This window comes from Beta vulgaris, chromosome 3 (genome assembly GCF_026745355.1).
Source record: "Beta vulgaris subsp. vulgaris cultivar EL10 chromosome 3, EL10.2, whole genome shotgun sequence".
Classification (NCBI taxonomy): Eukaryota; Viridiplantae; Streptophyta; class Magnoliopsida; order Caryophyllales; family Amaranthaceae; genus Beta; species Beta vulgaris.
The window spans coordinates 9,885,730-10,029,908 of NC_079204.1; the positions used below are offsets into that span (position 1 = coordinate 9,885,730).

At 34.7% G+C, this 144,179-nt stretch overlaps 10 protein-coding genes across 17 annotated transcripts; 4 read left to right on the plus strand and 6 right to left on the minus strand.

Moving 5' to 3' along the window:
* Positions 1 to 2,255: 2,255 nt before the first annotated feature.
* Positions 2,256 to 2,663, minus strand: LOC104906497 (BON1-associated protein 2-like). The gene has a single exon (XM_010695262.4). The coding sequence runs from the start codon at positions 2,661 to 2,663 to the stop codon at positions 2,256 to 2,258; it is 408 nt and encodes a 135-aa protein (XP_010693564.2).
* A 6,232-nt stretch (positions 2,664 to 8,895) lies between these two features.
* LOC104906495 (uncharacterized) lies at positions 8,896 to 12,761 on the minus strand. Its single transcript, XM_048640202.2, is given in 5 exon segments — positions 8,896 to 9,429; positions 11,046 to 11,351; positions 11,463 to 11,761; positions 11,907 to 12,350; positions 12,353 to 12,761. Coding segments are annotated over 5 exon segments (1,857 nt in total). The 3' UTR covers positions 8,896 to 9,030.
* A 22,274-nt stretch (positions 12,762 to 35,035) lies between these two features.
* Positions 35,036 to 37,409, plus strand: LOC104906428 (CEN-like protein 1). The gene is made up of 4 exons (XM_010695173.4): positions 35,036 to 35,377; positions 35,926 to 35,987; positions 36,094 to 36,134; positions 36,777 to 37,409. The coding sequence occupies exons 1-4, from the start codon at positions 35,177 to 35,179 to the stop codon at positions 36,995 to 36,997; spliced, it is 525 nt and encodes a 174-aa protein (XP_010693475.2). The 5' UTR covers positions 35,036 to 35,176; the 3' UTR covers positions 36,998 to 37,409.
* Positions 37,410 to 39,136: 1,727 nt separating this feature from the next.
* LOC125495473 (uncharacterized) lies at positions 39,137 to 39,823 on the plus strand. Its single transcript, XM_048640204.2, has one exon. The coding sequence runs from the start codon at positions 39,137 to 39,139 to the stop codon at positions 39,821 to 39,823; it is 687 nt and encodes a 228-aa protein (XP_048496161.2).
* A 2,982-nt stretch (positions 39,824 to 42,805) lies between these two features.
* LOC104906427 (E3 ubiquitin-protein ligase XBAT33) lies at positions 42,806 to 59,049 on the minus strand. Of its 2 annotated transcripts, none has more exons than XM_057393569.1 (10): positions 59,030 to 59,049; positions 51,753 to 51,812; positions 51,439 to 51,510; positions 51,111 to 51,280; positions 46,563 to 46,723; positions 46,381 to 46,439; positions 46,258 to 46,304; positions 46,036 to 46,179; positions 44,966 to 45,060; positions 42,806 to 43,714 (listed from the first exon to the last, which is right to left on the minus strand). In XM_057393569.1, the coding sequence occupies exons 3-10, from the start codon at positions 51,499 to 51,501 to the stop codon at positions 43,176 to 43,178; spliced, it is 1,278 nt and encodes a 425-aa protein (XP_057249552.1). In that variant the 5' UTR covers positions 51,502 to 51,510; positions 51,753 to 51,812; positions 59,030 to 59,049; the 3' UTR covers positions 42,806 to 43,175. The 2 variants fall into 2 exon arrangements, with proteins under 2 accessions (XP_057249552.1, XP_010693474.1); XM_010695172.4 differs by lacking the exon at positions 59,030 to 59,049 and adding an exon at positions 52,018 to 52,950.
* A 966-nt stretch (positions 59,050 to 60,015) lies between these two features.
* LOC104906426 (protein ROOT PRIMORDIUM DEFECTIVE 1) lies at positions 60,016 to 68,902 on the minus strand. 5 transcript variants are annotated; one of them, XM_048641012.2, is made up of 4 exons: positions 67,222 to 68,902; positions 64,539 to 64,633; positions 62,442 to 62,580; positions 60,016 to 61,668 (listed from the first exon to the last, which is right to left on the minus strand). In XM_048641012.2, exon 1 carries the CDS (start codon positions 68,714 to 68,716, stop codon positions 67,322 to 67,324), a length of 1,395 nt encoding a protein of 464 aa, XP_048496969.1. In that variant the 5' UTR covers positions 68,717 to 68,902; the 3' UTR covers positions 60,016 to 61,668; positions 62,442 to 62,580; positions 64,539 to 64,633; positions 67,222 to 67,321. The 5 variants fall into 5 exon arrangements, with proteins under 5 accessions (XP_048496969.1, XP_048496970.1, XP_048496972.1 ...); XM_048641013.1 differs by lacking the exon at positions 60,016 to 61,668 and adding an exon at positions 65,990 to 66,075 and having other exon boundaries at positions 62,048 to 62,580; XM_048641015.1 differs by lacking the exon at positions 60,016 to 61,668 and adding an exon at positions 65,990 to 66,075 and having other exon boundaries at positions 62,048 to 62,589.
* A 3,461-nt stretch (positions 68,903 to 72,363) lies between these two features.
* On the minus strand, positions 72,364 to 78,958 carry LOC104906425 (homeobox-leucine zipper protein ROC5). Of its 3 annotated transcripts, none has more exons than XM_048640999.2 (9): positions 78,459 to 78,958; positions 77,660 to 77,871; positions 77,255 to 77,372; positions 76,475 to 77,149; positions 75,976 to 76,077; positions 75,678 to 75,890; positions 73,973 to 74,147; positions 73,505 to 73,875; positions 72,364 to 73,321 (listed from the first exon to the last, which is right to left on the minus strand). In XM_048640999.2, the coding sequence occupies exons 1-9, from the start codon at positions 78,459 to 78,461 to the stop codon at positions 72,938 to 72,940; spliced, it is 2,253 nt and encodes a 750-aa protein (XP_048496956.1). In that variant the 5' UTR covers positions 78,462 to 78,958; the 3' UTR covers positions 72,364 to 72,937. The 3 variants fall into 3 exon arrangements, with proteins under 3 accessions (XP_048496956.1, XP_010693469.2, XP_010693471.2); XM_010695167.4 differs by having other exon boundaries at positions 73,505 to 73,878; positions 78,459 to 78,955; XM_010695169.4 differs by having other exon boundaries at positions 73,505 to 73,878; positions 78,440 to 78,954.
* Positions 78,959 to 92,154: 13,196 nt separating this feature from the next.
* LOC104906493 (RHOMBOID-like protein 3) lies at positions 92,155 to 95,431 on the plus strand. The gene is made up of 5 exons (XM_019252364.3): positions 92,155 to 92,688; positions 93,454 to 93,617; positions 94,728 to 94,891; positions 95,025 to 95,260; positions 95,395 to 95,431. Exons 1-5 carry the CDS (start codon positions 92,393 to 92,395, stop codon positions 95,429 to 95,431), a joined length of 897 nt encoding a protein of 298 aa, XP_019107909.3. The 5' UTR covers positions 92,155 to 92,392.
* A 1,783-nt stretch (positions 95,432 to 97,214) lies between these two features.
* On the plus strand, positions 97,215 to 98,416 carry LOC104906424 (putative non-specific lipid-transfer protein 14). Its single transcript, XM_048640205.1, has 2 exons — positions 97,215 to 97,676; positions 98,366 to 98,416. Exons 1-2 carry the CDS (start codon positions 97,215 to 97,217, stop codon positions 98,414 to 98,416), a joined length of 513 nt encoding a protein of 170 aa, XP_048496162.1.
* A 6,746-nt stretch (positions 98,417 to 105,162) lies between these two features.
* Positions 105,163 to 111,520, minus strand: LOC104906423 (protein IQ-DOMAIN 23). The gene is made up of 4 exons (XM_010695164.4): positions 110,912 to 111,520; positions 107,202 to 107,372; positions 106,515 to 106,586; positions 105,163 to 106,246 (listed from the first exon to the last, which is right to left on the minus strand). Exons 1-4 carry the CDS (start codon positions 111,263 to 111,265, stop codon positions 105,515 to 105,517), a joined length of 1,329 nt encoding a protein of 442 aa, XP_010693466.2. The 5' UTR covers positions 111,266 to 111,520; the 3' UTR covers positions 105,163 to 105,514.
* Positions 111,521 to 144,179: the final 32,659 nt, after the last annotated feature.

Genomic DNA, 144,179 nt, shown 5'->3' on the forward strand with positions numbered 1-144,179 from the left:
TTTAGGGCCCCAATTTTAACATGAAAATCGGGCCTCTTATAGAAAATAAAGATGGAAGGTTAGAATTCTAAAGATAGAAAGTTGAAAATCTAAAAATAAATCATTGACAAATTTATTAAGGGTGGAAAACAAGGCTGATTTTTTGAAATATGAAGTAAAATTTTTAAAATAATATATTATGAGACCTTTATAATTTTAGGAACTCTGTGCTGTTGGGCTTCTTGCACACCCTCATCTACTCCTCTGCATGAGATCCATTGACAAAAAAGTTAGCAATAGTATTATCAAATCCTCTGTTCAATCCACGGGAAACTTCATCAACTTTTCCTCTCACTCAAATCTGCAAAAACTCTAAGAAATTGCGAGCACGTATACTTAAAATTTTAAAACACACGTCTACACAGATATTATGCATATCTCATTGACGCGTGACCTTATGTGAAAGGCAACCGGTCATATTTTATTGCCTGAGATTGTCGATATCCTCTTTGATCGGTTGGCTCAATTGACCATATAAAGGTTATAAATTTCATTCCACAATTATTTAGCAATATCAATATAAGTAAAATAATTGAAATATTAGTATTCGTAAAGCGAATTAATCACCGTGGGTCACATAACTAAAAACTAGTACAAAAATGACGGATTTTAGGTCCTAAAATTTGTGTTTTATAAGGAACTAAAACTTCTTGATCGAAAAATATGAAAATTGTGGACGGTTGAATTTTCAAATATGTAAAAAAAGAAGAGTCCGCTTTGGGAGAGACGGTCTCACGTTAGTGTTAACGTGAGACCGCTGATGTTATGCTGACATCACGCGCGTGCATCAACCCAGTAGTAGAATTAGTCAAGCGCTTGCACCTATTAGTTATGTTAGCCTTAAAATGACTACGGATGACTTAGTTAAGCGTTGAAGTAAATATGTTAGTCGCTGGAGTATATTAGTTAGTCGCTGGAGTATATATGTTAATCGCTGGAGTATATTAGTTAAACACTGAAGTATATTAGTTATATCATAAAAATCAAATTATAATACATTTCATTGGCCATAACTTCAATATCATGCATAAATAATTATGTCTTTCTCAAAAAAAAAACTAATGCGCTAATTCTATCATAAATCCTCAAAATAATCCCATCATGCTCTTCTTCAATAAGTCAGACAACAAAGAATTGCAACAAACCAAACTAGGGCAAAAATCACCATCTTTAACACACAAAAACACATTAGCAACTTCAATCAAGAAACCCTTTTTCTTACAAACATTGATCACTATATCAAAGAAGAACAATGAAAATTGAGAAAGAAAACAAATATTGATGAATACCCAATTGAGAATGTGACCAGTTGAAGAAACCTATAAGTTTAGTTGGATCAAAAAACTGGCTATGATGAAGAACAGATTGAATAATATATGGGTTTAGCTATTTAGTGATGTTTGAAGAACCCATTAAAATGTTCTAGTTGTTGTGTTTGAGAAGTGTTGAAATTTCTTCAACATTTTTCGCCATTGGAGATATTCAAGGTGGTGAAATTGCAAGAGATAATATGAGTTTTGTGCGTTTTCTGTGTTAAAAAAATAATAACTAAATACCCAAATATCATAACTATTTATCAAAAAATAGTAACTAATAGCCAAAATCACAATTATCAACCATAAATGAAAGCGGAGGCTAAGAATTGGAGGAAAAACAGACTCGTCTCACGTTAGTGTTAACATGAGACGGTCTTTTATAAGACTTTGCGAAAAAAGAAAAGTACTTAGTTTCCATGTGTACTCCGATGTGAATTTACTTTTTGTGGATTGTGATCAACTTATTATATGATATTTTATGCTTGATATAAAACAATATTTCTTACACTTATACATTTTGTAACAATCGATTCTACAAAAATTTACAGAAAATACAAAAATAATTATACAATACATAACAAATGATTCTGCAAAAAAAAAAAAAAAAAAATCATGTTTTGTGTATACAAAAACATAACAAGGGTGAAAGATTTATGAAACATCATAACTTTTATTGTTATCAAATCTTGAAAAATAGTAATGGTATACGATTGATTAACTAATATTTTCAAATTTAATGTTGGTTCATTTGATAAACAAACACCCAAACTCCAGAATTAAAAAAATGTAACTCATGCAATATAAGTACAAAATAAATTTAGTAGCGATGTAGAAACGTTTCTTTCCCTACGGATCCAACAAAAGAAATACTAATCTTGAGTGCTTTGAAGTAATTGAAAATCACATCGAACATAATTCTTTAACCCTAACGGAGAGATTAATAATCCCATTGCACACCCCTCGTTGATCCCTCAATCGATAACACAAGAAGTGCAAATAAGACGACGGCGTATAATCTCCAATAAAATCCGATGTAGGAATTGTAGCTGATCCAATTAGTTTTTTGTCACAAAGTACTTGAACAACCAAATTTCTTGCATGCATGGGAAGTTTAAGATCAAATTTATCATCCCATACAGGAAAACTACCACCTTCTTTGTCAATCTTCGTTGATCCAACGTTAGATGGGTCTGATCGAACGTAGGCGATTGCGTTTTTCTTGATCGAACGGCCATCAATCCTTAGATCCTCAGCTGAGATCACGTTGATCTCTAGAATGCGTTGTTGATTAATATTTTGAGCCTGCATACTAAGTTCAAAACTCTCTTAATTTTTTTTAAGGGATTCTTGGCAAATTCATTTGTTTAGAGTATATACAAGATCATGTAAATATATAACTAACAGATTAGCAAGTGGAGTTTGAATAGGTAAAATGAGAGATGTGAGGAAATTTCGAGGAAAGATGAAGGAAAGAGAGGTAATTATATGGTTTCCAATTTCCAAAATTAGTCGGATTTGGAGGTTTAATGATAAGAATTGCAATCTGACTTATGTGGATCCGGTTCACGTTAATCATTTCTAAATCATGAATAATTCAAAAACCCATTATATCATGAAAAAACTCAATGTATCATTTAGAAACATACTATATCATGCAGAACTTACATCATTTCTGAATACCCCCACCGTCCCATAATATAGTGCTTGTTTCTTTTTTACACAGTCTCCAAGACATAACTTTGACCTTTAATATCTTCAATTCCATATTAATAAAAAATATAAAAAGTTGATATTATGAAACTACACATTGAGACGAATCTAACAAGATCTCACATGAATACACTAGTGGAAAAAAAACGGAAGGGTTGCGATCAAAACAACCCTAAGGGTTGCGTTTTTGGCCAGCAGGCAGCAGCCTTTTCCGTAGCAGCCCTTCACTAAATGTGAAGGGCTGTGTTTTTAAACCGCAGCCCTTCACAACGAAGGGTTGCGGTTGAGGCCCAAAACTGAAGCCCTTCCAATATGGAAGGGCTACGATTTTGGGCCTCAAACGCAGCCCTTCTTTGTACAAAGAGCTGCAGTTTTGACCATAACCGCAACCCTTTTGACCCAAAAAAAAAGCTCCTAAATATATCTACTCATGTTGATATTGTTTATTAAGATTAGTATCAAGTCAGATGCCAACTGTCATCCCAGAAAAACAAAATCAAACAAGTGATTCCAACTATGCATTAAATATCTATGCAGAACAATCCAAAACATAAAAGATTGATCAATGATATAGTTGTAAGGCTTATGCTAAACAGAAAAGGTCTTGAAGTTACATGTGAACTAAAAAAAAAACTAGATAACAAATTACAACAATGAAAAATCAAAGAATAAATTATAACCTTAAACCCTAAAAAACGAAAAAAATAAATGATATCACATCTAAACTAAAAAACGAAATGAAATTAAATCATAAACTAAAAAACAAAAAAGTTTAATGAAATTTGATCGGAACTAAAAACCGAAATCCTAGTTAGAAAAATGACGAACCCATTTTCGCTAATGAAGGTAAACCTAATCGAGATCGAGCGAGGAAAATAGAGAGAAGGAAAATAAAAAAAACGAATGGAAATTAAAAAAAAGGGAACGAAAATGAAAAAAAATATATTACACTGTCTATATCTTCCCTGCATGTTAAAACATTATATTAAAATTAAATTCTCTATTGTATCGCATGTAATATATATAATTATATGTTTTCCGTTGATAAAATCTACTATATTGTATACAAGTGCATTATATCTCTATAAAACTCACTATATGAAGTGAATATTAATTACCAATCCGATGCACACTAAATTACTATGCACCGGGTCAAGTTAAGTTTTTTAAAAAAAATTAAGTTCAACGTTTGCCATCTATATTAAAGGAAACGGCTAAATAAATTTTAGAAAATTAGAAGAAAAAAAAAACATTGAAGAAAGATAGAGAATTATCTCTGTGGGTGAGTAGTGACACATTCTCACAATTTGTATACGGTTAGAAGACCTGGATTAATAGGAAAAAAAGGTGTTAAAGTTTTCCAATTCCACAACTAATTAATCTTAGCAAAGTAACCAAAAAAAGAGAAATGTTATGCTTATAAACTATTCTAACTCTTTGTTGCTCAACTTACTTCAGTTCAAAACTCCAATCTCTTATAACACTATGCTAAAATCTCTTTGGTTACTCATTGTAAGTTCTATTGACTATCAATCTAAGAATAATAGCAAACAATAATAGAATATCAAATAATAAAGCAGGAAAGAACACATCAGAAATTTTACGTGGAAACCCAAGAACTGGGAGAAAAACCACGAATCTGCACTAGGAATCGATGAATGTTTGATAGAGATTACAAAAGCACTCAAGAGCTCTCTCTAAAGCTTTCTCTCTCTCAAACTATGTGTTAAAGATGATGAATTATGAATAAACATAATTAGGGTTTATATTTATACCCTCATTAATACCAAAAACCGGAAAAAATTAGGCTTTGCGGTTCGACACCCCGCGGCCGCGCTCGACAACCCGCGGGCGGACAGAACCCGTCAGTTTTGTCAGTTCTTCGTAAAACCGTCATAACTTTCTCGTTTCTCACCGGAATTGGACGTATGACCTATCATTGCAAAGCTCTCGGAACAAGCTATCACCTCCACTTTGAATCACCTCAAAATCATTTATAGATTGAAAGATATGTGCATTCAAAGTCAGCCTATGTCCCAAATGACGTTTTCCTTCTACGCAACCTCATCTCCACACCCATACACCTCCATGAGCTTCATATCATGCCATATACCCAACAATCTCCCACTTGGAGATAGGTGTAAGTGAAGAAAACTTCATACCTTCATCATCCTTCATTCATCTCAACTCCTACACACAACTCCCACTGCAAAAGCAATCTCTAGTCGTGTCCAAACCATGACATACCTCAAGCATCCCATGACAACACATCTCCTCTACACCAAGGAAAATAACATTGAAGTTTGCACCAACTCCAATTCAAAGACATCAAATCTACACCGATTTATTCTTAATGACTAAACTCCAAATCATTGCACCATCACTCCATGAACCTACACACCCTCCTACCCCGGAGGTCGGATCACCTTAGAGACAAGCACAACCAAATGAAGATCCCTTCCTCTACAACTAAAGAAGATAACCACTTCCTCTCCAACCAAAGAAGCACATTGAAGTCTCATCAAACTTCAATAAAACCAATTACCACCTAAGCCAAAGAAGCTTCTCATTGTTCATAAAGCAAACTCACATTGCTCCCACTCGAACAATACACCCTTTGTTCCACTTAGGATTTCCGGCACATCATGCTTGTGTGCCGTCCTTCACCTTGTGCGTTACCGGTCAATTTGCCACCGGGATACCGCTTCACCACGGTTCTCATCCCTTAGCCCACTATCGATAGTTTTCCGACCAAACGACACCTTACATGAAGTTCTCATCCCAATCCCGGGCCCCTTCACTGTGCTCCCCATGGTGTAAAGTGTTCCACTCCTTGCCGCACGAGCTATGATCATTGCTCCCTTGACAATCTTCCAAGAACCACCATCAAACACAACCTTGTAACCCGATGTAGCAAGTTGGGCTACCGATATCAAGTTTTTCTTCAACCTTGGGATAAACTTGACATTCTTCAACTCCAACGAGCCACCATGAGTGAGTTTCACACTCACATCACCTTTCCCCATGACTTCCACTGCCTTGCCATCGCAAGGTAGACCTTTTCAAGTTTTCCGGTTTGAAATTCCGAAACAACTCCTGCATGGTGAGGAATGTGAGAAGAACCGAATCCAAGACCCATGATCCCGAGCACCCAACCAACTCTTCCTGATCATCCATGCTTACCATCAAAGCATCGGAATCGTACTCCGAAATCAAGTTAGTTGATGCTTCTTCTTCATCATCACTTTCTTGAACCTTCTTCTTCCCTTTCCCATTCTCTTTCTTAGGACAATCTCTCTTTAATGTCCTTCATTACCACACCCCAGCAAGTAACACTAGCCCTGCCTTTTGACTTACTGGTCCCCCTTTGACTCCGATTTTCCCTGAAAGTTCCTCCCTTTTCCCCTCCCTCTACCTTCTGCACTGTATGCTCCAGATGATTCTCCACTCTCCTTCCTTCGAATGCTCTCACTCAAAATCAGATCACGGACAACATCATAAACCAATTTCTCTTTACCAGAGGAATTACTAACAGCAGTTACAACAGTTTCCCAAGCAGTAGGTAAAGAGGACAACAAAATTAGGGCTTTCACTTCATCCTCAAAGGCAATATTAACCGAAGATAACTGACTTATTAATGAATTAAATTCATTAATATGTTCAGCAGCAGAACTACCATTATTCATCTCTAAACCAAACAAACGGCGCATCAGATATACCTTATTCATTGCAGAGGGCTTTTCATACATATCTGACAGTGCTTTGATCAATTCAGCCGTTGTTTTGATATCCTTGACATTGAACGCCACAGTCCGAGCCAATGTCAAACGCACCACCGCTAGTGCCTGTCTGTCCAGTACTTTCCACTTAGCCTCCTCCATCTCAGCAGGCTTTTCAGACAAAGGTTGATACAGATTTTTCTGATATAAGATGTCTCTATTTGCATCTTCCAATATCCAAAATCTGTCCCATCAAACTTCTCAATTCTAATCTTTGAATCCTCCATTGTTAATTATTCTAGATCTAGACAATAATCAAACCTAGCTCTTGATACCACTTGTAAGTTCTATTGACTATCAATCTAAGAATAATAGCAAACAATAATAGAATATCAAATAATAAAACAGGAAAGAACACACCAGAAATTTTACGTGGAAACCCAAGAACTGGGAGAAAAACCACGAATCTGCACTAGGAATCGATGAATGTTTGATAGAGATTACAAAAGCACTCAAGAGCTCTCTCTAAAGCTTTCTCTCTCTCAAACTATGTGTTAAAGATGATGAATTATGAATAAACATAATTAGGGTTTATATTTATACCCTCATTAATACCAAAAACCGGAAAAAATTAGGCTTTGCGGTTCGACACCCCGCGGCCGCGCTCGACAACCCGCGGGCGGACAGAACCCGTCAGTTTTGTCAGTTCTTCGTAAAACCGTCATAACTTTCTCGTTTCTCACCGGAATTGGACGTATGACCTATCATTGGAAAGCTCTCGGAACAAGCTATCACCTCCACTTTGAATCACCTCAAAATCATTTATAGATTGAAAGATATGTGCATTCAAAGTCAGCCTATGTCCCAAATGACGTTTTCCTTCTACGCAACCTCATCTCCACACCCATACACCTCCATGAGCTTCATATCATGCCATATACCCAACACTCATACATAGAAATTTTTAAGGAATATAGAAAAAATGAAAATATTAATGTATGACATTAGTCCTTAATAAACTCGTATAAAAGGCAGCCCTTTGCCCAAAATCCTATTCAACAAAATATACTGGGATATATGTAAGAAATTGTAGTAATAACTGTTTGTAAGCATTAATATCATGTCCATGACTTTCTTGTTATAAAAATACGGGTTTCTCTACCTTATACATTTATACTCTTGTATTTCAATAATTTCTATGTTGTATTTCAACCTTTTAATTGTCCACATGGTAGTATGGTACCCTTGAAACATTAATGCACAATGCCACCCGTAGCTAACTAAATGTCAATAGTTTCATTTATCTTATTGTAATTTAGTGAAACTCATTTAACTTAGTACATAGATTAACTCTTGGATGAAATACTTTTAAGTTAAACCAGTTTCACTAAATTACAAAAATTAAACAAAATAAATATTGTATAATTAATCACGGAGGCATGGTACGCCTATAAAAGATAAGATTAAGAGTATTGTGGACTACAACATTTTTTCTAAAGGTAATTCTTGCAAGGAAGGGGAAAATTGGAGATCCTTCTTGTAAGGGGTGAGAACCGAACCCCTGTTACAGGATTGGAAGTAGAGCCTTACAAGTTACAACCACTATACCAATCTTGATTATCATTACTATGGTCTATGGAATACAATATTGAAACTTTTTTTTTAAAAGGCAAGGAGAAGGCGTCCTAATCGAACCGGAACCTCGCATAGGTCAACTTGTGATTATACATACACCATGTTCCAGCGGTTCCTAATCAAATGAGAAGTGAACTAAATTTAAGTAGTCCACCCTAAATGAAGGAACAAGTAGCACATTTAGTGTTGGCAGAGTGTATAACACACTAAGATAGCTAAAAACAGGACGCTAAGCTGTATATTTCAGAGAGAATTCGACAACAGAACCGTAATACAGACAATGGTAGAGTGGATTACCCTAGAGAGATCAGAGATGTTCATTTGAAACTGCAAACAAGGAGAGACACTTTTGAAGAACACAATAATGTGCATAACAGAGCTAGATATATAACAATCATCACGTCAACTTAGTGCATATATAACAACTTTACTTGAAATAAAATTGGTGACCCTAAAATCTGTCAGTTAAACAGCCCTAAATACAAATTAAACACTATATTTTTGGTATAAATTTCTGCTCAATCATCCACAAGACATTGCAAATCTTTCTTAAATTCGTTTACAGAACATAATATCTTTCTTTCCTTGTGAGTTTACCAAAGAGACAAAAACTAATATCTCTTCAGTTTCTTATCTCTACCACCACCACCACCACTAGCATTCTTTCTCTTTTTGTTACGCCTATCATCATCACTATCACTCCCATCTGAGCTTGAGGAATCTGATCCGGAAGAGGAAAAACCCGGGCCTGATGAGCTTGTACCGGAGGCAGAACCAGATTCAGCTTCTGAGTCTGGTTTTTGTTGTTGCATTATCTTTCTCGGTGTATTCTTTAGGTACTCTCTCAAGTTCTCTGTTATACCTCCTAGACCAATAGAAGTGAAGAAGTTAATAGAGAAGCGTGTGTTTATAGGATTATCTCGTGGGAGTATTGACTCGAATTGGTCCACCATTGTTGGATCATTAAGTCGTGCATTGAGTAGGCGGATTTTTAGATGCTCAGACAATTCCTGCATTTATCAAATTCAACATAAACATACTAGTCGTTGTACCAACACTAGTACAAAATAGACGATTTGCGTCCCCTAATTTGCGTCGCTTAGACACGAAAGCGACGCACAGTTGGAATTTGCGTCGCACGTGGGAGGAGTGCGACGCACAACATGGCCCATTTGCGTCGCACGTCTTATAAGTGCGTTGCAAAATACCTAATTTGCATCGCACCTATTTAATGTGCGACGCACATAAGCCACGAGGCCACTACCCTACCCTTTTTATTCCATAAACCCTAGCGCCTCACATTCTCTCTCTTCAATTCTCATTCTCAGCCGCGCCTCACATTCTCTCTCATTCTCAGCCGCGCCTCACACTCTCTCTCTCTTCAATTCTCATTCTCAGAAACTCTCTCTTCAATTCTCATTCTCAGAAACTCTCTCTCTCTTCAATTCTCATTCTCAGAAACTCTCTCTCTCCTCAAAGACTCCGCCGCTTCAAACTCTCACATTCCTTCTCAAATTCGGCCTTCTCACATTCCTTCTCAAATTCGGACTTGAACGGATTATTTCAGCCCATTTGCATCACATCATATTGGTGACATTCCTTCTCAAATTCTCATTATATTGGACGATTTCAGCGAACGATTTCAGCGAACGATTTCAGCTTTGACAGGTTCGAAGTTGTTTCATGTTTAAATCTGATATGTTTTTTCATTTTTAGATCTGATTTTCTTTTTCGTTTTCAAATCTGAAAATTCGTTTTTCATATTCAGATCTGAAAAACTAAAAATTTAGTTCATGCAAATGAAAATTAAAAACTCTATTCTTTCGTTTTTATTTTTGTTTTTTATATCGATTTTGTTTGTTTACTTTTTGGCATTTTTAGGGTTTATTTTCTGATTTAGAATTTACTCTATAATTTTCAGATCTGGAAGTGGTTCTTCTCGAAGTCGTCTCCCTCGAATACAACCGTTGCAATGTTCCTTTTTAGATTCAGTTTTAAATTTTTTACAATGTAATTTGTTTTGTATATATTGTAGGTTTAGTTTTTTAATTTCGTGTTTTGTTGTATGTTGGATCCGATTTTTTAATTTTTGATATTTGTCTAGTTTTTGGCGATTTGTTTAGGTAAATTCTAAATCAGAAACGATATTTGGCGATTTGTTTTGTTGTATATATGTTAGATCCGATAATATTTGCAATGTTCCTTTGGCGATTTTTTCGTTTAATTTTTGGCGTTTAATTATCATCTTTGTTGTATGTTAGATCTGGTAACTTCTAAATCAGAAATGATATTTGGCGATTTGTTTAATTTTTGGCTCGTTTCTTTTTTCTCCTACGCAGTACTAAAGCATTCATGCTTTAGTACTGCGTTTTTTTATTTTTCACACAACGGAATTTGCGTCGCACCGTATACACAGTGCGACGCAAATAGCTACTATATCTGCGTCGTACGTTATACGACGCAGATCATGTCTGGGCTATTTGCGTCGAGGCCTTTGGCGTCGGACCCATGTCCGACGCAAATAGGCGCCTCACATCCGACGCAAATCACCTTTTCTGTACTAGTGCAAGAAGCAAAACTATATTCATATATCAACCTAATCAGTGAAAAACTACTTTCTAGATACCTGGAAGAGGATCTTGATGAAGATACGGGACGAAGAAGTAGTATCCTCCTCTGTCAGACGTATGTAAGCTAATACGCGCCAAGGAAGAGCATCAGTGCCCAGCAAATGAGCAAAGAATTTGGCCACATTGCGTAACTGGTTTGTCTCAAGGCGATGAATCATCGAGTACTGTTGAACAAAGCACTTCTCGAAATTCTCCTGATGTACTTTGTTAAGCATACAAAGGCGTTGGCCCAATAGACCATAATATCTGAGATATTTCCTCTCTTGTCTGCAGCACTCCAAGAACATTATACACAGCTCCATCTGCATTTGTAAAATCATGATAAGTTACAACGAGCATTTAGATTTCAGGAACATAATTTAACGCTGTACACAAAAGCTGTAAAGCAAATTCACTACAGAAGGATTGCTTACCTCTTGCCCCGGTTCAAGTATGATTTTTAGCAACTTATGGCTAGCTTCTTCAAAATTAACACTGTACATGATTGTTAGATATATCGTCCTTCGAAGATTTATAAGGTTAGTCTCTGTTTCATCTTTAATTTGCATCAGCTCCTCTTCGTCATCTTCATCCTCTCCCTCGTCTTCTTCTTCCTCATCAGATCGAGCATCAGAAGCAGCCTCATCTTCTGACTCAACTCCTAGTATACATTTCTTCCACTCCTCATAAAATTTCTCACTTTCGAAGAAATCAGGGTCGTGCATGAAAATGTCTGCATTTGACACATATATAGATGATTAGATAAAGTTCAAGATATCAATAATGCTACTCCGTTTAATACAAGCTAGATGAGTTAATACCAGCAAATTCAAATTAGAAAATAATTTTTTTAAAAGAAAAAAGAATGATTCATATACCAAGATCAGTCTCAAGATCTATCTCATCTTCCAAGGATATCTCATGAGTGAACTGATCTTCTGGCTCCACAAGATTCAATTCAGGCCGAACAGCCGGATATCCACAGAATTTAGCCTTTCTGATGACGAAAAGGTCTTCAATCAGAAACTGAACCCTTTTGTCAATGTCGCCTTCGTGCAGGATCCCTCTGAATCGCTAAAAGATACTATACTGACCGTTTGGACAAAGTTCTTGAAGGATAGAGCCACATTCCTTGACAAAATCAACAGCAACTTTCACACTATCATCAGTAGGCTGGTCCAATAGAATAGTTAGCAATTCGAAAGCCAGAAGGTCGTGAGCAACTCGCTGATTGACAAGATGTGCTATGAATTTGACAGCAACTATGAGTTGAGGCTTGTCGTTTCGTTTGTAAGCTCTTTTAAGCTGCAATACAATCCCCTCAAAAGAAGATCACCAACTAAAAGGAACTTAGTGTTGATCACAGCAACCAGAGCAGCAAATACATGAGTAAAATCTGGAGATGCCATCTGTGACTTCATACATGATCGGCAAAATAGACCAATTCCCCTGAACAAGTTTTCACTAAAAAAATCTGGAATAATGTTGTTGATATTAGTAACATTCAACTTGTTCATCAAACCATTAAAACTTTTTCTAAGGGAATCCCAAGTCAGACGTTGATATTCCAGACTGTTTTTGTCCTCAATTTCTTTCATCATATTCATTCCACCCAACTTAAATGGAGGAATATAAATCCCAACTGCATCTCTACCCACTTTTTTCAGCTCAGAAATCTCAAGATCATGTCCACGCCTCTTTCTATTTCTTTCTCTTTCTCCTTCTCGCGTCATCGAAAACATCTCTTTGTAATCTGACACTCGGTAGAGATTGGAATTTGGATACAAACTTCAATGTTAGTGCGTAGGTAGTACCGGTAGTGCTTTTATAGGAGCTTACCTCGAATCCCAACTAAATTAGGATTTTATTCCAACCAAATCAAACTCATATTTTAATTCTACTTCAGATTCAAACCGATAAACCATAACGCTTGTTACCTGTCCGTGTTTTTTATACAAAATTGGGCTTATATTTGTGTTTACACGTTAGGTTTAGTAATCGAAATAACCCTATGGAATTAGATTAGCAGCATAAGAGTTTTACAACATAGAATCAGCAAATAGTCCAAAACAAAGAGAGCTCTATACAACGGATCAAGGCGCACTCAACCCACTTAAGATAAGCTACGAACACGCTTCAGATCTTTAAGGAAAAAAAATACTTCCTCTGTTTCTAAATAAGTGCAACACTTCTTGTTTTCACGTTTGCCAATGATTAGTTTAACCATGTAATATCTTCAATTATCAATAAGTAAAAATTATAAAAAGTTGTTATTAAAAAAATTCACATTCAGACGAATCTAACAAGATCCCACATGACTATGTTTTTTCTAAACTCTAAATCACCAAAGCTAATTAAAATTTAAACTGTGAATAGTAAAGACTATGCAAATGTTGCACTTATTTAGAAACGGAGGAAGTATTAGTTTATTTGCTCCCTCTTGATTTGAGGATTTATTCTATTACTGTGTATATATTTATAAGCGGGTTCATATGAGAAATGAAAATGCATATTTATTTTCATTTGCTAAACGACGCCCTAAAATTTCCTAGTAGCGCCCTAAATATGTATAATATACGTATTTTTTCATTTTCAGATTTTCCTCCTTCTACATTCACTTTTCTCTCCTCTTCTCCCACATCACCATTGGACACCGGTAGAACACACCGCCACACCACCGTCGCCGCCCCACCGCCGCCGCCGCACCACACCGCCATAATCCCACCCTCCTCTTCTCTCTGTTTCTTCATTGACAGATTTGAATTTTTTTTTAACTGGTGGAGGCGTCCATGTCAGGCGCTCCACCACATGGTGAGGCGCCTGCCATGGACGCCTCCACCGGTGGTGGGGCGTTTATGGTGGACGCCTTAAAAAAAGGGGAGGCATCCACCTTGGACGTCCCACCACTGGTGGAGGCATCCATGGCAGGCGCCTCACCATGTGGTGGAGCGTCTGCCATGGACGTCTCCCCTTTTTTTAAAAAAAGATAATTTCAAAAAAAATTAAGAAAACAGAGGAGAGAATAAGGGGATGGTGGTGGTGTGTCGGGGGTACAGCGGGGGTACGGCGGTGGTGGCAGGGATACGTCAGTGGTGGTGGTGCGGCACATTGCTATTAAAGAAAATTGGTCAAAAATGTGAAATTGGAGAAGAAGATGGTGGTGGTGGTGGTGTGGTGGCGGTTGTGGATTAGAGGAGAGAGAAATTGGTGGCGGTTGTGGTGGAGAGGAGAGAGAAATTGGTGGCGGTTGTGGTGGAGAGGAGAGAGAAAGTGAGTGAGTGAAGGGAAGAGAGAAAAGAAATACAAGTATATAAATACGGTATGAAAATACTGTATTTAGGGCGTTACTAGGAAAATTTAGGGAGTAATTTAACAAGACCCTACTTATATGAGAAATGAAAATGAATTTTACGCGTTATAACTCTTATTAATAAGTGATGTAACTCCAAAAAAAGAATATTAGAAAAAAAATTCAAATTTTTTTTTTTTGGGCTTAAATTTTTTTTAAGGGAGTATGACTCTAATGAACAAGTGTTGGAACTCTATCCAATCATGTGGTTGAGATTCATTCTCATTTCGTGCAAGGAGCATTCTCATGTGATATCGCCTCTCTCTCTATGTATCTCTCTCTCTCTCTCTCTCTCTCTCTCTTCTTATATATATATATATATATATTATATATATATATATATTATATATATATATATATATATATATATATATATATATATATATATATATAGTGAAAGTATTGGGTCAGACCGTCTGACGTATTGTTTACTGTCAGACGGGCTGAGCCCAATACATGTTCTCTCTGCTTCATTTTTTAGGTCACCAGTCACTCACCACAATGGATGTCTGTTATTAGATCAACCTCAAATACATCAAGACAAAGCAACACATGGAATAATGATCCCAACTATTTATAGGATTATGAAATTGTATTCTCCAAATCTCCTCACAGCAATACAAGTAGCGTCAATAATGGAATACTTGTACTTGTGAGATACGTCAATAATAGCGTATTCCACAATAATAGTTTGGAATAGTTTACGCTACTTGTGAGGAGATTTGGAGAAAACAAAATCAGGTCAATTTAGAGAGAATGGAGATTTGGAGAAAACAAAATCAGTTGTACTTGTACCAGTCTCTCTTATTAGACCCAAGTTTTTATTGACGATACGCTACTTGTGAGGAGATTTGGAGAAAACAAAATCAGTTGTATTTGTACCAGTCTCTCTTATTAGACCCAAGTTTTTATTGACGATACGCTACTTGTGAGGAGATTTGGAGAAAACAAAATCAGCTAAGAGGAATGAAGAAGGGGAAAGTGAGAGAAAGCAGAGGTTAGTGTTTTGTTTTTCAGTTGGACTTTGTTTTGTTTCAGTTGGACTTTGTTTTGTTTCAGTTGGAATTTGTTTTCTTTCAGTTGGACTTTGTTTTCTTTCAGTTGGACTTTGTTTTCTTTCAGTTGGACTTTGTTTTCTTTCAGTTGGACTTTGTTTCGTAATATGTATACCAACTGAAACAAATAATGGACCAACTGAAACAAAAAATGGGCCAACTGAAAGAAATAATGGATTAACTGAAAAAAAATGAAGACCACCTGAAAAAAAATGAAGACTACCTGAAAAAAATTAAGACTAACTGAAAAAAAATTGGAACCACCTGAAAGTCGTCCGACCAAAGATTATGGTCGGACGAGTCCGGCACAATACGTTCTCATATATATATATATATGTAGAAGTGAGTTCATATGAGAATGCCTACTTACATGAGAAATGAGAATGAATTTTACACGCTATAACTCTTATGAATAAGTGATGTAACACTAATGAAAAAGTGATGTAACTCCAAAAATAAAATATTTGAAAAATAAAATTCAAAAAAAAAACAAATTTTTTTTTGAATTCAAATTTTTTTAGAGGGATATAACTCTAATGAAATAGTTTGTAACTCTAAACCAATCGTGTGGTTGAGATTCATTCTCATTTCTCATGTAAGGAGCATTATCATGTGATCTTGCCCCTATATATATATATATATATATTATATATATATAATATATTATATATATATATATATATATTATATATATATAGTTGAGACGAATAGCTTTCTAACTTGTTAAATGTTGACACAAACACGTGAAACAACTTAGATCTTATAATTTTGTAATGTAATAAGTGTTCAAACTAATTCCAAAGTGATTAATGGTTAATAGCAATATTTCGGACAAATACTTCTATTGTGATATGTAAGGCATCGTTAGAAATTGCTACTTAATCTCATAAATTTACGAACATTGTAAATCTAAGTGGCTTACTCGTGAAGGAAAACAAAGAAATGAGGCATTTTCTTAAATCCATTTGTGATTTTTTGTTTTGTAGCCATAGACTCGTAGGATTAAAATTCCAGTTGTGATTTTTTTTTCTCAAAAAAGAAATTCGACCTCCTGTTCTCTTCGGCATAAAACAGTTGAACTGAACTGATCTGAATTGAACTGATCTGAACTGAACTGAATTGAACTGAACTGAATTGAACTGAAATGAACTGAACTGAAATGAATAGTGATATGTGAGAGTAAAAGTATTGTCAAGAGCTGAACTGAACTAGTCTGAACTGAACTGATCTGAATTGAACTTAACTTAACTGATCTGATCTGATCTGATCTGAACTGAACTGAACTGAAAATAAGCTGGTGAGAACAGGCCCCTAATCCTACGACTACGTATGGTAACAGCTAAGTATGAAAACGTCAATTGGGACTTGCTCTATTCAACTTAATCTTGTCTATATATCTGAACTTAACTGAATTTATTATTTCTCATTAAACCTTATCTAAATTTATCAGAATTTGTTTGAACTTCTTTTTAGGACTTAGAAGGAATTTGTTTATACTTATTAGATCTTATATTTTAAAAGTATCAGACCTTATTTTCATTAAACTGAACTTATCAAATCTTATTATTTCTAATTAGACCTTATTTAACTTATTTTTTCTAATAAATATTGAAATAGAGAATGCAGAACATGCCCTAAATATTTGTACATGTTCGAGATCTACTATAATTGCGCTCAAGGTATTGCTAATGTACGTTAATCGTTCGAGCCAGCCCAAGATAATAATGGTTTTTACATAAAACAAAAATAGTATTGCTAATTGTTTTAGAATGAAGAGACAGGGTCCAGTTAACGTATAAGAAGATGACACATAGCATATTTGACTAAGAAAGATTCATGGAATCATAGAACTGTGAAAAATGCGTATCAAATGTTGTTGCCCTGACCTGAATTTGGGCTGATTGTTGTCTCTATATGATTGAGTTGCAATGGATAGAAATTTCTGAAAATGAAATGACATTCCAGGGAATTTTAATTAAAAGATAAGGTACTTAAATCAAATCTACAGAGGAAAAGAAAAGAAGTCATTTTAAACAAAAAGTATCTTAGTTTTGTCCAGGGAAAACTAAATACGTGTCCCTTGTTAGGCTGGACTAAACCATCAGATATAACTCTTTCTCTAAAAATTCCAAATTTATTTCTTTTTGGTTCTTTTGATTCTAGAATTTAGGTTTTAGGTTTTGATGTAATGTTACGTCTAACCCGCCAGATGTGAGAACGATATAGAAGTCAAAGCGTGGATAATGTACTAGGGTACACAATTTCCATTGTACATTAAAAAAAAACATATCATTTATAGAAAAAAAACATGAGTTTTTTTAACAACTTTTCTACTTTAAAAAAGAACACACGACTTAAAATTAAAGAACATGTAAATATAATTAGAAAAGAACATAGGTTAAAGAACATATAGTAAACGAACAACTACACTTAAGGTAAAAGAACATGTACCTTTTAAATTTAAATTTGAAAAACGAATCTTTAGTTGCAAAATTTAAGGAAACAATTAACAACAATTTTCAAAATTATAAACTCTAAAAATGATAAAACGATGTAGTTTAGAAGAGGGTTCACCATGCTATGCACTTGAGTGCATGTATTTATTGCTGCTTTGGACTAAATAGAAGTACGGATATGATTTAAACAATAAGATTTAAATTTGAGGAAGTGCGTATGAGGTGTTAAATTTATTGCCTTAAAAAACTTCATAAAAGTTTAATTTTGCGAAAAAAGATCTTTTAAAACACTCTTTGCAAAAAGAAAAAAGAACCACAAACTTAATTTCTTTGCAAGGTGAAACCAATTTTCATTTTTCGATTTGGTTATTCAGATGCATATGTGTGGCCCTTCTATCTTCATTTAACCCCATATTTCCATTAAGTGTCTAATACTATGTTGAGTCCATCGACACTCAAGATTGTAGGGGCTGGTGAGAGACGACGAGAAGATGAGATGAGAAGCTCTGAAGATGGCGGTGAGAGACGGTGAGAAGATGAAAAGAAGACAGAGGATGTGGGATGCGAGTGAGGGAGGATCACTAGTAGAATAATTGATTATTGATGCGGTGATATTAATGCGGTTTTACCCATACACAGCAATATATCACGTAAAAAGAAAATGAAAAATATAAAATAACCATATTGCTGCGATTTCGGCCGAAAACCTGCAGCAATATGGTTTCAACATAAAATTTTACAAATTTTTGACTATTTGACAAAACATATTGTTGCGGTTTCTAGCAAGAACCGCATCAATATATTAAAATAATAATAATAAATTATTTGAATCTGTTGTTGCGGTTCCTTAAAAACTCGCAGCAATAGGATTTTAAAATTAATATTAAAAGGGTCCAGCTAGGGTTTCACTCCTGTCACTCTCTCTCCTCCTTTGTTCCTCTCATCAGTTTCACGCATCTTCTCTCTCTCTCACCCTCTCATCCGTCGACCTATCTCTTTCGTCCTCACCGAGACACCATGGCGCACCAAGTCATTAGCACCTCTCCACCAACGTCGTTCGTCTCCACCAATGTTGTTCGTCGTCATCGTTCGTCCGCACCCCTGGTTTCAAGATGGCGAAGCAACGCACTTCAATCAACCATGGCGCTTCATCCTTCGACCTCTCTCATCCTTCGATCACTCTTCTTCAATGAGAAACCACCATGGCGAAACCAGATCTGTCACTTCAATCGACCGCCTGGTTTCTTCTCCCTCTCTTTCGTCCTCACCATGGTGAAACCAGATCCGTTATCGCTTCAATCACGTTCAACGAGATACGCGCAACAATTCCGCCTCCATTTTCGGCCTCCGACGAAGCAAAATACCTGAATTTCTGTTTTTTCCCGTTTTTTTTTCTTTTTCAACCATTTCTGTTTTTTTCGTTTTTCTCGTTTTTTTAGGATCTGTTTGTAGAATTTTTTTTTTTGTTTTAGGATCTCTATTTTATTTTCAGTTTCTTACTTTTTTTTAAATATATTTTTTATAATTAGTCATTTAGTTGTAACTCTTGTTTTTATATTTTTGCTTTTTAATTTTACTTTTTGATCTTTTGTAATATTTATGTAACTAGCTTTTTTATCTTTATATTTTAATGAGATTCATATGTCATTTCATCTTCAGTTCGTATGCGAATTTGGTGGATAGTGGATGGGTTAGTGGCCTGGTTTAATCTTTCAAATTTAATTGCAAAATGCAAAAAAAAAAATTACATGTACCGGGACCTATTACTGCGGTTTTGGGCAACAACCGTAACAATAGGCCAAGCTAATGCTGCGGTTCCTAGCCAAAACCGCAGCAATACAGTGTACTTTTATAATAAAATTAAACCTATTGCTGCGATTTTGGCTAGGAACTGCAGCAATAGCTTGGCCTATTGTTGCGGTTAAAAACCGCAGTAATAGGTTAATTACCTATTGTCGCGCCTTAATTGTTGCGCGGCCGAAACCGCCGCAATAGGCCACTTAATGACCGCATCAATAGTCAATTATTCTACTAGTGGATGTGAGATAAGAGTGAATGCGAGTGAGGGAGGATGTGAGATGAGAGTGATGCGAGTGAGGGAGGATGAGAGATGTGATAGAGTAGAGGAGGAGGATGAGAGATGTGAGATAGGAGAGGTTGAGTGAAAAACGGTGGACATACAAGAGACTGAGAAGTGAGAACCATAGCATGCTTTAATAATACAATGCAATGGGACATATTGTTGCGTGTTTTGCTAGGAACCGCAGCAATAAACTATTTGAAATGCCTTTTTTTCCTCATGCAATCTATTGCTGTGTATATTGAAAATTGCAGCAATTCAATAGTAGTAATAAGGTTATTTTCTACTAGTGTATATCGATGAAGCATGTATGCATATGAGGTCGAACAGGTAAACATTTAAAAATTTCACCTTAAAAACAAATATGCATATGACGTTAAACATATGTGTCTAGTTTTTTTTTTTTTTTTTTTTTTTTTTTTTTTTTTTTTTGCTAAGTATGAAAGATGTATTATAACCAAAAGGACACTATACAACCAAAATAGCCTAAAAATAGGCCAAAGAAAAAGAGAAGCTAGCTCTTGAAACCAATTCCTATCTCTTTGAGAAATTTTATCAGGTGTAACAGCTAGCACTCTACTTTTAATTATAAATAGTAAGTCTCTAATTACACTATGCGAAGGGGAAGTTTTTGCAACCAAAAATTTTCATTTATACTCTGCCATATCTTGTAAATGAGGGCTGCAATAACAGCACATAACACCTTCTTGAACTGAGACAGTTTACTTATTTTGATCCACATTAAGATCCTTCCCAAATCAGCCAAATCAGTGGCAGTGCATTGAATGTGCAACTAGTCTTTTATGGCATGCAGACACCTCATGCTGTAGTGACATTCAAAGAATAATTGGGCATGGTTTTCTAAACTTCTTCCACATAGCAGGCAATTACCATTCACATATATACCATTCTTAGCTAACTTCTCAGTAGTTTGAAGCTTATTCTGTATAGCAAGTCAAGAAATAAAACGATGCTTTGGCAAGCTGAGTCTATTCCAGATGAATTCACTCTAAGTCACCTGACGTTGATGGTGAACTATTACATGAAAAATTAAACTTCCTAGAAAATTTTTCTTCTTACACTTAATCAAACGATCACTTGATACTCAACTCAATGATCACGCCTTTTAGAGTTTTTAGTTGGGCATAATATATTATCCCAGAAAAATATTTTCCTTATTCTTAATATTTCTCTTGGTTGTATGGAAAACAACTTTACAAGTAAAAAACATGTAACACTTTCAAGAATGGAAAATAATTTATCGATTTTTCTACCTATGCACCTAATGCAAAGGTTAAGACTTATCTATTAAATAAACTAATTAACTAAAATAGAATATCCTCTCTACCATTATGCTAAATAGTTAGTTTTTTTTTTTTTAAATTAACATTAATTCATTGATTGAAAGTCATACGACATATACAATAATAAAAGTCAAAACTCAACAAATACATATCAAAATGAAATAAATACAATTCTAATATGACAAAATCACGATAGTTGAGTAGATCTAACACTTCTGAAACCCTCATCTTTCACATCGATGTCTGATGCAGCCTTCTGCAAGGGGGTCTGTTGATCGTTTTGAAATAGAATTGAATCAATTCAAGTGATTGTAAATGAGGTACTGACATCTGTTGCAACCCCCCACAAATTTTGATCAACAAATCAATCTCTTGAATTACACAAAAACCCAAAAATAAAGTCTTCAAACTCTCACATGAAGAGAGATAAAACTCAATATATGGGTAGATATAACCTAATATATGGGTAGAAAAACTCTCCATTAGAGATGCTGATGTTTATTAGAAACATTAACATAAAAAACTAGTAACATTAAGAGAAAAGAGGCTTACCACTGCCCAAAAAGGTGACGGTAGCCCCTAGGTTGAAAATTGGGATTTTGTTGAAGAGAAGAAAGGAAAGAAGAAAGAGGAGGCGTTTTACCGTTTTTTTAATTTGAAAATAGTTAGTTTTCTTATTAATATATATTTTATTTTATTTTTACTCAAACCAAAATTGTCATTAATATATATGTAGCATAATTATTGAGAGAATATTCGATTTTATTTAATTAATTTATTTAATAGATAATCCTTAATCTTAGGATAGAAAACACCGATATATTATATATTTACAAATATTACGTATTAGTATTTCTCTTGATTCTTAACATTTCTCTCTTTTTCCCCCTCCATCATCCCCCTTTCACGTTAGCTGATTTTGAAAAACCCTAGCCTGCCCTACCCCTTCTTCATCAATTAGGGGCTGTCATGGATGTTTTCATCCACGGTAAGCCACTTTTCCCTTTTTATTTTCAGTTTTTAGTTCATTTTCTTGTTTTGTTCAATAAATTAGTCTCTCTTTATGAGATTTTCTCAAACCCTGTTATGGGTTTTTAGTTTCTGTTTTGGAAATCTCCTTCTCTCCTATGGGAGTTATGAGTATGGTTCTTTTGTTTTTAGGTATGAGAAATTATTCTCATTGGTTGAAGTTCGAGACTCAATATGAAGGTATTGGAATCTTGGATGCGGTCAACCTGACTCGATCAAGAATGTTCTTCCCAAACTATATCAGAATGATAGACTTCCTCATCAATAGCTGCTTGATTCAGCAAATACAAGGGGGTTGTGTTGTATTGTTCGATCTGGTTCATTGTAGTTTCTTCGAAAACGAATTTGATTTAGTCTTGTTTAATAGTATCTTGTTTTACTTTAATACCTATTGTAGATGTCGTTTGACCTTCAATTAATAAAATTTCTCTTTAAAAAAAAAATCCCCCTTTCACGTTCATTCTCTCTTCAATTTAGAAAATACATATTTTTCGTACAAGCCAATTTAGCCTAAAGCATGGGGCTTCAAATTAAATTATTAGTTTCATTTCGATTCATTGAATCAATGTCAGTTTGATTTATGAGTTGTAATTGTTGACCTTAGCCGTGCTCTAAGCAGCCTCTCATCGTACATATAGTTCATCTTTCTAATACTACCCACCTATTGGCTAAAGGTGGTCGGAAATCCTACATCAAATTACTATGCTACAATTTGTTGTTTAATTCCAAGTGCTCTTTGATTGGACTACTAACTTGATCAATTACATTCACTTACTTTGTTGAAAGCTTTGCTTTTTTTATTTTAGGTAACATTACTTTTCTTAGGGTCACTATTTAACTTTTCATTTAGTAATTTCTGATCTTTTGCCAACTTAGACAATTATATTTATACTTCCTTTACCTTTAAATTGTCTTCAATAGAAAAATAAAAGTTTTGTGGTTCATTATTGGACCTTTAGGGAGCTTGTAGAAAATGAGTTAATATTATTAGGTGCCTATTACAATCACTTCACTAGGGAAAGCTTTGATAGAGTATGGACTGTATAGTAGCATATATAGTATGCATGCAGTATTTCAAATACTTGAATTTTGGGTAAGAGCCAAGAGGAGGACCCACCAATGGTATCCTATCAATCTCAGGATAACCGGCCATGTGATCGTGAGTCCGGATCCTCTAGAGTTTTAGTGAAACTCTACAAGTTAGAGTTGTATATGAGTCATGCATTTTAAAATCAAGGGCTCATATTGGTGGAAGGGAAAGATTTAGGGGTGGATTTTGATGAGATAAAATAAGGGGGATTTTGAAAAGAGAATAAATGAGCCATTGATTTTTTATTCAATGGTTGATATTGCTCAAACTCCACCTTGTAGAGTTATTTTACAACTCTAGAGGATCCAAACACGGTGATCGTAAACCGTCCAAAAAGAGCATATCAGAAGACAGAAGTAAGGAGTAAAACTAGGTTAGCCACGTAAGTTTAAGTGAGCATCAACTCTACTACATCTCAAAACTATCCCTTACAACAATTGAAAATTCCCATCCTACATCTCCTCCTATGTAATCTCTGTAATATTTGTCCAATGATAATGCAAATAGATTGATAAATAGCTTATCCACACAAGTTTTTATTAGAGAAGAGTCTTAGTAGATCTCAACTCAATAGAGTTCTGTACTATTATTTATTGGAAATGGTGAACTATATATAATTAGCTCACTTAACTCCAACACTTTTTCCTCGTTTACTCTTAGCATACTCGCCAAGTGGATATTCTTTTGGAATTTAATATAAGATCATAAATACCCCTCTTTGGTGTCATCAATCAGTTGGATTTAATAGTTTAAACGTATCTTTAAATCTTATACATCTTGTACTCTTCAAATCAAATGTTTTCTTCATTTTAGAACTAAGAATGGGTCTGGATCTTCCGCTTTGATACCAAGATATAATTGAGTCTAAAATCATAAATTTTCATTGGAGGAGAGTCTAGGGCATACAAGATTGATAAAGTTTGATTCTATAATATAATCAATTGGCAACGGGTGGCATGATCCACTAAAGTTATATGTTAATCACCATGTCCTTCTAATCTAATAGGGGCGGCCCCGAGGGGGGATCTCATGAAGGTTTACTCTTAGCCTGCAGACTCTCTATGTATAAAGTAAAAATACTTTCTCTAGCTATCCATATCTATATGCATAATTGAGTTTCACCGGATTTCTTTTATATTGGTAGAGCAACGATGACGAGAGAGTAAAGTGTTGGGATCATATTGACATCTTTTTTAAATAAAGATGAATAATCTCCGAGCTGACCTCGCACAATACACGACCCAAATGCCCATGAGCTTGGAAGGAGGGCGGAACACTTGCTGGAATTCGAACCTTTAACCTTAAAGTAATGAGGTGGAATCCCACCAAGTAAACTAAGCTAAGCAAACCTTTGTGGAATCATATGACCATACATAAGATGGACATAAAAAGACAAAGAAAATACCTTTTATATAAATGGAACATATATTTTGACTTCACATTACTCCATTATAATTTTATATCATCTCAAAAAGTTTATTGAGTGAGCAAGCAGACATACAAGAGCATCAAAACACACAAATAGTGTTTTGATATAATTTTATATATTAACGGCCGTCTTGTTTAAAAAAATATTATTATTTAGTTAAGGAAAAGTTGATACCATCAACCAAATTTGTGCTCAAAATGTCACATCATGCATGGTGCGCGCATTATGACAAATGATGTGTTTTTATTGTGGTATTAATGGGGTAAAAAGACAAGTGAGAAAAGAATTTTGAGTGAATAAGCAGCATCTCCTTTCAGGAGCAAAGTTTGTCTGCTGTATTTCCAATTTCCAATTATATTGGGAATACAGTGATTGCGTGAGGGCAAGGGTTCCAAGGATTGGTTGGAGGAAGAAGAAAAAATGGTATTACAAAGTTCACCTTTGTCTTACTTATTACAAACAATTTGATAAATAAATATAAGTAAAAAATGATGTAAAACAAATGAAAATGTCTAAAATAGTAGTGTTATTTGCATAGGAATACTAAAAGAGGTGAGATGAATTATAGTTTGAGAAATAAATATAACTTTAATCATAACTTTTCGCGTAATAAAAAGTTAGGAAAAAAAATACGTCAAGGGAACACAAGTAAAATTCTACGAGGAAACTCCCTATCTCAAGATAAGGAGAAAAACCTCAATCACTTGGGATTATAACTCTCTCTACTATAATAGGTAATGTCTTTGTTACACCCAATTATAATATTCTAAAGTTCACTACTCAAGTTCCTCTACGGACTCGAGTTCCCAACAACAATAGTTCCCACAATTATTGTTCTTCTCTTTTCTTGGGACTTAACTCTAAGTCTTCTCTTGCTCGCAATATAAATTTTTTCACTAAAAAAACCCTTAACCGAAAAGAAATATAGTTTCTCACTAATTTTGAAAGAATCAAAAGCAAAACAATAAATATGAACTCTTTTAGGGATTTTGACACTGACTCTTTAAACACTTGAAATATTTTACTTTTGATAGACACACTTAGAAATGAATTATTTTAATATATTTATAGGCAACAAAGTACTGAATACTCCTCCAGTAACACCGCTAACTAATTAAAAGTGACACTAGGAACGTGGTTTAGATATTGACGAAAAGACAAACGCACTTAATTAACAAATATGGGTTTTATTTTCCTAAAAACTGATTCTTAATCTTAATAAAAGAATCCTAAATAATCTCTAACTACTGTATTTAAAGGACTGTAAAAGATATTTAAAGAAAATATTTTTATTTATTGTATTAAGACTAAATCTAATTTAAATACTTAACTATTAATTAAAAAATTTCTTACACTACAAATTATGACTAATTAATAATTACTAAATAAAACAACTAAAATACACGTTTTATTAATCAGATCACTCTAGTTCCTTAATTCACGTTTTCAATCACTTAGACAAAGTGTGTTCCTAAGTTCGGGTCCGGATCCTCTAGAGTTTTATGAAAACTCTACAAAGTAGAGTTGAATCCTAACCATATATTATAAAATCAAGGGCTCATGATTAGTGGGAAAGGAAAAGATATGGGCAAGATATTCGGGGAGAAAATAGGGAGGATTTTTGGGAAAGAAAATACAAGCCTTTGATTTCTTAATCAACGACTGATATTTAACGAACTCTACCGTGTAGAGTTATTTTGAAACTCTAGAGGATCTCAACACCCTAAGTTTTGTTCCTTAAAAACAAAAATAAAGATCTGTTTTGGTCCCCAATCCACAATGTTTGGGTCTAGGTCCTATTTTTACATACTCGGGTCCATCTAAAGGCGTCCAGATCCGACCCATTGTCATCCCTAGTCATTCATTATTCGACCATTACATAAATAATACATTTACACCCTGATGCATACTAATCTTCATTCTCTTGCTTCATTCATCACTAAGGGAACATCTTCACTTCAATCCTGATTAAGTCTTTTCACATTGATCTTGACTTGAGTATTGTTTTTATTCTTCAATAATCAATCTTGCAACACATAAACTTAAACATATACTCACTCAGTCCCACAAAGATCTGAACAATTGTTGGGACACGTATTTTAAGGTGATAAGATGTAGCTAGTGTGGTTATCAATATTATTTTATTTAAAAAGCAGATTTGATAGGAGTCAGTGGTGTATTTTTTTATGGATAATGATATACATAGCCCTTAGGGCTATGTATAAGGTGCTTAAAATGGAAATAAAATATTGAATCAAGCATTTATTACCCCAGTTGATGTGAAAATGTATCTTGAATTCTTAAACTGTTTCCAATTAAAGAAATGTATTAATGTTTATATGTAGCTCTTAGGGCTACATATAACATTACCCTTTTTTTATTAGAGGGGAGAGAAAGTTGGATACCTTTTTATTGATAAAAGGTAGAGTGTGGGACAATATGGAGTACGACAGAAATAATATATTAACAAATTTTACTTTGACTGTCGTTTGTGATTTTCATATTAGTATATATAGAGTCAAGTGGGATCTTGTTAAATTCGTTTTTACATATATTTTTCAACTATCAACATTTTATAATTTTTTATTATTCGTAATTGAAAATATTAATAGTCAAAGTTATGCTAAAAGCTATAGCAAGCTTAAAGCCTTATATTGGTACCTATTTTCATAAGCTATCTCAATTGTTAAAATGAACTTTATTAAGATATTATTTTACGAAACACTCTTTTTTCTTAATTAGTGATTTTTCTAATTTTTTTAAAATCGGGTTTAATATGATCTCATCCAATTACAATGTGCAAGGAATAATAGACAAAGCAACGAAATGATGAAATACGGTGAATGGAACATGATCTAGTATGTCATGATTATATAAAGCATCGGCTAGGACATTGATTAAGAAATTACGGTAAAAATTCAGTACACATATAGCTGGTGTTTGGCAACTTTAATTGCCTATTGATGAAGGTGGCAAGGTGCCATCTTTCCAACTTTTCTATAAGTGAAAAAACGACTTCGTACGTGTCCCTGCCACGACTCCTGGCACGTATGACGTATACAAATAAATTATGATTATGTTATTTTATCTATATGTTGTAAAAAAGTCTAATCTTTGGAATAATATTTGACAATTTAGATTCTTTAGTATTTATGGAACTATGTTGTGTTTGCAAAAGCTAGGTAATACACTAGTACTTGCTTTCCATATTTAACTAATATTTTAGTTCGGGAGTTATCTCGATCTAGTTACAATAATCAAATATGTTATTATTTATAAATTTCATCACTAGTAGGAAAAGGACGATTAGCGTCGCCCTATTTAGACAATTTTTGTATTTTTTCTCCATTAAGAAATTGAAAAGTTTACGGCATAACGTGATAAGCAAAAAATCTGAAAGGTTTAAGTTTGAAAATAATGGTTTAAAAGGAATTGTGGTAAGAGAATATGATATCAACAGTCTCGTGTTAGTTACGTAAAAAGAGTGTTAGAGATGTATATGCTTTTTTTTAAGTCTTTTTAGTCAATAAAAACATAATGTATTGATGGTTAAGCTCTTATTTTTCATTTCAAAGGTCACGTGTTCGAGATCTTGCAATTACATAATATTTTTTCTATTAAGTTTGAGTAGAGTGTTACGTGACACATAAACTTCCTTATGCACGACTTTTGATATATCTCTATTATATAAGGGAAGGGGGGAGCTATGGTGTCCTCTTTTGAACTGACTATTTTGCCCCCTTTTCCTTTCTAAATTACAAAAGGAATTTCAAAATTAAAATCAAGACTCAAAAAAAAAAACTACCGAAAATTAATTTACAACACTCACTCATAAATCACTCACAAATCACTTAAAAGAAGAAACTTTACAAATCACTCATACAATTAAGAAAATCATGTTGCAAATCATTCAAATAATCAAAAAACTTTATTAAAACTTAAAATTAACTTATAAAGTAAAACTAATAATCTAGAACATCAATACATAAAAAAAACATTTACTACAAAAATTTACTTACAAATCACTATTCTCAAGAACCATTCACAATTACTCACAAAAGTTACCTATAAACACAAATTTGAGAAAAACATAAGATTTTGACGGTGATATCACACATTCATCCATCGGCATAATTTGCGAACTTCCAAATTATTTCACATTAGTTGAAATAACAATAGGAAATTAGTTGGCTGCTATGTAGTTAAAAAAAAATGGAGATGACAACAATGAGTTCAAAAGGGCTTTTATACAATCACACTTAAATTTAATTCATTTTCATATAAAACAAATTTAGTTTTTTCTAAAAAAATGCCAATATTTAAATTTTTGCCCAAAACTTTTGCAAAAAATCCATGTTCATAAATAAATTTTGAAAAACAAAACAATATCAAACTTTTTGCAAACAGTTTTTTGCAAAAATCCATTTTCAGAAAAAAAAAACTAAATTAATTTGCAAAAAGTAACGATTTTTGTTTTTCTAAAAAAAATTCCAATATCAAATTGTGTATGAAAAAATCAAAATTTCATTTCAAATATAATTGAAGCTAAAAGTGTTAAAATTTAGAAAAGGACCAAATTTGAAATGATGGAAATTTTTAAATATCAATGTGTGCAAACAAAATTTAGAAGTTAGACAAGGAAAAAAAAACTGAGGTGTATTTGTAGTAAATTATAATTTAGAAGTTAGATGAGGAAAAAAAATTAATTATTTTTCATAGTGTTTCCTATATATAATGAAACTCTTACATATATTTGGACCTATCTCTTTCTATTATATATAGCGATTAATTATCAAGGTAAAAAGGTTTATGTAAAATATCATTCAAGAATTAAAGTACAACATATCTCTATTATATAAGGGAAGGGGGAGCTATGGTGTCCCCGAATGAAGAGACTATTTTATCCATTTTCCTTTCTAAATTACAAATCCACTTACAAACCAAAGGGAGATTCAAATAAAAATACTGGAAATAAAATTATAACAATACTCACAAGTCAACTAAAATCATAGAATTGTATAATTTACATTATACAAATCACTCAAATGATGAAACTTTACAAAAACCAAAAGATTAACTTACAAACTGCAACTAATACACTACAACGTCAATACATGCTCACAAAAATTTGACTTGAAATCCAAGTGTCCACTTTCTTCACAATATATGAAGTAGTGTACTTAATTCAAAAATCAACTAAAAAATTATAATATTAGAAATCAGAGATAAATTCAATAAAATTTCTATTTTGTTCATAGAATTTTGACCTTGAAAAGTAAAAAAAAAAAAAAAGACTGATGAGAGACTTAAGTGACAGAGACTAAACCAATTATATTTTGTAAATAAAAACAATTATACTTTGTATGTCTAATGTTCAAATTTAGACTTTTACATACGTCGAAAAAAATCGAGTTTCTGTTTTTGAAAAAAATCCAAACACGCATCGCGTGTAAAAAATGCTAGTTTGTATAGATTGGAAGATATAACCTTTTAAGTTTTAACATTAAAAGATCCCTTATTTTAGTTGGAAAAACCTCTAATTCTACATTGATTATCACAATAATGTTTACTTTTACAAGAAGACAAGTGAGAAGTAATGATTGATGAGGTCTTGTTTTAATGAAAACTAACTAGTTTTTTTGGCCCTGGCCATACCCCATTCAGTTATAATTATCACATATATTAGTATTCATAAGTTTCATAATTGATTTAATTAGGTTTTCGTAATTTTCTTTCTATTGCGAAATTGAAATGGCTGTTATAGCCTGATAAGTTATTTTAGAAAAAAAAACTTTCAAGGAATTGGGGATAAAAATTACATTGTCAATGAAATTGGGATAAGATAATGTTCTTTTCTTAATAAAAGTGTTAGAGATCAAAAAGTTTTGTCTATGTCTTTATAGTTACATATAATTATAAGACTTTATTATTTTTTTAATTTGAAACATTAAACATTGATATAATTATGGATTGATGGTTAAAACTTTCACATGTAATAAATTTCAAAGATCATGTGTTCGATTCATATATAGTATATATAATGTGTGTTGGAAGTTTGAGAAGAGTGTCATCTGACACCGTTCTTTTGATAAAAACACCTTTTAATATATTTGTATAGATATTTTTTTTAGTTCTCTATGTCTCCCGTTAATTTTATCTCAAGTCCAAATCTTTTGTCTAACTTTTTATAACATTATATATCTCCCACTTAATATTATTGGTCCATATTATTAGATTTATACAAAGTTATTATATTAAAAAGAATGAATAATATAAAACAAAGAATAATTGACATCAACCAATAAATTTGAGTGACACGGGTAATAATATATATAAGTGCAACAAAAGATTATTTTTCAGATTTAAGATACATGATTTGCAAAAAAAAAAAAAAAAAAAAAAAAAAACAAAAAACAAATGTCATAAATTACTTGAATTTATTAACCTTAATTGAAACTATGCTTATTAGTCCTAAACTAAGTTATTCTTTCTCCAAAAAAAAAAAAAAAAAAAAAACGAATTACTCTTAGTTATTACTCGCTCCATCCCGTAATATAGTGTTTGGTTATCTCTCTTTGAGGTCAAACTCTAGAATCCTTGACCACATATTCTCATTAATATATACAAAAAAGCATATTCATGTCGGATCTTATTATGTTTGTCCTAAAGTGTACTTTCATAATATCAACTTTTAAATATTTTTTACTAATACAAAATTGTAGATATTGAAGGTCAAAGATATACCTTGGAGATCGTGCAAAAAGCAAACAGACATTATATTATAGGACGGAGGGAGTATGAACTTATTAGCTTTCATTTTGAATGTATTAACTTCAAATTAGAGTTATGCAAGCTTAATAAGTTATAAACATATGTTTATAAACGAATCATCAAGTATGCTTTTTTTAGTCTCAGGGCATGCCGCGGGTTACTAGCATTTTCATGTTAAAAAATATCATTTAATACTGCATAACTTATTGGTTAGAACTTTTTTTAAGGCAAAAAAGGAATGCATTAGATCAAAGAATGGACATGCGGAGTCTATAAGTACATAAGGAGATACTTCCGGGAGACAATGCTACTCACATCTTTGCTCCACAAAAAAAGGTATTAATCTAGCGAGATGATGTGCAACAAAGTTACCATTGGTCACACATGAGACCAACTACATGACATAAAACCTTGATATGAATGCATTACATCTTCCAAGATAGCATCTAAATCAGCAAAATAAACTATGCCACTCGACAAATGAGAGATAATGGACTGACAGTCAGACTCAAAGATGATATTTGTTAACTTGTGGGATCGTGTCATCTTCACAGCAAGACAGAGTGCTTTTCCTTCAGCAATAGCTTGCGGCAACCTGTAGGGTAAACCCGTAGGGTCACGGTCTTACCCTACAGGTTGTCGCACATAATACTACACCCAAACCAACCCAGCCCTCCTCTCCAATATGAGCATTCGCATTGATCCTCACACACCCATCGGGTGGAGCCTGGAGGATGCCACTACGAGGGGGCTACTTTGCGTTGGGTGCTTCGGCACTCCATAAATTTTAATAAGGTTGCATGGTTTAGTCTTCTATAAAGTATGTTTCTAATTTTCTTTAATGTGCATAATGATGACATGGAATGAAACAAATAAAGGGAAAGCGACACTGGCGCTTAAATTTGCTTAAAAACGCTTTTTAATATATTAGTATAGATTTTAAACAGAGATTCCTTTAGCATATTTATGCTATTCTTTAACATTTAAAAAAATAATGACTTAGTATTTCATTTTATTTAATGAAGATATACTAATGTTTTCTCGTGAGAAAACAAACCATAATTTCTAACTGATCAAATTTGTAACAATCATCACTATTGGATTGGCAGCCCTAATTTAGGGAATAATATGATTTTGATCTACTTTTTTCGCCTCAGTTCCTCTCTCCAAATCTTTATTATATAAGGAAAAGGGGAAGCTATGGTCTCCCCAAATGAAGAGACTATTTTACCCCATTTCCTTTCTAAATTACAAATTTACTTACAAACGGAAGGGGGTTTCAAACAAAAATATTGGAAATAAAATTATAGCAATCACTCACAAGTCAACTAAAATCATAGAATTGCATAATTTACATTATAAAAATCACTCAAATGAGAAAACTTTACAAAACTAAAAAAATTCACTTGCAAACTACAACCAATACACTACAACGTCAATACATACTTACAAAAATTTGACTTGAAATCAAAGTGTCCACTTTCTTCACAATCTATGAAGTAGTGTACTTAATTTAAAAAACAGCTAAAAAATTATAATATTAGAAGTCATAAATAAATTCAATAAAATTTCTACTTTGTTCATAGAATTTAACGTTGAAAAGTAAAAAAAAGACTGGTGAGAGACTTAAGTGATAGAGACTAAACCAATCAAATTTTGCAACTAAAAACAATTATACTTCGTATGTCTAATGTTTAAATTTTGACTCTTACTTATGTCGAAGAAAACTGAAATTTTGTCTCGAAAAAAATCGAAGCACGCATCGCGTGCAAAAAATGCTAGTATAACACTATATTAAGTCCAAAAAAAAAAAATTCAAAACCTTATATTTCCCATTATGCAAATACGACTTTTAATTAAAAATTTAGGGCTCGTTCTTTATCATTTTTTAATTTGTTTCTAGTTTTCAGTGCTTTTGAAAACGAAAAACAAAGATATAAAAATTAGAAAAAGTAGTTCCAGTATTCTGTTTTCAATTTTCAAAATTGACACATTTTGTATGAATATGACTAGTTGATTTATTATCCCCCTTATATCATATGACTTTTATATTTACAAAATTAAAATTTGAAAATGACACTAATGCTGAATAAACCCTTACTAAAAAAAAGTTGGAGAAGAACCGGATCCCTAACCTAACCTATAGAAAAACAAATATGTAATGTATGTCCATTTAATATGACTAAGCACATTTACATGAATCAAATGTTTGTTAATACACCATAGAAAAAGAAAAAGAACAATAAGAAAAATTTATTAGTTTGTTAATTTTGGAAATGATATTAATCGTTCTTCTTAAGGAAAGTTTTTGATTCTTCCTGACATTCTCAAACAATAAACTACAAAAAAAACTTAAAATAAGTAGTCTTATCACTACTAAATCAGGAAAAGCATCCTCCAATAAGATAAGTAGCTGTCATCCTTGTTTCTTGTCCACGAGTAATAAATAGGATTAGCAACACATCCCATGCTTGTTGATAACTTTCTTTTTTCATGAAAGTCATGTTTATCAAGAAAAGCTGAATTCCTATTCGTCCAGAGATATGGTAATTAATTGGACAAAAAGTTAAATTCTCCACTCTTAACAGCCAATAGGCCAGAGACAAGTTGATTCTTGCACTTGGTTTAGTATTATACTAAGAGCATGTAGCTCGTATAGTAGTATACTAGTATCATAGTATGCATGAAATGAAATTGAATCTCGTCTATATTGTATTCTTATGACTCGATTTATACCATAATTAATAGAAATATATATTATTTGATGAAAAAACACTTAACGATTAGATTACTTATTCCAATTTTCATTACATGTAAAAAAATTACAATTTTTCCTATAAAAACTAGTTTTTAGGCCCGGATTATGTCCCATGTAAGAAAAAAATTCATTTATTAATATAATACTTTATGATAATAGAACTAAATACAACTTGGTTTAGTGGTTAAAACTTACGCAATTTCTAAATTTTTTTATTGTACATCGATTGCATGCATGATCTAAAACTCCTAGTGAGAGCACCACGTGGCACAGTTTCTTGTTTATGCATTGCCTTTTAATATATTTGTATAGATGAATTGGTGTAGTTTTAGACTAAAAACATCTAAAGTATAACTTTTTAATCCAATCCAAAACTCAACTAGCCGTTCCTTTACATATATTGAGGACTTAAGAACCTAAAAAGGGTATCAAGAGAAATATCAAAAAAGGAAAAGAAAGCATCTCCAACACTACATATTGTCTCAACTTGTATTTATTCAAACGTGTTTAATTTGTCCTATTACACAATCACAATTTTGATGGGTAATGTATGTTAAATTTCATTTTTAAAATCTATTTTTGAGCTTGTAAAAGAACTTAATTAATTCTCTTCTCTCACTAGCTCCTTATCATTGTTTTCTTTCTCTCTCTATTTTCTTGTGTCTATAAATAGGCCATACATCATGTAAGTAACATATAACCATCGCAACAAACATAAAGAGTACTAGTTAGAAACTTGTATTTGTCTACTAAATAACAAACAAGCTTCTTTTTTCTCTTATTGGTTCATCACTTAGCTAGCTTGTTACTATTGTCATTTTTTCTCCATGGCAAGAGGTGTGGAACCTTTGATAATAGGAAGAGTTATAGGAGAGGTGGTCGATATTTTCAATCCAAGTGTGACACTAAATGTGACTTACAACTCAAGCAAGCAAGTTTGCAATGGCCATGAGCTTATGCCTGCTGTTGTTGTCTCTAAACCTCGCGTCGAGATCGGTGGTGAAGACATGAGAAGCGCGTATACTTTGGTAAATTTCACTTAGTCTAAGAATAACCTTACTTGCTAGCTTATATAGTTATATATATATATGCATGAATTACCAACTAAGGTTGGCGTGAGTGGTTAAGGATCTCTCGTTCCTTAACCAAGGTATCGGGTTCGAGCCTTGAGTATGGAAAAAAATCACAGCTGGGAAGGATGCTGCCCTTTGAGGTACCTATGCAAACTCCCGCAAGAGATTAGTCCACTCGTCGAAGGCGATGGAAAACTCCTCTTGGTAGGATAAAAAAATATATATGCATGAATTTATATGTTGCATACTTGCATGTAAAAGAAAGTATTATAGTATACCTTGTATTCATAATTAGTTATCACATTGGTATGAAGTATGATATAAAAACGTTATGTGCTAATTAAATCTTGATAGAAGTATACATAAACTATATATGAACATGATTTGCATTCTGATAGATATGTATGTTGGTTAAAAAAATTGAACTAGATTCATGATTAACGCATACTTATTAGTGACCTCTAAGTTGTAGTCTTGATGATTTATTATGGATTTGCTTCCAGATTATGGTAGACCCAGATGCACCAAGCCCTAGTGATCCATACCTAAGAGAGCATCTCCATTGGTTTGTATCACTATCACCCACCAACTTCCTCTCTTTTTTTTTTTTCTAACTTACTATATTGTTGTTAAGGAGGTCTTATATGTGTATATTTCTGTATGGTTTGTAGGATTGTGACAGATATTCCAGGAACAACGGACATTTCATTTGGTAAGTCCTAATTCAACATGTAAATTTGAATTAATAATATGACCGCTAAATGTGGATTAGACACGTATAGTATATCTCTAATACATTTTGGTAAACTAATTAATCTAGGATACCCCTCAAAAAAAAAAAATTAATCTAGGATAACTGCGTTATTCTCAACAGTAACTTCAAGTATCTTCTTAAAAGAAACACAACAACAAATTAAATTCTTCAGATCTTTTGGTTTGCTTCAAAGAAAAAACAAATTATTCTTTTGGTAAAACCTTTAGTGTTGATGAGTGACTTTCCTTATCATGAGTCCATAGATTACTAACTGAAATAATTTGTATAACTTATCAAATTACTATATCACGGAACATACTTATATCGCTTATAACCAATATCTTGCCAAGAATTAATAATTAACTAGTTATTAGATCTGGGATATGCCTCGATTAAGGAAAATTTTCATTTATTAATATTGTACTTTAAAATGATAACATTAAATACCACTTGGTCTAGTGGTTAAAACTTTAGTATATATGAAGTCATGGGATCAAAGCATGGATTACATGAAGTCCTTAGAGAGAGCACCACGTGACACCGTTCTTTGTTTAGTTATATAGATTAACCACTATTTACTATTCTAATGTGATATTTCAGGGAAAGAGATAGTGTGCTATGAAACACCAAAGCCAGTGGTTGGAATCCACAGGTATATCTTCATATTGTTCAACCAAATAAGAGGAAGGCAGACAGTTCGGTCACCGACGTCGAGGGAGTGTTTCAACACAAGAAGGTTTGCAGCTGAAAATGGCCTTGGCCTCCCGGTCGCCGTCGTCTACTTCAATGCACAGAGAGAAACTGCTGCTAGAAGACGATGATTGATCAATTGATCATCAATTATCATCATTTATTACTATAATCCTAAGTATTTTCCTTAAGCTAGCAAGAAACATAATAATGTATACACGGTGTTAATTATGGTGTCTCTGAAATGTTAGTATTTCATGCTACATGCATGTTATGAGTTATGTTTTTCTTCATGTTTATGCCAACGTAGCTGGAAATAATCTATTAAAACCCTAAGATAAGGTAGCAATGTAATAACCTTTAAATATGGATGTAAGTTAAGTAGTGTGTGTCTTTCATAAGTAGAACTAGGTTTATGGGTCATATCAAATACTATATATCAATTATGTGAGATTGTGTATATGTATGTCCTTTTCCCTAGATTTATCCTAATGATATGATATGATGATCAGTTATGATGTACGATGTACGATGTACTTAAAATTTACTTGTATTATTGATATCTTGTATGTAAAGTGAGTTGATGTATTATATGGGAGTAGTGATAAAACGCTCGTTGTGAGTGGGCAATTTGTCCCTCATTATATGGTGGCATTGCAATGAGTGGGCAATTTGTCCCTCATTATATGGTGGCATTGCAAAATTGTACTCCTGACGATCCCTCTTATATACTTTTTTAATTAGTCTTCCCTTAATTTAGTCCTCAACTTGGTGCGCAATTTAAGACATCCAAAGGACAAAAAGAAAGTTTCAAAATACTCAAAAAGATACGACAGCATTACAAGTTACAACTACAAAAACAAATACTTCATACTCCTTCAATCATAATCAGATTTTGCCGCACTTTTCATTTTCCTGTCGTTGGTGTTCTTGTAGTTTCTAAAATTAGACGTACGAAATGTGTGAAAGCCTATTCAAAGTCTTATATGTGGCTAGTCAACGGAGTGGCTAATCATACATAAGGTTAATTATAGTTATTTGAGGTCACTAATTAATATATGAGGACTACTTATAATTGTTGGTTTTTTTATCACCATAGTATGAGTTATTGATAATTGTTGAGATTATTTCTTATGTTGGGTTAATTGTCTTAGGGGTTATGATCAATACGATCGCGATTACTTATAAATTTTCAGCGTTACTTACAATTATTAAGGGTTATTTATATATATTGAAGATTTTACTTATGTCTTAATATAACTAGTTTGTCTTTTATACATATTGTCACATCGTACATATATCGATGGAGTTACTTAAATTTTCCTCCGTTTCAAAATAGATGATACATTGTGATTAAAACGGACTCCTAGGCAAAATTTCATAAGTATGTTTAGGTAGTATAATTAATTCTAGTGGTCCCATGTGAAAAGGAGGGAGAAAGAAAAAATTGGGGACCACTTGAATTGCTGCCGCCAGCTTTGGGGAACAAAGGGGACCATTATATTTTTTCCCTCCATTTTTTTGGAAGTACATTCACCTTTTACACATCAAACCTTTTCAACCAAAACATAAAATTTTGGCTTCCCTCTAAAATTTGAAAGCACTTAAACTTTTTTTAAATTAACCACCAAATCCTTGTTTTCCCTATTTAAGGGTTACAAACATTCCCCCAAAAAATCAGTTTTACCAACCAAAATGCTTACATAAAGGTAGAGAACATTCTCTCCTACACATTCACTGCACACACGCAGCACTATATTAACCAACCAAAATCTAAGGCAAAAAAAAAATCAGTTTGTTAATCTCATCATCATTTGCTGCATCTGGACAAAATGGATGCAGCAGTAGAAATGTACAATGCTTTTGTTGATGAAGAGGACATGGATGAGTACTATCTACAACTACTTGAAGAGATTGTGCCCAACTTCAACAGTCAAATCTCCTCTGAACCAGAACCTGATACACAAGAGCAAAACAGAAGAAATAAACCTAAGATGAAACATGAAAAGAGAAGGAAAGCTGTAGATGAATTGTTAATTATGGAAGAGCAAGGAATATTACCATATGGTGCATTGAAGAAGACAGCAACAGAAGTATGGTGTTTCAAGACACACAATAGAGAGATTATGGAAAAGAGCATGCAATCAAAGAGTTAAGGGTGATGTCATTGATGTCAGGTCAAGGAAAAAGGGAAATGTGGGGAGGAAAGTAAAGGAATATAGTGAGGAGTTTCTCCAATCAGTGCCACTGAATTTACGCACTTCAGTTAGATGCTTTGCGGGGCACTTAAAGTGTCTCCTTCAGCAATTTATAGACTGCTCAAGAAGGGGAAGCTCAGAAGCCATACAAGTAGTAACCATCCAAGTTTGACAGAGACTCACAAATTGGAGAGGATGAAGTGGGTGCTATCCCACATTCTACCTGGCACACCCACTGAACAAGCACAGTTTATACACATGGAGAACATCATACACATTGATGAGAAATGGTTCTACTTGAACCCAGATACAAGGAGATTTTATTTATTGCCAAGAGAAGATGATCCATATAGATGTTGCCAATCAAAGAGATTCAAAATTAAAGCTATGTTTATGGGGGTAGTATCAAAACCAATGTATGATGCTCAAGGTAATCTCATTCATGATGGCAAGTTTGGCATCTTTCCTTTTGTAGAGAGGGTGGCAGCAAAATACACTACCAAAAACAGAGATAAGGGCACTATTGAAACAAAGGCTGTTGAGAGGATCACTCAGAAGGTCATCAGAGACATGATTATACAGAATGTACTGCCATCTATAATGAGTAAGTGGCCTGCTGGTATGTCCAAGGATATATTCATCCAACAGGACAATGCTAGGCCTCACATACAAGGAAATGATGAGGCATTCAAGGCAGCAGCAACTAAAATGGGTTCAACATCATGCTCATTCAACAGCCACCTCAGTCCCCAGATTTAAATGTTCTTGATTTAGGTTTTTTTGAAGCCATACAAGCTTTAATGTATCAAACTCTTCCTAAGAACATAGATGAGCTCATAACAAATGTGCAAGATGCATATGACAGATTTGATCCTAGTGTTATGAAATACACATGGTTACAATTACAGTGGATTATGGTTGAGATTCTACAGGTTAGAGGAGGTAATAATTACAAGAACCCTCATCATGGGAAGGCAAGATTAGAAAGGTTGGGTCTTCTCCCAAAAACTGTCAAATGTGATCAAGTTATTGTGGATGAAGCTGTGCACTATTTGAATGAGAAGTTACCAAATGAAAGTGAACAACTTGAGTACTTTGACAATGAGGGGGTTATTGATGAAGACTAAAATGAATGGTATGTGTGCATTTTTTTGTGAAGATAACAGTTTTTTGGAAGTACATTAAAAGTGGGTGAATTTTGGGAAGAAAATAGTTTTTGCAAAGAACATGTTTTATTTGGTAAATACATAACAATGCCATTGAAGTAGGAACTTTTGTTAAACTGCACACCAAACCTAAACTATGTACATGTAGTGGAGGAATGTAGGTTTGTAAATGCAGTTTATATCAATGATTATGCTTATTCTATTTACAATTATGTTTCTTATTTACACCATTGTTATTGTTTTTTTAGTTTTAGGGACCGAGGCATACTATGAATTAGCAAAGAACCACAATCACAATTACTCATGTAAAGACATCATTTGACCTTCTACAATCCATCAGGGAGACTTTTAACTTATGAAGGAGTTCAAATCATTAACACCTCAAGGCACAATGCCGAGCAAATCATTGACTCACTTCAAGTTTTTGGTGAGTCCTTCATCATATGGATTAGGGAGTGATTTTAAAAACAGGGGGACTAAATATACAACAACAAACCAATCCGACAACAAAAGTGCTTTCTCTATTCATAAGTCATCATTCATCAATTTGACATCACCCTTAAACTCTAGGTCAAGCTCAACATAACCAATAATCAAGCCAACACAACCAACAGCTCCCAAGAACACAAGCATCAAACACAATCCAAGCTTATCCAACAGCAAGCCAAACATTGAACATCACCAACAGAAACATTCAACATCACCAATCAGATTCAAGATCACCAACACAACCCAAATATACATAAGCATTAAAACAGAAGAACACAAACCAACAACAGCAAATATTAACATGCAAAAAAACGCAAGTAAATAAGGATAACAAAGGGACAGTAGTCAAACCTCCCTTACTGTAATTTTTGTTCAAATTTGTACCACCAATCACTATCCCCCTCCTCTTTGAACCAGATTTTATGACCAATTTACTCCCACTACCACCACTTTCTTTAAAAGAACCCACCTTAGCCTTTCCTTTTCGGTTGTATGAATAGTAATTCATCTCAGAAGCCATACAAGGAAGAGCACAAACAGTAATGCGTTCAGAATTAGGTTTTTTTGAGACAGAGAGTGGGGGGTAAAGTGGGAGTTTTAAAAACCACTTTTTCTTTCACATCTTCCTCGGAACTCACCAGATCTATAATTTCATCTTCTTCAGAGGACTCACTTGGTAAATCATCAGGAAACCAAGGTTCCTTCATGTCCTTGATATTTTGAAGAACAGCACCCAAAGCTTTGCAAGCACTTGGACCCATACACTTTCAGCAGCCCCTGATTCGTAAAGCCTACGGGGCCAAGGAGAACCATGTTCAATTGATTTCATGACGTCATAGATGAACATCGCCTCTCCCTCATCCGTAGTTTCAAAATGCGCATCAATCAAAGGTTCCAAATTGATATCATAAACCATTTTTAAGGAGAGAGAAAATGATTTTCAAGCAAAATTGCGAAGAACAGAAAGAAAAACGAAGATGAGGAGAGAGAGAGAGCGAAGATCTGAAGAGTTGGTGTTTCAGGAGAGAGAGTAGATCTGAAAAACTTATAGAGAGATGAGCAGTTATGAGGGAGATGAATGATGATGAAGAACCCTAGGTTAGATGAAGAGGTGGGGTGAGAATTGAAGTGGGGTAGTTGGTGGGTCATAAAAAATGGTGGGAATCGTTAGTTTTAGGTTAGGATTAATCAGATTATTAGAAGTAGATTAATGTACATAACACAAGTTAGTAAGGGTATAATGGTAAAATTGTAAGGCAAAAGTTACTAAATAAGGAAAAAAAAAACAATGTATCATCTATTTTGAAACACCCATAAATAGACAATGTATCATCTATTTTGAAACGGAGGAAGTATCTTAATATGATTAGTTTGTCTTGTATACACATGACCACATGATCATTAATCGTGCAACCTACCACACAGAAGATTTGAATTGCAATTGGAAAAGAGCCGAAGAAGTATATTTCAATTATATAATTGCGTTTCCCCTTACCAAGATGCTTCATGCTAACAATGGTAAAGAGCAAGCACATGTAGTGATTGAATAATTCTAGAAGTTGGTGAAATCAACCAGAATAATCCTTAGCCTTTTGGGTGGGTGGGGGGGGGGGCGCTTTTGCCAAGCGTCCATAACTAGATATTTAGATTGATATATGCATCTTGAATCAATGCAGGTTAACATGATGCTAACAAAACCTTATAGATACCAATAAGAAGATACCAGTGTCACTTTTAATACGAGAGATGCTTGGAAAAAGTAGTAAGGGTCTGTTCTCCCCAACTTATTTTCAATTCAGTTCAGCTCAGCTATGGACAATAATTTTACTTTCACATATCATTATTCATTTCAGTTCAGCTGTTTTATGCCGAAGAAAACATGCCCTAAGCTTCTAGTGATTTATGTAAGAATAGATAAAAAGATAACAAAATCATTCTTTAAATGCTGATCAATATACATAAGATAAAGAGATGATTTGGTTTGAACAGAACTAATTTATCAGACAAGATCTGAGGCTTGTTATATTGGGGATGAAGGAATACAAATTAAAAGGGAGAGCACAAAGAACATGCAAACACAAAGAAGTGAGAAATAGAAGCTTAGGATTTTCGACCAAACTTGTATCTTACAGATCTATTTTCATATTCAAACAATTACACTTACCTCCACTTCCTGTGTACATGTGGGATAAAAAGGAAAGAAGTAAGAACCTCTGACAAACCAAATTCTTCGACATCAAAATTTACAGACCCCCCAACCTCTCAATCCCTAAAAACTACAACAGAAATCTGAAACCTTTCGCTTTGCGACACCCGCTTTTTCTTTCCTAAATCTTTTAAATTAACACTTTCTCCTCTTCAGGGAGAAAAAAAAAGTGTTCCTCAATATATCAGCAGGAAGCTGACTGAATGAAAGGAGGAAAACTCAGAATCACACAATAAATGACTACTTTTTACTAAGCATTAATCTCAGAGTTGCACTGGTTCTCTCTGCTACAGCTCCTCCTTCCCCAGAACATGCTTGAACAACTAGTTCTTTCCAGTCTAGGACCTTCCATTTTATCTGACTCGACTGTTCCTTGTGAATGGCGAGGAGATTCATCTGTTCTCTCCAAATCTCGGGGTTCAAAAGGGGGGCAAGGACCTTCATTGCAATTGCACAAGGGGATTGCAACTGATGGGAATGGACTGCAGGAGACTGGGCAGAACATATCTGAAGAAACTGAAGCTACCCGGTTCTTCCGAATGTCTGGCGTAGAAGTGGCGGTTGACCGATCAGAATCCCGAGGGTGGAGCATGCATGGGGTGCAAAACCCCAGAGAGAGCGGAAGTTTTATTTCTTTTTCGAGGGATCCGGGGAGTTTCACGAATGAGATGATCCCGTGTCGGCAAAGTGGACAGGGTATGGACCCTGGTGGGCCGACCATCTCAGAAGAAATGTTGCATGTAGAGCACAGATATAGTGCACATTTGACACAAAGTTGGTGTCCGCAACCTGCATAGATTTGGAGAAAGAGAATATGAAGGTGGATCAGGGATTCCGGATGGAATATGAATTAGCAGGTTCTTGGACACAAGGAAGTTGGGGCATGTCCCGCACTAGTATTTTTTGGCACAGTAGATATAATATATGCTGCGTAAATATGTATATATCAAAACATGTAGCATAATGGCCAAGGATTCAACTTTTAAACTAACACTTTGTTTGGATAGGAGGAAATGGAGAGAAAGGGAAGGGAGGGAAAGGGAGGGGATCAAGTTCCTTTGTTTGGATAAAGGATTGGGTAAAAGAAGAAAAGGGAGAGGGAAGGATTTAATTTCCCTCCCAAATTTTAGAAATTTGGATGGAAAATGGAGCTCCATCTTTCCCCTCCCCTTCCTCCTCTAACCCTCCCCTTCCTTTCCCCCCTATATTGCTATAAAAATTGTAAGGGTTGGGAGTTCGATACTTGGCCCTCCTTAATTTTTGGTCCAAGATCCACCACTTAGAGGAACTATCCTTCAAGCCAAAGCCACCCTAGATACACACATCTTATTGTACTCAAATCTCAGCTACATAAAGTAGTGTTCTGTTCAACTACAACATTTACAAGTTCTGATGTTTTAAGACAAGTTCTGCGAAGTTCAGAGCATCCATATAAATCATATTCAATTGATAAATGACACCCAAAGGCATATGCAAGTAATTACTCCAAATAAAAGTAAAACGAAAAATGACGGTCTACACTGAGAGGATTAGATACTTGGCATGCCATCAACAATTACCACATTATCAAGACGGTAAATAATATTAAAAGTATATGATAACTATAACAGGGATACAGTTATGGAAAGAGGAATGAAGGGGCGGTAAGAATTGAGAGTTGAAATATTTAAGAAGCGCATGGAAATTTCATAGAGTTAAGCGATGATAAATAGTATTCAAACATCATCATTCGAAGCTCAGCTTACATCCTTACAATTTTAACATCATCATTTGAAGCTCAACGTATAATTTCAACATCATAGTTTATGTCATCAGAACCTAAAGAACAAGCAATAGAGAAATATAGTGATGATTCAAAGTCCTACAGTTCTGGGTTCTTGTAGTTTTGCAGTTTCTGACTCTAGTGCGTCTTTTTGTGATTTCTTCTATTTTAATTTCTCAGGTTTGGGGTTGCTTAAGGTTGTGACTAGGATAATTGGTATGTCTTATTGAAATTGAAATATTAAGACAGAAATAGGGCGGCAAAAGTTTTGAAAATACCTTCTGCAGCCACACTACATGCTCTCTCTAAGCATACAGCACAAGTATCCGACTCATCAAAGGAGTTTACAGAAGCCTGCAAGCCATTTTCGTCTCTGAGAATCATCACAAAAAGAAGCCCAGTTAATCTCGGTCCAAAGTTAAACTATTTCTTCACAAGAAGATATCAGCTTAGTTCATATTCATAATGATATTTTTACTGAACCAAAGGAATATAAAAGAGCCATCCAATTGAACTAAAAAAGATTCTTATACAACTTCCTGGGTTTAGTATATATGATGTAAAACAAGCATACAAGGGTATACTGTATACATGTTTGCATTTCCTTAAGAACAAACCCTATTTTGGAGAGGAAAGCCACTGGAATAGGACATCATTCCAGAAACGGTTGAGCCAGGTACAACTAATAGGTGCCATAATGATTCCCACCATCCTAATCTACAGATGGAGATGAGGCATAGAAGTTTCACAGGGAGAAAATGAAAAATCTCTTACATTATCGGCAATGAGACAAAGAAATGTCCAAGTTCACACACAGTTAGCTGGCCTGAATAGAGAACCTCATCTCAACTATAAAGCCCACATCATTTGGAGCAAAGGTCAACGAACACAAAGGATATAACCCCTCCATCTATAAATAGTTGCCACAGTCCCAAAACCATCATAATAAAGGCTACGCACAATTTACCAACATACCTTTTTGATAGTTATGTCCCACCCCCATCACCCTTCCCTTACATCTATAGAAAATTATCAAATAGTCCCAAAACCATCATAAATAAGGCTATGACAAGAAATACTAATATACCCTTTTAAGTTGTTGTGGCTTGTTCCCCCCCCCCCCCCAAACAACACCCTGTCCATCCTTATTCCAGCTGGGCTACCTTCATTCCTGAGAAATCCAATTATAGATCTAACTACAATTTCAGGGAATGCAACTTTTTCCATGGGCAGTGTAGTATATATCAATCTTCTTACAAGATTTCTGATCCAAATAATATTCTTTTCGCCTTTTCAAGTCTAACCATATTAACTAAAGCCAGAGTAGAGATAAACTTTCCATGCTTACCTTGCTATATTGAGCACACTCATTAGAGGCAAAGACAGGTAATTTGAAGGAGGAAATACTGGAATTATTGACTCGGAATTTGGTGCGAGTAAAGGCTCAAGCCAATGACGTCCCCACATTTTTGCAACATCAGCTGGAAGCCATCTGAAAGAAAGGGATCAATCAATAAGCTGAGTCACTAGAGTAGTCACAAGGCTGAGAAGACCTGTCCAAAATATTTACCCATTGCAGTTCAAAGTCACGCGACTGGCGCCTCTAGCAAGGAGAATCTGTAAACACCATATTTTTCAATCGTCAGCAATGTAATCATGTGTTTGAGAACCATGAAGGGTAGAGATACATCACCTGACAGCATTTTAAATTCCCCCCACAAGCAGCATAATGCAAAGGTGTACTTCCAGCTCCTGCAAATTTAAGGTACTTTAAACTAACAACTTATGAATTTCTGATGCAAACAATACCCAGAATATAAGAAAAATACAAATTAAGATGAAAGAAAGACAATTATGTACAAGTAAGCAGCTAACCAATTAAATCCATTGATGTGCCATAATGAAACGTCACAACTGACACATTTGCCTGAAGATCAAGCAAAAGCTGCATGCAGTCAAAGTACCCATTCAATGCGGCCATGTGAAGGGCTGTAATACCACCATCAGCTGGCTTATTCACAAACTTTGACAAAGCACTGAAAGAACAACAGTAGAAATTAGCAAAAATAGTCGCCTCCTAAGCTTCACAATTTAGTACATCTGATTATTAGTATATCAACCCTTCCCCATAAATTTCTTGAGAAATCTTCAGTGTTTCCAGTCACTTCCCACTCTGCATTGTTGTATTGATTGCATTAATCATAATCTATTGACAAAAAATTTTCCACCACTTTCTACAACAATGCCAAGCCTTCATCCAGATAGGATAAAGTCAATCAAGATTTTATCTCCGGTGGTCGTTTGCAAATCTTTGGTCCCCCTCACCTTCTTCTATAATCTCCATCCCCCAACTATCCATCGCCTAGAAGAAATTAAATCAACAAGGTCTATGTTTGTAATTTTCATAAATAAATATGACTCCAACAAAAGGAAAAAAGTGTTTCCATACACTACAGAACAAACAACAACACCTCAATCCCCAAAGGATGGAGTTGCCTACACAGACCAATTTCCGGGAGCTACACATCATCAATTAATGAGTTCTCCATTATAGGCATTTATCTATGTGATTAGGTGATATCAAAATATCACTTGTTAGTTAAAGATGATTGTGCTCACTCTCAGCCCGTGAATATCCACAATTCCACCTTCAGTTCGGGCTGCTATTAATTTGGGAATGATTAACCTTGCTCGACATCGATATGATGATAGTGCTTCTTGCCTTAGGACAATAGAGTATGGCAGAAGCAAAAATCTATTTCTTCTCCTTAACAATATAAGGCATAACCAGAAACTAATAGATAAGCCTCAGTGAAATGTTAAGTTTGTCTCATCACAACCTGAAGCTCATGGGCTATTCAAGGTAAGAGCCTCACGACATAAGTAAAAATAAGTTTGGGCATATCTAGATCTCTAAGCTTGTGAGCCTTCTTTAATTAAAATAAAGAAAGGGAGGGGGGGATCAAGGCAAAGCAAGGCTATGGTGTATCAAGAAGGAGACATGAAGACGAAATTAATGCAAAAATCAACCAAATTTTATTTTATAAAAACTAATAAAGCAACAATCAAAAATTGATTTGCTACTTGATTCCAGAAAGCTGTATTTTGGAGATGAACAATGATTTTCCACATACTGACAAAAGCTCTGCCATATAGACCCCATCTTTTGGAATTAAGTCTTAGTCATTGTTGTAGACCTGCCTTATAGACCATGGCCCAAGGGGTTCCAGCTAGAGAACCTATTTTAAATTAGGATTATATCGTTACACTTTAACCACAACTAAAAACACACAAAAAATAGTCAGCATATAGCCACACACATGGAGTTATTTCCTCCCTTCATGCTTTCCAGAAATCAAAATGTAATATTCCCTCCGTCCCAAATGTGAACACTTGTTGAGATACGTAGTTTAAGGTGATAAGTTGTAGTGTGGTTATCAAATGTTATTTTATTTAAAAAGTAGATGTGGTAGGAGTTGGTGGAGTTTTTTTATTGGATGAGAGAGAAAGTTAAATTTTATTTGAAAAATGTAGCATGTGGGCATAGGAGTGTTAAAAAGAAATAATATAGTAATAGTGGGACCATGCCAAAAATTGAAGCATTCAAACTAATTTCGAACAAATGTAAAGGAAAGTGTTCAAACTAATCTAGGACAGAGGGAGTACCCTACAGATACAGAGAAATGGAGTTTGGACATACCGTTACAACTTACACACCAACCACAAGTCAGGACACCACCACATGGTACTGTGGTAGCATCCTCGTATACCCATTGCCTAAAAAGGGCATCTGGCAGCTTCTCACATACTATAATACACAGCATAGACATTCTGCCATAGGAACTTTCCACTTTCTCATTTACAAATCCCAATTCCCAACAATGTCGAAAAGGACAGAAGTTGACCGTTGAAGGAAACAAACAATCTAAAGAAATTAACTGAAACAAAAATGACACTTAACCATGTCCGAGAGTCCACTAACTTGTATCTATTACTGTATCGTTGCCACACTCCTCCTTTGTCCGACTCTTTGTTGCTCTATATTGTTTCCAATCCATAGAAGAGACACTTGAAGTTTCATGGACTTTGGCCAACAAAAGAATGTAAATTTCTTCAAATAATTTCCAATTCATAGACCAACTAATGCTAATTCCTTCGATATACAAGTTCCTAAAAAAAGATTGACTTTACAGTCTATAGCTTCCAGAGGCAGTTGAATTAAATCAAACAAGATTAAGAAAGCTTCCACTCGTACTTTACGATCCATTTATATGGACTTGTAAGACTCTCATCCATTAGATATTTCCTCTTTAGTCGCCATAATTAAGGACTTTAGCAGCTCAGCTTCAGTTGCTTGACTTAAAAAGCAATGCACTTCTCCCAAAGAAGCCTTCATTAGACCCATTTTTTAACGGAAGGCTTGTAACCAAAATGTCATATCAAATGATGCCTTGAGCTAAGGGCTATACGCTGAAGCTTTGCTTTAAAAGCATCATCTACTAAACCTCATGCTTTAGTGACGAACAAATGAAACACAAACAAAAGAATATCCTAGCTCCCAAATACTTCCTAAACAGGTTTCCAACCATATTGCTTGATGGTTTCAAACCTTTTGGATTACTTTTGACGCTAACCCAGATTATATCCATCTGAGATCTCTTCCATGTGCGTGCTATGCTTCAACCCACAAGGGGGGGGGGGGGCGGAGGAATTTAAGTCCAAGGCCACTGCATGTAGTTTCCTTAGGAATCCACATGGCAAGACGCTCACTAATTTTGAACTTTACTACACATCAAATCCCCCTCACCAAAGATTTTTTTTAAAAAAAAAAAAAAGAAAAATTGTGGAGCAATAGCCATCACATCTGAAACACATTTTGATACTTCCAGACCTCACATTCTTGACACTCTCGTCTTCTCTAGTGCTTAATCCTCTAGAATTCAACTCCTATGTCATGAGATCTAGCACATTTGACACCGCAATTATTCTCTTCTCTCAAACACATCAAGAAGTCTACTTGTGAAGAGGCAGCCTTTCAGTCTCTCTGGGAAGAAGCTATTGCTCAAAAATTTCAAGCATCAGAAGTTAACCATGATTCGGATCTGCTGATCCATCAACTGGGAAGACACCCACAAGTTGTAATTGTTTTCAAAATCAAGTTTCATGCAGACACCCCATTACTCCGTAAGTTGTAATTGAAGCATAACTGAAAATTTATGTCTTTTGCTCCAGCGGTAAAAATGATACCAGGGAGCTCTGCTGGCTGGTTTGAGTAGCAAACGATTAGATATGCATCAATTAGGTTGGATGTAAACATAACCTTCATGGAAACTTACACAAGAAAGTATACATGAAGGTTTCTCGCCTTCAGGTTGATAGTCCAAAAGTAAAGTTTGTCAATTAAGAAAACCATACAAGAAGCAAGCATTAAAGCACTGTCGCAGCAGTACGCAAAGCTTTCTTCAACTTTAAAGTCTAGAGGCTACACTCAATCAGGCACCTGTGACAAGTCTTCTAGCGGTACATTCCGCTATACACTGATCAAGGGGAATTTCCGGAAGATCCTTCTAAATACAGGAAATTGATTGGAAATTGATTTTGTTTTTGACTCATTTAAACCTAGAAGAGCAGTTTTAAATTCACAGTTGCACACAAGACCTAACCTGCCATTTTCTGTCTAGCTTCGTATTCGGTCCTTACAGGAATACAGGACAATAGACAACCTCAACCTTTTGCTGCTCATATCTTTCACCCAAGAATTCTTCCTTCACAGCATGTATTGTGATGCTTATTAGCCTTCCAGCCAAAATTCCAGACAATCAGTGATTTTCTCTCATAGCATTCAAAGAAGCAAGGGATAGTCTCTTCATCATCTTCAGAGATCAATAAGTTGGATTACTAGTTCTGATATCACTTGAGTCCTTCTAAAAAGTGAATGGCAAGCTTCCATTTCTGTAGCTAAGAGCCCTGCCCTCTATTGTAGCACTAAACATATCAAACTAGACTACACTTTGACAAAGAAAGCTTCTGATTGGACTCAGAAATCTTTCTTTTATTCCTACGTAGTGTCAACTGGAAGATATATAGACTAAATCCCTCATATGGCCTCAACATCAGTCAAAGTTTCCACTAGCTTGAATTACCTATATACCCTCCAACGTGAGTTGGTGCTCAAGATATAGCTATTGAATGTTAGAGTCTGTTTAATGTATCTGAACACATCCTACTCTACGGAAACAGATACTCATATTCATAATCACAAATTCTCTAATTCCACTCCTCTGTCTTCTGTCACCGCTACTTCCTCTTTGTCCTTGTTTGAGAAATGGCAATTAACAAGTATTGGCATCATTGTCTAATTTATAAAACTAACTGCCCTAAGTATCCCAGAGAGGTACATGAATTAAATGCCCATGATCATACCTGTTTTTAAAATTCGATCCTTCACCACCCTCCGCACTTTGAGCATTCAAAGAGTCCAAAGGTGCACTGGGGATAAAATCAGCAAACAACAGCCTTATGCATCTCACATGACCATTAACAGCTGCAAAGTGGAGAGCTGTTCTCCCACTGAGGTAATCTGCTCTAGTAACCTGCAACAAGGAAGTAAAATTTCAAGTCAAAAAACTCCAAATTTGGTAGATACTAGATAGAAAACATAAAATCACAAGTTAAACACAAATGTACTTAAAACTAAACAGATTGCATCCTTCCATATGCTAACTAATACTCTATAGTTAAAAAAACTCACATTGCATCTGAAGAGCAGAAGAGTTTGCACAACCTCCCAGTGCCCATATCTACACGCTTGCATCAACGCCGTCTTCAATTGTATTCATGAAAAACAATCAACTTATCACTGAGATTCTACCTTCACTCTATTAACCACAATAGCCTCAACAAATAAATGGACAACAATTTCAGAGATCACAAAAATTCAAAACTTTTGAGCTCAAAAGCAACCTCAATCAGTGATCATCTATAAAAACATCAAAATCAACAAAACCCACAAAAATTAACAAACCCAAAACCAAATTATCTAAAAATAAAAGAAAATTCTCCCACCTGCCCACAATAGTTTCTGGAGTTGACATCAGCCCCATTCTCAAGCAACAATGCCACAATCTACAATCCACAACAAACAAAATAAAAACCCATGAAAAATCTAAACAATCATGTTCAAAACAAAAACCATATAAAAACAAAAACTTGAAACAAGGTTATAGTTATATAGTTACACAAAATTGCACAATCAAAATGTGGTTTCGAGACGGTTAACCACCCATGAGCCATAAACACCACTAACAACATAGTTATAGAGTATATATACCTCATTATGTCCCTTAGCAGCAGCAAAATGAAGTGGAGAATTAAGACCACCAAAAGTAGAGTATTTAGCAAGACATGGATTACATTCTAGAAGCATCTTTGCCTCCACCAAATCTCCATCTCTTGCAGCCGACACCAACCGCTCACCGGAGGCGGAGCAACCAAATGAGTTGCCCATCTCCGCCTCCTCCTCCACCACCACTCTTCACTCTCTCTTCTCAATAAAGGTGCCTTTTTTCAAGTGGGTATTTTTCAAGCTCTTTTTTTTCTGGGTTGTTAATTGGTTATTGATGATGATGATTAGGTCAACTTTCATTCACATAAAATAAACAAGAAATTTACCAGAAAAAAAAAGCTCAGAAATTGAAAATCATGAAGAAAGAAAGGAGGGAAAGAAAAAGGAGCAGCCAAGAAAACAAACAAAATTGTAGAAAGAAGAAGAAAAAAAAGATGAATTTTGAGAGAGATTAAATTATAACGTGGCAACTTCCCCTGTTTGTTGTGTTTTGCTTTGTTTGTCTGTTGAAGAAAACTGAGGTGGGGGAAAGTGATATGGAGAAGTTTTTAGAGTGGATCAACTTTTTTTTTTTTTTTTTTTTTTTTGTTGAGGGGTAGACGAAGAGTGGATCAACTTTACCTTTTGTATTTCACCAGTTGTACGTTTCTTGATTTTTCTTCTTTATCTATATCAAAGTTTTAGAATTTTATTTATTTTTTCTGTAAGGTGGAGGAACTAATCACTACCTAGATTTCATGATGGTGAAAGTTATTGATTATAGATATCAAGAATGATAGGATTAATATCATGAAAATTTGTCAGGAATAATCTCACTTTTGATCGATTTTTCAAAAATAATTTCACCTTTGGATTATTTTGGAATAATTCTACCTTTGCTTACTAAATCGATTTTTTGGTCACAAGAACCTATAACTTGGCAAACCGGTAAGTTTTCCCTCTTAGACCCTGCCCCAGCCACCAGACCATGCACCAACCACCAAGCCCCTCCCCAGCCACCAGGCCCCCACCCCCTCTTTCTCTCCGTCGTCGCTTCTCTCTTCCTCCTGTCTCTCTCCTTTTTCTCTCTCTCCTCTTTACGGATTTCAAGGTGGTGCGAATGGTGGATGGTGGTGGTGAGATGGTGTGAATGGGAGGGGGTGGGGGAGGGGAGGGGGTTGCGACGGGGGGAGGGGAGGAGGAGGGGGACTGCGACAGGGGGAGGAGAGGCTGCAACAGGGAGAGGGGAGGGGGAGGAGGCTACGACGGGGGGAAAGGGGCTGCGACATGGGGAGAGGAGGGGTGGGGAAGCAGTGAATTGGGGTGGGGGTGGGGGTGGGGTGGGATGGGGTAGCAGGGAAAGGGGGCTGGTAACCTGTTGTTACTGGTCACTATGTTCTTGGGACCAAAAAATCGATTTAGTAAGCAAAGGTATGATTATTTCAGAATAATCCAAAGGTGAGATTATTTTTGAAAGATCGGCCAAAGGGGGGATTATTCCTAGCAAATTTTCCTTAATATTATATACTTCATCTGTTTCTACATACTTCGATACGTTCAATTTTTCGTGTAATCTAATGTCCTTTTTTTTATTATTGATATTTCATTATGTGTAAGTACAAACTATAAAATGTTGATATTTTCAAAGTATCCATCGAAGAATCTAAGAAAGATTCATTTGACTATGCTTTTCTTCGTATAATAGGAAAATAATAGAGTTAAAGTTTTTTTTTTTTTTTTGACGGTATAGAGTTAAAGTTAATTGATGAACAATATCAATTTATTCAATGTAATACTTATTTAAAGATGGAATAAATATTTATTACTAGTGATTCAAATAAATATAAATAACACGGTGATTCTAAAAGACGTAATAATTCAAGGAAGTTATATAAAGTATTACAAATATGATGTAATTCTTGGTTAAGACATAATAATTTTGAAGGGTGGGAATAGATCAGCAAAAAAAAAATTGAATTTTATAATGATAGTAAAGTAAACAATTTGAGCTTGTTAATCGAGCTAAAATTTACTCATCCACAAATAGTTTCTACATTATTTACACAGGAAATCACATATACTGTTAGAGGTTGTTTGGTTGAAATAAAAAAATTATAGGGAGTAGAACTTAATAAAAAGTAATAAAGTGAAGTTATTTAGTTGACATATATGTAGGATGTTCTATTAGGTTCTCATAGGTAAGGTAAGTAGAACTTTTCATGGGAAATTTTTCTTCTCATGATCAACCAAAGAACTTTTAACCCTTCTTAGAAAATGAAACTTCAAGGAAATACCAGGCATGCCGGTCTAAAATGGGACTCGACACAGGACTTCACCTCTAAATGGGACCCCAAATTCTGAAAAAAAAAGTTAGTTCTCTCTTTCCTTGTTGTACTCCTCTCTTCCATACTGAAATCACGCTCAAGTATCAACTGCAGGTCTGCAAGTATTGTACCTCTCTCTATCTCTCCTTATCTTGGAGAATGTATTTTGGTTTTATGATTTGGGTGCTTTGTTGGTGTAAACGGAATGAAAATATAATGGTTCTATGAGACACGATTGTTAGAAAATTTTAAAACTCATAAGATAGATTTTATTGGTATTATTTTACCTTCTAACTTTTTTTAAAAAAAAATTGTGCCTTTGAATTTTTTTTAAACAATTTAGAAACGGTAAGATAGATTTTATAGATCTTGTAAAAGAAAAGATTTTATAGAGACCAATCTTTCGACTTCAGCAAAGGGCCTTAATATTATTTGAGTCGGGACTTAAAAATACTACTCACTTTCTAGGAAATTTAATTTCTACATGCAACCAAACAAGCGGTCTTCAATTAAGATTTTAAGCCACATGCCAAATAGTTCGCCCTCTAAACTAGTCAAGTTGACTTGTCTATGTTTTTTTTTTTTTCACTCTTAGTCCAAAAGTAGTGAGATAGTAATGTAATAATCAATAACACTTTAACTCTAATTTACTGAAGAAAGGTAAATGAGGTTTGACTTCAATCACAATTTTGATGAGAATGTTCAATTACTAGAATTTTGACGCGAATGTTTTATCTTCAAATATTAGTATACTTTGTATCACTTGTCTATGACTTTATTCGAGGGATGACTAAATTTTATTTAGCAGTAATTTGTACAGTAACTTTGTATCACTTAACACTTCTTGTAATGGGGAATATAATTTGCAAACCATCTATCTTACCATTAATCTCCTATTCCAATAGTCAAAACACATGTCTATTACCTTAAATGGAAATATGGTACAATAGGTTCACATTCCATAATCCCACCAAAAAATAGCTCTACATCCAATAGTTTTTTTTTGATCCATATGAGCCATGAAGGCGGTACAAAGTACAAAGAAGGGGAGGGGGGATTCGAACCTGTGACCTATCGTTCACAGCACCTCAATCTTAACCACTAGGCCAAGACATCCTTGGTTACATCCAATAGTAATTAGACTAGAATAAACTCAATCAATATTTTTTTTTAGAAAAAGAACTAGAATAAGTCTCACTACTTTAAAGAGGTAATAATAGAATAAGTCCAAAAATGCTATAGTAACGCTAATCCAAGTAGCATTGTACTTTAGGTCACAATAGTTAGCTTTTCTTTTATCTAATGGTTAAAAATTTATAAAAGGAATATTATTCCCATTTATTTATCTCTCAATAACTCATATAATTAGAAACAATTAACCCTCATAATAAGGCAGAGATTTCAATCTCAGTCGTATCAAGTGATGAAGTTCACCTTACTAACATAATGTAATATCCTCTTGTCAAAATATTAAACTCGTTCTTTGTGTAGATCTTCAAAACGCAATTTTTACAATTAATATTTATAACTACATACTAATTAAAAGTATTAAGAAGTTGCTAATTTGAAATACACTTTGAAACGATTGCACCAAAAAATAACAATATACTATGTTCCTTATATATTCAAGATTGTGGTTTGATGATATTTGACTACGAAAAAAGGTAATTTTTTCTGATATCTCGAGATCAAACACATAGTTAACTTAAACTTGGGACAAAAATGAAAGTTCCGTCATATCTAACATGAAATTTCTGAGCCAATCTTGTTTAACAAATTTGATGCAGCATCATAACCACTAATTATAATGTTTATGCTTTTCAAAATTGAAAGAGAACAAAATCAAGGTTGTTGATCCTCAATGATTATATTTAAGACTATAGATCTAAGCTTCTTAGAGATACAAGTCCATAAACTTCTTATTACAACAAAGTCGTGATCTACTACCCAAAATGTACGCATCTTATTGTAGCAATTGTTTATGCCAAAAATCGCCAAGGTGACAATCTTTGGTCGGGACGACGACTAGATTAGATAAGAAAAATAGATGGCATAATTTAAAGGGAAAAAGTAAAGAGAGAAGAGACACAAGAAAATGGTGACGCGGAAAACCCATGAAAAGGGAAAAACCGCGGGTGGCAATGAGTCCACCAATCCACTATAATTTGGGCTTAAAGCCTTTGAATACAAGTAAATATAGCAGTAATGAATGAAAGATAGCTGAATTTATCTAAGTATGACTATGAAAGTATAGTAAATACATAGGTCATTTCTCCTCCTTTGGTCTTGCTTACGAGCCACTATTTATAATAGTAGGGCTGGTGGAGTTAGCCTTAAACAACCCCTAAAATAGAATTAGTTACTAGAATCTTGGACTCCACTTCTGGCAGCAGTTACTGGCTATGTGAATTGGTCTTCCTACTTTTTAGGCACGTAAAGAGTGATGCTTGAGCATACTTCTCTTTAGACTTAGTCTCCTTGATTTTAGGAACCGATTTCCTTGACTTTAGCTGAGATATTTTACCTTCTACTGCTGTACTATTGTCGTCACCTGGTAGCTGGTAGCTGTAGCTGCTAGCTGCATACTACTGCTATAGCTGGGCGCGTCTTGGCTAGTGTTCCTGCTTAAAGAATCTGATTAACCATAGCTGCTTATAAGCTGGTGTTGCCTACTGAAGCTGTATTGAGTGCTTAGGAAATAGAGCCATAACAATAGCCCCCATTTTTCTAATCGAAGCTTGTCGTAGACTAGGAAAATGAACTACAGCTTCGCATCATGTCAATTGCTCTTTTCATGCCCGCTTGCTTTGCAACTAGTGTCTTGCTTGGTCGCTATACATGGCTTTGTCTCTAGATAGCTTAGCTATCACCTCCGTGCTGACACCTTGATTGTCTTTGATAAACCTGCACTTAGCTTAGGTGGCTTCGAAAACATTCAATATGTAACACACAGCTTGAGAACAATTTCGAGTAATTCTTTGAAAACTTATGATAATACTTTGACAACTTGAGATAGTACTTTGAAAACTTAGGATGTACAATAAACTTAAGATATACAATATTATGGTAGCTACGCACTTCAACAGCTCATTGCTTTGCTTTTGTGCTTTTTCAGCGCTTCATAGCTTGGTTGGCTCGCAACAGGTTGCGGGTAGCCATTAACATTTGAAACTTTAGACAATTCATACGATTTAGCTAGCTAGATGACTATCTAGCCGGCTGGCTAGCTAGCACCAACACTTAGGTCCTGACGTTAGGCCCTTTAGAAGTAACTTTGTATCTATAATCAAGAGGACTTGTGTGTTAGTTTCATGCAGCCAATCATCCATTGAATTCACGTTTATGCTGTCTTGCGTCTTTGCACGTTGTCCTTAGCTTACTTTGTTTGCTTAAGTTGCTCTGACTCTTTGAACTTTGCTTTTGATCTTTGGATCTTTTGAACTTTTGACTTTTGATCTTTGGATCTTTTGAACTTTTGACTTTTGATTTTAAGAAACATCTCTTTTGTATGCACGCTTATATTTGCTAGCTTTGGTGATGTTCTTACTTGGTGTACTCGAGTTTTCCTTTGGTTGGGCCCGTTTCCTTGGTGCTACGACCATATAGCTAAACTCAGGTGCTTCGACCTTTAGCTTGTGACTAGGCGCTTCGACCTTTATCTGAGACTAGGCGCTTCGACCTTTAGCTCGGACTAGGTGCTGCGACCCTCTTGCGTTACCTGGTGAACCAATGTGGTTACCTTTGTTTGGTATTCTGGCGTTTGCACCGGTAGACAACATGGTTCTTAACCTAGGTTAAAAATAATACAACTTGAGATGCGAAGCGTTCTAGCTTCTAGGTACGACTTTTCCTTCCTTGGTAACTAGGCAATACGCACCTTTTCCAACCACTCGTTCAATTAGACAAGGACCCTCCCAGCTACTCTCTAGCTTGCCAGCATTCAGCTCTTGGGTGCTCTGGAATACCTTCCTAATAACCTAGTCTCTTACCTTAAACACTTTGGCTTTTACATTTTTGTTGAAGTTGCGGGCCACTATTTGATGGTTTAGCGTTGGCACTTACATTTTGATGTGTAGGTCACTTAATGAGATTCTGGTTGATTTAATTAACTTGGCAATTGAATTGGTTTTTTCAAGCCGGCACCTAGGCCATATAATTCGTAAGCTGGCACCTAGACCATTTCATAGGCTGGCGCTTGAGCCATTTCGTTTTTGCTTTGATTTTTCGGATTTGCCTTGTGCTTCTGGCATGTGGGCCTTTAGTTATTTGTCAATTTGAACTTAGTGTTAGCGACAGACAGGACCCTTTTGTAAGCTGGCGTCAGGGGCACGTATGTAAGCTGGCGTCAGGGGCACGTATGTAAGCTGGCGTCAGGGCCGCATTTGCAAGCTGACGCTAGACCATATTGTAAGTTACCATTAGCGATTTCACCTTGTTAAACTTGGTGAAGATATAATGTCATAGAATATAAAGCAAGTATGCATATCTTTGTACAAGTAGACACTTCGAGAGTTTGATCATGTGTGTCCTAACTTAGGTGAATGAATAGATAAACATAAGTGAACATTGATGTGCACATTAAGCTTAGAAGTCTTGGTAAATGATGTATTTTTAAATTTGGGAGTATATACCTTTGTACGTTGATATGTTACAATAGTAAACAATGCCTATCAACGCCAACTAGTGTTACTTACTTGACGTGTTGCTCATCATTACGAAGCTTTGTATTCCTGATCTTTGCGAACTTAAGATGTTGTGAGCACTGTGCACTTGCGACTTCTCCAATTAGCAAGATAACGGTCATATTCGCCAATGTTACGCCTTATGAGACATTTGATGGATAGCTCGTGTATTCGATGCTCAGCAGCTTACTTGTGATGTTCTACGGCTTGCGCTAGTGGTCAATAGGTTACCTATGTTCTGGACAGCTTGTGCTAGACACTCGGCAGCTTGCTTTCGCACTTGTCAGCTTGCATTGAACATGTAACAGCTTACACCTTACACAAAAGAACATGCATGCGTACAACTTAATTTTGTTAGAATAATTCTTATAAGCCCAAACATCACGAATGCAATTGTTGTATGATTGACTTGTGAAGAAAAAGCATGAAACAAAGTTTGATGTTTGCAATGTATATGTTGGACTTGATAAGAAAGTCATTATGCATAAGCGCATATTTTGAACGAATAGATAGTAATAATTGTTAGCTATGCTGGCTATGTGGATGAGAAGTTGAATAAACAATATAGGTTAGAAGTCACTTAGCATTTTAGTTAACTCCTTGGCTTCCACTCTGGTCTTATGGTGTTAGGAACTTGACAACTGTTGTCAGCTACCCTTGTTGTGGTTGTAGGACACGTTGTAACTTGATGTAGCTTCGTGTGTCATGATCTTCAGCTCACACATTGGTATCAATCTTGTTTCATGTTTGTACGTCACGTTAGTGTAGAAAGAAGTAATAATAAATGTATTTGCTTCTCATTGACATGGAAGGTTGATAATTAGCTTTATGGAAATAGCGATGACTACTAGTGTATATTTTCGAAGTCAAGTATAAAAATTTAGCTACTAAGTGTTACTCTACGTCATGTTAACTGCGATAATAGTTAGAGAAATGAATCTTCGAAAGAGTATTAGAGCGTACCTATGAACATATTGAAACAATAATCTAGAGCTTACTTGCCATGACTTGTGGTTGAAGATAACTCATTGTGCAAACCAGATAAGCTGGTGTCAGCTTCTCATGCTGTCTCCGCTTTTTATTGTTGGTTTTAACGTGTATGACAATAAACTTGTTTCTTTTGATTTATTTTATACGTCTCATATAAATTCCTGCAAATGATTTAGAAAGCAAGATGTTACCAAAGACAAGTAATGTAGCTGATACTAAGGTTACCTTCTTTGCCTTTTTACTTAGACACTTCATGTTGCTGAGAATTTCAACTAGTGATATCTTCCACTTATCTTCATGTATAGTCAACTTCTTCACTTTAAAGGTTGCTAGTAGCACCGAGGTTTGTATAATTTTTTAAGCCCCTTGAGATCTCCAACCCTTTCAGATTGTGTTGACATTAAGCCCCCAGGATGCTTTAGTTTTGACTAGCATTGTTCCTGTATTCACATGCTACACACATACTTGTTATGCATTTTTGAAAATACAACAATAAAAAGCCTTGTGTAATCATAACAGGAGTCGCATTATTAAAGTCACAATATATAAGCCATGTACTCTTGCCCCCTTGTGGCTACTTCAGGAAAAAAGTTAGAGTTCACTTATCTGACTGGATGCTTTTCTTCCATAAGATGTCGACTCCTTTAGCTACTAGAAGCAGCTGGGTTGTGTGCCAATTCTTGTCATATTGACATCTTAGACTTTTGACTGAAGTTAGCCACAAAAATCGATGAATTTGTGACTTTAATGTTGCCCTTTGATAAAAACGGATGCTGCATGATAGCTTAATCTATACACACTACACTCAAGTTATCTCAAAACAAAGTTGAGAGTGTTGTTAACCATTATCAGTTGCTAAAATTTTGAAATGACAAGAGAAAGTCGATTGTAACTAGTAAGCTAACTCAAGTAATCTTAAAGAAGGTTACCTGGTTATTTGCGTCTACTAAAAGACTTACGTAGTATATGTGTGAAGATTGCTAGTAATGTGAGGTGGCTAACACATAGGCGACGCTGGTAGCACTTGAGGGTTAATGAAGGCGTTGACAGGTTCCGGAAGGTGTTGATGGGTTACTGGCGGTGTCTACAGGTTACAGAAGACGTCTACAGCTTGCTGAAAGCGTCTACAAGTTGCTGATGGTGTCGACAGGTTCTAGATGGCGTCTGAGACGCTGAGGTGATTCTGCTACTGTAAGTGTTTGCTTTAATTTAGCTGTGACGGCATTGAGATTTGTACCTGAAACATCTTCCACGAAACTGAACAGAATAGTTTAGATTTAAAAACTTAAAGACACTGCCGCATGTTTGTCGTAGCTGATAAATCATTTACGTATCTCCATCTTCTGTTTCAGCTTGTAGGAATTTATTTCATCAATTTGTTAGCTAGCAGCATCTGCACCTGGTGCCAACTATGCTTTGGCCGTACCTACAATCAAAGTCTCACATTTTGCTTTATTGTTAGTAATCTTAGAATTACAAGTAATAATAAACCGTATTATCATGTTCCCTGTGGTGACTTTGGCGCTATACTGAGGTAAGCTCCCCTGAAACTAGAAGAGTCGTACAGCTTCCATACACCCTTACCTGTTACACGGTTTACCTGTTGAATTCTCCTTCTTATGCCATAGTTGTTGTGGAAAATTACCATTTTTCAATTGGTCCTGAAATTCACCATAAATAATACTAATCATTATAAAATAGATTATAAATTGTACTTAATTCGATTTGAATATTTAATCACCCAACAAGTGCATTCCTTCAACATCAACAAGAACATGTAGACCTCAATGTCCCTGCCACAAAATAGTGTAGGTCCAGCTTGGTTCTGACTTCTGAATTCTGATACACAAACACAAAAACGGAAACCTGGGATTCCTTGCACATGTGCACCCCTCTAGAACCCAGAAAAGCTATTTTAAGACAAAGGAGCAGCTACATATTTTTGACTTTTGCGCTTGCTACTCCTTTAGTTAAAAAGAATTCGGCTAATTGTCTAACAATTACGCATTTAACAGAGGGCGAAATGTCAAAAATGCTATCAATCCAAGTCTAACTACAATTTTCTCATTAGATAGATTTAGGACATTAATACCTAATTACTTTGTACTGCTTTCGTAGCTCATATGAATCCAAAAAAAAACACCTAATACCTAACTCAATAGTAAGGATGCGATATAAACATGAAAGTGCTAAAATAGTGCACATTTACATTTTGAATGAACAAGGGTAAATTGAGAGCTTTGTCTCCATCGAAGAAAGAGGAAAAATTGGTGTGACCTCCCAAATAAAATGGATTTACCAAAGACCCGCTTACATGTTCAATAGAGAACAAGTCTCCACATAATTTGTTAGTAATTTCAAATACAATATTTACATCTGATCAACTGGATATAACTTGGGAGTTAAGAGAAACTTAATGTGCATCGTGTATTACTTGTTAATTAGCCGAAGTTAACATCCTCCTGATATCAATATCTTCAGTCAAAATTATCGATAGCTCCACGACTCAGATTCCGGTCTCGGCTTCTAGATTGAAGATTTTACGCTCTCTCTTTTGGAGATGCTTATGAAAGCTACACAAACTGAGAGTCAGTCACAAGAAAGAAATAACATGAAGGTACCTACAAACAAGATGTAGAATACAAACTTCGTCGTTATGTCATGGAAGTGTACTAAAACTTCCCTAGCTAGCCAACAAATTGTCTATTGTCTTTCAAGGCACGACTCGTGCTATAATTCACAGTTTCACACGCACGTCCACACTCCACATAATTTCCAACATCAAGATAGTGTATAACTGTATATGCAACATGGAATATCTTACATGAATGTCCAAGGTGACACATCTTTCACGAGCAAAGATTTATACTAATGTATCTAGATCGTACAGGGATAGTAAAACTAATATTAAACGAAAAACACATCTTCGTTATCGTTCCCTTAATTTAAACTCGTCACTACTCACTAGTGAGCTTTTCACCATTAACTTCCACTTCTAGTATTGATCTGAATAAAGCAGAAGTATCTCCCAAGCAAGCATAAACCGCACAACATTTCACAAAAGTTGTCTTCAGCACGATCTAAAGGTTATTAAACAATCTTAATGACATGATTAAAAAATAATGAACTTCTTCCAGTGGACATTATTGTTTCCCATATGCCCCAGAAAGAGTGTCATAATTTACTGATGTAATATAACAAATTAACAACTTTTAATAGACTAGCTCCAATTGTAAACTTTCAATATAAATTCGACCCATCTGGGCTCTGCTACTACCAACAAACCTCTAATTCCCTTTATACAACACAAGCAAAAATATATTCATCAATTAAAAGTTCATCACAGATCGATATCGAAATTCATTTTGAATTAAGAGGAGCAAGAAATCAATCAAGTTACACTGCTACTTGACAATATTCTTAAATACCAATAGAATATAATATGTATTTGAATCCATAAATCAACAGAAAAGACACCATGATTCTATATGATATTTTTAAAAGTTCACAACTGTAAACGGAAACATCATCTCATGCAGGTTTTACATGTTTTTTCACTTTGCTTTCCAGAAATAAAATTGGAAAACTACATCATAGATGAGAGTCTATATTTAATGTATTAGGTAGTTAGGTATAGCCACTACGGCACTACATAGATTCACCAATACTATAACTAATATTAGTACTTCCTCCGTTTCAATTTAGTTGTGACACTTTTCAAAACACAAACTCCTAAGCAATTTTTAAAGAGGAGAGAGATAGAGAAAGAAAATAAAAAGGTCTCCATGTGCTAGAAGAAAGATAGAGAGAAGTTATTACCCAAAATGAAAGTGTCACAACTAAATTGAAACAGAGAAAGTATATTACTTGATTCGACATAAGTCCTTAGGTGGGTGACAAAGTACACAATTTTTTCTTTTTTTCTGTTAGTGTAGTGGACCAGAATAGTGTTACTCCGACACCTTCATTTACATCAAAAACAGGGTGTCGTGTCTGACACGACACTTTACTTGGATACTTCATTTTTAACTAAAAACTTGACTTTTTTCTACAAAATAGCCGAGTCGGACACTTGGACACCCATATCCGAGTAGACACTCAATCCGTGTCTGAGTAACATAGACCAGAATAGATGAGACTCTTGTGGTCGCAACATATAATAGCTCGTCCAAATAGGCATTTTGAAAAATGTAAAAAACTGTTTAAATAATTTTTCCAAATAACGCTAATGCGATGCATGTTTGCCGAAATCAGTGTAGAAAAGGCAGCCTTAGAATATGACTTATCAAACTCTATGCAACATATAAAAAAATTAGAAGATATGAATATGGCAACAGAATGCGCGTAGAACACTGAGTTTATAAGAAAAAACATCAATATCATGGCTGACAGGATAAAATCTTTACACATAACTTAATGCTACAAAAGCAAATCACGACCACATATGGTTAATTTGCAAATAACTAATCCAAGATGAACGACAGAGGTCAATTCATGATCATCACTTTATAATAAATAAGGTCAACAATACCTTAAGTCAGTATCACATTTCATTTCTGCCTGGACATGCATGAAGTTGAATCATTCCTCTTTACCAATAAACAAGCAATGATTCCCAGCGTTCCCCTGGAAGATCGATAAAATTATTATTTGACAAAGCACTCAACATTTTAGTCCAAAAGAACAACACTCTAAATGTCTTCTTCCAATAGAAACAGTAAAGAATTCCATTCACAGCCATTAACCACAGTCATAATACTTGGTCCTAGACCTTTCGCCTTCAGAGTATAACAAATTGGAGACTAACATAAAAAATTAATCCGCAGAACACAAAGGAAACAAAAAAATATTATAGGAGTTATCTACGTTATTCTAACAGATCAAGCAAACTATAAGACCTACTTATGTAAGGGGTAAAGGGATAATTTACCAACTCTGGAGGCATGAGACAAAGTGAAGGGTTAACCAAAGGGGGATTAAGGAGTAAGGACAAACATAAACCATTTTCACTTCCTAAATAAAAAAAGAACAGGAGTAAAATTGACCAAATAAAGATTATTCTTACCACTTTCCAACATACATATGTTTATATAGTGTATTACTGGAGTTGTATACTTTAAAGGTGAAGATATGATATTCATACAAGCATGCTAGGTCAATCTAGAGGTGATAGATGCACATAAAATTAGTGAAAAGAGTATAGACATAACTCCGGTGTCACCCTCCCCAAAAAGAAGAAAAATCTAAAAGAAAACAAAGGCGAGAAATATGAAACAAAGGTGTAAATTCGACATTATTATCAGAAAGCATAACACAGTTTCTCTTCACAAAATCAAGCTATCTTGAACGGAAGAAAATGGATGCCTCTAATTTGTCGGCATAATAGGAAACATCAACCATCATTTAAGATTCTTAATAAATATTTGAGGCAGTTCACACTTCACAGTTACTCACTAGGCACTCTAACAAGTAAAGAGCATCCTAACATCACTGACAAGTCGCAGACTAAGACTCTGTTCTTTTGGACTGAATTAATAAAAATTCAATTCAGTTCAGTTCAAACACATTCATGTCATTTCAGTTCAGTTCAGTTTAGTTCAATTAGTTTCCTCTCACAGTTTTCATTCATTTCAATTCACTTCGGTTCAGTTTAGTTCATTGCAGTTTAGTTCAGACAAAATCAGTTCAGTTCAGTCCAGTAACGGTCACCATAGCTCATACCAGATGTCCAGATCCTTCAAAATTTGAGCATACAACATGAGCTTTAATCTTTCCCTCCTCTAATAACATATCCAAACAAAAGGATTACCTTTCACCTCCATCATAATGTGACCTCACTCAGACTTGTTGCTATACTAATATGAATGACAATTTACTCAATACTCGGAATCAGCTAGGAAAAGAAATAAGGATAAGTGGTTCATCCCAAAATCTAAAGAGAATCATTTCACAAGACATGTTAAAAGATGGAAGAAAAGGTACCTAAAGAAAGCACTTCTCCCACATAATTGGACATTGGGGATCATGAATAAACTTCCGAAAGCTACTGTATATCCCCCTCCTCTCCCCTGTTCAGAACAGCAGAATTTCCAAGGGGAGCAAAATAATCCTATAAGTTCTATGAAACAGATACACAAAAGAGAAACAAAACACATCTTCCTTGTTGAGAAGAATTTCTTTTATTGGTAATATTAACGACAAAAACAATAAACAACCCAGACAATTACTTCACATATAATAAAAGCTTTCATGGTATTGATAATCATTCATCAAGATATAAGGATCACTAGGCATGTCTGGACAAGTAACCTTAGAGAAACCATGACTTTGTGAGACCTTCAGACAGCTAGTTTGAACTCAAAGGCAATGTGAGTCAGGGTTAGAACAGGAAGGTCTTTTGATGATGGCTGTGGCCTGTGGGAATCCTGAATAATTTCCACAAATTGGATAGCATCATCAACAACATCAATAGCTGGTGCAGGTGTCCATCATAATTTCGGGATGTACAATTTTTTTTCCTATCTTTTCTTGAAGGACCTGGGATGTCCAGTTATATACTACTATAATCTTATCTTGTGCGTGTCTGAAACTGCAGAAAAAAAAATACTACTTGCTGAAAGAAACCTATCACAGTCGAGCCAATTTAATTGTATACTGGAAGCTAAGATACTAGGATCCTCTAAAGACATCAAAAGGAAGCACGCTAACCATCAGATGAAGTCTCAGAAACGGTCCTGTATGATCAATAAAGAGGCAATTCTTGGCTTTTTGCAAGCCGGCTAAGGGAAAAGGTTCAGACATACAGTGAAACACCATAAATTCTTTTTGAAACTGTCTATTTCAAAATGCATATCATGGACTCGGAACAAAAACCGGAAATTGTAAATTCAGCAGAATCAACAATAGCCAGTACCACTTGAAATAAAAACTATTCCATGATAGATAACTTCCATCATGAACCCATGGCTTTGGTAGTTTTACCCTCACCAGCAAACAAGAGAGATAGAAACGAAAGTTAATGGAACAAAAAGCATTTGGAAAAGAATCAGAATACAAATGTAGAATGATGCGGTCAACAGCCAAAGATAGACCGATATATTCTACATTTAAAAGATTGCCCGTTTATAGTGCAATATCAGTACACTATACAAGTGATGGAGGATGTAAAGAGCCAAGGTACCAGCACATTGTCAATTTCCAAGCTATGCACTTACCTTCTATAAACAATGTTCCAGCAATAGATAGTCAACCCCTAAGAAATTTCCTTCAGAAAGCACTTAGCAAACATTCCTCAGATGATTTTGCTCACTCAACTTAACGACGAGCTCGAGTGTGCCTAACAGGACGTGCATCATCATCCTCATCATTGAAATCTGATTCCACCTCACTGTCTGAGTCCAAATCTTGCCCTCCCACCCTATCTCCCCTTAAGTCTCCACTGTCACTGGTTTGCTCTCTATGACTCCCTCTTACATCATCACAATGCCTTGTATAACTGACTAACTCTCTACCCAAGGATGCCTTTCTGGGGCTAACCAAAATCAATTCAGCCAATTTTCTGCGAGCCAAGTACATATCATTTGGCTCTATTAGTTCCCCCTTCTTATAGGCCTCCCTCAAAAAGATAGTATGAAGCTTCCCCTGATTTCCCCTTGTCGAAATGTAAAATATACCCTGATACTGGAGAAGGAAATCCTTGAGTTTCTTAGGCAAGTCCATGTTGACCCTTAAACGAGCAATCCTCTCTAATGTAATTCTCTTCTCAACAGTTAATGACAACAATTCATGGATCATAGCTACAGCCCGTTTTTCCATCCGACTCTGAGCCTCAAACGACCTCATATCATGCCCCGAAACATCCTCATAAGGTGACCAATAAGGCAGCCGTTGCCACTTCCACATTGCAATCTTAAAGTACTTTCCTATCTTAAACCCAGGTGGGAAATTCACAACGAACGAAAACCTCGTATTCTCTTCATCAATACCCTTCTTCCTATACTCAATCTCCCTAACTTTGTCAACAGCACAAACTGTCAATCTTGGGTCTTTCTCTACAAGCTCAATGTACTTACTCATACTATCTTTAGCATCAAACAACCTAAAATACTGGGGATACTTAAGCACCACAGAGTACTCAAAATCATCAGGGAGGCCGAAATCTCTACGAGCAATCCTAATATGCTCAAGATGAAGCCGACCCGTGTTCGACAACATCAAGAGCTTACGAAGCCGGGTCACGGCATCGGGTATTTGGGCATTAAGGGCATGTTTTTCTTGATCAATTTGTAAAAGAGCATTTCTAGTAAATCGCAAATAAAGAATTCTTTGAACTGGGTGCTCATAAATTTCAAAAATTTCAGGTAATTTAAGAACAAACTTGCCTGCTTCATCTCTTTTGAACCCAGTGCGACGAGCAAGGAAATCAAGGCGTGAAACTGGTACGCATTGTTGGGGTTGAGAAAAGATTAATTCTTGGAATTTAATAACTTTTCTCATCTTTTTCTCAACCTCCATGTAATTATCAAAGCCATGATCTCTTATTCTTTGCTGATTTTTGGGTATTGAAGTGGATTTCTTTGACATGGGTCTGCTAAAAATGAGAGCATTTTCTAGTGATTTATGAACAATGGTGTAAATTGATGGGTTTGAGTTGAGTAATGTGTTTTTTATTTGGGTGAGACTGGATTTTTTGCAAAAGTTGAAGTTCATCTTTGGAGGATTGGAGGGTGAGGGTTTAGGGTTTATCAAAGTGGAAGATTTGCACAAATTCGAAACAGTAGGAACCAGAAAAACGTTTCTCAAGCATTTCTTTTTTAAGTGCCGAGTATCTTGCGGGAACAAACTTCAAATTGGATTCACTTGCACAGTTGCACTTGTTTAGTTGTTTGGCTCATATCAAATTTCCTACTACTAATGCTCTAAATACGTATTGTTATATGATATTTATATACCTTTTTATTTCTTTTCCCTATATCCCTTTCATCCATTATTTAGTATGATTTATACTTATGAAAAAGGGTCATATAAAATCTAATTAAATTGATCTGAATATATATATATTAATTTTTAAATATCAATTTTTTGATAGAGTTTCAAATTAGCGTCTACCTAAAGGAAATGAATCAACTTTTTTTAAAAGAAAGAGGGAATATAAGTAGTGCAATCTAGTCATTTAGGTATCTATTAGTATCAATTGTGAATGTCAACTACTTTAGTTGGTTAAAGTCTTGGGAGCTGGTTCCCAAGACCTTAAGATTGAATCCCGTTTGCATCAATCACCTCTGTGGCTCTCTCGACACCAAAAAAAAAAGCAATTTGGGTATCTAATTCTAGTAAAATAGTTTAATTTTGGTAATCCACCTTAACGTCTACATTTGTTTTCCAACATGAATTCTTATATATTGCAAAGTTTTTTTTTTCTGTATCTGAAATGACTTATGAGATTTTAGACTATAATCCCTCCTCGAAATAATGAATCATTGTTGAGACACATATTTTAAAGAAATCAATGTTTATTTGGTTATCAGATGTTATTTTGTAGATTTGATAGAAGTTAGTGCGGTATTTTTATTATTGGCAAAATTATTTATTTATGTCTTTGTTGTAAAAAATAGAGTAGGTGACTTGTGTACTTTTTACTTTTAAGATATAAAGGTATTCAAATAATAAAGGTAAGACTATGAAAAATCTAGAAAGTACTCAAACAAATTGAAACAAAACGAATAAAGAAAATATTCAGAATATTTTGAAATAGAGGGAGTATGCTACTAGTTATCGAAAAAGGTCGGGAGGAAAGTTGAGTCTAATAAGATTCAAGAGCCACGCGTGCGATCCAAGTTCTCTTCTAATACCCCAAAACACCACAAATGATGATTGTGCAAGAGAGAGAAATAGAAAATATCAAGAACGATTTTATGAGAACAGTTGAGAAGTATAAAAATTAGAGAGAAATGGGTAATGACCATGTGAAATATAGAAGAATGACAAAAAGAATCTTTTGATATAGAAACATAATTTTTGGTGTTTTTTTGGAGATGATCAAAAGAGGTTAAATAATATTTTAATGAGCGAGCTTATGAGAGTTAAAGAAAATAAAAAGATATCAACGAAAGAAAGAAAACTCTCGCATTCCTCTCATATGGGTTACTTCCATAATGCTGAAGCCCACAGAAATTTTTAGGCCCCTCTCATCAACAATCTAAATGATAAAAGTCGGTTAAGCTATGAAACGTTAAATTCCTAATTCCCGTCTAAACTTAAAAATAATTAATAACGAAAAATAATATTAACAAATCATATTATAAATATAAATATAATTCACGTGATAAGCACATAAATAAAAATAATTTCGTACATAATTAAATTATTTAAATTAAAATCGTTAATTAAAAGAAAAACATTTGTTTTAGGGAAAATATTCGCGAAAAACTAGGAGTAAAATTACCGGGTGTTACAATTGGTATCAGAGCTGTAACACCCCGTCCCTATACAAATACTTATCTATATGGCCCGGTATGAAGAAATGAAGATATCGTATTTAATTATTTAAATAGGAGAACTCAAGCAAAAATTATCCTACTACACATAATACATACACGTCACACACAATGAATATTTAAATAATTTTTCTTCAATATTTTCATGTTAAAATATTTAAAACAATTCCCTAAACTGATTAATTTATTACTCAAACAATTTTAATTTTATAGCGTTCTAGGATAACTACTAGTTACCTGCAACTTCAGGAGGAGAGTTGGGTCTAATGAGATTCAAGAGTTATGCGCGCGATCCAAGTACTCTTCTAATACCCCAAAGCACCACGAATGATAATTGGGCAAGGGAGAGAAATTGTAAATATCAAGAACAATTTTATGAGAACACTTGAGAAGTAGAAAAATTAGAGAGAAATGTGTAATGGCCGTGTGAAATGGAGAAGAAGGACAACAAGAATAATCTTTTGATACTAAATCAGAATTTTTGGTGCATTAAAGGAGATGATTAAGAGAGGTTAAATGATGGTTTAATGAGGGAGCTTATGGGAGACGAAAGTATGGTCAATGTTTGCAAGTGAATTGTGTTCCTCGTCTACTTTATATTTCACCTAAAATATACTTTCTCTTTTTTCTAAATAAAAGCAACAGTTTGACTTTCTCGCTTACTAATGTACAACTTTAACCATTAGTATCTCTAAAGATTTTTCTAACCTATACCACATCAAAATTCCTTAGATATCATTATTGTACAGTTTTCATTCAAAAACAAGCCAATCTAAAATCTTACATGATTCGCTCTATTTTCAATTTCTATCCTTATTCCTTATCTCCAAATAGAATTTTGTTGCATTGTATGTTCTTTTAGTGAAATCTTGAAAGTCTGAACCTATGCCTTGTGGCATATGTGATAGGTTAGAAGCTCTAATTATGTACTCCCTCCGTCCCAAAATATAGTTCCCATTTCCATTTTGGGTGTCCCAAAATATAGTTCTCATTTCCATATTTAGTTCCACGTTTTTCCGTAATTTGCCTAGAAAAATCGTGTCCCATCATTTATTTATTTGCTTCTTGAATTTTGTTTTTTCCTTTGTTTATTCAACCAAAATTTTACAATTAATGCTCTTTCACCAATTATCTCCATTCTCTCTCCTAAAATCATCTTTTCCCATACAACATTTATTTAAATAAACAAAAAATCTTGACTATCTCAACTTGCATAAATTACCGTGAAAAAAGGGAAATGGAAACTATATTTTGGGACGGAGGGAGTATTTGTCAGAATAATAAAAAGTTGGTATTATGGAAATATTCATTGAAACAAAACCAACATTTTATAAAATCATGTTCGTTTTCATTTAAAAAGTTAAAAGAAAAGAGTAAAATAAAGTGTGTGAATAATGCAAAAGTCGAAGTATTGCATTTTAAAAAAAAACATGTTTTTTGTTTAATCCAACTGCATTTTGATGATTCAAAATTATCTTAATTACTTGATTAGATTGACTAAAGCTTGTTTTAACTAATTGAAGCTACTTGATTGAAATTGAGTTTTGCTGATTGAAATTATTTGTTTGCTAAAAAAATGTTTTACACTTATTTAAAGTACTATTTTTTCTCCTCTAAAACAAAGGTATTATTTTTTCAGCACAAAAAAGAACTTCAGTCCTATTTTCAAACCAAAGAGTCAACTTTCACAAGGGACTACATTTTTTAATTACATTATCACAAAAAAATATTTTCAATATTCAATAATATATATAGTCATCCTTTTACCCTCTTCTATACTATGCATAACTTTAAAGCAACGTTTGAGTCGTTAATGACTTAGATCACTTTAAACAATCTGGATGACAATAAGCATAAAGATGATGATACAGAAAAATTTCATAGGCCTAACAAATTCAAGGCCATGAAAACATTATATAGACAAGAAAAGCACAAAAACTTTAAACACAAAATCACACCAAAATTGGCAGTTTTAAACACGACCATGACAACAACCAAAAAAGAAACACCCACATGTTTCTAAAACTTGCAAAACATTCAGAAATCTGAAAACATCATCTGATTGCATTATGTTTTCAGTTCTTCACCTGTATTGTAGTCTTCTATAACCATTCGAGAACTGTATAAACATAAAACGACACTTCAATTTGCCTTAAAACTTAAAAGCTAATTTCAGCTTTCACCTCTTGCTGTTAGAATGAGTCAATACCCGAACCAGAGCCCATGCGTAATTCAGCTGCTTCGTTCAAATCTAGGAAAAGTCCCCCATGATTGTGCTGAACCTGAGTCTAAGGTTCGTTCTTGACTCAAAACTGCTCCAAAGTATATCAACCCACTTCGAAAAACTCCATTCAACCACCAAAAATCCTATATGATAGTATTTCCTATGACATGTACAAAAATTTTCCCTTATTTTTTTGTTAGTGATAAAAGGTCAATTGACACCAAGGGAGTCTCTGATCTTCTGGATAGTGCAGGACATAAGATCATTGACAGTATTGATGGATTCCACTGTGAGCTTTGCAGTGGGGAGACTGTTGACCAAAATTTGGAATCCCAAAGTCAATGCGGATGCACCTCTGCCACCAGTCCCTCCTCCGTCCCCATTGTCATTGGCCAATGTCAGCACGTTTGGAAGTATAGCCGCGTCAGCAATTGCAAACCCCGAGGGCAAGAGAGCCAGATAGTCAGAATCTCCACCCCTCAAAACCGACTCCATCGATGTTGAGTCAACTGGAGCATATACTATGAAAGAGCTTGTTCGGTCTGTCCATGACTCCTGTAGTATCAGCATGTTGCTCTCCCTCGCTGGTGCAGCCTGCAAAGATAGTGACATATGAGTTTGAAGGGTTAAAATAATTTGTCATCTTTATGGGTGTGTCCTCTTCTCATTTCAGAGTTGATCAGGTCCAATCAAGTTTAAGCAATTGGTAAAATCAGGGTTGATAAAATCAAGTTTAATACGACCCTACAACGTCAAGTTGTAAAAGCTTATACTCACAGGTGGACATAAGAGGGCAACACAATTGTTTCCATCATGGCTTTTGGAGAGGCGGGCTATGACTTCCATTGGACCTCCATTGGCTAAGATGTCCCATTTTCCACGGAGTTTCTCATCCTTTAAGAAGTCAAAAAGGTGCTGCCTTGTCACTGGCAACCAAACAGAAGTTGAGGCGCTTAGCACCACACCTGAGGGCTCACCAGGCTCGTCTATGCTGACACGACTCATAACGCAGACATCAGCACCCAAACCCCCAACTTGCAGCTTTTCCCAGCGGCATGCAGAGGAGGCACACAGTCCTGAGCAGAAGTTGTTGCTTATGCGCCTCATCAGCTTTAAGATGCTTCTCCTGCCTTCTTGCGTGACAGCTCCTACTGTGCCACAGATTTATAGAGTAGAATATACCAGATTAACATTTATTATCATGAGACTAGGTATTTGGGTAAGGAAAGGACAGAAAAAGAGAACCTGTAGTATCCTCAGGAAAAATTCTAGACGACATGAATATGGCAGCACAATCACGTTCCCTCTGTAGGGTGGCGAGCCATCTTTGAGCACCAAAGGCCATTCCTGACCTCAACAATGGCCTATACAGTTGGTGAATACAATTTTCATCATATTCCACATGTTCAATCCATGTAACCTGAAATTCAAGATTATTTATTCTTGAGCACATAGAATTTGATATTCAATCACTGTGCCAACGCGGGAAAAGTATTTCAAAACTGTTTCATATCACAAAGTAGATCAATATAGGTGGGATTATTATATTCAATATAGTCCGGACTACATCAACACGTATATGGTGCATCTAGAGTTCATTACAGGGTGCTTGTAATCTAGCATGAGAATAGAAGGGTGCATGTTGTGCACACGCTGAGCGGGAAGCACCTTTTGGAGAACTACTTCCGGGTGCAAAATTAATTTGTTACATACATACGCACATGAAAAAAACTGTGGGCCACTTACTCATACAGATTATCTTGCACACTACGTAAACATACTGACTACATTTCAACATGTAATGATATATTTATGCATTTAGCAAGCACATTAGACGCTCTAGGAGAAAAATGCACGGAAATCAAAGGCAGGGCAGAGGAGGCAAACAAGGAACGAGATGCTTGCAGACAAATCTATAAAATAACAAAAGTTGTAAAGTTTGACAAATTAATCTTGAGTTGTTTTCCCTTCTTTACCCTTGAGAGAATAAAATTGGAAGCTACAGTCGCATTACATGGACCAAGACGGCATATTAAAACCCAAATCCAGTTCATCTGATTTCTTGGATAATACAAAATTTAGTAAAATATTGGACAGCAATCAGAATAGAAACATCAAATACTAATTTATACCAGCCAACGATGTGAATTCCTAGACTTTTCCCTCCTCAAAGATCAATTAAAAATTTCATATCTACCTAATATAAATGAGAGAGATATCCAGACCTGGCAAACATGACCTATACCTGATCATTTGACCGAATTACTCGACCCAAACCCGAACTCTTCTGGGAATCAGACTATCTGATTTTGAACCGACTAAAGAATTGATATGAATAATTTTTTTTCCTAAGAAGATTTATCTTCAAGCGACCCGAAATGATCTTAAATTTATCCAAAACCGACCCTAATGGCTTGTCACTAATATATGATCCAAAGAGAACGGGTCCAAATAACCCACTTGTCAACTCCTCGCCCTAATACAGCAAAGAAGTTGGAGTAATAATAAAGCAAAGACAATAAAGAACCTTTCGCTTTGAAATTTGAAACCACGCTATATTAAAATAAAAAGAAGCAGCTACTCTTCTAAGCAATTGTGCAAGCCGTACAAGCTCAGAACCTCACAGGAACTCTTCCTAACACTCACTGAATCAGAAATAAAAGCGCACAATACGCCACTTTTAAAGAAAACTATATATTAATATAAGAAGGAAAATACCAACATAATGATCCAAATATCATTACTGATCTAAGCTTCTCTTTCTGGTAATCCTGAGATTATTATGTCTAAAAGGTTGCAGTTATTCTACTGTTAGGAACTCAGATTGAAAAGATTTTTTTTCCGCTTAAGTAAATGAATTAAGTTACACAAGTAAATGATTAAAGAATGACAGTTGTAAAAGAAAAAAGAAGAAATGATTATAGAATTGTCAAGTTGTAGTAGTAATTACCAAGGAATATCCATTGGCAACATCTTGAACAATGCAGCCAGAAGGAAGTCTTCTCGACTTGATGGATGATCCTGAAAATGATGGTTCTCGGATCATGTCAACTGAAACATCAACCACGGCCCACATGCCTTCCGAATGCTGCTTGCAATACCGAAGTATCTTCTCTTGGCGGAAAGGCACAAAAGGTGAGGGAAACACAAACTCTGCATTCATCTAGGATGAGATTTTATGACATCAGTACAAGTACAGGGATTTGAGGCTACAGTGGGAAATGAAGCAACATTCATGAAGGGCATACCAACTGAAGTTCACCATCACGGTTCCCACCAGCACCATTGAAGAGAACCTCCACCGTCGTGGCCTTGCTAATCGTACATGGAAACATGTCTTGCCACCGTCTCTAGTTATCGGAGATGTAAAAATCCATGTCAGAGATGGGAAATTATCAAATTATCATAAAAGGTTAATAAAGAGCATGGTAAGAGCATTAACAAATTTACTCATTACATTTAGTTTATACTCTCTTCTCTCAGTATTATTTGTTAGGTTAAGACTGTAATTTCAATGATAATGATTGTGAATCGTATCACGCAAATAATCTATTTTGATATGTTCCCTAAATTGTACATATTCAGGTTTCCTTTATTATACTTCTTGGTAAACTTGTCAATATATTCTAGCATTTATCAAAAATAAATTACTTGCATACATACATCACATAATGTGACAAAATATTCCAGATAATGATATCTTCATGCATGAGAAACACGAAATCAGAAAGGATTAAGAGTGCTTACAGGGAACATCATTGTGTCCACAAGCTCCGAGCTAGTGATGAACACTGATCCAGTCTCCCTTGAGGCATCAGTAATGAAGCCACAAGGTCTCATTCCAATGAAACCAGAGAATTTCTTTAAATACTCCTCGTGATTCAGAAGTTCCTTACCATCATCCAAACCTTTAAACCACAAGGGACTATCAGTCTGAGCCATGGCTAACAATTCATCCATAGCAGCCATTGCAGCTTGCATGAACATTGTCTTCTCATACTCGGTGCTCACTGGACCACTCATAGAATTTGTCATAGTCGAATTGCTTGAAACCCCATTTTCAAGGTTATGTCCCATGGGCAACGAGGCAGGTGAACTCATGAACCCACTTAACCCTCCTCTACCCATGGATAGCTCCAAGCTTGAATTTGAACCCGGGAGTGATATAGGACCGACCACATCTGTTATGGGTTTGCCCAAGAACCTCTCAGCAAGGGCACAAACCCGAGTAAGTTCATCCTTTAAACGAGAGTTCTCGACCCTTAAATGGTGTTGATCCATGGATAATTCTCCAAGCATAGCTGGACCTCCACAACTTTGACATAGAGGGCTTCTCATTGCATCCTTTATCGCAATGTTCTCAATACGAAGTTTATCATACTCTTGCTTAAGGACTACATTTTCATGTCGTTCCATTTGTGTCTATTAAAGTGTCAAATTTACAACATAAGTATACTTCCATAATATCAATCAAATTTATAGCATAATATTAATATACATAGTACTTCATGATTCTGTAGAAATTACCTTCAACTGCGTTCGACGATTCTGAAACCAAAACTTAACCTGTCTGCTCTCCAATCCAAGTCTCCTTCCAATTTCAAGCCTTTGTTTTTCATCTGGATGAGCACAGTTCTTAAAGAAACTGCTCACAATTAAACAATTAATATTGAAATCATTAGCATCTTTCAAACTACTTAAAACCCTAATAATCATAAACAACTAAACATCAATTACTACATTAATCAACCCATTTTAGATAGCAATTTAATAAAAAATTAAACAAAATCTGCACCAAGAAATATTAATTACATTACAGTATTACACCCATAAATATCTTTAAAACATCATATAAACTACTCTAAACCCTTAAAATAATACATAAATGTATCCAAAAAAAATAAAATAATAATAATAAACTTTTGAGCTTACTTCTCAAGTTCTTGAATTTGTTGAGGAGTATGCCTATGATATCTCTTCCTCCTTCCTTTAACCTTAATTTGAGAAGCTCCCTCAGGAACATCCTCAACTGAGACAGTATCATAGTTGTCACTTCCAGAATCTTCTTTTTCTCTTCCTATTATGTTGTTTGTGTCAAACTGATCCCCATAAAATCCCATTTCTTCTTGTCCCTCCATTTTACCCTGCAAAACCCCAACCATTAATAAATTAATAACTGTTTTTTATACATAAAAAGAAGAAACAATTGAATAAACTTAAAAAATTGTATTATACATTTCCACTGAATGAAAACAAAAGGAGTAACTCATTTACTAATCAAGTATTAAAAAGGCATATAATCAGAGACTAGCATTGTTACCAACTAATAAAAATGCCAAAATCACATAAAAGAGAATATTATAGGTCAGAAATTATTATTTTCAAAAACCCAACTTTTTTTTACTCTACTTTTTATCTTTGCATTTTATTTAACTTAATCCATAGCAGATCAAAAAATGCAAAACTAAAGATTTTAATACTTATTATTGAAAAAAAAAGGATAGTGCTATCAAAATCTTATCAATACTTTATAATGACCCCAGAATATCAGATCCCTTGAAAATGACCAAATATATTGATTAAAAGAAAACACTCAAAAATCAAAATCTACAAGTATTATTAGTAAATTTCTTTTGTTTTTCATAAGAAGGAAGGAGCTTTTTATTGTGTTATTATGTTAGGTTGTGTTTGGATTGCATCAAAATAAAATACCTCAGAAAATGCTCAGTACCATTTCAAAATGTGATAACTTCTTCACTTGCTACAAACCCAGAAACAGAAAAAACTCAAGTACAAGAAAAATATAATCTTTCCCCTTTTTTTCCCTCAAAGGGGAAGAAATGTAGCCAAACACACCCCAGAAGAGAAAATAGACTACTCTGTTTTTCTCTCTTTTTTTAGAGAGAGAAAGAGTGTAAAGTGTTAAGTATAGGAGTGTCAATTGTCAAAGATCCGTGGACCCTTTTTATCTCTCTTTCTTCTCCCCAATTGCATGTGAAGATTCAAAGAAAATTTTAGAGATAAAAAATAAAAATAGTAAAAAAAATAAAAATAAGAAAAAAATAATAGTAGGAGTAGAAGAAGAAGCAGAAGAAAGATTAAAAAAATGGGTTTTTTGTGCATAATAGTAGCTGACTCACTTGCAAATTTCAATGGTGATGATTCCCTGTTTTGGTCAAAGAAATCAAAAATTAATAAAAATATGAGACTAGGACAATTTATTATTTTTTTTTATTTTGTATTTCAAACTATGTAATAATAATAATAATATAATCACTCTGTTTTTCTTTTCTTTTTTTAATTTTTTTCTTGTGGATCAGTGCTCTGTTTCTTCACTGATATCAATGGCTCCTTTGCATAGCACTGCTTCTTCTGTCTCTCTCTTATTTTTGTTATTTTTTTAAAAAAATTGATGGGATAAAATTTGTTTGTATATTGAGAAAAAAAAGAGTATTTGAAGACAAAAAAAATGGACAGTGAATGAGAAAGTCAGCGGAAGAGAGAGGGGGAGGATTGAGGAGAAGGGTAGACTACAGAAGGCCGTTTCATATGACATAGGAGATTATGTGGGTCCCACTCTTCCCCTGAAATCATGCTTCTACACCCCATGCAAGCGTCTAAATTTCACTCACATAGTTGTATTATTAAAAAGTTCCCGTCGTTTATATTTACTTGCTACATTTTCTATTACATAAAATGAAATTTTTTACTTAGGAGTGTATTTCTTTATTTAAGACATATTTGATAAAATTAGTAGTTTTAGTACTTTTAGAAGTTGTTAGCAGTTGTAGTAGCTATAGCTATTTGAATACTTGCTAGCAATCTACTAGTAGCTGTTAGAGATTGACGTTTAAAGTAATGGTTTAATTAGGAGTTTTTACAAAAGTAGCTGTTGAGATTGTAAAATATAATAATTGACATGTTTATTTGTTAACCGCTACCTATAAATCTCAATTGTTACTTGTATTAACGTTCTACAACCGCTACCTGCTAATACAACCACTACCTCATCAAACACTCATCATCATTTTCTTAAGTAGTGTTTTGACCTTGTCCAACTGTTATCCACTACCTAAAACGCTATTACCAAATAGGGCCTTAGTAATCACAGTCCATAAAAAATTACCAATATGGCAATATTATTAGTATGTTACCCTTTATTATTGTTATTTCCCTACATATAGCTCCCAAATATCTGCCTTTTTCCTATAAAGTTATGGCCCTTATCATACATTTTTCTCATTTTCTAAATATTATTGCCCACAATAATGAAGCAAGTAAATCTCTATTATATAAGGGAAGGGGGGAGCTACGGTGTCCTCTTTTGAACTGACTATTTTACCCCCCTTTCCTTTCTAAATTACAAAAGGAATCTCAAAATTAAAATGGAGACTCAAAAAAAATACCGAAAATTAAATTTACAACACTCACTCACAAATCACTCACAAATCACTTAAAAGAAAAAACTTTACAAATCACTCATACAATTAAGAAAATCATGTTGTAAATCATTCAAATAATCAAAAAACTTTATTAAAACTTAAAATTAATATACAAAGTAGAACTAATAATCCAGAACATCAATACATAAAAAAACATTCACTACAAAAATTTACTTACAAATACTCACAAAAGTTACCTATAAACACAAATTTGAGAAAAACATAAGATTTTGACGGTGATATCACACATTCATCCATCGGCATAATTTGCAAACTTCCAAATTATTTCACATTAGTTGAAATAAACAATAGGAAATTAGTTGACTGTTATGTAGTTAAAAAAATGGAGATGACAGCAATGAGTTCAAAAGGGCTTTTATACAATCAGACTTAAATTTAATTCATTTTCATATAAAATAAATTTAGTTTTTTCTAAAAAAAAATGCCAATATTTAAATTTTTGCCCAAAACTTTTGCAAAAAATCCATGTTCAGAAATAAATTTTGAAAAACAAAACAATATCAAACTTTTTGCAAACAATTTTTTGCAAAAATCCATTTTCAGAAAAAAACTAAATTAATTTGCAAAAAGTAACGATTTTTGTTTTTCTAAAAAAAAATTCCAATATCAAATTGTGTATGAAAAAATCAAAATTTTATTTCAAATATAATTGAAGCTAAAAGTGTTAAAATTTAGAAAAGGACCTAATTTGAAATGATGGAAATTTTTAAATATCAATGTGTGCAAACAAAATTTAGAAGTTAGACAAGGAAAACAAACTGAGGTGTATTTGTAGTGAAATTATAATTTAGAAGTTAGACGAGGAAAAAAAATTATTTACTTTTCCATAGTGTTTCCTATATATAATGAAACTCTTACATATATTTGGACCATCTCTTTCTGTATATATATAGCGATTAATTATCAAGGTAAAAAGGTTTATGTAAAATATCATTCAAAATTAAAGTACAACATATCTCTATTATATAAGGGAAGGGGAGCTATGGTGTCTCCAAATGAAGAGACTATTTTACCCTTCTATAATTACAAATCCACTTGCAAACCAAAGGGAGATTCAAATAAAAATACTGGAAATAAAATTATAACAACCACTCACAAGTCAACTAAAATCATAGAATTGTATGATTATTTACATTACACAAATCACTCAAATGATGAAACTTTACAAAAACCAAAATATTAACTTACAAACTACAACCGATACACTACAACGTCAATACATACTTACAAAAATTTGACTTGAAATCCAAGTGTCCACTTTCTTCACAATATATGAAGTAGTGTACTTAATTCAAAATCAACTAAAAAATTATAATATTAGAAATCAGAGATAAATTCAATAAAATTTCTATTTTGTTCATAGAATTTTGAACTTGAAAAGTAAAAAAAAAAGAAGATTGGTGAGAGACTTAAGTGACAGAGACTAAACCAATTAAATTTTCTAAATAAAAACAATATTGTATGTCTAATGTTCAAATTTTGACTTTTACATACGTTGAAAAAAATCGAGTTTCTGTTTTGAAAAAAATCCAAGCACGCATCGTGTGCAAAAAATGCTAGTGTAAAAGAATGGAGTAGTTTACATTACAATAATGTTAATCACTAAGGCTATATTTGGTAACATTGAGCGAGGATAACGAATAAAAATTGAAAAAAGGTCCCCCATTTTCATCTCAAATAATTGATGGCACGTTTTTTTCATTATTTTCGGGTTTCAATAAACGAAATTATTTACCGATTTTCTTGCTTCTTGTTTTGTTCAACCCCTCATCAATCAATTACCATTATTTGATAATAATTGATTCTACCCATTTTGTTACCTCCCTATTCCTTTCAAGTAACAAAATTCATTACTTCGTGGTAATGGATACCATTCATTTACATTCTTTGACTTAAACGAAACACTAAATAAAGTTAACCATTTTTATTATCATTCCTTTCTTATATTTGAGTCCTTTCATATTTGAAACGAAACGACCGGACACTATTGTCTATATAGACACTATATGAGAAATGTAAACCTCTTTTTGCTAGATGTTTGCCAAACATCTAACATCCATGTGGCAACATATAAGTGGCACACATGTCACAATATTGTTTATCCAAACAAATTACTTTTTGCAATTTTTAAACTTGTATATCTCAAAAAATATATTTTAGAAAAAAAATATAAATATACCAATATTCATATTTTTTTTATTCTCTACAAATAGACATCCATTTTGATATAATTTCATCATATTTTTATTTCACTCTTCTCTATCTCTTATTTAGATATATAAAAAAATAATATATACGAACACTATCTGTTTATACACAGACACTATTTTTAGTTGCATAAACACTAGTTATAGTTACACGAACACTAGTTCTAGTAGCATGAACACTGTATATTAGTATCGGAATTTTTTGACAGTGTCCAATTAAAAAAATACGAACACTATCTGTTTATACACAAACACTATTTTTAGTTGCATAAACACTAGTTATAGTTACACGAACACAAGTTGTAGTAACATAAACATCATATATTAGCATCGAAATTTTCTGACAGTGTCCAATTTTCGAGATTATTTTTTTGTTTGACTGATAACTTTTTTTCATATATATTGACAATTTTACCCCTGCTAGAGGTTTACAAACATCTAGCAAAAAGAGGTTTATCATTTCTCGACACGTGACATTATTTAAAAGTAGGAAAAATTGACAGAAATAATCCCAACTATGACCGGTCCGCTCAAAATAATCCGAATTTTGGGTTATTCTGGAATAATCCAAACTATTTAGGGTACCTTCCCAAAATAATCCAAACTTTTATTTTTCTTGCCTTCAATAATCCCTTTTGGGTCTACTATATATAGGATAATTAAAAGTTTGGATTATTTTGAGAACGTACTCCCCATAGTTTGGATTATTCTAGAATAACCCATAGTTGGGATTATTTGAAGCGAAACGGTGATAGTTTGGATTATTCTTGTCAATTTTTCCTTAAAAGTATCACACATAAGTTTTCAGAAATTGTGTAATGCTCATGAATTGCACCAATGCTACATGCAAGGGACTCGAACGAGTGAAGTAAATCATGATAAGCTGAATTGCAAAGCCACATGACAATATGGCATGAGTAATTATCATGATCAGCAGATTATAGAAATCACCGAGGGCGATCGATGATGGTAGTTTCCAAACGTCAACTAGCTCTAAAGTTGACGTAACTTATATCAGTTTGGTTGTTTTTTTTTTTTTTTGGAATAAGTGGGAATAAAGAAAGGATAACATAACCAAACTATTTTTTAAAGTGCGTTCTCTTTACCTTAATAATTTAAGTTTTAGGTCCAATAAATTCAGTTTAGATAAGTTTCAACCAAGTCTAATTATGATAATAACATAAAAAGAAAAATTCCTCCATTTGATTTGAGTATATAAATGTCTCATCCATTAGAAGATGGCCTAAGTGGGAAATGTACAAGTTCTTACGATGTGCTAGAAAGAAAACATACAATAATGTGTTAATATGTAGAGATGACTAAAAATATAAAATAAGGAAAGGTTCAAAGTCATGAATAATTGCTAATGAAGGAGTACTAAATTTGTATATGATAATTGTATTATTATGACGAAGTTCAGCTAGGGCTCGGGTTAGTAACTATAGAGAAGTAGGGAATGATAATTAGGAGAAAATTAGTGTAGTACTTAGCTCGATTAAGGAAGGGGAGGATGCAAAGGCTAATATTAGTGGGAATGTTACCAAAGTTGTTACAGTACATTTTTGGAGTATAAGTCATGCTTTCCTTGTTTTTTTTTTTGCTTGTTACATTCAAAATTTAATCCCTTTTCAACTTCTTTTGGCATCATCTTAGTATATTTCGTCATTAATTGGATGCTATGTGAACTGTAATTGTGCCAAATCTTCTCGTGATAGCCCCTATTTAATGGCTTTGGGGATATTTGCCTTTGTTCCAAAGAGAATATGTGAAATAAATGGATATCTTTTAGATAGCTTGGGAGAAGCATGCACAAATGAGATTTCATTTTTAATCATGGAAACAATTCAGGTTGACAATTTTTTTTTTTGTCTCTAAGATCCAATAACATGCATTGCTATGTGAGAATCAAATAGAGAGAAATCTCTAATTATGTCATTGAATCAAACAGAATAAATGAGTTAATTCTGTTGCTTGAGTATTTATGGAGTAGTTAGTTACAAACAACTAACTTGAGAGAGAGGTAGTTAGAAGAGTCTAACTAACTCAGATTACACTACAAGCTTATTACAAACTAATTATATAAGCTAGATATTATTCGTATCCCCCCTTCAAGCTGGACTGGGAAGATTGCACAAGACCAAGCTTGGAAGAAATCTGCTGATGGAGAGGCCTTGAAAGAGCCTTTGTCATTATGTCTGCCAACTGCAAGGAACTAGGAACATGAGTAGTCTTGATGAAGCCAGACACAACTTGTTCTCTGACATAATAGCAATCACGATTTAAATGCTTTGCCTATTCGTGAAAAACTGTTCAGCTGCAGAGTTGTCACAAAATAAGTTAATCGGTAAAAAAAACTTTCAATCCACACAACTTTCAAATGCAGCACTAGACATACTTATGTAGTCTGTTTCAGCACTAGGCTTACTTACTATTTTCTGCGTCTTGATTTTCCATGGAACCAAGTGAGACCCCGAGAACATACAGGAAGAACTCAGTGATTTACATCTAAAGACATAGGAACTCCAGTCAGCATCACAATATGCTTGCAATTGTAGATCACTGTTAGCGGAATAGTTTAGGCCTAGGTCCATAGTACTTTTCAAGTATTTTACCACATATATAGCAACTTGTAAGTGTGGTTGCCTTGGACAACTTAAAAACTAACTTAGATGTTGTGTGGCATAGGACAAGTCAGGCCTAGTTATATTCAGATATAACAATCTTCCCACAAGTTTTCTATAAACTTCGAGTTTGTCAAGGATAGATTTCACCTTCATCAATAGATAAACCAAGTCCCTTAGGGAAAGACCAGCAATAGGCTTGGCATTTGATAAATTAAAATCTTTTATGATATCAGAAATATACTTTTTCTGATTGAGAAAAATACTAGACTAATTTCTATGTATTTCAATACCTAGAAAATACTTCATTGCCCCCAGATCCTTGATGGTGCAAGCAGAATCAAGAGCAGATTTCATATAATCGATTTGACCTTGACTAGTGCCAGTCAAAATCATATCATCAACATACACCAAGATTACAACAAATTCTCCATCTCGATGTCTAGTGAAAAAGGAATAATATTGAGTTGACTGAACAAACCTATGGCTAAGAAGAAACTTACACAATTCTTTGTTCCATTGCCTATATGCTTGCTTCAAGATACATAAAGACCTTCTCAATTTGCAGACTTCCCCAAACTTGGCCTTTTTATAACCCAATGGAGGCTTCATAAATAGTTCTTCATCTAAGAACCAATGTAAAAAAGCATTATTTATGTCAAGTTGACATAAAAGCCAACCTTTGGCAGTGGCTAAAGAAATGAGAATTCTCGCAATAGCTATTTTTGCTACAGGAGAAAATACATGAGTGTAATTTGTCCCTTCTACTTGTTGATATCCAACAGCCACTAACCTGGTTTTATATCTCTCAACATTACCATCAGGTAAGTATTTGATCTTAAATACCCACTTAGAAGATATGGCTTTCTTCCCAGTAGGGATGGCAACCCAGTCCGGATCCGACCTAGTCAGCTCCGATCTGCAGGAAAAAATTCGATTCAACTCCAACAAAAAAGTAATCCGAATCCGTTTAAAAAGTCCGACTTCGAGTCAGAGTCGGATCTCATAAAATAATCTGACTCCGACTTTGAGTCAATTATTCCTTTTTTCTTATTTATGTTAATTTATAATTTATATATAACCTGACTTCGACTTTCAGCCAATTTTACTATATATGATTTTCTTATTGAAGAAATGATTGTTAAAAATAATAGTAATTCTTAGATTATTTGTACTATATAAGATTTCCATATGATTATTAGAATAAATTATAATGATTAGATTATTGTATTGTAGAAGACTATTCTATCATAAAAAATGGGCTGAAAAATAAGTTTGATCAGGTTCGGAGTCGGATGTTCGAATTTTAAGTCACGTGTCTGGATTTAAGTTGAATCAGACTCGGAATCGGGTGTTCGGAATTTAAGTCGGGACGGATTCAGATTTTCGGAGTCGGACTTTGATTTAAAACCCGACTTCTTGTAGGTTGGAGTCGGATTATGCATAATCAGGTCCAAGTCCGACCCGTTTCCATTCCTATTTCCCAGCAGGTAAAGCAATTAAACACTAAGTATCATTTTGTTCAAGGGAACTAAGCTCTGTATCATAGCATCTTGCCAATTAGGTTTTAAAGAAGCTTGATTACAAGAAACAGGCTTAGTAAAAGGAGGAGTTAAAGTGACAGAAAAAGAAAGAGAATGAGAAGAGGTAGGAAGAGTAGGACAAACAAAGTCAAGAAGCTTTTGAGGAGGTTTCACAACTCTTGTAGAATGTCTAATAGGTGGGTTAGGATGATTTTGAGTAGAGTCAGGAACAGAAGATGATGTATTTGAATTGTGTTAAGTAAAAGATGATTGAGGTATAGTTGGATTAGAATGATGACCTAAAGAAACAGAAGAGGAGACTTCATTAGGAGTGGAAGCAGAAATATAAGAATGTTGTGGGCTTCTGTCAATAGAAGTATTAATTGGAATAGAATGATTTTTTGAAGGAAAAGAATTCACAACAAGAATCCGCCTTTTTAGCGTCTGAATTTAACGTCCGACAATATAAGCAGACTGTAAATTTAAAATTAGCGTCCGATATAAGACAGACGCAAATTAGCGTCCATTTTCTGAGATTTAGCGTCCGTTCATTTAACCGAACGCTAATTAGCGTCCGTTAGGTTAAAATACCGTCCGAAAGACGGACGCTAAAAAAGCGATATAAATACCCATGTTAGTTCCTCTAGGCGACCAAATAACCCTAAACCCACGCCTCTCTCTCTCTCTCTCTCTTCCTCACTCTTTCCACGCCTCTCTCTCTCTCTTCCTCACTCTCACGTTTCTCTCTCTTCCTCACTCTCACGTTTCTCTCTCTGTACTGCCTTATCTCACGTTTCTCTCTCGACTTCCTCATAAGAAAATTGAAATCACACACGGTGCTCTCTCTTTCTTTCAAATCTCACGAAATTAGGTTTTTCTACTCAGCTTTAACTAATAAATATGTTTTTTTTAGTTCTGATTGTTAATTATGGAGTTTCTTTTCTCGGTTTTGTTTGTTTTTTTAATTTCATTTTGCGTTTTATTGTTCTTGGTTTTTCGATTTTTCCTAGATCTGAATTCCCTAAGATTTTTTAATTTTTTTTGTTTTTCGATTTCTCTTTATTTTTTTGAGTTTTCGGTTTTTTGAGATTTTGATTTTGTGTGTTTTTATTTTTGATTTGGTTATCAATTTTTCAATTTCGCGATTTTGGCTTTTTTGTCTTTGGTTTTTCGGTTTTATTTTGTCTTTTGATTTTTTGGATTTTGGGGTTCGAAATATGAGGAGTTTTTCTTATATATTCGAATTTTGATTTCTATTTTCAATTTTGCGTTTTTCATTGATTTGGAAATCAATTTTTCGTTTTTTTTGGGAAATCAGTTTTTCGTGTTTTTTTTTCGTTTTTCGTTTTTTAGGAATCACTTTGTATATTAATTTTTTTTTAATCAATTTAGGGTTATAATAAGTAGAAAATAGGCATATCTCATAGAGGTCAAATAATTGAAGTATTTTTATAAGTATGGAGCATGCTTTGTTCAGTAGTGACAACATTGTTGAATAGCCCTAGTGGGTGCTTGTAGATTTTCTCACATATTCTTCTGCCAAGTTGATTTTTGCACTGGGCTTATGCTCTTTTGGGTTTATCATAAGCCCAGTGCAAAAATCTATAAGCTTCTCTTCTGCCTGAAAATCCAAGTAATAACATTGTCATAGCCATCATTGAGACCTAGCAAGAATTCTATAAGCTTCTCTTCTGCCTGAAAATCCGCAATTATTTTCTTTAAGAAATTGCATGTACATTTAGACAGAATTCCACAGCTACAATTAGAAAATTTCCTCAAATTTTGTAACTCATCCCAAAATAAGCAACAATTGACATATTTTCTTGTTTCAACTTCTCAAGATCTTTCTTCAATTGATAAATTTACAATCCATTAGACTAACCATATCTCTCACAAACCTCATGCCACAATTGAGTAGAACTCTCCACGAATGTGAAATTCTCACCAATTTCAGGCTCCATAGAGTTAACTAACCAACATGTAACTAGGTAATCGCATCTAATCCAACAATTAAGGTCTTTGCTAGTATATTTAGGTTTTGCAATTAAACCATCTAGAAAGCCTATCTTATTCTTCGCATTAATGCGTGCTGAACATTTCTTTTTCAGATAACAAAATTCGTAGCGTTCAAGCTAATTGCTACCAATTTATTCATTGTTTGATCAAAATTTGAGATATAAAAAGGATCATTGTAAATGTGACTTACATTGCTATCGCCAGAATTTGAGTTATTTGAGTCCTCTCCAATCATTTCCGCCATTGATAAATGTTTCAAGAAAATGTTGAGAAAAATTCCAAAATATCAAGAGAATTAAAGAGATTTCTCATAAACAAAGAAGAAAATTTAGAGAGAAATATCGCTAAATTGAAGAATTTCAATGAATAAAGGAATTTGAAGATTGACTCAGCTCAATCAAAGCGAATTTGAAAAATTGCAAATCATCAAGCTGAACCCGCTCTGATACCATGAGAATCAGATAAAGAGAAATCTCTAATTTTGTTATTGAATCAAACTGAATGAATGAGTTAATTCTGTTGCTATAGCTGAGTATTTAAGGAGTAGTTAGTTACAAACAACTAACTTGAGAGAGAGGTAGTTAGAAGAGTCTAACTAACTCATATTACACTACAAGCTTATTACAAACTAACTATATAAGCTAGATATTATTATTCATACTATGGAAATGTAGATTATTGAAAATTAAACTAGGGAAGAAGTTCAAGAATAATGTTATGGACATTTTTAATTTCTTCCTGCTTAATTAACGGTGGAGTTGATTATGTAGTTATATCACTATTACTCTGAAAGATGCTCCTTCTGTTTTTTTTTTTTATATTTCTCTCTTGGAATCTTGACACTATTTATACTTAGAGTGAATCTTCTCAAATTTTTTTCCAATTATTTATAAGAAAAAATATAGCTAGTCATGAGAGTCTTGTTTGATTCGCCTCAGTGACTACTTTATTAATAGTCAATCATTATAATATTTACTAATATATGATGAAAGTTATTTAGATCAAATGGGTGCATCGAAAGACGCGTATAGAAAAGTGAGAATGATAAAAAATAGAGAGATTATTTAATGGTATGATCCGTATATATTATATGAATTTATACTAAAATTAATCAACAATTGATTTACAGATCAAACACTTGGTGTGTAAAATTAAAAGGCACGTACTAAATTCATACGATCCATATATAGCGCGCACGCGCGCACACACATAAGTGGAGTGATCTAGAGGGAAAGCATAAAATTAAAAGGCCCGTTCTCACAAAATTTCCTTAATATTATTGAGGTTAATGCTCCCTCCATCCAAAAAAGATTTGAACACTTGTTGGAATATTTAATTTAAGGTGATAGATTATAGTATGGTTATCAATGTTATCTTATTAAAAAGTAGATTAGATAGGATTTGACAAGGTATTTTTATATTAAAAGAGAGAGAAATTGAGTAACTTTTTTTTTATTGATATAGGTAGAGTGTGGGCCAAAAGAGTATAAGAAAACTAATATATATATGATAATAGAATCATACCAAAAATAGAAGTGTTCAAATCAGTTTGAGACAACATAAAAGAAAAGTGTTCAATCAATTGTGAGAAGAAAGGAATAGTTCTTTATATTGATTAGATAAAAAATGCAAGTTATTATAAAATCAAATATATGTAACATTTTATATATTAACAATTCTGAAGTTTTATTTTAAATCAAGTATTATCTTTCGTTCTCTTATTCAAGTTTCTTATATGGACATAATAAAGTTGATTTTTAACAAAACTTTAGTTTTTTTTTTTGATAGAATTGGTAGCTTGTATTTATTTAATCAGAGAAGGGGTACATTGCAAGTTTTCGCCACTTATACCAGTGGGTGTTACATGATTGTGTCAAGCACCATACTATTTGTTTACAACAAGCTACTGCCCCTGCTATATCCAAGCTAAAAATTCGTTCTCCCTTCCGAGTCCTTGTTTTGCAAGTGTGTCTGCAACCATGTTTGATTCCCTTCCCCTGTGTATAATCCGGAAGGTCAGATGAGATGAGCCAGCCGACCTTATGAAGTTTAGCATGAAATTCAGCTGCCATGGGCCTCCATTGGTGGCATTACACCATTCCACCGCATTTGAAGAATCAGACTCGATTATGAAATGCTTCATGCTATTACCCTCCCATGAAAGAGAGATTTTTATAACTCTGAAAATAGCGTAAACTTCAGCAGAGTTGATTTCCATTTGTGGTATAGGGGACGAGAAAACACATCGAAATATTCCAGAATCATTTCTCAATACTCCACCTACTGCACTTTGGTTACGGATGGGATCATCACTTGCATCAACGTTCCATTTTAGCCATGAGGAGGGAGGTGGACTCCATACCTTACATATTTTATTTTCATGTCCAGGAGCAAGCGAAAACTTTAGTTAGTACTAACATTTGATTAGATTTCCTTTTCCGATTAGTGATTGAGAAGTGAGGATTGGGAATTTAGAGCTCATGATTTGAGTTTTAGATAATAGTATTAGAAGATTGATAATTAAATATATAGACTACCATGTCATATTATTATTGACTTTTTTTTTTACTAGAGTTTTGACATTAAGGCTCTATTCTCATCAACGGATCAAAATAAATTTCAGCCAACATAAATTCAGTTAAGTTTACCCAAAAAATTGCAAAAAAATAAGTTCGCAAAAAAGTGAGTTTAGTTTAACAAAAATAAGGTCCATAATTGACAATACATATAGAAATGGTTAGTGTTTCATGGCAACGATTTGGTGCAGGTTTAATAATCCTAAGCATAGCTTCATTTGTTGGCTTTATGCTTTAGGAAGATGAAACACAAAATCAAGGCTGCTTTTGTTGGTTGTCAGCAATGATGACATGTGCATTATTTGTGCATCAGAGTTCGAGTCCAGCTCATACTTGCTTGTTCTTTGAATGCACTTTTAGCAAGGAATGCCTATAGGCTATTAAGCAATTGTTCTCTATCTCCTGTACCAAGTTGCCATGTGAGACTTTATCGAGATAGATTGGAAGGAGGAAGACATCAAAGTTCAAGAAAAATGTCCTTTATGCTACTGTTAATGTTGTTCGTATAGTGTGTGGAGAGCTAGAAATGAAGGATATTGGAACCAAAATATACCTTCTATTCAAGCTACAATTCAACGATAAATCTTGGTTTGGTTTTTGCTAGATCAAATTTCTGCCTTGTATATAATATATAAGTAATAGGTTATTTTACTTATGTACAAATTAGGTTGTATTTTTTTTTCTAAGGGTGTGTATTTGGATTACGACTTTGTAGACATGTTTTAAGTTTTGACATTTAATGAATTTGTACTTAACAATAATAAGTTTTAGCAAAAATAAGTTAAGTTCGGCAAAGATAAATTAGTTAATTTCAACAAAAATAAGTTTGAGAATTTGCTGTACATTCCCAAAAAAGATGTTGACATGACATACCCCTCACAAGTACGTATTCTACATGAGTTTACGTTAGTTCCCTCCACTCCCATTTTCTCAAAACCACGATGAACACCAATTTCCGATGATAAAGCCACTACAGTCTACACACTAATATTAAACCAATTACACCCCTCCCTTTCAATAACCTCCTCAAATCAACCAACCAAATTCGCAACAACGTGGGATATAATCAAAACCTTGATAACGTGGCACCACACTATTGGATCACACGTTTCTTAATTAGCATGTAACCCCTTCACACCTAATCAAGCAGTTAATAAAACTGACAATATTTGAATTCCTATTAAACTCCCCTCCAACACTAAAATAAACAAAAAATCAAACAGTTTTTCTTGTGATTTTAGAGAGAGAAAGAGAGTAAGATGGAGAGTGACGAGGATGTAGAGAGAAGACAAGTGAACAACAACGAGAATGATGTAGCAAGGATATCACCGATGTGGGATGACTACGATAATGCTGAGTGGGGTTCATGGTTAATCCCCATTTTTGTTGGGATTAACGTTATAATGTTCCTAGTAACTATGTTGGTTAACAACTGTCCTTCTCATAACAACAACAACAACAACGTTAATGGAAGAAGTTGTGTAGCGAGGTTTCTTGGAAGAGTTTCCTTTGAGCCACTTCATTACAATCCTCTCCTAGGGCCTGGCCCTCATGCGTACGTAACCCTTTTTTTCTTCTATATTCTACTATTAAAAGATTGGTATTCTCTCTAATAACTTGGAAATTAGGGGATGGAATTTTTGAGATACATTATTTAGTTCTTTCGCGCCCCTCAATTTAATAATTAGAGAAATCGTCCAACAATAAATTTTCTTTTCAACATATGTGAACTAGATAATGTTTCTTATAACCGACTAACCGTGCATGCATATTAATTGTTATGTTTACAAAGAAATGGATTTTCTTAGTCGAGATTTTGTTGTTGTTGTATAGGCTAACAAAACTCTTGTTGACAATCTTTTGACAATTTTGAATGATGAATAAATAAATTATGCAAAAGGTTGTTTTTCTTATTTGTTTCGGCTTTTCTCATACATGTACGAGAAGTTTGGAATTACTTGTACTAGATTATTAGTTATTATATATATATATTGGATTGCAAAAAAGACTATTTGACTTTATCCAATTGAAATTGGAATGATGTCACGATCTATCATATGATAGATCGGATATTTCAATGTCATATGGTGTATCAAAAGTTTTCTAGTCGAGAATTCAATTCGACTAGATATTAGACTAAGGTATCTTTCTATATTAGATGTAATGTAGGATGCTTAAGAAGTTATATGAACATCCTTCTGAGTAATGACCGACTTTTTTTCATGTAACTATGTTGATGAAATTAGCATCATAATTGTTTGTTTTGTAAATGAAAGAAATTGATAGTACTCCTTATATATTTATGCATGTATGCATGAAGATTGTTGAAAATGGGAGCTATAAATTGGTCGGCGGTTGTGGAACACCATCAAGGATGGAGGCTCATCACGTCCATATGGCTACACAGCGGCCTTATTGACCTTCTTGTGAATATGTTTTGCCTCCTTTTCGTTGGCATTCGCATTGAAAACCTATACGGATTCTGTAAGTCCCTATTAAGGGGGCGTTTGGTTCACTATTTTTGGGTTTCAAGAAACAGAATCAATTATTGATTCCCTTTCTTCTTGTTTGGTTCAACCCCTCATCAATCCCTTACCATTACTTGATGGTAATGGATTCCTCCAATTTGTTACCTTCCCTCCCCCTCAAGTAACAAAATCCATTACATGAAGTTAATGGTTACCCTTCATTTCCATTTATTGGCTTGAACCAAACACTCAATAAAGGTAACCATCTTTGTTACCATTCCCCTCCTCTATTTGTATCCATTCCCTTTCCATTCCATATCTTGAACCAAACGACCCCTAAGTCTAATTTTTCGTGTTAAGTTATTCTTAAACTATATTGCTGAAAATTGCTTTGCTATAGTAGAATTTGATTCTTTATTCTTCCTGATTTTTAACTTGCATGATCACTGGATGTTTAGTCCTTTACTTATTGTTTAAAAATAATAATAGATAATAATATTCTAAAAATATACATCTATATAAATATATTAAAAGACATTTTTATAAGAATGATGTCATGTTGTTACTAGGTTTTGAACACATGGCCTTTGATACGAAATGTGAGTTTAACTACTAATCTATTACAATTTCAATGCATAATGTTTCAAAGTAAAACATGATAAACAAGCTTTTTGATTTCAACTTTTTTATTAAATACTATAATAATTAATAACATTCTTTTACCCAAATTTCAAAATTGTTATTATTATTTCAATTCCTTATATTTTTTGTGAACAACTTATCATGTCATAACGTCCATTTTTCAATTTCTCACCAAACAGTATATTATGAAAAGCTAATAAAAGCAATTATGAAATAATATATTTGATAATTATAACTGACCCGTGACATCACCCAAACTAAAATACTAGTTGAGATGTAATTAACGTATCTCAAAAATTAAAATATTTTTTCTAATAATAGTCATGGTTTATTGGTTTCCAATGTTATCACTATTTGAATAGGATTAAAAAAATTTAAGTGTTGTAAATGAAAAAAAGAAGGAAATGTACGCATGTTTATTTATCAAGTTGAATTTGTTTTCTATGGTAACACTTTTTCCATTTGGATTGGCAACATTTTGCAGTACGGGTCGGAATAATCTACCTATTATCAGGAATTGGAGGAAACATAACTTCATGCCTATTCTACTCAAAGCACATTTGTGTTGGTCCCTCTAGTGCTTTATTAGGCCTTATTGGAGCTATGTTTTCAGATCTCCTTACAAATTGGACTCGTTACTCCAACAAGGTAATTAAACATGTATATTGTATAGTGAAAAGGTACATTAGTTTCAAATTTGATTTTTGTTCGTTTAAGGGGATTCAAATTTGCATTTATGGAATATACTTCTAATCCTTCTATCTTTTTGGTGTTACCATAGGCTTGTGCAGTGATTACTCTATTATTTATGTTCGCGATCAACTTAATTTTAACAATTGTCCCTCACCCACACAATGGTGGTCCAATTGGTGGATTCGCAGTAGGGTTTCTTCTTGGGTTCATCTTGTTGGTTCGCCCTCGTGTTGGATGGTTCCCTTCTATTTATAGCTCTAAGTCCAAGTACAAGCCTTACCAATACATATTAGGGATTGTGTCTCTTGTCTTGCTCATCATAGTGTAAGCACGATCAAACTCTTCCTTTGCTTTAGTATTAAACGCAATATTACCTTAACTAGCTTGTGTAAATTAAACTAGTAGAATACATGTAGCTCTTTGTTACGATAATGATTTTTGCTAATGGTGATTTACAGGTACGTGATAGGGCTGGTAATGGTATTTAAGAACTAAGTTTCTTCATGATGATGTTGGCTTATCAACAATTGATCATGCTTAACATATGAGCGTGTGTAATAGATTTGGTTAATTAAAGTCGTTTTTTGGGTGTTCATTGTGTTGTATCTAGTTATAACTTGTGACAATTCTTAGTAATAGCTCTTTATTCTTGAGTGATAATGTAAGCTTTATGAAAAGTTGCACAAAACTTCATCTTGGGCTTTTTCTACTGTCAGCGGGTTATTAACAGAAAGATAATGGTGTGCATGATTGGATTTGTATGATTCATATTGGACCATACTTAGTTACTTAGAGTCCAAATTGATGAATCTATAGTCCGTATTCCAAAATGATATCTTAATCATGCTACGGCTCGTTTAGCCCTGATTGATTAAATATACTAAAATAGGATTGTGGGCCTTTGTGGCATCACTGGCATGCCCATTTAATATCCAAGATGAAATTGCTCCATATACTTCGACTTGTTAATGATAATTTGATAGATAGTGACATTGACATTTCGTTACAGATTTATCATTATAAAATAAATAAAACACTAAATCATTTTATTAGGCCATTTTAAAAATAAATAAACTGTTATTTTATTTAGCATTTGCTTCTCTTCTAATTATATGGCTCCTCTTTTTCTTCTTTTTTATTTCTCTCCTTTACTAAATCCCTGTGTGAATCCCCTATATTTCATTTAAAACAGAATAGAGAAAGTATAAAATTTCATATAAGGTTATTCACATCTATGCAATTTTTATCATATACCCTCTTTTATTTTCCACCCATTTGTTCATATTATCACGTGCATTGCACTTGCACATAATGTAAAAGAGTGCAAGAAGGTATACTATCCTCTAGCTTCTAGGTACATTTGGACATGTAGGGAAGTTATTAGGCGGGTTTTTGTGGAGACCTGCCCCCGATAAGATGGGATGCAGGTAGGTTTTGTGAATGATAGGACGGGGATGAGAATAAAACCGTACCTGCCATAAGTGATGGGGCAGATGTGAATATTAGATTGTATCGTCCTCATCCCTGTCCCAATTCGCTCTATTTCTCAATCGTCTCTTACTCACCTATTTAATATAAAACAACCATATTAAGAATAATTCTTTGTGAAGAAACCTATATAATTTATTTTTACACCTTTTTTTTTTATATTTGGAAGGAGACTCTCTACTAAGTTGGTATATAGTGGGAAGGTATGGTAAGTGATGAGCGGTTATGAAGCATTATAGGGTGGAGATGGTTTCTATATTGTTTCTGTTGGGACAGGGATATAATTGAATGTTTCCCCACCATGAATAGGAATAAGATTTTTAGACAGATGCAAATATGGATGATTTATCTTTGACACCCTTCTTTCCCATCGACGTCTCTAGTCGGACATATAGTGGATAAACTTGACATCATAATAAGCATTTCCCTAGGGCATGTAGGTTTGAAAAAATGATTTGTTTACCAACAAATAATGAGTTAGGAATGTTTATAGCACATAATAATTGACATTAATTTACAAAAATTCAGCTATATCATGAAATCCTTTATTAAGTATTTTCAATTCAATCGATCATCAATCAGTTTCAAAATTGTTGCATATTGATAAATGATAATACACACAACACTCACTCAACTTTCATGAAAAAATCACAATTTTCCCATTGCTTACCAAACTTAAAAATCTCAAAAGATGTGCAACAACATAGCCCATGCACCAAGTATTTTAGAAGTAGAACCACTCTTCCTTCAACAAAATTACTCTTACACATAAAACTCCAACCCATAAAAAATGGTTCCTCATAATGCAAGTTTAAAGTTACTAGCAATGGTGGATATATTGCTAATCTTATTATCAAGTTCCACGTGGCAAGAAGTGGGGGCCACAGTAGATTGTCCGACGGTGACTCAGCTTTTGAACACGTGTTCAGTGTTCATTACCTATGGATCACCGGACCCACTACCAGGGTCACCATGCTGTGATGCGGTTATGGGCCTGAGTAATTTGGGAGACTCGATTGAAAGCAGGAGGTCCGTATGTAGGTGTATGATGGGCCTTATTGCTGCTTATAGCCCAGATGCCACTTCTATTGCTACTTTGCCGGGCTTTTGTGGTGTTTCTTTGGGCTTCATTATTGATCCCAACACTGATTGCACTCTGTATGCTCTCTCCTCCCCACTATCGATATATGATACTTCTTCTGTCTCTACTTTTATCGCGTCATTAGAGTTCTCACACTTGTCAATTATCAAAGTACATTTTTTTATCATTAATATTTTTTGATGACTACGGCCCTGTTTGGCACTAGCGTTTGAGGTAGCGGTTAGCGGTTGGACAAGATTGAAACACTACTTAAGAAAATTATGAGTGTTTGGTAAGGTAGTGATTGTAGTAGCGGGTAGCAGTTGGAGTAGATTATGAGTAGCGGTTGTGGAACGTTACTACAAGTAACGTTTGAGATTTAGAGGTAGCGGTCTAGCAAATAAAACCTATATATTAGCATAAGGTAGAATTATTAACTACTTTTTTTAATCTTTTACAATTCCAACAGCTATGTTTGCCAAACACTTCTAATTAAACAACTAATTCAATCGCTGACCGCTGACAGCTACTAGTAGACAGCTAGCAGCTACCCCCAACAGCTACCGCTACTACAACCGCTAACAGCTACTAAAACCGCTAATTTTGCCAAACATGCCCTACGTATCAACAAAAAAGATAAAACCTTCATGTTTTGAAAAGATAAATCTTGATTAATTCAACATGTTATTACAAATATTTGTTTTGTTTAAATATATGACATAGTATGTGTTAGACTTATGTTTTCCTCTAAATTTAAAAAAAAAAAATCACTTATGTTTTGTTTGAGGTTGTTACACTGCTATTTTTTTTAGTAAATGTGTGATTATGCATCTAAGAATGCTATTTTTAATGTTATGCAGTGTTATGTGACTGAAGATGTGAAGAATTGGGCGCCAAATAAAGATCTTTAGATTCTTGTAACGTCCATCTCTATAGACTATAAGACTTTCTTTGTAGGGCTGTAGTTACTATATGCAATTTGCAAGTCTTTTGAACTCTAATGATCAAAATCGAACTATTCATACGCTTGCAAATTCTTTAATTTCAATGAGGATTTCCCCTTTCAAACTACTAGTCCTCTTTTGGAAATAAATAACACATACAAATTACGGAATCACATATGTTAAGAAAATACCGATTTCTATCTTTCTTTCTTTCAAAAAAACTTCAGGTCATATTTAGGTAATGAGTCATCAAATATTGGTCATATGTTTTGTAATGAGTTATCAAATTCTGGTCATATTATAACTTGTACTTAGGGATAGAAATGAATCGGGTTCGGGGCTGGTGGAGCCTCACCAGTTATCCGCATCCATCACTCGCATCCATCCGCTCCAGCCATCACCTGCATCTATCCATTCATCATCTACCAGTTGAACAACTGGGTCGGTTGGTTAGCGAGTGAGGAGATATATTACAATTTTTATAAAAAATTACGCCATAATATGAATTTTCAACAAGAAACTAATAAAGTAAGTAAATGAACATGTGTAGCCGATAAAATGGATGATGGGTGTTATTAAGCATCTGATGGGTCGGGTGATGGATGAAAAACCTCACCGGGTAGGGTGATGGGTGAAAAACTCACCCGCATCCATTACTTGCATCATCCGCTACGCACCCGTTTTTCGTCCATTTATTTCAGGTTTTCACCCGCTTAATAAAAATCGAATTAAACAGATGATGAATGATTCATCATCCATTTCCATCTCTACTTGTACTACTCCTGTCATAAAAGACTAAAGAACAAGAAGAATATCTTTAAAAACCTGAGAGAAGAACAATTAACTTTTTACAGTAACTTATGTAAATCTTCCACTGAACATCAATCAATATATAATTTTGTTTTCTTGTCTAAAAACGAATAACTAGTACAAGTGTACAGCAATCTGAAAATCTACTACTACACTAATTACATGCAATTTTCCTTCTCTTTACGAGAGAGATAAGAGTAAAAGTACAGACTATAGTGTACAATTGTTGGCTTGTTTGTAGGAGAATCAGGAAGTGGCCCTCCCAATAAAAATATAGAAAAGAACAGAAGTGGCCCTAAAGTACCAAAAGTTGCCTGATATTTGTTGAGGCCTCAGAATTGAGGTAAGAGGCTGAGAAATAATTGGGTTCAGCTTTCAAGTTAGTCGTGTGAGGCATTTATTAGTACCAGCGACATGTATTGGGACACCCCTCTTAAGAAAACCTGCACACACATATATTATATATACATACGTCTGAGAAGAGTTATCACGTACATACACACCAAGTGAACTATCATACAAATCGAAATGATTCACAAGATCCAATTCGTGCTCAAGGCTGGTTTCGAATAGGACATACATCACGTCGCTAGCTAACGATTTTTCCATTAATGATTCTCCGTAGCCTAAACTATTGAGGTTAATCTGAAATTATCTACTATTTCCATACCATTTTGATTCAATGTTATACATTAATTACTGTATGTTAGTATCTTGGTAGATTGGTAGGGAACTTATGCTGTTATTACCCTCGACGAGTATTCTAGAACCCACCATTGCTCATGAAAAGTCAAGTCTCCTTTGATTTTGTTGCATATACTTATTTTATAGGAAAAACTACATACTCGTGATTCATTGACCCAGAGTCTGTTCTCTTCGACATAAAACAACTGAACCGAACTAAATTGAACTAAACTGAACTGATTGCAACTGAATTGAACTGAATTTATTGCAACTAACTGAAATGAATTAAATTATAACTAAGAAATAATGATAGTTGGAGCTGAATTGAATTGAATTGAACTGAACTGAATTGAACTAAACTGATTGCAACTGAGCTGAGCTAAAAATAAGTTGGGGAGAACATGCCCCTAATCAATATGTATATCAGTATATGTAAATATATTGTGAATAAGAGAAACAAATTAATAGTTTCTTTTTTGTGTAAACAAATTTACAATATATTCATATCTAAGAAAGGATGAAAAAATTAAATCCTTTAGATATTTCCATTAAACTACTATCCATCTCTCTAAGTTAATAGAAAAACATTCTTAATCCATAACCATTATTTTAGATAAGATCAACCGCCATCTTAAATTTTACTTTAATGTCACATTTTCACTTGGATAATCTTAGAGACCAAATCATAACCACCACACGTACATTTATCTAATATAATTATATATACCTTCACTATATATATATTCATCAAAAATTCATACATGGTGAAAAGGCCATGACATCCACTCATGTAAATGTTTCTCATAGTCATAACGTGGCCTAACTAGTCTCTTTCATCACCTAGGCTATAATGCTATAATGCTATATGCTATATGCCCGTTAGAAGAGTTCACATGCCAATGAAAATAAAACTATGCGTTTAAAATGCACAATTTTCTCCTACGTACTACGTACGTGAAGCCAATTCATCACTGGGTAAGAGTTAGGTAGTTAAGCCAAAAAAATAATATGGGGCCGTACAAGATATAAAAACAATTCCTTAAATTGTAGGCTCGATCTAGGTGATTATGTGATATCTGATATGATAGATATATGGGTGATGCAGCAGCACCACATCCGTGACAAATATTAGTAGTAATTGTGTAGTGGACCTATATATATTCTAACGTATCTCAGTGAAATTCCTTTTTGTTCCATACTTTAACATCTAGTTCTTTAATTTTCAAAGCCAACCAAAATAATAAAATGGCATTTTCTGGGTATCCAACGTCTAAATTTTTGTTTATTTGCTGCCTTTTTTATGTATTAAAGAAGGTGTAGATCTTGTTCATGTGTGGTATGCCCAAATTAGGACAAAATACGGAGTTTGTGGGACAAAAATTGGCTCACCAAAGCCAAGAAATCTTTTTAACAGTTTTTATAAATCAAGGATATATTTGTGATTTTTTCAGGTCCGTGATCTTCACATTAATTGTTTTCTGTTCAGATTGGGAATGTTTGTCTCGTAGAAAAGTTAGAAATTGACATCAATAAAAGTAGGCTAGCTACTAAAATTATCAAAAAGAAGAGTAGATTACCTAATCTACTACTACCTTATGTTTTTTAATCGGTGATTAGATTAAAAGTGAAGTTGGTGTAGTCCTTTTAACCAAAAAATATCACATGTACTATTTTTTAATTCATGGTAAAAAAATATATACTTTTTCTGTTTTTGAATAAGTAAAATAATTTTTTCTTTTATTTGAGAGTTTTATTTTAGAACAGAGAAAGTATGTATATCTACCTAAGTTGCATTTCAGGTTTTACCAAGTCGAAACACTTGTGAAATTGAAAAGAGACATTTGTTGGAGTATCATTTTAAGACATCTTCTAGTGGTTGTCTGGTTGATGCAGTGTTTTGGAGAATTTTTATTGTAAAAATAGTATTATGAAGTAGAGGTAGAAATAGCTTTTGTAGTTTTTGAAGGCAAATTTTGCTCTATTGCTAATTCAACAACTAGTTTTACAGTTTTGCCCAATAGTACTCATTAATGCTATTTTCATAATTAACCACTAACGTCTAGACTAATAGTTGAGAGTTATTTCGACAATTAATTACTTGCTACTACAACAATTACTTTCGCCAAATACGTCTTGAATTTATTAACATTGGCCAATGACGGTAGACAACCATAGTTATGCCCCTTGTTTACAATATGCGATCAATTTTTTTCTAGTTTACCTGACTAATTGTTACTGGCTGTTTATATTGATTGTTTGAGTTAATGGTTCATAATTATAAATTACTTGGTAAGACCAATTGTTGTTTGGGAGCTACTTGTCTATCCCAAAATTATAGGACTAAAAAGGCAATAAAATATAGCTATCTGAACTAATTTTTTTTCACAATTAATTGGGCTTTAAAGTGAGAAATCATTTACGAAAAACATTTCGTAATTATTTGATCACATGCAGGGCCGGCTCATAGGGTGAGCACCCCGAGCTGTCACTCAAGGCCCCTCTTTTCGGGGGGCCATTTCATTTTAATTTTTTTCAACTAAACAAAAAATTCTCAGTAGTTTTATTAGTCGGTAATGGGAATTAGTAAATGCAGTTCTCAGTTATCAGTGGTCAAAGGAAGCAATTTGTAAGACCTTTTGATTTCCACTACAATAGTACAATTCTCAATTGGCAATAGTATTAAGTGGAAGTATTGTATCAGACGGTCCGATCGAAACTTTCGGTCGGACAACAACAACCCACAACTATCCTTCTGGTTCCTCCTCCTCCTATTCCACCTCTCCAACTACCGCCACCACCGCCACTGCTCGCATCGACGGCTCGAACACGAACATCGGATCACTCCCAATGACCCCGTGAAATCTTGGAAATGATTCCCAACAACATTAGTAGTAGTAGGAGGTGATAACAAGCTGTTCCCAGCAAGGAGAAGCAGCAGCAGTTCTGAAAGGGTAATTAGTGCTACTATTATACCCAGCAAGGAGTCTTTCCAATGAACTTGAACTGCTCCCTACCATCGGAGGTGGTGTTCCTTGGCGACCCGAACTTGATAGAAGATCTGTTAGTCGTCTTGATAGAAGAGGAGAAGCAGCAGCAAAAAATGGATATGATGACAATTTCATTTAGAGGTAAGTTACTTTCATTTAGCTGAGGTAAGTTACTTTCATTTAGACCTAAGTTACTTTCATTTAGACCCAAGTTACTTTCATTTAGACCTAAGTTACTTTCATTTAGACCTAAGTTACTTTCATTTAGACCTAAGTTACTTTCATTTAGAGGTAACTTACTTTCATTTAAACCTAATTTACTTTCATTTAGACCTAAGTTACTTTCAGTTAGACCTAAGTTACTTTCATTTAGACCAAAGTTACTTTCATTTAGAGGTAACTTACTTTCATTTAGACTAACTAAAAAAAATGAAGACTAACTGAAAACAAATTAAGACTAACTGAAAAAAATAAAGACTAACTGAAAAAATGAAGACTACCTGAAAAAAATGAAGATTACCTGAAACTCAAGTGAAGTCGTCCGACGAAAATATTGTGTCGGACGAGTCCGACACAATACGAACTCTAGTATTAAATGCAAGGAATAGCAGGAGAAAGGAAACTCTCATTATTTATTTGACTTCTTTCTCTCACCTTTTTTTAGTCTATGTCTACTTTTCTTTGCAAATTAATTGTCTTTTATCTATATTTTTAATCATTGAATTATTTTCTATTTAATCAATTTATAGTTAGGGTTTTTTCATTGAGTTAAATTATAGAAAAGTAAACTATAAAAAGAAAAAAAATAATCCATATAGAAAACCTATATTTTTTAGGGACCATTTTTTAGTTCTTGCTCAGGACCTCGAAAATGTTCGAGACAACACTGATCACATGTAAAAGCCAAAAGATTACTCAAATGTGTACCCTATATGATTGCATTCTCACGTAACAATCAAAATGGGTACGCTACTGAGCTTACTTTAACTTACGGCTACGGCTACTGCTACTTGCATCACCCAAGGGCCAAGGCCAATGTCCGACTTGCGAGCCATCCGAAAAGTGAGTTCTTGCCTCTTATAGCAACCAGCTGGTGGCTGCAAAGCCTGCAGTAGTGAGCCGAGAAATAAAATGCAAGATCTTTCCCAAAAAAGAAGGGCACTTAATTCCTATAATAGTAGCCTCCACTACAAAAAGTGGGGGACTAAAAGAATTTATTTTTACAGTCAAATGTCCCAATGATGGATCCATGATTTTCTGAGTGAAAATATGCTAAAACACTGTTTAAAACTATAGCCCCAATCAACTCTGTAAAAAGAAGAGACAATTTGGAAGAATTTATTGAATCCGTAAAATTAGGGACTCTCAATTAAGTGAATGTACGAACAATTTCTATGTGAAATCATAAGTTCGTGTAAAAACTAATTCATTAGTTCAATATTGTTATCTCGTGTCTTGTTTACGTCGTCTTTTTACACAATATCTTATTTCTAAACAACACATATCACACCTTTTTTCTGTCAAACAGTAGACATGTACAAACTTATTGTTAAGCCAACAAAGATAAAAAAAAAAAACATGTACTCCATCCGTTTCCTAAAGATCTTCTCTTTTTCTGTTTAGGTGCGTTTTCAAAAGATATTCCATCTTTTACTTTATTCCTTATTTGGAATTTTTTTCCTTTTTACCCTCTCATGTCTCTATCATATGGTCCATCATTACATTATTAATTCAATTTTACACCCTTTCTTTCTCCTACTTTAACCCACCTCTTTTTATTTGTTTATTTATCTTAACCCCTTTCTCACTCCTACTTTACCCACTCCATACCCCACACAAACGGATCCTTCTTGATATTTGTAGGAACAATAACAAATAAGATCTTTAGGAAACTGAGGTAGTATATCGATCATAATCGGAAGCGGAACGTGAATATTCATTTATTTAGATGTTCAAGTAAAGAAATATGTTTTTAATATTTTATTGTTTAGGGAGATCTCATCCCATACAACTTCAATAACATTAATGGGACTTTTGCCTTTTCCATTAAAAAGATAAAATTGTTGTAAAGAAGAGAATGAGTATGTAATTGGAGCCTCCAGTAATAATTTTTGTATGTGTGACACAGTGAGTGGAGGAGAGAATTTGCCAAAATTTTGCGTCTTCTTGTTGTCTTTTTTCTGGCGAATAAATCCAAAATTATTTGCATTCAATAGTTGAATCCAGGCAATATAGGAACAAAATAAGCCGTTGGGGCCAAATAGCGACTATTTTTTTTTAGCAATAACTAAATTATGATATTTCAGAAGAGTTCTAAAAAGAAAGATAAATACAAGATTGCTAGAGTTCATTCCATTCTATATATCAAGCAATCTGTCCAAGCATGATTTTTTGACAAAACATCAGTAAACACCCACAAAATCATGTTTGGACACTAAAACATAACTATGACTATACTAATTCAGTACTAACTTAAAGTAAGCATAGACTATAAACCATTAACATAGTTACAAATCCTAAACTCAGAGAACTAACCAACCAGTTTAGGTTAGTATTAAGCTTAGCGTAGCGTCTTTTTTTATCTTCACAAGTTAGCAAATGGATCATCCAAGGTCTTTTTTGATGAAGTCTTTGACTGCCAAAATGCGTGAAGAGACCTCTTGATTGAACTACGCTTCTCAGGAATATCAACAAAATCCTCTCTTTGCTTAGGCACACTCTGAGACCTAGACCGAACCTTCTTTGCTCGAGATGATTCCGTGTTAGCCATGTAGCTAGGACTTCCAAAACTCCCGTATGTACCATTCCATAAGCTTCTTCTACTCGAATATTCATGCCTCAAAGGGGTCTTCGGACTTCTTCTACTACTACCAAATCCTCGAGGAGCAAATGATAGTGATTGATCGGGTGGGCTACTCTTATCCATGCACGCTTCTGGGGGGTATTGTAAGGACTTCAAAGAAGCAACATCGTCATCAGCTATTGGGCTTGCATGAGGCTTACAAACATCAGTTAGGTAAGACCTTGCTAGGTAATCCGATGCTGCAAATCTCCGGTTGTGGTAGTCTTGTACCAAAATGTGTTGCCTTGGCTCTTGGAATGATTTGTTTCTTGTTTTTTTGGGCACTGAGTGAGGCTTCCAGCTATCTACTTCAAGGATTTTGTCGCTCTTTTCATCATCAGCACAAGGGATCTTAATCGAGCTATGGCTGTTGATTGAAGATCCAGCTTCTACCCAATTATCTACCCAATTTGTACCTGAAACTTTACTCTCCTTGCTCCTTGCTTCTCTGTTGCTTGTTATGGAACCACATCTCTGCATAACATATACAATCCATGAGTCTACAATGGTTTTTCTCTTTAAGGAAAATATTTGTTTTTTTTAACTCTCGACCAATTAGTCACAAATTCACAATAGTACAAAAAAATTATGTTGATTTGCAAAACCCAACTAATATTTAAGTACATAACAACATACATTTTAATTTTGTCCCCTGTTGTTACGCAAAAAAACTGATAAGACTTTTCTTAAACTAAAAAAAACCATTCTATAACTATTGAGCATAAATCAAATCAATCTTTACCTTGATGACAGGTGAATCTTCGAGTTTTTCGCTCTTTTGATAGACTTTGTAACTTCTTGAATTCTCTGTGTCCTGTGAATTTTCACAAATTATGTCAAATATCTGGTCATAATTCTATAAAGTACATGAGCTACTCATCAGAAGATGTTTTAGTTTAACCCATAATTGGATTTTGTTCAGATGATGTCTGATTCATAAAATTTTGTTCATAATCCTAGATGACAATAATCACATTTAGTGCTAGGAAACAAGCCAAAAGAATGCACACATATCGTTCATGTCCTTTAGTTTCCATCATTTTCCTAGATCTACAACCCTTAATTTTCTACTTTTTCTTTTGTTTTGTTTTAATTCTTTTTGTTTTGGTGTGTCGGCGTGTCTTTCTGTGTGTTCATGTTATATAATATACGCTGCATTCATAAAAAGACGAAGAGGTTGATGTCAGAATCAATTTGTTTATCTTGATTACATGGTAGGACAGATTTTTAGGCTTTGCATCTTACCTTTATAATCTGGAGAAAAATGTGTAAGAGTTTCACAATTTATTTATCAAACTGTTGTATATCTAGCAATAGAGGAAATAAAATATTACTTCAGTTGTTGTGAGAGTCTACCATCTTTTTCTTGTCTTGTTAGATGTTAAAGTGTTCGTTAAAGAAATGTTTTTGAGGCAGAAAGGGGTCTTACATAATTTGGTGAATCTAAGTTCTGTACACGATTAACTCGAGCTCGATCCTGGACTCGAACCAAGGCTTGCAAACGTCGGAGCATGGCTGTGCTTTGTTTTCGAACAAAGTGGCCTCTCACAAGAGCTTGAAGTTTAACCAACCCCTTAAGTGCTTTCAGAGCCTTCCTTGCCTTTACAACATTCCCCAAACGTCAATTAACGGAGATAATCAACAAACACTAGTGAAAAATTCAATGAAACAAGCAGCATTTCGAAGGTATAGTACAGTGCAAACTATCAAAAAACTAATATCAGCATCATCGATTCCAAATCCAAGACAATCCAACTATCGAAAGAACGCTTCTTCGTAAACATGTAATTAAGACAACGGATTAGTAAATACACTTGGTGTGAACCTTGCACCAACTTTTGCTGGTTTTCTATCTGACTGTCATTTCAAAAATATGTTTTCTTAAAATCTGAGGAAGATCAAGATATGGCACCAAAATCCAAGGAATTTGCAAAAAGAATAGAGTCGCGATCAGTAGTACTACCTCCATTTCATATCATCGTACTAGTTAAGGTTTTTCATAAACTTTATTTTCTGTTAGTTGTATTTACCAAAGCATTAACTAAAGCTATATGTAATCTTAAATGACAGTTAATATGATATAAAGAGACTATATATGAATGTGAAAAGGAGTGATGGTGGTTGAAATCATTGCCCTTCACATTGTGAAAAAGATTTGTACAGGGTATATTTCAATTTTACAACTCACTTGATGCTAGAGGAAATCCCAAAAAGGAGCATATTAAAATAACCTTGGTGTTACAGCACTAAAAATGACATGTTTCTGTTTAAGGCATCAAATAAGAGTCATTAGATCAGAAAAAGGAACAGGGGAATTAGCTGTAAATTTACAGTTCCTTTATGTATGTAAACCTTTTTACATCACCCAAAGAATTAGTGGGGGCTCATATAATATGCACAAATAAGACAAAAAAGGAAAATTACTAGCAATTATTTTCTACACCATTTATGAGCTTATGATGTGTGCAAAAGGTCCAAGTGGGTGATGCACTACCAATTGAAAAAAGAACATTAAAGTGAAAGAGACTGAAAGAAACAAGTTGAACTAGGGTAGTTAGGAAAAGCTTAGACATTCAAAAGGACCACATATATATATCATTCATGAAATTGTATGGTTTTATGTGATTGAAACCTTTCCAAAGGTTTAACATCATAGTGAAAGGTTTCATGTCAATAGAGTCATAGTAGTGGAGATCTCTGAGCAAAACATCGAGTGACATTTGTCGATCTAGAATTCGAAAAAGTTATTCGTACTTCACATCAAAGAAGAAAAATAAGTTGATCATAGTTCTCGTACAAAACACATAAGTTAAAGACTAAACTAATTTTTACTGATTAAAATTGACTAGAACTTCTTACGTTACAAGTTGACCTAAATACGAAATGAACTACCCAAGGGAATGTTCGGAATGTATCACTTTCGATATTAATGGATAGCTTGGGATATGTTTAGACATACTAAATTCTTACCTAAAGCATATGTTTTTGCATTAAGATAGCAAAGTAAAGTATTAAAAGCTTGTACTAGAAGCTAAGAAAATTTAATGGTGCCTAGTAGATTTCTAAGAGAAGAAAGCCTTGGAACTGAATACATTACCAATATTAGGGAGCTAACTATTTTAGACCCAGAAACCAGATTGGTCCCAAGAGTTCAAACTCAAGCATTTGTAATTATCCCAACATAGATAGTAGGTTGGTAGTATGGGAGTTTCAGTGAAAATGGTTTGTCATCTTTGTTTAAATGACCAATATGCCCTTTGGTGGACAAAAAGTATTATGACTTTCTTTTTCCAAAAACAAATCACGTGTTACACAAATCAAAAAATGACATGGAAAAAATTAAATAAATAAAAGGCTAAACCGAGGTCAAAGTCATTTGACGAAAGTAAGAGTGTTCATACACTTCAATGTACTTTACGTAAATAAGTAATTAATTACACTTGTATATTATTATTTTTAATGATGATTATTAGTACTAAACTCTTTGAGTCAAATGACAACTATACACCATGTATTAAAAAATAAAAGGAAAAAGAAGGAGGCTGATCAAAATTAAAAAGAAGGTGTGCAAAGAAAGAAAAGTCCCCATACAAGTGAAGTAAAGGTTAGTGACTGCATATAAACTTTATGGCACCTTAAGCCATCACATTTTATGACTTAATAAAGTTAAAAAAACTTTAATTAAGATCAAATCTGATAGAAAAGCTATGATTACATCACAATTATTATATATATTCAGTCACCCTAAGAAGGATAGGCTTTTTTGTCTATATGTAGTGAACCACAAACGATAGTGATTTAGATGATATTCAATACCAGGTCCTAAATACGAATACGAGTTTCACAAAATTTCACATGCTAAGTAAGATCCTGTTTTTTTGGAATTATTTCAATTCAGTTCATTTCAGTTGTTCTGTACAGTTCAGTTTCTCGCAGTACAGTTCAGCTAAGCGCAGCTCAATTTATATTATCTCATACCAAAAGAATGAGGTTTAGTAGTACTATATAAGTAATGTGCAAGTTTATATTTGAGAATGGAGGAAGAGTATGTATGATCATGTTCATTAAAGTACTGAAATGCCTGAGGCCTGCCGTGGAAAATAGGGAACTAATTCTTCCTGAAAACAAAAGCAATAATTGGCCCACTAATAACTTGATCTTACTAACACTTTGATTCCCCTAACCTACCAAGTATACTATCTTCCTCTAAAAAGACACATTAAAAAACAAAACACATGGATTATTATACAAAAGGACCAAAACTCTTCTACTTTGGTGGAAAAATTAATTGCAAAAAACTTGTGGTTCTAATATATTCAAACGGGCAGAAATTGTTTTTTCTTCTTGAATTGTTTGGTAGTAGGGACAATTTACTTACACAAATAACTATTTACTTCCTTTACTCTTAAGGTAAATTGGAGTAGATGAATGGAGACATATATATACTTCCTCCCCCGTTCCATAATAAGTGAAACACTTCTTTAAGTATTATGGAACGGAGGAAGTATATAATAAGGACAAATAGAAAACTCGTTAACCAATTTAGATAATATCGCAACACTATACATTTTGAAGCTTCTTTTTTAAGAATGAAATGTTGGGATTATTTTAGAACGACACAAGTAAAAACGTTTTCTTTGGTTAGTTAGTACAATATAGAAGTTCTATAAACATTTGTCATCAATCAAGTAAAAATTAATTAAAAAAAGGGAGTAAGAATATCATTTATTAAGGATTTAAGGTTCTTGGAACTCATGAAGAAAGAAGTTGTCAAATACCCAAGAAGAGTGAGTGCTCAAAAACATGCAAAATAGCAAATCACTACTACAGGGAGCAAACTTTCAGAATCCCACAAGGAAAATTTACTCAAAAATGACAAAATTTCACCGACTAAATCAAAGTCAAACAAGCAACCCCACATCCCAAAAAAGAAATTTTTGGAGAATGAATTCTTTTTTTAATATCTATTGATATCCTCTGCATTTCAATATTTTATAATCTCGAATTAACAATACGAACTAAGCACAGTGATGTAGACGAGATTCATAAGAGTTTAGCAAGTAGAGTAGCAGTAGATGGTGTTCAGAAAACAATATAATATTGTAATAATGATAAGAATGTTTAAAGAATATAACTAACCAGATAGCCTCGAAAGACGGACTGAATCTTAACAGCAGCAAAATGCTCCAAGGACCACCTCCTGCTGCTGACATGTCCTGGTAGCGGAGAAGGGGAGGGGGGGGCATTAGAAGTAAGGCGGACGACCTCGGCAGCCGCATGTGCCGCGGCCAGAGCGGCCTCGGCTACGGCTGCCGTAGCGGCCGCCACTGCTATTGCATGCTTGTTGGCATCTATGGCGATATTATCTACGCCGTAGAAGTTGGATTCTGTGGTTGTGGTGGTGGTGGTAGTGGTGGTGGGAGAGGGAGGAGAGAGAGTTTTACGGCGGCGGAAGAGTTTGTTGAACCATTTGGAAGGTTTAGACTTGGCCATTAGTTATGTTTGAATTCAAGACATAGTTGAGAATGTGGTGTGGAGAGTAGAGTGAGTGAGGCTTGATGAGTAAGTAAGTTTGTTATGGAAGTAGAGGAAAATGGGGAGGTTGTTTTCTGTTATAAGGGTGGGGGGTTGAAATAGTCGGACGAGGTTGGACTCGTTACCCCACATTTATAGCTCAATTTTATTAATATTTAATGCAATTGTTGCACGACTGACGTGATATACTTCCATGTTTATTTTTATTTTTTTTAGGGGAACTTCCATGTTTATTTTTTTTAATTTCTTTTTACAATTATTACGGGAATGACCAACAAATATATATTTTTTTAATTATACTCCCTCCATTTCAAAATATAAGTCGTTTAAGGTTTTTGCACATAGATTAAGAATTTAGTTAATTTTAGTTAGATTTACATGGGTAATAAGAATTGACATTAAATATTGTATTGATAATACCAAATAACCTATAAGCTTATCTTGATAATATAAAATTGCATTTAATCTTACATTGGTATTGTAGAATGCCTTATATTTTGAAACAAATTCTTCTAACTAAAATGCCTTATAATTTGAAACAGAGGGAGTAGTAATTTACTGGTCCAAAAAGGCTCAATCTCATGAGTTAAAGGTAAGAAGGAGATCTCAATCCACAAGAAAACTTCCATAGACTGAAACTAGGGTTTTATATCCAAAAACAATTTTTTTTTGATTTTTTTTAATACGGTAATTTACTAGCCCAAACAAGTTCAGCCCTCATGAACTAAGGGTAAGAAGGGGATCCCAACCCATAAGAAAACTTTCAGAAATTGGAAACTAGGAATTTTTGATACGGTAATTTACCATTTTTGAGCCATAATCATATGACCTATTTTTCCTTTATAAAATACTACCTTTATTTCTAAGACAACCTCTGGTTATTTTAATCTACTTGTCAAAAAGGCGGATGTTATATCTAAAACAATAGAGTTAGTAGTTTTTACGCTTGGGATATGCAACGGCTAATTATATGTTTCTTTTATTACTATCTTGATTTAAAATGATGACATTAAATATCACTTTAGTTTAGTTGTTAAGACTTTAAGGAGTTAACTACCTAGTAAGGACCTAAAGTATGAGAGTTTTTTCCAACAAGGACCTCAACAATTTTTTTGATCTACTAAGGACCTCATATCTACTATGGTTACATTTTCCATCCAATATTATTAACTTTGTTTTCTTTTTGTTTTAAAAAATTGAAATGGCCCACCAACTCAATTATTCTTTATCTCTTTCCATATTCCTCTTAATTTGACTTTAACTTTTTTTTCCATAAAACTATGAGTATTTTTATCAAATTGGTACTTTAAGATACATTATTTAATCACATGAACATATTTTTAAAAATTATCACATGTGTGTATTTTCAAAGATTTTCTCTAATCATATGAGTATCTCTTAAAATTTGGACTACTTATAAGTATTTAATAAATCTTCATTGACCATATAAGCCCTTTAGCTAATGTTATATATTCACCTCTATTTACATCTTATATATTCTTAGAGTAATTCTCTCAGAATAACTCTAAAGAATCGATAATTATATCTCTCTCAATTCTTTACCCTTTGGTAATTACTGCGAGAAGTTATATTTTAAAATACTCATTTGGTAATTACTAATCAGACCCTACACAACCGTCCAACCCTTTGTCTCTCTCTTAAAATATATCATGTTTGTGTAGGTCGTAGCTCTCATCCACCATCTTTACAAATCCAAAATTTATCCTAAAAGTTAAAATTCTTTTCCTCTTTAGCCTAATTTTTTCCATTGATAGTGCAAATTTTAAAATGTATCCTCTCGCAATGTGGGCATTTTAAAAAATGGTGATACTGGTATAACAGTATTTTTCAAATTTTATCTTTTTTTTTTTTTGAAAAGATACAAGTAAAGTTTAGGGAACTCTTCTTTCAAGAGTATACCCTAAACTATCTAAAGTAACTAAATAATTGAAAAACATATCGGACTGAACATCAATTAATTGAGATGGATTTTTGAGATGGTGCCCAATCTTTGAGAGGTAATCCGCAACCCGGTTGGCTTCCCGATAGACGTGAACAATTGTAACCTTCCAGAATGAAGACAAAAGTTGAATGTATCTTAAAGTACTAATTTGACAAAAATACTCATAGTTTTATGGAAAAAGAGTTAACGTCAAATTAGGAGGAAAATGGAGAGCGATAAAGAATAATTGAGTTGGTGGGTCTTTTTAATTTTTTAAAACAAAAATAAACAAAGTTAATAAAATTGGATGGAAAATGTAACCTATTGGATGGAAAATGTAACCATGGTTAATTTGAGGTCCTTAGTAGATCAAAAAAATTGTTGAGGTCCTTGTTAGAAAAAATTCTCATAGTTTAGGTCCTTATTGCGTAGTTAACTCAGACTTTAAGTATATAAGTTATGTCAATTTCTCAGGATAAAAAAATACATAATAGCTATACATACCCCTAAATGTGCCCCGTGTTTCAGACTCGACCGCTATAATATTGCGGAAAGTGCATGCCCAAGGACTCTGTGCTTCGGAGGACTCCAAAGGCGGAGGACGGCCCGACAAGTCATCTACTTAAAAGGAAACTCCCTGTTGTGCGCTCTTACTGCTAAAACCGTGATCCATCCATAATGGTTTTTAAAGTTAACATGATCAAATCTAATAACAATGCATTTTCTAATTTTTTTTTTTACTGTTTGTGGATTAAATGGAGTAAAATACCCCAGATTCGTATGGAAGAGTGCCACGTGGCACAAATTTTATTGTAAACTTCTTCTTCCCTATTATATTGTATATGAAACGTCTTTTAAAATATCAGTATAGATAGTAGAATTTTGCTTATTACACCTAATACTAATATTTGCTCATTTGGGCATTTGAAACTCTCCTTTAATTTTCTTAGTACATTTTGTTTATTGGATGATTTCAAATGAGTAATAAGCAAAAAAATATCATTGGGTCACTAGGTGATAGTACCATGCTCACCTTACATCAAGGTGTACGATAAGATTTTTGCATGCATTCTTTATCGTTTTCACTCAAAAAGAAAGAATATGATTATTATTTGATATAATAAATGAAAATATAAGAAGCAAGAAAAATTTGAAACCAAAAGGTTAAGGTTCGTTTGCTATCATTTTTCATTTTCAATTTTCAGTTTGTTTTTTTAAATCAAAACGGAAAATATAAAAACTAGAGAACATAGTTTATAATTTTATGTTGTCAATTTTCAAAATTGACATGCTTATAAGTATGACTAATTTTATGTTTATCATACACCTTATATCATATGACTTTTATATTTATAAAACCAAAAACTGAAAACTTATATTGATATTGGACGGACGGACCCTTAGGGCTCGTTTGTTATCGTTTTATTACATTTTCAGTTTTCAGTTTGTTTTTAAACCAAAAAGGAAAATATGGAAACCCGAAATTAAACGTAGTTTCTAGCTTTCAGTTGTCAGTTTTCAAAATTGACATGTTTAGTATAAGTATGACTAATTTTAAGTTTATCATATACCTTATATCATATGACTTTTATATTAATAAATCAAAAACTGAAAACTTACAGTGATATTGAACGGACCCTTAACAAACTGAGGCATTGCTGGAAGACACAAACGAGAGAGACATCTAAATATGGTTGATATTAGCACACAAATTACATAACAATGTTCCTCCAAGTTGAAAGGTAAGGCTGATGACTCTATCACATATAGACTAAAGTTGTAAAATTAATACTAATCTACTGTTTACTTAGCTGTATTCTCAAAGGAGTACTTAGGAAGTCGTCAAGTCGATCACATTCACGTACAAGTGGGTGTTATTTATTCCTTCTTTTTTTGTTTGCTTTAGGGAGTTGAGTATTTCTTATACTTTAACTATTTCGTACTCTCTTATTTTTGAAAAAAACTATTTGTATTCCTACTTTTTGTAGGAGTGAAGTTGTATGCTTACAGGAGTACTTGGGAAGTCACAAGTAGTTCTTCCTCTTCCCTATTCTATTGTAAACTTCCATGCATGTTATACGATCAGAGAGCATCACAAATTCATAGGTTCCCCTAAGAAGTCAAGGCTGCAACACATGAAGCCTGAAAGAATCGAGGCTGCTGACAAAGGAAATTACAATTGAATCGTCCAACTAATTAAACTACTTCTTAAGTTCCATAATATAATTCCTATTACGAACAATATGTTGCCGTAGTTTGATTTAATGCGGAACAAAGTCAATGGAATAATAAAAGTGAGAAAACAAAAAAGATGAACAAACAAAGAGCACAAGGATTTACGTAGTTCAGTCAATTTGGACCTACATCCACAAATGTAGGATTAGAGCTTTTTCACTATGATGGAGGAAAAATCAGAGAGAATAATACAAGGAGTCCTAAATTTACCAGAGACTAAAAGTGTTTCTAAAGTTGTGTGTTAAATAATGAACATCAACAAGCCCTTTTATAACATAAGGAACTCCATACAAAACCCTAAAAGATAACTCAAAAACGAAAATTTGAAAACCCGCGTAGCCGCCCGCCCAATCGGGTTGGGCGACAGTCGCCCGATCGGGTGGTCGATTTTTCCCAAACTGTTAACGTCTCGGTCCCGATCGGGAGACATCATCCCGGTCGTAGATCGCGACGGACCTGCGAAAACTGCATCTGCTGAATTTTCAAGGCACAAAACTTAACAAATCTCCACCTTGACTTGAAAACCGATCAAACAAGATAACTCCACCTTATACCAAGAACTGATGCTCACCCAAAAACCATAACCTCCACCTTAAACAAAATTTCATAAACCTACCCATTGTAGGCAATCCAGAAAACGGACATCTTCTATAATTGTGTACCAATGCGTCTTCGAATATAAAATCCGTATACAACACCATCACATGGCCTAGATCGAGAGTATCAAGTCACTAACGCCAAGCAGGCTTCCTCAAATTGACCAAATTCTCTTCAAATACTTCTTCATCTCAACAACAAATTAAACTCAGAGGCAATTCTAGAAAACTGAATGACAACAATAATTTCAAAGTTGCAATTGTACTTAATAATCACAAAAGTACCAAATTTGAATAAGAAATAACATAACTAGAAAACAAAAAATCTAATGCATAACCAATATTGCTAATTTATTACAAACTCAAAAACCATCTATCATAGACTCAAAAAAAATAATCCACACGGTTTCTCGTTTACCAAGAGATCTCAAGAGGGCATCTAAACATAAAGAGATCGTAGAAACCGCGACCTCAAAACTTGTAGCACTAAACTGCAAGATCATCATTTGAACAGCGTCGAGAATATAGGCAAATTGATCCTCATTAGACCTTTCTCCATTTTTCTTCTTTAATTTCCAACACTCAGATTTGATGTGACCTTTCACATGACAATAGTTACAGGTTTTGCCAGAATTCTTTCCACCATGAACAATCAAAGCATTTGTGTGAGCAGAATTATTAGATTTATTAACCAATTTATTGTCAATTAAATCTCTCTGAGTTAAGGCCTCCTTAACATTCTGCAAACTCAGATTATCTTTACCGTATAATAAGGTATCTCGAAAGTGTTTACACGAAGGTGGTAAAAAACACAACAACCTGATAGCCATATCCCCATCATCGATCTCAACATTGATGTTTTGCAAATCCATAATTATGTTATAGAGAATAATTTATCTAAATGAGACTCAAACGGTTTACCTTCTTCTAGAATAATGAGATCATAGAGTCTAGATTTTAGTAGTGGACGGTTGTCACAGACTTTGTCATATAAATTGACTCCAACTTCAACCACAAACCCGCAGCAGTCGTCTCTTTGGCAACCTCTCTCAAAACTTCTTTAGACAGACTTAAATGAATCGCTGGGTGCCTTCAAATCTATCTCCTCCCACTTGTCATTTGATACCCGAGGGCTTTTTGGATGCACCTTCAAGAGCCTTGTGACAACCACTTTGAACCATGATGGCTTTCATCTTTAATTATTGCCATAGGTCAAAATTTACTTGCCTATCAAATTTCTCAATATCGAAATTTATTGACATAATAAAAAAATCAATCTTGTTCTATAAACACCTAAGATCTTAAACAACCAAGCTCTGCTACCAATTTGTTAGGAAACATGTTGTTGTAGTTTGATTTAATTATGCGAAACAAAATCAATGGAATAATAAAGGTGAGAAAACAAAAAAGATGAACAAACAAAGAACACAAGGATTTACGTGGTTCATTCAAATTTTACCTACGTCCCGATGGAGGATTAAAGATTCTTCACTATGATGGAGGAAAAACAAGAGAGAATAATACAAGGAGTAGTAAATTTACCAGAGGCTAAAAGTGTTTCTTAAGTTGTGTGATAAATAATTAACGTAACATTAGGAAACCCTTTTATAACATAGGGAACCTCGTACAAACCCTAAAAGTTAACTCAAAAACAGAAATCCGCGTAGCTGCTAAGCCGCCATGCCGCCGGATCGGACGATCGATTTTTCCCAAACTGTGAATGTCTCGGGCTCGATCCGATGACGTCCACCCGGTCATAGATCGTGACGGAAGCCCAATCGAGCGGGCCTGGAACGAAAAACTGCATTTGACGAATTCTCAAGGCATAAAACTTAATAGTTCCGGCTTCTTTTTGCACATTATTCAAGACGTACCTCTGGCCTAAGATATCTTCTATTTTGTATTAGTAAAAAATATTAAAAGTTAATATTATAAATGTACACATTGTGGTAAATCTAACGAAATCCCACATGAGTAATTATTTTTTATGTATTAGTGAGAGTATTTGGTTAAAGTTTCGAAAGTTCGACTCCCAAAATGAAAACAAGAACCATATTTTGAGACGAAGAGAGTATTTGTAATAGCTATTCAATTTTATAAAAAAATCTTATGTGCGATCCTCCTCATAATTTCATATTTTGTACACATAGTACATCAGAAAAATATGTTAACGATTAAGTAATGTAGTTTAGCACTCGGGCATACATTAAGTACGTTACTCACCTACTCCCTTCAAGTATATGATTAGTAGCTTATAGTTATTATTATATTTATACAGACAGACCTAAGACCTTTCAATTGTCACTTATCAAAAAAGTTTCATACTTTTTTCGTAACAAAATAGAAGTTATACTTTGGAAATTGCATTATTCACTTACTATATTTGACCATGTATTTTTTTAGTTTTAGATAAAATCAACTGTTATTATATGATATGTTGTTGGATTCGTCTCAATGTATTGTTTCATAATATTAACTTCTTATAATTTTTATAATATTTAATTAAAGTTATTAATAGTCAAAATACTGCATCTACAATCGTGGAAGTCAAAATATAACATCTATATATTACGGAGGAAATACGTATAATAATTGTCACTTATCAAGAAAGAAAGGTTATAGTCCATACTATAATCCTTGAAAAAGTAAGAGAGTTTTTTGTTGTTTTGAATACCTTTGTGCTCTACAAATATACAGATTCTTTTTTTTTTTTTGTCAATTTTAGTAAAAAAAAGACGCTGAGTGGAACATTAATATTACTGTAATAGGATCAGAAAAAGATTGAACGAAGTGTAATAGCTGAAATACGATGAGTGATTGAGTGTCGATCCAAACTAGAACCCGAAAAAGGAGGTAAAATGAAAACCAAATTAGACAAGCTAATTGACTACACATACACATGGGTTTTTTATGATCCAAATAATCGAGCTCTTTTTTTTGGGCTTTATCTTAGATGTCAATTAGATTTCACACTCAACTTTTTTTTTTTTACACCATGCATAAATCATAAATGTCCGGGAAATATAGGAAAAATTAGTAATTTTCTTAAAAATCAACTTAAGAGATGATTTTATAAAAACAAAGTAAGTGACAAATGTGATCTATGCTTCAAGAAATACTTCATACGTTCCAAAAAGAATGCAACATTTGTATTATTTATATAGTGGTTGAAATTCATGGTCGAAGTTTATAAAGTTTGACTCAGAAAATACAAGCATCGCCTTATTTTTGGAATGGAGGAAGTATAACTCGGCATTATGTATTCATTGATTATTACTAGGTACATTTAGAACTTTCATATAAGTAGCAACATGAAAAACAAACATAAAGCTTATGTAGTACTCCCTCTGTTTTTTTTCATCTTTCTCACTTAGAATCTTGACACTATTCATACTTAGAGAGAATCTTCTCCATTGTTTTCAATCTATAAGAAAAAATATAGTCATGTGGGGTCTTGTTTGATTCGTCTCAATTAATACATTATTAATATTCAATTGTTATAATTTTTACTAATATATAATGAAAGATATTTAAACTCAAAAAAGTGCATTGGGAGACGCGCACAGAAAAAATGGGAAGATAAAAAAAAACAGAGGGAGTACTTCACTACACTACTCCTACGAAGAATACAGAAGATAGAGATAAAGATGGAAACCTAAACATTTAAGGTTTAGTAGTACTGATGTTACTCAGAAATTTACAGAAAACAAGGAGAGCAAAATGTACTTTTCACCTCCCATACCCCTCTCTATAGACTGGATTATTTCTGTCCACCCCCTATTATCCTAGAGATAAGATGCACTTGTATACTAGTAATAGCTTCCTTCTTTTTTTCACTGTCCTTTTCTAGCACCAATCATGTTTTGGCGCTTTCTAATTATCAAATTTCATTACGAAAACTCTTTGTCCTTCGCAAATTCTCAATCATGTTTTTGTTTCATGAATCAGGATAATACAATTAAGAGGAGGGAAAGAGAATAAAAGAGAACAAAACTATTGCAAAAGTTTTGTAAATTACGATGTATCAAGATAAAGACATTACCATTATAAAACCAGGCTATTCTGATTGTAAAAGTTTTGTAAACTACGATGTATCGACAAATTCTAGGTAAAGGTTTGTATTTGAGATTAGACCTCATTTACGACATTTTGGCGATAGGGATTCTTGGCTTTGTAGGAACTAAAACCGCTAACAATATAAATTTAACTTATCTGGAAAACCGTGGCGTGAAGAATTCACTGCCCTAAAGTTGAATTTGCCCCGCTACAACACACGGCCTCTTAGCAATCAACCTCCAGGGGTACACGGTCTTTGAGTTTCCAGTGTAGATGGAAAAACAGATTGAGAACGATCTTGAATATTGCCCAGAAAGATATTTTTGAGAGAGGAAGAAGAAGGTGTTTATAATTTTCTGTGTGTTAAAGAGAACATCAACCTAATTACTGGCCCGACTTAGTGGGAGGAGATAATGGCCCGTAATTAGGAAATAACGGCTCATTAAGGGAGGAAATCCGGGAAAAAACGGTAACCTAATTACTGGCTAAAAACAACAGATTTTTAACCCCCAAGGCCCAAGGCCCATGGCCCATGGCCCATGGCCCAAGGCACAAGACCCATGGCCCATGGCCCATGGCCCTGACCGGGCGGGCGCGCGCACATGCCCACTAAAAGTCCTTTTGTCACACAACTCAAAGGGTACAGAAAGTGTAATGTATATAAACTCCTTACACTACCTATTATTCTATCAATGTGGGACTCTTCACATTCTCTTTTGAAGCAACTCTTTTTGAGTTTCCTTTACAAGCATTTATTATAAACTCCAACAATCCCCCACATGATTCAAAAGAGGAAAACAGGAAAAAATAGGGCTGAAAACAGATGATCTGGGCAATAGATACTGAGTTTTGAAGTATCAATGTCTTATGGACTTGAATTGACACTCAGTGCATACAAATATGTCTTACTGTCATAAGAGGTAGATTTCTCTTTGAACCTTTCATGATGTTAGCAAAACATAGTTGCGCACTCAACCTTTTTCAAATCAAGATACGTTCTCGCAAATATAATATAGATGCCCCACAATTAGCCTGGATTCTCGTGAATGCTCTAGAGAGCCTAAGCCTTTGGACTCTCATAGGGGATTGGGCGTAACCCCACATTCCATAGGTAAGTTCATCAAGTTTGTACTGTCACAAACCACCTCAAATAAGGCTATGAACTTATTAAGAGCTTATGCTCAACCTTACACATATAACAGTAATTTAAAACAAAATACTACATCACTTTTATTAATAGGAATGGTAGTAGTACATAATAACTTGAGTTGTTTTGTGATTTCGTTTGACCCTTTGAACTTAGGAATTCCTAAGAAGGGTATCCATCACAATTCACTCACCAATAGGCTTTAAACTCATTCCTTGTGCTGACTCCAGCACCATTTTTCTACAAAGGCCTTTGGTGAGAGGATCAACAATATTCCTCTCTGATTTTACATACTCGAGTGACAACACATTTTCTCTAATTAGATTTCTAACTATGGCATGCCTTAAGCGAATATGCCTTCTCTTTCCATTAGAGGCTTGATTATTCGCTACCCCAATTGCTGCTTGCGAGTCACACCGCATAGAAACTGATGGAGCTGGCTTCCCCACAATGGAATATCAGCAAGCAAACTCCTTATCCATTCAGCTTCTTGACCTGCCAATTCTAAAGCAATAAACTCAGATTCCATTGTAGATTTGGCAATACATGTTTGTTTTGATGATTTCCATGATATAGCTCCTCCAGCAAGAGTGAAAACATAACCACTAGTAGATTGTATCTCATCATTATCCGACACCCAATTAGCATACAAAATCCTTCAAGAACACAAGGTGTCCTTTGATAATGTAGACCCTTGGTGTGCCTTTTAGATACTTCAACAATCTAATCAAGGCAACCCAGTGCTCCGATTAGGATTGTGAGTATACCTGCCTTAATCTACTAACAGCATAAGCTATATCAGGTCTAGTATAATTCATCAAGAACATTACACTTCCAATTATTTTTGCATATTGTTCTTGTGATATACTATCACCTTTATTCTTTTTCAAATGAATACTAGAATCATATGGGGTTTTCACAGGAACACAATCAAATTGATCAAACTTCTTTAATATTTTCTCAATATAATGAGATTGATTTAAAGATATCCCATATGAAGTTCTAGTAATCTTTATTCCAAGAATAACATCAGCCTCTCCTAAATCCTTCATCTCAAAGCAGAATTTAGGAAGCACTTAGTTGTATTTACTACGTATATTGGTCCCAAAGATCAACATATCATCCACATATAGACATATGAAAACACAACCAAGTTCATCAATTTTGGAATAAACACAAGCATCAGAATCATTTACCAAAAAACCATTTGAAGTAATAGTTTGATGGAATTTATCATACCATTGTTTTGGTGCTTGTTTTAAACCATACAAAGATCTAATAAGCTTGCATACCTTGTCCTCTTGACCAGGAACCTCACATCCTTCAGGTTGCTTCATATAGATCTCCTCGTTTAACTCACCATTCAAAATGCAGTTTTCACATCCATTTGATGCACAATTAAATCATGAATAGATGCAAGTGCAATTAAAGCTCTAATGGTGGCTACCTTGGTCACAGGAGAATAAGTATCAAAGAAGTCTAACCCTTGTTTTTGGCGATGCCCTCCAACTACAAGTCTAGCCTTATACTTATCCAAAGACCCATCAGGCTTGCATTTCTTTGTAAAAACCACCTACTGCTTAATGGCCTTACAACCTCTAGGAAGGTCAGTCAAAACCCAAGTGTTATTACTCATAATAGACTCTATTTCACTGTTAATAGCCTCTAACCAAAAACTTGAGTCTACCGATCTCATGGCCTCAGCATAGGTTCTCGGGTTCTCTTCTAACACAAAAGCATTGATATCTTGCTCATCTAAGCACTCTTTTTCAGCTAGAAAGGTAGTAATAAAATCAGGTCCGAAACTAGACTCAGTTCTAGCTCTCTTACTCCTTCTAGGTTCTAAGGTCTCACTAGATGATGCAATGTCACGATGCAAAACAGAAGAAGATGCAGCAGGCAAGCATGATTGCAAACTAACTTTCATAGGAAATATATGCTCAAAAAATTCAACATCTCTTGACTCTCTAATCGGACCAAAACCAGATGCATCCTTAAGAATGAGTCTATATGCAGCACTGTTAGACGCATAACCAATAAAAATACCATCTACAGTCTTAGGTCCAATTTTACTCCTTTGAAAGTCAGGAAGTCCTATCTTTCCCAAACACCCCCACACTTTGAGGTATCCCAAATTCGGCTTGAAGCCTTTCCACAATTCATAGGGAGTTTTATCTAACTTCTTATGGGGAACTCGATTAAGGACATAACAAGCAGAAAGGATAGCTTCACCCCACATATTAGTAGGCATACCTGAACTAATAAGCATAGCATTCATCATATCTTTAAGTGTTCTATTTTTCCGCTCAGCTATTCCATTCTGTTCTGGGGTATAAGGGGTTGTAACCTCATGAATAATCCCATTAGACTCACAAAATTTCTTAAGGGAAGTACCATCATATTCTCCACCCCTATCTGATCTCACCCTTTTAATCTTAAGGTCCAATTGGTTCTCTACTTCGGCTTTATAAATAAGAAATTTTTCTTCTGCCTCATCCTTAGAACTCAATAAATAAACCTTAGTTAACGAGAAAAGTCATCAACAAAAGTAATATAGTATTTCTTTCCTCCCCTACTCATGGAATTCTTAAAGTCACCTAAGTCACTATGGACTAACTCTAATAAAGTAGAGGAACGGGACACATTTTTGTTGAATGCTTTCTTAGGGTGCTTAGCTTCTACACACACTTCACATTTATCAAAAGAAGTATTGCTAAAGTCAGAAATAAGACTAAGTTGTTTTAGCCTTTTAATAGAGGCAACATTCACATGACCTAGTCTAGAATGCCATAAAGAAACAGACTCAGCAATATAAACAGAAGCAGCAGAGTTTTTATTATCAATAACAACATCCAAAAAAAAAGTCCAGCATTACAAAAGCCTTTACCCACAAAAATACCATTTCTGGTTAATACAAGTTTATCAGATTCAAAAGATAACTTAATCCCAGCTTTGTTTAAAAGTGAACCAGAAATGAGATTTCTGCGGATATCAGGAGCATGCAGGACATTCTGCAAAGCAATGGTTTTCCCGGATGTTAATTTCAGGAAAACCTTTCCTTTGCCTAAAACACTCACAGTGCTTGAGTTTCCCATGAAGATGCACTCTGATTCTGGAACTTTCTGGTATTCCTGGAACGCTTCTTTGTTGGCACAGATATGACGGGTTGCACCAGTATCCACGATCCATTCTGAAACATTGCTTACCAGATTTACCTCGGACACCACAGCAGCAATGACATCATCATCTTCAGCAAGGTTAGCTTGAGGTTTGCCATCTTTGGATTTGACTGGGGTTTCCTTCCTTTGACGGCACTCCTTGGCAGCATGCCCATACTTTCCACACACAAAACAGTTACCCTTAAATTTGCCTTTTCCCTTGAAGTTGTTGTTATTCTGCCTGGTACCATGAAACTGATTTTGACCTTTGCCTTTTGGTCCTTTACCTGCAGCAGTCTTAGTTTCCACAAGATTAGCAGAACTAGAAGAATGATCAACTGATTTTCCCTTTATTTGGATACGGTTCTGCTCCTCAATTTTTATATGGGACACTAACTCTTGAAGGGTAAAATCTTTCTGCCTATGTTTTAAGGAATGAACAAAATTCTCCCAAGAAGCAGGCAATTTTTCTAGAAGGCAATTGGCTTGAAAAAGGTCAGGAATAGCCATACCCTCGGCAACAATATCAGCACATAAATGTTCATACTCATGAACTTGATCAAGGACAGGTTTCTCATCATTCATAGAAAATTTCAACCAACGACTACACGCATATTTTTTAGTCCCAAAATCATCAGTTCCATACTTCGCATTCAAACCATCCCAAATCTCCTTAGCATTTTTAGACTTACTATAAATCAGATAAAGGAAAGCAGTCATATAATGCAATAACATCCCACGACAGGTCTTATTATCTTTTACGAAATCCCTAACAGAATTTTCAGGAGCAACATCAACAGACAAACAATAATCAACACCAATCTGACCCAAAAAAAAATTCATTTTATCAGACCACATCCTATAGTTTTTCCCATCAAAAGGTTCTAACTTCGACATATCAGGGACAAAGGGATTGGTTATAGGAACAACATTTAAAATACGGGTACCTTCATTAGGAATATCAGCAGCCATAGTTCTGGGATTTAAAAAAATATTTCGGAAGAATTCAACTATAGAATGTAGGAACTAAAACCGCTAACAATATAAATTTAACTTATCTGGAAAATCGTGGCGTGAAGAATTCACTGCCCTAAAGTTGAATTTGCCCCGCTACAACACACGGCCTCTTAGCAATCAACCTCCAGGGGTACACGGTCTCTGAGTTTCCAGTGTAGATGGAAAAACAGATTGAGAACGATCTTGACTATTGCCCAGAAAGATATTTTTGAGAGAGGAAGAAGAAGGTGTTTATAATTTTCTGTGTGTTAAAGAGAACAGCAACCTACGTATTTATAAAAGGATAATATGGTTAAAACGTGGTTACCAGCCGATTTAGTGGGAGGAGATAATGGCCCGTAATTAGGAAATAACGGCTCATTAAGGGAGGAAATCCGGGAAAAAACGGTAACCTAATTACTGGCTAAAAACAACAGATTTTTAACCCAAAACTTTAGTTAAGTTAAGTTTATTCCCCAAAGCCCAAAGCCCAAGGCCCTGGCCCGGACCGGGCGCGTGTGGTGACTCCACTCACCACATGCCCACTAAAAGTCCTTTTGTCACACAACTCAAAGGGTATAGAAAGTGTAATGTATATAAACTCCTTACACTACCTATTATTCTATCAATGTGGGACTCTTCACATTCTCTTTTGAAGCAACTCTTGAGTTTCCTTTACAAGCATTTATTATAAACTCCAACAGGCTTTTCCCCAACTCTAAAGAGTCTTACTAGTTAAATTAGATTTGTCTGATTTGTGTGTGATTTCAGTCCAATATGATTATTTTTCTTATTGGTAAACAATAGGCTTACCGCTTATCTTTTAAGTCGTATTTGACTTTTGGTTAACGACACTATTTTTTTTTGGTTAACAGGAGCAGAAAATAGATTACCATAAAAATTTTACAATCATACAAGTTAATTAACTGAGTGGCTAGTGCCCCTAATATTTTCGCACAAAAATATATGTTCAAAGTGTAATTACATCCTCAAGTCTAATATTGAGTTCCTCCCAACTCCTAAAGTGGAGACGAAAAATGAAGGAACTCTAAACCTTAAGTACTCCCTTCCCTAATCAGTTTTGCCAAAGCATATGCTTTCCTTGTTTGTTGTCTGCCTGCTTTAAAAACCTCCTTATTGGATAATATTATATGTAAAGGGTAGAATGGTAATTTACTAAATCATAGGTCTATATTGTAAACACTATATATATTGAATGTCAGGATTAACCTACATTAGGTTAATATAATTATTTCCCACATTTGTACACTCCTTCACTTGTCCCTTCTGCAACAACTCCTTGCAATTTTTTGTGATGTTAGTAGATCTATCTTTAATCTTTGTCTCTCCATTGATATTATTATCAACCACCAACAAATCTGAGATGATCACACAGTTGCTTTAGCCTTTTCTTTGATGCATTTCATTGCCTCTAGTATGGCTATCATTTCAGCTGTTGATGGGTCATTGCTGATTAATTTCCCACATATTCCTTCAACCCACTGGCCAGAGTTACACATGCATTGCAATTTATGTGGCAAAATGAAGCATCTACAAGAATGGTAAAGAAGTAATTTGGTGTAGCAATTAGGTTGGCTAGAGAATCTAAAGGTTTTTCAAGTTCAAGATCATTTGGCTTGGAGCAAACAAATTCCATAATTAGAAATAAAGACTGATGCCAGAAAGGGTTGAGCTTTAGATCTTTCTTGCTGAACACCCAGTGCTCCTTTTAATCCAAATTCGCCAGCAAAGGAAAGAGAACATTGCACAGGGGGATTATAAATTGAATTTGAGTGAAGATTTTTACATATCATTTCCCCATAATCCAGAAGTTGGCGCTGGCATGACGTGCTAGTAGGACTTGTAAAATTCAGCTTAGTGATTTTCCTTAATATAAAAAACAAAACCTAAATTACCCAAGCCTCTTGAACATTCATGATCTACATATATGTTGAGCTTGTGTTTAGTTTTGTGTCAACTTGTGCTTGTTATCAACGCAAAATTTAGAATGTGTAATTATGTGTCAACTCCTGCTTAGGGGTGCTTATCGAGCGAGCCGAGCCCGAATAGCACTGGGCTTGGCTCGAGCTCGTTTAAAATTTCCCCGACTCGGCTCGGCTCTTGAGCTCGCCGAGCTTGGGAGAGCCGAGCTCGAGCTCGGCTCGTGATGGAAATTTGAGGCTCGAGCTCGGCTCGCGAGCTCGCTTAGGCTCGGCTCGCGAGCTCGTTTAGGCTTGACTAATGAGCTCGGCTTGGCTCGAAGTAGGTGAGCTTGTTCACTCACCCATCATATGCTGGGACTTCATGGTTTGTTAAAGAAAAACAAACTCACTATCCCCCTCCATGTTTTGTTAAGAAAAAAAACTCATTATACCCTTGTTTTGTTTACATATGCTTTTATAACTTGAAATCCCTCCTAGCATTGTTAAAATTTCAATGTGGGACTCCATGTTTTGCTAAAGAAAAAATTATCAAATATTTTAAGTATTAAATAATCAACTATATAAAATTATACTTCATTCCCTCTATGAAGAACATAAAGTATAGTTTTTGTTTTCCAACCAAGGAGATACAAAATTAAACTTTAAGTTGAAGTAAGGAATATTAGCTATTTATAAAGAAAATAAGGTTGATCCTTGTTTTCTTAACCAATGTGGGACTTTAGTGCCTAGTGGAGTAGAGGTGAAGTTGGATTACAAATTAAAATAAATAATTTGTAATCTAAATTAAAATATAAATTAGTATTAAATTTTTTTAATATAAAATAATAAACGAGCTGCTCACGAGCTTTACGAGCCGAGCTTTGCCTAGCTCGGCTCGGCTCGTTTAAGTCTCGAGCCGAGCCCGAGCTCGAGCCGAGCCCGAGCTCGAGCCGAGCTTTGACCGAGCTTTGATCGAGCCGAATCCGAGCTGCTCGCGAGCTTGTCAGGCTCATTATCACCTCTACAGTCCTGCTTGTTTAATTTTAAAACTATACTCCCTGTAGACTTTATTAGTTTACTCCTTTTTTTGAACACATTTGCTGAGACACTAGTTTGAACCTTAATATCTCGATTTTCGATAAGCAAAAATTACAAAAAGTTGATATTTGAAGAATACACATTGAGACAAATCCAACAAGATCTGACATGACTATATTTTTTCTTAAATACAAATTACAAGAGATAGTCAAAATCATGTATGTGAATAATATCAAAAGTCAAAACGGATAAACTAATAAAAACCGGAGGGAGTACTTATGTAATTCCTTCAAAACCAAAGTAGAACCACTTATAGTTATAGTTATTTAACTTTTTCTTTTTATAGTGTCATTATATTATATCCTCCTAGAATATGTGCTAATAGTCTAACTTTTATGATACGTCTAGACTATGTATTGATTAGGTCCAATTTTTTAGTGTTCGATTTGAAAAGGGATAAAAGTGTCATATTAAGCTTTTTTCCAAAAACAACAAGACAAAATATGAAAATGACTCATAGGTCGAATCAAGTCGGTTTTATGTGTGTGTAGTGTTATCTCAAGCCAGAGATAGCAAGCATTATAGTTCAAGAACTCGTCACCAAAAATTGGATCGATCCCACAACACAAGGACAGAATTTGTAGCCTAACATGAAAGACCGACTAAAAGACAAAGCACAAAATACAGATACTAACTCACTTACATGTTTGGTGGCACATAATCTGTAGCAACGAATTAACATATATCGTTGAAATAAAACATTAAACGATGTAATTACCACACCAATTCGAACAAAATGTTTTGGGTGGATCGAGTTCACAAAAATTTATTGTGCATTTAAATTAATTTTATCATACAAAAACCGACTATATCATACGAAAACTGACCATATCAGAAAATTGACTATATCATACAAAAACTTTATAAAAAGTGATTATATCATACAAAAATGAACTATATCAAACGAAAACTGACTAAATCAAATGACAACTGACTATATCATATGACTTTCGCTACCCAATAAGTTATATGTGAATCCAGTCTGTTTCGGTATTTGAAACGGTGACGGACCCAAGAGGTGTCCGACAGTAATAGGAGTTATCCGGGAGTGATGAGCTACAAAAGAACAAACGTGAGCTACTCTTGGGGTGGTTGTGAGGAAACCCCCTCCGACGCTCAAGTCAGCTAGTGTCTGATAGGAATGTAGAGAGAGAAAGCTTAGAGAGAGATAAACTATTTTTATTAGTATGAGAGAGAATGTACCTGCAGGAATAGTACTGTTTGGCTATTTATAGGCGTACTATTCATCTGACAGGATAAGTAATCCTTTGACACGTGTATGGCTGTAATGAATCTGTCAGACGGAAGATTCTCTTTCTTTTGTCTTCTTTGGTTGTCGCGACGGCAGTCCCGGTCTTTAAGTGGAGGATACTTGTTTTACTTCTTGTGAGTTCGCGTCTCAGACTTATGCTACCGGCCATAATATATGTCCGCTAGCAAACTTGGGTAGTACCCATACACAATCTATTCAAGTTTTATTTTGAATCCAGGTTGGCTCGTGTTAACTCGACCCACTGGCCACCTAACCACCTCTAATACCAACAAAGACGCAAAAACAAATAGGATCTGCCGGATTCAGGAGAGTGATTTCATGCATAGATCTAACGATATTACTCCTCATTCAGCAAGCCAATGAATTCTACTGTTGGATCAGACAGAAACAGTAAGTAGCTTGGTGTTTTGGGATGTGGCAAAATAATTTAATTAACATTACTTCAGCTTGATGCCACCTATCTTAACTCTTACAGTAACAAATCTCAGAATGAGACAATTATTTTGGGAATGGAATAGTGTTTATCATGTGTTTTATATCAGGATCATTCAGAATACACCAAGAGGGTGCCAGAGTGAAAATTAGCAAAGGTGTACAAGAATCTGCGTCCCATACTCCTATGTCAACTTGGCTCTTGGCTAGATGCTAAACTTCAGTGGCACTGACTTTTCAAATCTTGGACTTAGTCAATAACATGAGTTCGTAAGTAGACACATTAACATGGTTTACCACGTTTGATCATCTATATAGTTACTACTGCTCAATGTCGTGTATCCCGATAACGTCCAAAGCTTGGCAGATTAATGGCTAAAGCCTAGAGGTACATATAGTCCGGCTTGGCTCGAGCTCGATTTTAGAGATCGAGCAATTTCTATTGTACAAGACTATATGGGGGAATTTCTATTGTACACCCACGAGCTATTTTTTTCCTCATTGCTCGATTTAAAGGGTTCAAAAGGGGGAAAAAAACATCTTCGGTGAGAAAAAAATAATCTTGGACATAATACACATGGATTTACGACATATATTTTGGCCGTATGTAGCCTGATCTATTTATAAAGTGGGTTGGGCTGAATGCATATTAAACTATTTGGTCTTTGGTATGCTTGATCAGATTCGGACATATAATTTACTTCATTAGCCTATGTTCAGTTCACCTTATTTTTGCTTATTTTAGATCTAATCAGATTAGATCAGATCAGAAAAAATAAGTTCAGATCAGATTAGATTTTAAAATCATTATTACTATTAAATATCTTTCATTACATATTAGTAAAAATTATAATAATTTAATATTAATAAAGTACTGAGACGAATCAAACAAGACCCCACATGACTATATTATTTCTTATATATTGAGAAAAATTTAAAAAATAAGATCTTGCAATTAGATTAGATCAGAAAAAATAAGTTCAGATCAGAAAATTTCAGGTGAATTAAACATAGCCTTAGGCTATGTTCAGTTCACCTTATTTTTGCTTATTTCAGATCTAATCAAATCAGATCAGATCAGATCAGAAAAAATAAGTTCAGATCAGATCAGTTCAGATTATGCTTATATTTAAAAATCCTTATATCTTTCATTACATATTAGTAAAAATTATAATAATTAAATATTAATAAAGTACTCATTGAGACGAATCAAACAAGACCCCACATGACTATATTTTTCTTATATATTGAGAAAAATCTAAAAGATAAGATCTTGTAATCAGATCAGTTCAGATCAGATCAGATCATAAAAAATAAGTTCAGATCAGATCAGATAAGTTCAGATCAGAAAATTTCAAGTGAACTAAACATAGCCTTAATCCGCTTGGACAAACTCTTTTTATGGCCTGACACTTTTGAACATGATCAACTCTTGTGAAAAAGTGTAGATTGCCGGTTGTCAGTCTCCTTTGCACCATACATTGTGAATTTGTAAGCATTATCAAGCAAAAATTCACACGTTGAGTACACCAAACTATAGAAATGTAAAAGAAAAATATGCACTACTTTGCTCACAATTATGGCCAGTTTTTGTGCCCAATATATCCAAAATCAACTAAAAGCCCACTGATCAGTACTCCTAGAGGTGATCTACATGAGACTTTTAGGCAAATTTTACGGGTTTTGAGTGTGACTTCTAGACGTAAAATGAGATGTTCCTTTTTAGCTACCAGCCTAAAACCACAAAATCGACCACACCTGAGCCTAATTTACACAAAATCTATACAAATATATTAGAAGGTGTGCATAAATAAGAAAATATGTCACATGGCGCTCTCCCTAAGGAGTTTTAGTTCATGTAATCCATGTACAATAAAAAATTTAGAAATTGCATAATATAAGGTTTGATCCCGTGACCTCAAGTACATATACTAAAGTTTTAACCACTAGACTAAATTTTATTTAGTGTTATTATCATAAAGTATTATATTAATAAATAAATTTCTTCTTATCCGGAGTATAACCCGGGCCTAATAACTAGTTCAGATTCAAAAGACGGCTAATTGTACGTTCAAGTATTTTCGTATTGATTTTAGTAGAAAGAATTTAACTATGTCTATCCGCACCCGCTGGTTACTGGTTAGTAGTTACTGTTTAAATGCTTTTATATGAATTATGTAAGACTCTATAGTTAATCTATGCATTCCTCTGTCAACAACAAAAAAATAAAATATCTGAGATCGGTTCTAATCTAATAAATGCAGAAAGTCCACCATGTATCAATACCCTTATTATTTGGCTGGATATTAAGATTGATTCAGACATGTCGAATAAAATCTAGAGACAAAGATTATTGTTGCCATGACCTGTACAAATTTACAGCGGTAAATTCAACAGCAAACTATGGAAATGAATAATGAAATATAGAATACCAAAATAAAGGCTAAGATAATGGGACTTTTTATGGGTGAGGAGCCGAGGAGGTAAATGGAGGAAAAAATTTTATCTACCCAGTAGGTCAATAACTTACTACTAATAGAAATAAATAATAGTGGAATCCAACTCATCCGTTCTAATAGTTTTTTAATGTTCTATTTCTAGTGAGTTAACTATCCACCGGGTAGATATAGTGTTGCTCGTAAATGGACAGTGTAAATTAAGCTCAATTCTAGTCCTACTCGCGTGGTGACTGATGAGTCTTTTAATTGAATTTCGCGTTGAGTTGGTCAAAATTGGGTTCTGATCATATTCTTGTCTATTGCCAATTAGTAGTTAGTATGAAAAAACAAATTTCAGTTCAGTTTAAATTCAGGCCATGTAACATTTTGAATTACTCGGATCATCTTGGTTCAGGTAATTCTAGTCGGATCATTTGTGAAATCTAAACCGAAAATAAACAATTTTGATCGATTTCTTTCCAACTTGGTAAAGCTTTCTTGGACCTTCGTACAGTCTAAGGCAGATTCAGTCTTTGCAAGCAGAGGGTGTTAAGTCCATTACAACTTTAAAGTACAAGCAGTCTTTTTAAGCAAAGTGTGCTTTCTCTTTTCACCAAAAAAAAAAAAAGAAGCAAAGTCCATGTTGTTTCACTCGAAAGCAAAATCATAGATAAGACCATAATGATTGAAATTGGAAAATCATCAGAGGCAAATGCAACTAAACGAGTGAGGAAAAAGAAAAAATGTCTCGGAGATCATGAGTCCGACCTACCAGTTTTGCACCAGCAATCTAGAACGATTGCTAGATGAATCCTGAACGCGATAAGACCTCCCATGTCCCTAGCCGGATTAAAACAGCCAGCTAAGGATCATTTGACTGCAGTTTGTGGCTCTACAAACTTAGCTAAAGCCGGACCATGTCATTTATACAGTAGATAAGTGTGTCAGCTAGCATATAGCACAAGAGTCATATAGATGTTCAGAATTGTGAAATATTAACATGTAGGTAGTATATAAAGCATTAAGAAGAGAGGCCCTTTGCTTTACTAACTGAGCTGAAGCCGGATCATGGACAATATCAGAAGAGGTAAAGTATTTCCATAACAAACTTGAAAGTTCTTTCGAGAAACGAAACAAAAAACAGTAATGTAATACTCCCTTTGTCCGATATTTACTGTCACTCTGTCACATAAGATATCCCAAAAACGTTATGTAAGTGTAACTTCTTAAGATATCAATGGTTTAAATTACTTATTCTTGTTACAAGCATATTTTAGCAAACTTGAATGTTTCGGACTAGATTGATTCAAACAAGACTAGAAATCAGATCAAAGCATCTTATTCGTATGAAGAGACGACAACCTAAGTGAATTGATGGAGAATGATAGAAATAACACAACTATAATGAGTGATTGAGACGATTTGACATATGATTTTAGACAAAAGCGAGTACATATCTTTTGTGACATATAAACAAAACACTCAGCAACATATGACAATGTCTGAACTACAATACATTAGGGGGAGAATGATTGTAAGTTGGAAGGATTACAAATTTATGGACATAAATTCACTGTATCTTTATCTGAACATGGTTTCTGAAATGAAGCAAGTGTACTATATGTAAACCCCAAAAAGAATGTGACAGTGAATGAGGTTGGGGAACATCAAGAAATGGGAACTGGGATAAAATTAATAATAATTGAAAAACAACAGAGTATGAATCCAACTTGTCGGATCTGTATGAGCAAGCTGAGGATGATCAGCGATTATTAAGGCTATCAATGAGCCTACTGAGTACTGACGGATGGGCGAAATCAGGAGAATCTCTGGCAGCTAGTATGAGAGACTGATCAGATCAAGTGCTCTAAAGTCTAAACCACAATCTTGGATGATTAGCTTAACTTTAACTAACTCTTATAGCTGGCTTTAGCAGATCTTGTGTCAGACGGGCTAACGATGTTAAATCGTTCAGCATTACACAGATAACATTAATAGTTAAGCGAAAAGCAAAACTTACCAGATAATAGAAGAAAATGAAGGAATATGTTCTTAGACATCCCGGGAATTACTAAATATAAATAGGAATGTTATTATGAAAACTAGCCTAAAGTCAAACTAGCCAATCAATTTCTATTGTTTCTCAATGCTTGTTGAAGAAGAATATTGCTAAACTTTTGATGCTTTTTTTGTCTAACTAATGAATTAGACCTAGTCTAACCAATGTTTAGTCAGACGGTTGGAAAACAGTTGCTTAGCTTTTCATTCCATCCTTTGCAAGAGGAAGGACAGAAGAACTTCGCACAACTGAGAAACTCGAAAGCCAACTGTCGATATTTTGTTGAGCACAACTAACTAATTTGACGAAACTATCAATCATTTGGTGAACGCAATAAGAAAATGTTATAATCCACAGTGATCTTGCAATAATGTTAATTAGGCGTAGTGACTAGATTAAAAAGTCTCTATTTGGCTAAATTATAGCTAGCTAAACATGAGATAGGAACAATAGTACTATACAATTAAGAAGATACCCCGTCATACTCAAGTTTCTTATGATACTTGTATAAAGTCTAACAACATATACGTTTATAAACATACATAAAGAATACCACATGCCTCCAAGAATACCGCATGGGTATCATCTACCAACATCATGTTTCACAATGTAAGGTATATTAACCACTTTATACAAATTAAGACTTTAGATCACTCCAATTACTATTGTTTTGGTAACAGAAATTCACATAGAAGCTTATATTGATAGTATAAAATGCATCCTTAAATAACCACGAACCAAAGATTATAGCTGATGATCCAACATGAAGTTATTATCTCTTATGCTCTTGTGAATACTAATCCAAAATCAAAAGAAAATTTGGAAAAATAGCAGAATACCTCTCAAGCTTCTAACATTACTCATACCTCTCAAGAAGAACTAAGTGGTTTTGGTGTAAAATTCCAATATATACAATAACATACATTCTGCTAGCGCTCTAGGCCTCAAATTCATATTCCTCGGATTCATACCCATCATATTTGCACTAAACTCAGCACCCAGATTAGTTCCTTCTAGCATTAAACACACAATTAGCATATTAAGAAGACTGAAATTGCAACTTTCCTCGTCAAAAATAAAAATTGTAGACATTTAGTAAGCAGTAACCAAAAAGAGGTGAACAATATTAAGTTCATCCAAGATCACTTGCTAGAGCACATAATAATGCCTACTGTCACGGATGGCATTCCACACCCCCGCAACGTGGCTGGGCAGCGGCAGTGGGCTGGGCGCCCCGCGCTGGGCCAACGAGGGCTGAAAACGCCACGAGGTGTTTGGTGGGCCAAAAGAGCTCCAAATGGGCTCAAATTTTGGGGTCTGCCATATTTTGGGCCAATGAAGATAATGGTCGAGCCAGATTTTTAATTTGAGGCCCAGAAATAGGTCATGGTGCAGGAGTATTCTCGGAGATGCACCGGAAGCTTCTAGAAGGGCCTAGCAAGGTCTTGGAGATGAGCTTCTAGGCTAAGGTACTTCTAGAATGCATCTAGAGTCTTCCATGCTGTACATATGAGTTGTAGAGTGTCTAGAGTGTTCTAGGACATTGTATGTAGAACCCTCCAATTGAGGAGGTGCGGAATATTCTAGAACTTAGGGAAAGGAGGGATGGAGGCCTATAAATAGGCATCCCCATTCATTTGTACATATCATCCAACACTTGTAATTTTCTCTCAAGCAATTTAAGAGCTTTTCTCTTGAAACCTCTCTTGTTTACTCACTTTCGTAGCCATCTTTTCCATACTTAGAAATTTTCGTAGCACACTTAGCTTAGCCAAGCTAGCCAAGCCAAACAGCAGGGTGCCTTGACTTGCCTTCCGATGGGACTGTGAAGCAAGTAGGCCACGTATAGCGACTAGAGAAGAGTCGGTACGTGACAAGTGGTATCAGAGCAGCGATGATTGTTGGGGCGTTGTCGTTGAGGTTCGGGTGAGGCGTTGGTGCTGTTGTGTGGACGAAGCTTAAGTGTGGGTCGGGGTGATGGCATCGCAAGCGAAGGACAGTGTTGGTGCATCAGGGGTCGTGGATGAGACCCTACGGAAGAAGAAGCAAACGACCTCGGAGCTTGATGGTCGTCTTGCCAAGGTTGAGCTCGCAATGGGGGACCTTGTCGACAGCATGGGGGTTGCCGAGCAAGGCATTGGGGAGCTCAAATCGGGTATGTCGACACTTGAACAGGGTATCGACGGGATAGATAGTCGTGTTCAAGTGCTCGAACTAGGAGTTGGTGCAGCGGCCACGGAGGCCAAGGAGGTTGTCCAACTCCTCGTGAACGAGGTGGCCGACTCAATTCGGGCGGAGTTGGCGCAACTCAAGGAAAATATTACGGGGCAGCTCCAAGCCATGAAGGAGCAAATTGATTCGGTCCGGGGGGACCTGAACTCATGCAAGGCGGACGTGACGCTTTGCAAGGTGGCAGTGGCCGGGGGAGCCACGATACGGGAAGGACCTCGGATGAAGGTTCCCGAGCCACCAAGATACGAGGGGAAGCGTGACCCGAAAGCTCTCGACAACTTTCTATGGAGCGTTGAGAGATATTTCGAGGCCATGCACGTGGAAGACGATGCTTCCAAAATTTGTACCGCCACCATGTATATCGACGACGCCGTTCTTTGGTGGAGGAGGCGACAAGAGGATATCAAGAAGGGGCTTGCAGCATTGCGATGGGACGAGTTCAAGAGGGACTTGAAGCGGCAATTCTACCCCGAAAATGTCGAGGAACTTGCAATGAAGAAGCTACGAGGGCTAAGGCAAACAGGGACGATTCGGGACTACATAAGTCAGTACTCGTCGCTCATGCTCGAGATCCCCGACATGGAGGAAAAGACTCGCCTCATTTTCTTCATGGACGGTCTGCAAAGGTGGGCGGAGCAGGAGTTGCGGAGACGAGGAGTTAAGACTCTTGCGGAAGCCATAGCCGTGGCGGAGTCCCTGATCGAGATTCCGAGGGATTCGAGACGGGACAAGGGCAAAAGGGTCGAAGAGGACGACCACGAGGAGGAAGCATCGTTCCAACCAAGGGTCAAGTACGTGGATAGCACCAAGGACAGGACCCAGTCCAAAGGGGACAGTCGCGATGGAGGTAAGCAACACAAGCCACTTAAATGTTTTCTTTGCGACGGACCGTATATGGCTCGTGCATGCCCGAAGCGACAAAAGTTGAGTGCTATCATAGCAACTCTGGGGAAGGAGTCGGCGACAGAAGCGTCGATGGGGGCGATGCGCTTGGGCGAGGAAGCCCAACTCGCCATATTACGACTCCTTAATGCCTCGGAAGTCGTGGAAGAGGAGCCGATAAGGGAGGCATCCACGACAACTACAGGGACGGACATCAAGCCAGGGGGCAGCTTGATGGTCGTAAACGGGACGGTGAATGAGGTTCACACTAGGGTGCTTGTCGATACAGGGGCAACGCACAATTTTCTTGCGCTACGGGTGAAGTTCACCAAGGTAGATGGCGAGATGAAGGCCATCAACTCGGGAGCCACGCCGGTGTACGGGAGAGCGTGGAACGTTCCTGTCCGCTTGGGGAAGTGGAGAGGAAAAATCGACTTCTTGGTAGTCGATATGGATGACGAGTCCATAGTCCTGGGGATGCCGATAAAAATGGGCGATGGTGTGCTAACCATCACAAGCAAGGGGAGCGAGTGTGACATCCACCTCGCAAAGGGCAAGGATGCAGGCGTGAGGGTCTCTTCCTTGAAGGCGACATGGGCGCTAAGGGATAAGCGCCCAGGATCGGTCCAGGGACGGATCGAAACCTCGATGCCAAGGGGTAGGCATCAAAAGAAGCTCCGTGGGACGAGCAACAAGGCGAAGCATGAGAGCCACATGCAGGACGTCAAGTGCTAGCCGAGGGGAAAAGGCGACAAGCACGAGACATGGGCAGACGGGACATGCCCGAGGGTCGATCTTGACGAGGACGTCAAGAAATTGGGTGGGGGAGAATGTCACGGATGGCATTCCACACCCCCGCAACGTGGCTGGGCAGCGGCAGTGGGCTGGGCGCTCCGCGCTGGCCCAACGAGGGCAGAAAACGCCACGAGGTGTTTGGTGGGCCAAAAGAGCTCCAAATGGGCTCAAATTTTGGGGTCCGCCATATTTTGGGCCAATGAAGAGAATGGTCGAGCCAGAATTTTAATTTAAGGCCCAGAAATAGGTCATGGTGCAGGAGTATTCTCGGAGATGCACCGGAAGCTTCTAGAAGGGCCTAGCAAGGTCTTGGAGATGAGCTTCTAGGCTAAGGTACTTCTAGAATGCATCTAGAGTCTTCCATGCTGTACATATGAGTTGTAGAGTGTCTAGAGTGTTCTAGGACAGCTTGTATGTAGAACCCTCCAATTGAGGAGGTGCGGAATATTCTAGAACTTAGGGAAAGGAGGGATGGAGGCCTATAAATAGGCATCCCCATTCATTTGTACATATCATCCAACACTTGTAATTTTCTCTCAAGCAATTTAAGAGCTTTTCTCTTGAAACCTCTCTTGTTTACTCACTTTCGTAGCCATCTTTTCCATACTTAGAAATTTTCGTAGCACACTTAGCTTAGCCAAGCTAGCCAAGCCAAACAGCAGGGTGCCTTGACTTGCCTTCCGACGGGACTGTGAAGCAAGTAGGCCACGTATAGCGACTAGAGAAGAGTCGGTACGTGACACTACGCTCCTATAATACTACCTCCGTTTCCTAAAGATCTTCCTTGTTACTATTATTACAGATACCAATGAGAATTAATTTGTGTGGGGTGTAGGGTACGTAAAATAAGATAGAGAAAGGGGTTAAGATAAATAAACAAATAGGAAAAATTGTCAGAAACTACCTATTAAAGACACTTTTTTAAAAAAAACTACCTTATATCATGTTTATTTTATGAAATTACCTTATAAGTGGAAAAACTTTAAAAAGCACTACCAAATTCAGAATTTACTAACCATAGTTAACTATTCCCTCCAATTATCCTTCTAATATAAGATTACTAAAATACCCTCTTTAATTACCCTAATCCCTCTTTGTTAGTTCCCTCATAGCCTCACAACAGCATTTAACTTTCTCACTATAGCAATTGTCTTCTGATTTTTTTTAAAAACCAAGCTAATATTAGCACTGATGTTATGTAGCCATCTATAATCTACTTTCTGCTGATGAATTTAAAAGCTACACAAGTGCCAAAGACAGGTCATACTTGAAGACCATTAAGAGAGAGACTTCAAAAGCATATAAAACTTAACTGCAAATATTTTGAATATGGAGAAACCTCCAATACCGAATATACAATGCACATAAGTTTATGTGAGGACAGCAAAAAATTAGCAGTAGTTCCATTTAAGAGGTAGCTATTCCATGCGCCCATCTTTACCCTTGGCCCTTGCCAGTATTTGTGTTATTAATAATCACCAAGTAATTCCACCCTGTTAATGTACAGAGAGCTTTGTGCAAGCCCAGGTGATCCACACGCAAATCAATATTATCTAAGTTGTAAGCATGCATAATAAGAGCATGCACATCTGGGAATTCTTTGGATGACATGTAATGTCCAATACCAAAAGAGTCGGAGAAAGCATAACTCAAGTTCTTCTGACAGATTATTAGATCACACACCAACTTACAGAAGGAAAAGGAAAAAAATTGGTTCACAAAACCCACCCCAAATATCAGCACTATTCGTATTTCAAGCTGGTTGATATGCTAGTCTCACGTAAGTACAAACTGAATTGATAAGAAGTTCCTAAATTTCGCTGTTGTGAGGCTATGAGGGAACTAACAAAGAGGGATTAGGGTAATTAAAGGGGTATTTTAGTAATCTTATATTAGAAGGATAAATTGGAGGGAATAGTTAACCATGGTTAGTAAATTCTGAATTTGGTAGTGCTTTTTAAAGTTTTTCCACTTATAAGGTAGTTTCGTAAAATAAACATGATATAAGGTAGTTTTTTTAAAAAAAAGTGTCTTTAATAGGTAGTTTCTGACAATTTTTCCAAACAAATAAAAAGAGGTTAAAGTAGGAGAGAGAAAGGGAGTAAAATTGAATTAATAATGTAATGGTGGACCATATTATAAGGACATGATAGGGTAAAAAGGGAAAAAAATTCCAAATAAGGAATAAAATAAAAGAGGGAAAATCTTTTGGAAACGCACTTAAATGGGAAGAGGGAAGATCTTTAGAAAACAAAGGGAGTACCCAACTACACCAAACAAAAAGGTATAGCTTAACTAAGCTAATTATTTACCTATTCCATCTGAGTCTATTGTCAATTGCCATATTGAAAGATTGCATAACTGTACAAGTAGTGAATAAAGGTATGATAATCCTTTCTTTCCTTGAAGTTTAACAGTGATTAATCACTTATGTGAGACACTTGCCCATAAAAAACAGAGCATGGAAGCACGCCGCGGAGCAATTGAACATTCTCAAATAAACCATGATTCACCTTGAGAAATAAAATCCCGATGAAAGAAGCACTGAAGTTACTGGCTCAAAAGATTGTAACTATTACCCTCCTTTGAGGATAATTACTTATTTTTCTATCCCCCTTCTCATTACAACATAACTACATCGCTCTTTTACAACCATCCTCCATATTTCTTTGTTTGACTTCTAATATGTACTAGTCTCGTAATCTATTAATCCCAATCTAAGAATGCCATAAGTGGAGAATGGTTCCTCTGTGGCTAAGATGTACAAGATACACATATAGCTAGTGTCCTAGCAACAACAGGATTTATATTCAAAAAAAAAATTAAATGCATATGTAGTTTTTGTTTAGGGGAAAAATGCATATGTAGTTGAAAGTGTTAAAAATTGATTGATTGCATTACATTGCTACTTTTCAATAATAGTAAAAGTCCAGCAAAATAAAGAAAACACAATATGATACATCTTTCTGTTGGGGTTAGGAGCGCAAACGAAAGCAAATAGTGATAATGAGAAATTTAGGTAAAAGATGGAAAAGAAAAGTAGAAATAAACACACATAATTTAACGTGGGAAAAACCCTGAAAAGAGGTAAAAAAAACCCACGACGACGAGTACTAATAATCTAATATTATCCAATATAAAAAAAAGGGTATGAGAGTACAACACCGAAGGATAACAAGAGTACGATAAGACTCTCTAACTAATATTGGATCTAATAACTACCAAGTAGTACTTGGTCCAGTGTTTTGGTTTATATCTCACAACCTTGAGGTTATGGGATCAAACCCCACTAGAAGCACTTTGGTGGTGGGGATTTCCCCTTACCCTTCCTCCTACTAGGTGTATTCTCTCTATGAGCTAATATGTGTGTATGGTGAGGTTGAGGTGATGGAGTAGTGGCATCGCTTTCCACCTCATATCCCTGAGGTTTAGGGATCAAATCTCATGGGACTCATTTAAGAAATTTTTCCTTATCCCTCTCAAGTGAGTCCCCTTCATCTTACCTAAAAAATAATAATAATAATATGTGTGTATGGTACTCTTGGTACACTTGGTACGTCTATGCTAAGTGGGAATTTATAGTACAAGCAAGTTTGGAGGCCAAGCAGGGCCGTCTCGTTTATAATTGGGGCCCTGTACGATTAAGAATATATGAGGCCCTCAATTCAAAGTTTACAAATAAGAATTTTACTATATAAAAAAGAATTAAAAAAAAATCTTGAGCTTTAACTTACTATAAAGTTATGTCGATTTTTAAAAAATATATATTGTCATAAACAAATAAATTATTCCTCTATATCTAAATAAATGCAACACTCTGGCGTTGATGCTTATCAATGTACTATTTTGACTGTTTATATTTCTAATTATCACTTAGCCTATATAATACAATTGATATTTGGAGAATACATATTTTGATAAAATCTAACAACATTGTACATACTAAACTTTGTTATCATATGTTTCATTTGTTTCTTTTTAAGTGCAACAGTTTGACTTTTGTAATATTTATACACCTTACCTTAAGCGTATTTTCCCTAATATTGAAAACCATAAGTTATTATATAATTTTTATTGGATGTCTCAATAAATACTTTCATAATATCGACTTTTTAATATTTTTGTTAATATATATTTAGAGATTTTAACAGTCAAAGTTGTATATTAATAAGCATGAAAGACAAATTGTTGCACTTATTTAAAAATATAGTAAGTATATAGCAAAATATTTTATTCAAATAACACTTAAGTAGTGAAAAAAAGTCAAAAGTATTGCACTAAAAATTTTTACAAATAAAGGAATTGTGCAGTTTGAAAATTTATTTTTGAGAACTAAATGATACTAGAACTAAGTCTTGAAGATTTACTTCCTTTCAAATAAAACAAACTAGAAGCTTTACGTCAAAAGAGCTTGAGGAATTGTTCAGGATTCTATGAAAATTATATCAACAAAATAAAACAAAAGAAAAAAGAGAAGGAGAATTAGAATTTAGAAATAGTTTAACTATTGTCATTGATTGAGTGAGGAAAAGATGGCAAGATTGGAACCAATGAAATTGCAAGTTCTTGTCAAGTTGAGCCCCCATTCATGTTGAGGCCCTATGCTACAGCACAGGTTGCACCGACACTTAGCCGGGCTTGAGGCCAAGTATATTAGCACAAGCCTTGGAGCCCAAGGATCTTCAAAAGACTTGGAGGCCAAGGATAAATTGTTTTCCTCTATTTTCAGTTTAAATTATTTGGTTGGTAAAAGAGTGTAAATCCATTTTCCTTTGAAGTAAAAAATTACTCTCACAATGATGCAAAACCCTTTTCCCTTCAAAATGAAGGGAAAACTGTTTTCCTTATCTCTCTTGTACATTCCTCTCACTACCTTCTTAATTTTCCTTTCATTTTCCTTTCATTTCATTATTTTTCTTACATGGAACCAAACAACGGAAAACTAATTTTGGAATTGTGTTTTACATTGTAAATTGTTTTCCATAAAAATCATTTTACACTGAAAATGTTTTATGCCCTACCAAACGGAGCCTTAGACTATTTAGTGTTCCCGACAATGATACAACCCATGAACCCGAGTCAGGAAACCTGAACTTTTTATCATGACGATAATTCTTCCCAAATTCAAAACAGATTGCACCCATAACCATTGCTGATGGAAAACATGTTGTAGTGCAACATATTGGTATTGTGAAGTTTCAGAATGGTGTTGAACTTAAAAATGTCCTCCATGTTCCTGATTTTACTTTTAGTTTGATAAGCACTCACAAATTATGCCAAGATCTTAATTGTGATATAGTGTTTACAAGTGATAAGTGCATCCTTGAGGAACATTCTCAGAACAATTCCCTAGTTCTTGGTGAGCTGGACTCTGGATTATATGCTGATAGTGATGGATTTGTATTTTGAAGAAATCTCTGAATGTTATCAGCACAGCTTGTGTTGCTGATGATGAAGCTATGAAGCTCTGGCATCTAAGACTAGGTCATGTACCTTACAATAAAATACACCATGTTGTTGAAGGAATGTCTTGTAATGAGTCTTGTGAATTTTTTTTGCCAAGTTTGTCCTAAGACAAAACAAACTAGAATTCCTTTTTAATTTCCTATTT

Coding starts and splice junctions, on each gene's coding strand:
- LOC104906428 (XM_010695173.4), top strand. CDS start 35,177: ATGGCAAGAGGTGTGGAACCTTTGATAATAGGAAGAGTTATAGGAGAG. Junction 35,378..35,925: donor TGAGAAGCGCGTATACTTTG/GTAAATTTCACT, acceptor ATTTGCTTCCAG/ATTATGGTAGACCCAGATGC. Junction 36,135..36,776: donor AACAACGGACATTTCATTTG/GTAAGTCCTAAT, acceptor GTGATATTTCAG/GGAAAGAGATAGTGTGCTAT.
- LOC104906497 (XM_010695262.4), bottom strand. CDS start 2,663: ATGCAGGCTCAAAATATTAATCAACAACGCATTCTAGAGATCAACGTG.
- LOC104906426 (XM_048641012.2), bottom strand. CDS start 68,716: ATGAACTTCAACTTTTGCAAAAAATCCAGTCTCACCCAAATAAAAAAC.
- LOC104906423 (XM_010695164.4), bottom strand. CDS start 111,265: ATGGCCAAGTCTAAACCTTCCAAATGGTTCAACAAACTCTTCCGCCGC. Junction 106,587..107,201: donor ACTTAGATTCACCAAATTAT/GTAAGACCCCTT, acceptor GAAAATTCACAG/GACACAGAGAATTCAAGAAG. Junction 106,247..106,514: donor AAGATTCACCTGTCATCAAG/GTAAAGATTGAT, acceptor TATGTTATGCAG/AGATGTGGTTCCATAACAAG.
- LOC104906427 (XM_010695172.4), bottom strand. CDS start 52,194: ATGGGCAACTCATTTGGTTGCTCCGCCTCCGGTGAGCGGTTGGTGTCG. Junction 51,813..52,017: donor CTGCTAAGGGACATAATGAG/GTATATATACTC, acceptor TGTGGATTGTAG/ATTGTGGCATTGTTGCTTGA. Junction 46,440..46,562: donor CACATCAATGGATTTAATTG/GTTAGCTGCTTA, acceptor TTAAATTTGCAG/GAGCTGGAAGTACACCTTTG.
- LOC104906424 (XM_048640205.1), top strand. CDS start 97,215: ATGGTTCCTCATAATGCAAGTTTAAAGTTACTAGCAATGGTGGATATA. Junction 97,677..98,365: donor CACACTTGTCAATTATCAAA/GTACATTTTTTT, acceptor AATGTTATGCAG/TGTTATGTGACTGAAGATGT.
- LOC125495473 (XM_048640204.2), top strand. CDS start 39,137: ATGCTTTGCGGGGCACTTAAAGTGTCTCCTTCAGCAATTTATAGACTG.
- LOC104906493 (XM_019252364.3), top strand. CDS start 92,393: ATGGAGAGTGACGAGGATGTAGAGAGAAGACAAGTGAACAACAACGAG. Junction 94,892..95,024: donor GGACTCGTTACTCCAACAAG/GTAATTAAACAT, acceptor GTGTTACCATAG/GCTTGTGCAGTGATTACTCT. Junction 95,261..95,394: donor CTTGTCTTGCTCATCATAGT/GTAAGCACGATC, acceptor GGTGATTTACAG/GTACGTGATAGGGCTGGTAA.
- LOC104906425 (XM_010695167.4), bottom strand. Junction 75,891..75,975: donor GTGATGGTGAACTTCAGTTG/GTATGCCCTTCA, acceptor ATCTCATCCTAG/ATGAATGCAGAGTTTGTGTT. Junction 73,322..73,504: donor TTGCCCTCTTATGTCCACCT/GTGAGTATAAGC, acceptor CTATCTTTGCAG/GCTGCACCAGCGAGGGAGAG.